The 144179-nt window shown below is 39.9% G+C and overlaps 1 protein-coding gene across 3 annotated transcripts; it reads left to right on the top strand.

Moving 5' to 3' along the window:
- Positions 1–49361: 49361 nt before the first annotated feature.
- On the top strand, positions 49362–128237 carry DEUP1 (deuterosome assembly protein 1). Of its 3 annotated transcripts, XM_070426898.1 has the most exons (15): positions 49362–49472; positions 50602–50671; positions 67133–67304; positions 68669–68764; positions 76150–76284; positions 81699–81812; positions 84272–84517; positions 93204–93349; positions 96568–96673; positions 101908–102105; positions 104075–104161; positions 110591–110614; positions 113950–114146; positions 119269–119383; positions 127395–128237. In XM_070426898.1, exons 2-15 carry the CDS (start codon positions 50643–50645, stop codon positions 127569–127571), a joined length of 1842 nt encoding a protein of 613 aa, XP_070282999.1. In that variant the 5' UTR covers positions 49362–49472; positions 50602–50642; the 3' UTR covers positions 127572–128237. The 3 variants fall into 3 exon arrangements, with proteins under 3 accessions (XP_070282999.1, XP_070283000.1, XP_070283001.1); XM_070426899.1 differs by lacking the exon at positions 81699–81812; XM_070426900.1 differs by lacking the exons at positions 68669–68764; positions 76150–76284; positions 81699–81812.
- The last annotated feature ends 15942 nt before the right edge of the window (positions 128238–144179 follow it).

Genomic DNA, 144179 nt, shown 5'->3' with positions numbered 1-144179 from the left:
CTTCTGTTCGATTTAAGAAATCTGGAACAGAACCAAGTATGATCTTAGAGCGATAGTCATGCAATGCTAAAAGCCACTGCTGGGGCAGAATGAACGGAAAGGAAATGTAAATGTCACCTGGATATAATCTAAGAGTGTATGTCATCCAAAGGTCAGCACATTCACAGAAGACAGGATGTAAAATACGAGAAGCCATTACGAAGCTTTATTCACTTATTTTTCGAAAAATCAATTACTTAAAAATGTTATAAGTAAATTATGTTCTGATTTGGTTAAGCCAGACATAGGTACATTTATTCATTCTACTGGGCAAACATTTGTTGAGCCCCTCCTATGTGCCAGGTACAGTGGATTTTTTTTTTAAGTGCAACCCAGGGTCGTAAGTGCAGAGCAATAGACACAGGGGAATAAGGCACTATCTGTGACAGGAGCAAAGAGGAGGATGCATCCATGTTGGTGAGTAAATTAGAAGCAACAGAAAATGTACAAAACACAAAAAGCAGAAAGAAGCAAAGAAAAGGCATCTAGGGCCCCACCACAGGATCTCACCACTAAAATGTGGCCAGCTGCCCTCTGGGGCAGTTCCCCAGGCACCTGCGTCCGTCGGGCATTTACTTCTGATTTATCGGTCGAATCATCTGGAATCGCTCTTTTTGTGGGTTAAAAGTTATTGACTATTGCCGTAACCGGTTTGGCTCAGTGGATGGAGCATCAACCTGCGGACTGAAGGGTCCCAGGTTCGATTCTGGTCAAGAGCATGTACCTTGGTTGAGGGCACATCCCCAGTAGGAGGTGTGCAGGAGGCGGCTGATCAGTGTTTCTAACTCTCTATCCCTCTCCCTTCCTCTCTGTAAAAAATCAATAATATATATATATATATTTAAATCTCACCTCTTTAAAAAAAAGTTACTATTGGCAACTTACATGGTTCAACCTAACACTCTCAAGCATGTCTGGGGATACCTTACAATAGTAAAATATATAAAACAGTTCATTTTTTAAAAAAATGAAGACAAAAAGCACTTGGAAGAGTAGATATAGAAATGGTCCCAGGCTCCTGGGAGGCATTAGTTACTGCCTTTGCTCGTGATAGGGTGTCTGCGTGTTCCCGGCAGCCAAGAAAGGCAGGAAGCCTACTGTGTGGTTAAAATTCTCCCTGTAATTGAAGGAAGCATATGTTGTTCACCTGGAAAACTGAACTGTACTCCCAGTGACACAAAAGGAATTTATTATTTTAAATGATGCTCTTTATATGACTCACTCCATTACAGCAAACACTGTAATACTAAATCTTGACTCAATGGTGGCCTAATTTAATTCTGGGAGAGAATTTCAAGAAGCTGAAGGTCTGGAAAACTAATAAGTCTCTCAGGCAGCCTTGGAAACTGCTTCAAGTGAGCTTTCAGGAGGTCTCAGCTCATAGTCAGATCCGCTCCTAAGTTTTCTCGAAGTGCTGGTAATCTGTGTCATTAATTAAAGAGAGCTCCATGTTGCTCTTTAATTAAGTGCCAGCATGTTGTCAGAGTTAACTTTCTGAGGTGACAGTTTATTTAGGAACCTGATTCTTGCCCAAGCAAAACATCATTTCCATGTCAGTTAGGTTTGCTCAGGGAACAAGGGCCAGAGAGGAATGTCACGCTCAGGCCTAAGGAGAGCTGGGATGTTGAATCCCTCAGGGTCATTCCGTGTGTCTAGCATTTCTGTGGCCTGGCCTGAGCCCTGGGAACATAGCTGCATCTCGCCCTCCTGGTTCCTTCTCACACCTATTGCCCTAAGCTTCTACTCTCTACCTTTGCTTCTTTATATTTCTGTTGCTTCCATCCTCTCTCTCTCTGTGTGTCCCAACAGCATACCCTTCCGAGGGAGAGGATTTGATTGAATCGTAGCCATCCCATAAGGAGCACCTTTATTAAGCAAATGCAGTGACCACACAGGCTACGGGTTAAAAGTAAGGACAAAAAGCAGTTAGAAGAGCAGATATAGAAATGGTCCCAGGCACGTGGGATTCATTAGTTACTGCCTTTGCACGTGGTAGTGTGTCTGCTCTAGAGTCAGGCAGACAGAAAGGCCCTGGGTTCAAGCTCCAGCAACCCCACTTCCCACCCTGTGACATGTGGCCAGTTACGAAGCCTCCGTGATGTTGCAGGATGGTCATGAGACGCATGGTTAACGCTGGATGATTACTGAGAACTTTTTGCATCCTGCCAGGGTACCTCTGTGTGTATTCTTGTAAAGATGCATTTGATAATATTCCTGCTAACCTGACAGAACAGTTGTGAAACTTCAATAAAACAATCAAGTACAGTGTTTGACTCACAATAAGTGCTCATTAAATATGTAGCTTTTATTACTACATTCAGCTCCTGGCAATTCCTTTTGACCCGGTTTCTGTTGCAATCCATTTTGGCCAGGTAACAGGGTCACATAACGTTAATCCTGGCAACGTAGGATGCAAGGAACCCCCTTTTCTCCTGTATGATCCCACTTCTGCATGAAATGGGATGCACTTAGCATCATATGGTTTGGGCTGAAACTAATTAAAGGCGTTATTACAAACTGTTCTCTTTGACCAAAAAGGAAAGAACCACTAAAATAGCAACCCAAGAGACTCCCAGGATTTATCCACTTTTCTTTCCCAATCATCTCCTGGATACACATCTTGATGCCACAGCAAGATTGGACGCTTGAGAATAGAAAACCATGTATTTTAATTTCTATTTCCCCAAATTCCAAGGCAAGTAAATAAAAGATTCTCAAAAAGCACTTGCGACCTGCCTTATTGAAGACAAACATTTGCTCGGTGGCAAATGGAAATAACCTGCTGCTCTTCTTTCTTTCTTTCTCTTATAGTTTCCAAGGTCTCACTAAAGCAGAAATTCTCTTGGAGTCCTTTGCAAAGACTGTCCCTCCTTGTCCTCTGTGTCCCTCCTCATTCCATCTCTCACAGCGGCTTTGCAGAGCTCTAGACTGCTTAAAAAACCGGAGAGGCCCGGGTCATTTCCATTTTTTGTGGGTCCTGCCTTATTCCTAAGATAATTAAAAGATATACACAAATTAACGAAGGAAATCTAACAAAAATAATTTTAGGGGTCAGTTTACAGTATTTCTATGGTTTAAATTTTTTCTCAAAATAAAAGGAAAAGGGAAAGGACAGTAACAAACATGAATCACAGTGTAGTACAGTTGGTGCGGGCTGGCAATGAGATACATGTGATTAAGTTGTCTGATCCTCGACAACTTCTTTGAATAACACACATAAAGGGTGTCCCAAAAAATGTGTACACACTTTGAAAAGTTGTAAAGGCAGTGTTTATTAAAACACACTCCATTTTCATTTAACAGCTACCAGCTGGTAAAGTGTGTATACATTTTGGGGGACACCCTTTATGTGTGTTATTATTTGTAAACAATGTCTGACTCCCAGCCAAGTGTAAGAATTTCATCAGGTGCCATGTGAGTAGTGTCTCCTTGCAGATTCAGAATCTAAAGTCCTTAGAAATCGTCTTGCCCAGCCCCATTCTCCCGCTCAGCTTTCTCCTCCCGCTCCCTTCCCCACTCTACCAACATCTGCGTGTAGTAGTCAATGAAAACGGGTCAACATTTTTTATAATCAGCACAGTGACCTAAAATTTCTAAAGCAAATCTACAATCTGGGCCCGCCTTGTATCCTAAAAATGTACTGTGCCGTGCAGAGGGCCTGCCTCCTACGCCGCAGGAGCGTGCCACAGGGTCCTTCATGCTCCAATAATAAATCAACCCATTTCAGCTCCTCCGCCAGAAATCTTGGACTCCCTTTCCTTCTACTCCTCCTTTCTCCCTCTCATCATCAACCCGACATCAAGTTTTATCTGTCCTTTCTTTAAAGTACTGATTTTTATCTTCTGGGTAACAGACCCTTGAAGAACTTTTTTAAATTGGGTTTTAGGCACTTTACAGTATAGCTGTTTTGCTGCTTTGTTATCTTGAGAAGGTTAAGTAACTTGCCTAAGTTTTGAAAGCTAGTGATAGAGATGGTGTTTGAGCCGGCTGCCCTGGCGCAGTTGGTTGGGCATCATCCCCTGCTCCGGAAAGGTTGCCAGCTTGATTCCCAGTCAGGGCACATGCCCGGGTTTCGGGTTCGATCCCTAATAGTCAGGAAGCAGGAGACCAATGTTACGCTCTCACTTGGATGTTTCTCTCCCTCTCCCTTCCTCTCTCTAAAAATAAATAAACTATTTTTTTGGGAAAAAACAACAACACTCTGCTATAGTGCCTACACCAGTGGTTCTCAACCTGAGGTCGCGACCCCTTTGGCGGTCGAACGACCCTTTCACAGGGGTTGCCTAAGACCATCCTGCATATTAGATATTTACATTATGATTCATAACAGTAGCAACATTTCAGTTATGAAGTAGCAACGAAAATAATTTTATGGTTGGGTCACAACATGAGGAACTGTATTTAAAGGGCCAGAAGGTTGAGAACCACTGGCCTACACAGAGGTTAGTGAAACCTATGACACTTACTGCCCATGGAAATATACATGAAGTTTAAATGTGAGGGCTCAAAAAGTATATCCTTGTACCCCAAAATGGGTCCATGGTCCACAGATTAAGAAATTTTGCTTTAAAGTATTTCCTGGTTCCACTTTTCCCCCTCATCCCATTGCCCTCACCCATGCCCAGGTCCTTCACCACATTTGTCCTTTTCAGTCTATTCTGCGGCCAACAAAATCATCCCAAATGCTGCTCCCATCATACCATGCCTCTGTTGAAACATCCACAGCAGTGGAGGAGATGAATCTTTGTGTGTTTGAACAATTTACATCACAATTCATAATTTTTCAGATGCTGTTTTATCCACTATCCTGTAAAATCCATGGAAGGCATGGGTAATATCTTTTTTGTTTACCATAATACAGCAATCCTTAAGCACACAGTAAATATTTGTTACTGGACTGGATTTTTGAACACTCTCCTCCATGAAGAGTGGGAACATAAATTGCAGGGAAATTTGCCAGTGTATTTGTATGCATAGGAAAACTGCTGGGAAACATAAATAACGTTAATAGTAATGATATCTCTAAGAAGTGGGATTACAGAAGGCTTTTATTTTCTGGGTTCTCTAAATAAATGCCCAGCTCTAATGTTTCCCTGAATCTTGAACATATCTCTTCCTCCTCTCCCCCCCCCCCCCCCCCCACCCCCCGTTCCTCGCCCTCGGCTTGTCTTTTACAAGGTCCTTCGATGACTGGTCCCATCTCACTAGATCTTTCTCATTGGGAAGATCCCCTCCAGTTAATTTATCAACCACCCACGCGAACAATGAGAGCCCATGACTTGTCCGGCACTGTGGAGTGGGGAAGCAGACACACAGACAACTCATCCCACGGCAGTGTGGTTAGTGCTGCGATGCAGACACACTCAGAGGCTGTGTTGGTACAGAGCAGGGAGGGCTGGCGTTTGCCCAGGTGCCCAAGGAGTAGGAGAAGGCTCTGGCAAAGGAAACCATAGTAGAGCTGAACCTTGAAGAGCGATTGAGCCAGGCAGAAAGGTAAAGGGGAAATATTCTAGGCAGAATGAGCAGCCCATGCATAATGTCATGAGGCCTATAACTTTGTAGGAAATACATGTGTGTGCTTCACAGGCGGTGAAATACCGTGTGCCTGGATCCCAGGAGTCCCAGGCAGGACTGACTTCCAAACCCAGAATCTCAGCCCCGCTTCCTCCAGGAAGTCTTCCTGGATGCTCTTAGCACCTGTGGGCTTTTCCTTCTTGTAGACCTTTTGCCCAATTATTTGGCACTTGATTCAAAACTTCTCTTAGATTTCCCCATCCGGTTTGCACAAGGAATGTGCCTTATGTTTGTTTCTCTAGTATCCATGTCAGACTAATTCATGTACTCTTGGATGCATAGTAAGTTCTTAAAATCCATTGCTGATTGATAGACAGGTAGTCCTTTAGTTTCCATGTTTTAGGTCCAAGGTTCTCTGAAGAGCCACACAAAAATGGTTATTCCTAAAGGCAACCGGCTGGAGCAGTTTGATGGGCCAGTGGGATAAGTGCTGGTGTGCAATCACCCCGAACCATCTCTGGAATCTTCTCTCACAGACAAAAGAGCAGAAGAGAGTTTCTATAAAGAAGGCGGTGCGGCCTCTTCAGACCTTGCAGTGCTGACTGAAGAGCTCGCAGTGTTTACTAAACTCCTGAGATCACTGAAGTCTGGAGTCATCTCCCATGCCTCATTAATCTCCAATGTTTGAAGTAGTCGCTAATGTGTAATAAATCTCCAGTCTCCGAAGGTTTAAGCCACACAGATGTGTTATTTCAGATGAATAATGACAGCCATGATCTTGCCATTCAGTCATTCAGCCCACACGTAGGGAGTACCTACCATGTTCAAAGCACTCCACTGGCCTCTTTCCCTGCCCACCTCTAGGTCCTAACTGCTCTATGTCAGTGAAAAACTAACACTCAGAAAAAAACCTGGCAGTTCTGTGAATGCAAATGAAAGGATTATTTTTGTGATTAAATAAAGCAGAGGAACTTTAGCCACTGGTGTAAGGATAAAGACTGGGAGACTCTATCCTGTCTCCTTTCCTCCTTTCCTTTCACTCTCTCCTTCCCTCCCTCCTCCTCCTTTCTTACTTCCTCCCTCCCTCCTTCCTTATCTTTTTCCTTCCTTCCTTCCTTCTTTTTTTCCATCCTTGCTTCCTCCCTCCTTCTTTTCCTTCCTTCCATCAATAAATGTTATAGAGAACCTATAATGTATCAGATACTATACTTGGAACCAGAGAAATTATGATAAAGAAGAGACACAAAAGATACAAATTTCCAGTTATAAATAAATAACCATGGGAATGCAAAGTACAGCATGCTGACTGATTAATGGTACTGTATTGCATATTGGAAAAGAGAATAAATCTTAAAAGTTTTCATCACAGGAAAAAAATTGTAACCATGTATGGTGACAAATGTTAACTAGACTTATGGTGATCATTTGGCAATATACATAAATATCAATTCATTATGTTGTACACATGAATCCAATATAATGTTATACGCAATTATATCTCAATAAAAAAGAGAGAGAGACATGGCCCTGGCTAGTGTGGCTCAGTTGACTGGGCAGCATCCCATGCACCTAAAGGTTGCTGTTTTGGTTCCTGGTCAGGGCACATGCCTGGGTTTCCAGCTCGATCTCTGGTAGGAGGCATGCAGGAGGCAGCCAATAGATGTCCTGCTCTATTGCTCTCACATCAATGTTTCTCTCTCTCCCTCTCCCTTCCTCTTTGTCAAAAATAATCAATAAAAATGTTTTAGAAAAGAGACATGGTTTCTGCCCAAATGGAGCAGAAATAGCTTGTGCCTAGAAGGCAAAGTCATCTAGAGCTTTACATTTTACCATCCTTTACTAACTACTCATTTTATGCCAGGCATGGATATGATCAAGATAGTTTTGTGAGTTATATATGTCCATTACTTAAAAGTGTGTCTTTTACCTCTATGATGTCAAGTATTTAGAACAGAGGATTTGGATTGAAAAGGCTTGGGATGTACTTTGCCTTAAAGTAGGTATTTAAACTGAGAAAACCATTCTCTTCTTTATGCCTCAATTTCTTTATAAAATTTGGAGAGTGTTACATGTCTAATTCCTAGGAGTTTGGGAAGAGCCTATAAGGTAACTTTCTGTGCCTTTGTGTATGCCTTTCTCACTCCCTAAATTGTCTTTCCCATTTCCCCATCCTATTAGCCTTATAAACTCCTATGTGTCTTTGAAACTCTGGCTAAGTAAGTATCACTTCATGTAAGAAGTCTCTCTATCCCTGTTGGTGATGAGAACTCTCTCCTTTCAGCCATCATTGTGCCCACCCAGGCTTTTATCATTCAACTAGGGGCTCAGTGCACAAATTCATGCACCTTGGAAGGAACTGTGGGCCGCAAGGCTCCAGTGGACACAGGGGCAGATCTCAGCCTATCCTCCGCACCTCTGCCCTGCCCCTCCCACTGTGGTCCCAAGTCCCCTTTCGGCAGCCCTGCTCCCATGTGCTGATAGTGCCGGCCCCACTTGCACCCGCTGATGGTGTGAAGCGATTGGGGCCAGATCCAGCAGCAGGTGCGAGCAGCGGCTGCTGCCCTGATCGCCCTTCAGGAGCGGGGGCAGGTAAAGAAGCCCTCAGGGGCAATCGGGGCCAGCACTGGGCATTGGCAGTGGCTGCGAGCTGTGACTTTAGCGCTGGTAGCAGGTGTGAGCACCAGGCGGGACTGTGGCATGTGGGAGTAAAGAATTTTCAGTAACCACCAGAGGCTTTCCCCAATTACAGCGACCGGCGCCCTGCCTTGGTCTGGGGTCCCCGCTCACCTGCTCCACTATCCCACCACAGCCGATGCCCACCATGTTCCGTGCTCTGCCGCCTGCTGCCGATGCCCGCCATGTTCCGTGTGTGCCCTCTGGTGGTCAGTGCACGTCATAGTGACTGGTTGTTTGGTTGTTCCGCAGTTTGGTCTATTTGCATATCAGGGTTTTATATGTATAGATAACCACATGATATCATTATGTGGAAAGGCAGAACCTATATCTTATTCACATGTTCTATATCTAGCATAGTACCAGCCCATAACCAGTGCTCAAAATACCTGCAGAATAAATATATGTTGGGAAAATTTTTCTTAAATTCCAAAGTATTAAACAAAAGTAAGATATTATGATGACCAGTATGCTTCTCATTCAAGTGGGGCTCAATTCAGTTTTACAAAAGATAAATTTTATTTTGGCCTAATCCTCATATGTAACTGTGGGAGACATTATGCTGCTCACTAATATATCAATTCTCCTCTCCTTCTGGGCTTATAGGAGAATTGGGCTTTTTGAAGGTACAAATGAACATGGGATTTGTGTTAGTCAATGAAAGTATGGCATGATCACTTCCATGTGGAAGCATTTTGTTGCCAGTGTCTTCCCTACTCTGGTGATCATGGAAGTGCATGTTGACATTGACATTGAAGCAGCCCAGCATGGTAACCTTGCACCACATGGAGAACATATGTCTGCAGAGGCACGAGACCAAAAGGGGGCTTGGCATGACTCAGCAATAATGTGTATTCTAATAATCCTCTGAGATTTTACCATTTTTTATTAACAGAGCATAATCCAATTTACCCAACTGATAAAGTCAGCAACTAACTTCTGGAGGGAAAATATGTCAATTTTCTGAGAATATAAACATGAGTAGAGGCCCGGTGCACGAAATTTGAGCACGGGTAGGGTCCCTAGGCCTGGCCAACAATCAGGGTCGATTGGGGCCTTCCAGCTGCCAGCCAGGGCCTCCCTTCCCTGGCTGCCAGCTGCCTGCCAGGGCCTTCCTTCATTCCACGCCACCCCCTTGTGGTCAGCGCACATCATAGCGAGCGATCGAACTCCCGGTCTCCTGGTCAAACTCCTGAGGGGATATTTTGCATATTAGCCATATACATATCCTTTATATATTTATATTGAGAGAGAGGCCTGATGCATGAAATTCATGCAAAAGTAGGCCTTCCTTCCCCTGGCTGCCAGCACTAGCTTCCCTCTGGCACCCGGGACCTGGACTTCCCTCGAAGCCCCGGCTTTGACCGGAAGGTCGTCCAGAAGGACATCTGGTCTAATTAGTATATTACACTTATTATTATAGATAATAATCAAAATCAAAAGCATGAAGAAAAGACTTGTCTGAAAAGTATGTATCTGAGAGTCAAACCATAATACCAGGGATCTAGTTTGCTTTTTAGGGGTGTTAAACCTCTCTTAACTTGTGTCTCCTCAAAATCTAGAGAAATTTCTTTTGTAGTCAGCACTGAAGTGGGGACCAAATCCCACACTTACACCAGAAGGAAACTGTATGCAATAAAATAGTTTTTAAATAAGGCATTTGGCATAACTTGTTTTAAAGAAATGTCCTTAGGATCGTCCATCATCATGGTCACTGCTAACATGGTTCGTTCACTGTATGCCATGTACATCTTACACAAACATATGCATACATACACACATACATACACACAAAGTGCATGAAACATATACACACTTTAACAGCTGACAGGTCAATTTTGAAAATGAATTGTATTTTAATAAACACTGCCTTTATAATTATTCAAAGTATGTGTATACTTTTTTGGTGACACCCTATATTTATAGCTTAACCAAAAAAACAACAACTATAAAGTAAAATTGACATAGTCACTACTCATGCCAAGAAATAGAAGATTGCCAAGACTTGAGAAGTCGCCCTATGTATTTCTCTCTCTGGAGGAACCCACTGGCCTGGCTTTTGGAATAATCATTTTCTTATTTTCCTTGTAGTATTACCACTGAGCCTGTTTTAAAATTTTTTATATCATATATTATGTACAATAAAACGCATGCAGTTGAGTGAGTTTTGCAAATGTCTACACCTATTTTATCACCACCTCAGTCAAGAGATAGAATTTCCATCACCCCCCCCCGCCCAAAGTTTCTTTGTGTCCCTCTGCTGTAAATACTCCAGCCCCAGCCCCAGGCTACCACTAATCTGCTTTCTATCGCAATCCCTTAGTTTGGCCTTGGTAGACTTTTATATAAATGGAACCACCCAGTATATACTGGCTTCTTTCACTGAGCATGATTTATGTCTGATTTTGAACTGTATATAAACAGAGCCATAATGTATGTTATGATTCTTTTGTGTCTTGCATTTCTGTTCAACATTATGTTTGTAAAATTCATCCACAAACTTGCATGTACCTATAATTCATTCATTTTTATTGCTATATATAAACCATTGACTATAGCATAATTCATTTATCCATTCTGTTATTAATAGACAGTGGGCTGTTCTTTAGTTCCACTGCTGTCATGTATTGATTTTGTAATATTTTTTATATCCAACTAGCTTGCTAATCCTTCTTATTAATAATAACTCCTTGCCCTGGCTGGTGTGGCTCAGTTGGTTGGGGCGTGTTCTCATACACCAAAGGATCATGGGTTCGATTCCAGGTCAGGGCACATACCTAGGTTTTGGTTAGATCCCTGGTCAGGTTGCATACAGGAGGCAACTTATCTATATTTCTCTCTCTCTTTCTCCCTCTCCCTTACTCTCTCTCTAAAATCAATGAAAACATATCCTCAGGTGAGGATTAAAAATACTACTACTACTTCTACTACTAACAACAACAACAACAACTCCTTTGTAGTTTCTTTTGGATATTCAGTGCATATATTCATATTACCTGTGAATAATGACAATTTTCAATCCTTAAAGTTTTATTCATTTTTTGTTTAACTGGTCTCACAAGGACCTGTAATACAAAATATTGATAGAAGCATCCCTGTACTATTCCTGATTTCAAGGAAAAGCTTTTTAACCATTAGGTATAATTATTAGGTATGATGTTCACTGAAGATTTCTGTGGCTATTCCTTATCAGAATACTCTTTACCAGAATGAATTTCTCTTTCAATCACAAAAGTTTTCGGAAGAGAAAGTAATAAGTTATGTAAAATTACTAACCGTTTCAATATGATTGGAAAAGAATTTTATCATATACTTCTTCTGTAACTATTGAGATGATCATATGAAGTGATATTCTATGATATTAGATTGGTATTCTATTATTAAACCAATCTTTCATTCTTGATATAAACCAATTTGGTAATAATATTTTATCCATTATATATTTTGTTTACATCCAACTTCATTAGTGGATTGGACTATGATTCTCTTTTCTCATACTCTCCTTGTCAGGTTTTGGGTTAAAAGTTTTGCCAATCTCTTAAAACCATAGGGGAGTGTACCCTCTTTTAGAATTTCAATCTTGTGCAAGATTGGACTTATTTTTTTCCTTGAATGTTTGGTAGAGCTTACCAGTGAAGCCATCTGGGCCAGCAGTTTTCTTTTCGGGAAAGTTATTTTAAAAATATGCTTTTATTGATTTTAGAGAGAGAGGAAGGGAGAGGGAAAAAAGATAGAATCATTGATGAAAGAGAAATATTGACTGGCTGCCTCCTGCACACTCCATACTGGGGCTTGAGTCCGAAACCTAGGCATGTGCCCTGACCGGGAATCGAACCGTGACCTCTCAATACTCAACCACTGAGCCACACCACCTGGTCTGTGGGAAAGTTTTGATCACACATCTAAATTTAGGTTTTGACTTCTATTCCTTTTTCAGTAACTTGGTAACATTTTTTTCTATGAATTGCCCTGTTTTTCTAAATTTTAAAACTTTATTGGTATGAAGTTCTTCATAAAAATTCCTATATTAATCTCTAATAGCTGTAGCATTCTGCAGTGTTCGATATAATTTGATTAAATCTAGTTAATCCATTATATTATACAAATCTTCTGTATTCTTGCTTTTTCTGCCTGTCAGTTTATTTGTTTGCTTATTTAGCGAGATAAGTGGATTAAAATGGTCGACTCTGTAGTTTTGTGTATTCTCTCAGAATGCTCCAATTTGAGCTTTACATGTTTAGAGGAGATGTTTGTTGATCATATGCTTTTATAGTTGCTAGATATTCTAAAGAACTGAATATATTTATCAATATATTTATCAAAATAAAGAAATCACTCTTTATTTTAGCAGTTGTTTCACCATAAAGTTTATTTTTTTCTGATAATAATGTAGCTTGCACCAACCTTCATTGGTAGGTAATTTTGCAAGGTATATATTTTCCTAGACATTTACCTTAGATTTTAGATGTGTCTCCTGAAAATAGTAGCTGGAATATCTTCGCCTTTTAATTGCATTCTTCTGTTCATTTATAATTAATATAACCACTGATATATTTGGATTTAAAAATATAATTTCTCATTTCTAATGCATATATCTTATTCAATGTTTTTTTTTCTTTCCTTCCTTTCTTACCTTTTGTTGATCAATGGAACACTTATTACTTCATTTTTCTCCTACTAATTTCCAATTTATACAGTTTGTTTCTATTCTGTTCATGGTTAACCTAGAATTCTGTTCTCTAATGCAGTAGCTATTAATCACATATGGCTATTTATATTATAATTAATTAAAATTAAAAATTAGTACATTAGTTACAGTAGCTTCATTTCAAATGCTCTAACATTATACGCATCTAGTGGTTACTATATTGAACAGTCTAATGGAACATTTTCATCATCTCAGAAAGTTCTATTGGGGAGAGTTGCCTTACAAACCACAGTATCCAACAATACACGTATTCATCAAAATCTAAAGTAAACCAGCACCTATATTTTCCTCCTAGATAATTCAAGAAATTTAGAACATTATAACTCAATAGTACACATTCCAATTTGTGTATTGTGGTGGCTTCATATGTTAATTCATTTTAAAATCTCACTCCGCTATATTATTATAGTTTTATACAGTTAGTATTACTCATCCTTTTTTCATTTTATTTATTCTTCATTCCTTCTATGGTAGTGATAAATTTTGTATTCATTTGCTTGCAAATATCTTTATTTGACATTTATTCTTAAAAGATCTTTTTACTGGATGTAGCATTCTAGGTTGTCAGGCAGTTAATTAATAAAAAAATAGTTTTCTAACTTTCTGTAATCCTTCTGGCATAGTTCATTAAAATTTGCATTTTGAAAATATCGTGACTTTACATACATATGTCATCCCTAGGGTCTGACTATTACCACAGCTTTATGTGTGGAAACAGCATAGCCACTCAAAGCCCCAACACGGGAGGAAGCTTGCCGGAAGAGGAAAGGGACCAAAGAGAGACAGCAATCTAATCTGCTCACAGTCAAAATATCTTATTTTTACAAACTTTACAAAAACATATGATCACATTGTCAAAGCATGAAACTGCCACTCAATATTTGAAAGAAAGCGCGCGCGCGCGCACACACACACACACACACACACACACCTGAATTTATTGCTTACTATCTACTATACTTGGGCACAGCCTCTACTTGTGGAGCAGACTGCTGAGCTACAGGGGGTTTTAGTAAGGGTGGAGTTCCAGCATTGGTGATCTTCAGGGACAAGAGGATCAACCTCATCTTTAGAAGCTGTTACTGGGTGATCCTCTTGTTGATTGGCTGACATTCAGAGGCATGTTCATTGGAGTGAATCTCTGATTGGCTAACTTTCAGGAGTGATTGGCTGACACTGTTTAGCTGACTTTCAAAAGGGTTTTCATTGAGACAATTGAACAAGAGTTTAAAACCAGTTCTGATAGCTTCTTGCTACTCAGGCTACAGAACAACCAGGTTTCCCTTAGGAGTATGAACACCTTTCTTTATTCTCAATGTTAAACATTTCCCAGGCCCTCCCTGGGCCCTAGAAGACATTGATGTAAATGAGGAGCCTTAAAGTTTAAGTTTCATTAACTTCATGGTAAATCTACCTCTGAGGCCAGGATGACGACTATTTCACCTTTACCCTAAGAATGTAACCCTTCAGGTCCCTGTTTATGGAGGGGGGCATTTTTTAGGTTCCCTAGTTCAAATACAAGACAATGAATTCTATCCCCATTGGAATGCAAGGCTAATAAAACCAGGGCCCATTTACAAAACAGTGCTACAACTGGACATTCACATTAAAAAAAAATGAATCTAGACACAGACTTTATACTCTTTACAAAAATTAACTCAGCATGGATCCCAGATAGACATTAATGTAAAATGAAAAACTATAAAACTCCTGAAAGATAATGTAGAAGAAAACCTAAATGACCTTGGGTGTGATAATGCTGTTTTAGATAAAACACCCAAGACACAGTCCATTAAAGAAGTAATCAATAAGCTGAGACTTGGCCAAAATTAAAAATTTCTGCTCTGTGAAAGGCAATATCAAAAATATTAGAAGACAAGCCACAGACTCAGCGAAAACATTTACAAAAGACACATCTGATAAAGGGCTGTTATCCAAACTATAAAGGAACTCTTAAAACTCAACAATAAGAAAATGACCAACCTATTTAAAAGTGGGCCGGACACCTTAATAGACACCTCAGCAAAGAAGATATACAGATTGCAGGTAAATGGGTGAAAAGGTGCTCCATGTATGTCACACGCCTACTAGCATGACTGAAATCTGGAACACAGACAACACCACATGTTGACAAGGGTGTGGAGCAACAGGAACTGTCATTCATTGCTGATAGACATGCAAAATGGCACAGCCACTTTGGAAGACAAGTTTAGAGATTTCTTACTAAACTAAACTTACTTGTATCATATGGTTCAGCAATTATACTCCTAGAGTTTACCCAAATGAGTTGAAAACTCATGTCCAGACAAAACCAGCACATGGATGTTTACAGTAGCTTTATTCATAATTCCTGAAAGTTGGAAGTAACCAAAATGTCTTCTAGTAGGTGAATGGATAAATAAACTTTGATACATGCAAACATGGAATATTATTCAGTACAAAAAAAACTATTAAGCCATGAAAAGACCAAGAGAAAACTTAAATTCATATTACTAAGTTAAAGAAGCCAATCTCAGAAGGCTACATACTATATGATTCCAACTACATGACATTCTAAAAAAGGCAAAAGGAGGTTTGCAGTTGTGAGTATAGGAAACACAGAGGTTATTCTTGCATTATTAATTATTCAATATTGTACTGTTTTCCATACAAATAACTGTAAACCTACTTTTGCCTCACCTGTATAGAAACAATAAAAATATCAGTGGTTGCCAGGGTTGGGGTGGTGGAGAAATGAATAGGCAGGGCACAGAGGATTTTTAGGGCAATGAAAATACAATTTGTGATATTATAATGATAAGTATATGTCATTATATATTTGTCCAAACCCATAAAATATGCAACATAAGAGTCAAGTCTAAGGTAAACTATGGACTTTGGGTGATCATGATGTATAAATATAGGTTCATCCCTGGAAAATAAGAAGTATCATCTGATAAGTGATGCTGATAACAGGAAAGACTATGCATGTATGGGTGTAGGGGAAATATGAGAAATATCTGTACCTTCCAGTCAATTTTATTGTAAACTTTAAACTGCTCTAAAGAAATAAAATCTTAAAATTAAAAAAAAGAGTTCTAGAAATGGATGTTTGTGATGATTCCTCAACAATATAAATGTACATATTAATACCCCTGAGCTGTACATTTAAAAATAGTTAAGATGATAAATTTTATATTATATGAATTTTACCACAATTTAAAATAATCTATGAGGTGGGGGGAGGCACTCCAACAACCTAGTTGACTATTACTAGAAATTAAAGTTGGTAACTCACATTTACATTAAATACCTGTGAAGCCATCCATCCAGTCCAGGACTTTTGTTTGCTGGGAGTTTTTACTGCTTCAATTTCATATTTAATTCCCACTCTGTGCCAAGAATGATGTCATGTCTTTCACATTATTACTTCATACAATTAGTAATAATTTAAGTAAGAGCTACTTGTTTATTTGGCAAGCAGTCACTAGCACTTATTATGGACTTATTAGGTAGGCATTGTACTAGGTACCAGAGGATCAACAGTAAAAATTATTAGCTCAGCTCATGCCTGCGAAGGGCTGACAGTCTAGTGTTCTAGTGAAGGATGCAGACCCTGTTACAGAACAAGATGGTAAAAACAGAAGTGGAGCACCTACCTCCGGCTCCTACGTCCTAGGTTTCCTGCTAAATACTTACATATATGATCTCATTTAATTCTCCCAACAACTCTAGGAGCTAGGAATTATTATCCCCACTTTACAAATGATAACCTAAAATCTAAGAGTTAACTCACCTGAGATTGTACAACTGCTAAGTAGTAGAGCTGAAATTCAAAGACCAAGTCTGCTGCTCCAAAGCCCACATCCACTACACACATGGGCTCCCAAAACAGTTCTGTGGACCAAGCTGCCTCAAGGAAGAGATTTGCCACCAATAAACAAATAAAACAGGAAGGACAATACAGAGAATTTTCTACTTAAAAACAAAACAGCCTAGCCCAATGTGCCTTAGTTGGTTGAGTGTTGTCCCATGAACCAGGAAATCATAGTTCGATTCTTGGTCAGGGTATATACCCGGGTTGCTGGCTCAGTCCCCAATGGGGGCATGCAGGAGGAGCCAATTGATGTTTCTCTCTCATCATCAATATTTCTCTCTCTTCCCCTGTTTGACATCAATAAAAACATGTTTTAAAAAATAAAAACAAAACTGTATTCTATTAATAGGCTGTCTCTTATATACTGCAATTTGCCCCCTTTTACTGTCTGGCACTAAATGATTTTTCTTTTATGAACTGATGTGGATAGTTGATGATATTTATCTTTTTTAAGGATCCCAATATCTAAACCCTATTCCTATGATTGGAAAATTCTGCACTCTATAAATCTGCCTCCAATCCTGGAAGCTCCCTTTCCCACCTTTCAAGGACATGAGCCTCGAGCTACACTCCTCTACTAACTGGAAGTGCACCCTAGACTTTGAATCAGAAACCAGCATTATGAAGAAGCAACGACTGCCCAGAAGCCGTTCTGGGGATGATAGTGGCCATGGCAATGGTTGTATCGGGTTCCCAGTGCTACATGTCAGAGGAGCCATCAGTAGCAGTGTTGGGGATGTTAGATTTAACCTAGTATAGTGACTAAACATAATTCTGTATTATGTAGTTGTTAATATGGCCAAAGTTACAAGACTGACCTATAACAAGTCTATCTTCTTAGCCAGCAAACCAGATTGACCATGTTTTTGTGCAATGGCTTCCTGTTGTGAAATATTTGATCCAGTTAACAGCATAGGTCAGCTTCTCTTTCTAAAAGATTAAAACAGCATGTGATTAATTAACTAATTACTTTATCGATTCACTAGAGGCCATGCACAAAATTCATGCACGGGGCAGGGGGGGTCCCCTCAGCCCAGCCTGCACCCTCTCCAATCCGGGACCCCTCAGGGGATGTCTGACTACCGGTTTAGGCCCAATCCCCAGGACGACCCTCTCACAATCCAGGACTGCTGGCTCCTAACTGCTCACTTGCCTGCCTGTCTGATCACCCCTAATTGTCCCCTCTGCCAGCCTGATCATCCCTAACCTCCTCTGCCTGCTGACATGATCACCCCTAACTGCCCACCCTGCCGGCTTTGTCGCCCCCAAAAGCCCCCCTCTGCAAGCCTGATTGCCCCTAACTGTCCCCCCTGCCAGCCTGGTTGACCCTTACTTCCCCCCTCTGCTGGCCTGGTTACCTCCAACTGCCCCCCCCTGCCAGCCTAGTCACCCCTCACTGGCCCCCCTGCTGACCTAGTCACCCCTACTGTTCAGTCATTTGGTCATCCCTCACTAACCTCCCTGACGGCCTGGTCACCCCAAGCAGCCTGCTGCTCATTCGTTTGGTCATCCCTCACTAACCTCCCTGTTGGTCTGATCACCCCACTCAGCCTGTTCGGTCGTCTGTTCAGTTGTTTCGGATGTGACGGCCCCTGGCTCTTTATATATATACTAGAGGCCTGATGCACAAAATTTGTGCAAGAGTAGGCCTTTACAGCCCCAGCAGCTGCAGCCCCAGCTTCGTCCAGAAGGTCGACCAGATGGTCATTCCTCTGTTCGGCCGTTAGGTCAATTTGCATATTACAAGTTTATTATTATAGATAGATTATATTTACTGACTGAGCACAGCTATAGGTTTCCACCAAGCAAGATGCCTGGCATGCACAATAGATATAAAGCATATGATCCCAATTATAAACCATCTTTCCAACTCCCCTGCAACCACCATGAGTAACCAACCACTGTGACTTTTCGTCTATGCTTTTGTAATTGCTCCCCAGTTTCTTTCTTTCTTTCTTTCTTTCTTTCTTTCTTTCTTTCTTTCTTTCTTTCTTCCTTCCTTCCTTCCTTCCTTCCTTCCTTCCTTCCTTCCTTCCTTTCTTTCTTTCTTTCTTTCTCACTCTTCTGTATCTGGTTTCTATTGAAGAACTAGGGCATTCCCTTAAAACATTAATTTGGTCATATTACTGCTCTGCCACAAATTCTTCAAAACTTTTCCAATATCCTTAACTTTAAATCCAAATTTCTTAACACAACCTGGAAGCCCCTATATTTCTAACTTTATCCCACTCGTGCCCCACACCATAGTGTCCCAGACATATTGTCCTCTCCATTTCTATTGGTTTTTTTACAGAGAGGAAGGGAGAGAGATAGAGAGTTAGAAACATCAATGAGAGAGAAACATCGATGAGCTGCCTCCTACACACTCCCCACTGGGTATGTGCCTGCAACCAAGGTACATGCCCTTGACCGGAATCAAACCCGGGACCCTTGAGTCCGCAGGCCAACGCTCTATCCACTGAGCCAAACCGGTCAGGCTCTCCATTTCTAAAATGCTCACATCTCTTTCCTGACTCCAAGTCTTTATTCAAAAACGGCCTATGAACCAGGAGCTCAGGGTTCGAGTCCCAGTCAGGGCACATGCCCAGGGTTGCAGGTTCGATCCCCAGTCTGGGATGTAGGAGGCAGCCGATCAATGATTCTCATCATTGATGTTTCTCTTTCTCTCTCTCTCTCTCTATCTCTATCTCTCTCTCTCCTTCTCCCTAACTCTCTTAAGTCAATAAAGATAATATTTTTTTAAAAGATTCACAAATGGATCTCAAACCAGAACCCCAGGAGTAATGCAGGAAAGAGGCAGAGAAAGGTGGACCCGGCTTCCTGTGACCCCTCTCCTTTCCAGAGCCCCTCCCAGGCCGGCTTCCCCGCCCCCCGCCCGCCCCTCCTGGCACCCCACTAGTCTGGAGCGCTCCCCTGACCTTCGCCACACGGATCATGCACTTGGCCATGTCCAGGTCGTCCTGGTGGTTCTGGCTGATCTCGGCAATGATGAAGCACAGGTGCTGCTCGCCCACCCAGCGCCCAGGACACAGCTCCAGCTCCAGTGGCATCGCTGCTGCTGGTGCCTCGCCGCTGCTCCACCCTCCAGGTCTTTAAATATATGATTCCTTCTGTCGGGAATGTTTTCCTCCTGTATTCACCTGGCTAATCCCTACTTTTGCTTCCTGCTTTAAATTTCACTCCTCCGAGGCACCTTCTCTGATAGTGCAACTTAAGATAGACCCAGGATTTACCCTCTCAGCACATCTGGAGGTTTACTTTCACGCTCTTATTACACGCTGTGCTTCTATATTTATATGTTTTTTGCTTGTTTAAGGTCTATATCCTCCACACTTGTCTTTCAAGTTTTAAGAAGGCAGGAACCATGCCTGTCATATTCACCTCCTAGCACATAGCAAAGCACCTCGTATAGGGTCCTCATACATTTATGGATGGATAAATGAATGAAAACATTTGTCTATGAATTCAAGGCTTATGCAACTGCATGTAAAATGGTGTTCTGGCTGGAAATCACAGAAAAGAGGGAACTCAGAGGAGACTGGAGAGCCAAGGAAAGGCTCCTGGGGGACCCAAGGATGGGTCAGATGTCAACAGAGACCTGAGGAGAGAAGCTTCATTGCTCAAGGAAAGGGTGGGGCCAGGTGAAAGGTGGCCACTTAGCAGGAGACAGTGAAGGGTTACCCCTGGGTGTCACCTGGATCTGTGGCTCACTCCTGGACGTCAGTGAGTAGCTGGCTTCCAATGCACAGGGCGGCTATAAAGCAATTTCTTAATCCATCTCTTGAGTAAATACATGCATGCAGTGCAATTACTCAGGGACAGAGCCCCAGGTGTGTGGTGCAGGCACTGTGCCAGATACTGCAGGCTGGCTCCCTGGATCCCGTGCCACTGCCGGACAGGGGTGGGCTTGCTGCCTGCCTGGGCCTAGACAGCTCAGACTGCTCAGACTCCCGTCAGCTTGAATTCTGCACCTGAATCTAGATTCTGTTGGAAAAGACACACCTGAGCCAGATTTAGGAGGAAGCAAACATCATACATGAGAGGCCTCACTTTTGCTGCAGCTTTCTGCAAGCACCGTCATCAAGATATTTTTTTTTTGACAGCTGTAGCAGAAGTCCCAGAGTCTGGTCACTAGGCTCTGGTCATTGAAATGTATGGCACAGAGGATCCCTTTGGCTCATGCAGGTCATGGCCAAAGGGAAGTGGTTCCAGGATGAAAATTCCCGAAAAGCCTATGATTTGGGGTCCCTCTTAGCTAACATCAAGTTCAAAAGTCACCTTCAACTGCAAAGGCAATGTCAATTCGATTGCTTAAAATGCCCTTTAAACTTGATTTAAATTAAAAATTTTCTCCCTCCCCACAACAAAGCTGGGGCCTGCTATAGGCTGGCCACTTGCTGGCCATACCCTGTGTTAAAGGTATGGTCCTTCTTCCTCTCTCTGTTCTTCTTTATCCCGCTTGCTTTCCAGTTTATGACCCCTGTGGGAGCAGATGTCAAAGAGGTTGGAAACAAAAGGAGAGAGTTTTTATTTGACCAGTAGTGTGGTAAGATGATGTCACACTTCTTGGGCCTGGCAGATACTTAAGGTTGACTTACTTCTGTCATCTTTCACCTGCAATTTCTCTGTATTGAGCAAATGCATGCTTTTCATGCACTTCCTTCTTCTACAAGCTCTACAGAACGGGTGACCCACCTCAGCTTCATTTCTGCTCAAGTTCCATTGTTCCTCCCATGATCCCAATGGAAAAGATCTAAGAAAGTCTCCTATGGACTCTCAAATTCACACAGAGAGCCCACACCGGGCCACAGGAAACATTTGCACACTTATTGTCAGAAAAACTCTGTGAGTGCAGGTCCATCATAGTGTAGCAGCAACCCCCCTTCTCTCTGCCACCCAAACAGCTTGACAGCCCATCTCCAGACTCAAGATTTCCAGGACAAGAGCCAAACCACATCCACACAGGGAAACAGCAAGCAACCCATGTGATTCCCTGCAGCCCTTTGACTCAGCTTGTTCTAAGAGTAGACACTCTGCCCCCTTAGGATGGGGGCCCAAGACTCACAGGACACCAGTGGCTCTTTCTTTAAAAATCCTTCACACCAAATCCTCTCTCCATCTCTACTCTCTCCCATTTCAAATCCTCCATAGGAGTGACTCATCTAATCAGTTCCCTGACAACTCTGCCACCTACCTTGAAATTTCTGCACAGTAATCTGTTTTACAACTCACTGATTATGTTGTTGCCCCAGATGATACATGCATTTCAGCATCTTTTTGCACCAGCATTCATCTCTCCCCACTTCTAAGAGGTGTTCCTAAGAGAACATTTTTTGGGGGGTATCCATCCAAACTCTAGCTCCTTGCATGGATCCCGACTAGTATCACCCAATTGTAGTACTTTTATTCCTCTAATAAGTGATTGAAAAAGGACTCAAAGCTTAAGTTAATCAGGAAAATATTCTCCTGGTCTGCTATTGGCTCAGGGTGAGCATCTGATCTACTAGTAAATGAGCTCAGTTGTATCAAAGGGCAATATGCTTCCTCCCTATTTCACCTACTTGGTATGGGACAAAATATGTGTCCTCCTGTTGCTGCTGGCAGCCTTCTTGTGGTCATGAGGAAAAACATCCTGAGGACAATACAAGCCATGGAGAAGGCAAAGCTGAGACCGGAGTCTTTATCATGGTGTGGCTAAGACTGCTCTACCTTTAGACTTCTTGTTGTAAAAGGAAGTATATGTTTTTATTAAAACCAAGTTAAGTCAGAATTTCTGTTGTTAGTAAGCAAAAGGTAGTGATCCTCCATAGATTCCCCGGATCAGGTATGAGTGCTGAACCATTCACTGTGGGAGTGGAAACACTGAGCCAGGGAAAGCATTAATAGTATAGGCCACTTGTTTCTTCCCTGGAACTGGGGTGATTTTCCAGGAGCCAAAGGACTCCCCCATATTTGGGGGGGGGAGGGATAGATAAAGGAATGGAGAAGAGATAAACACTCCATTAAGACAATAGCAAATGCTATTTTTAAAAAAATATATTTTATTGATTTTTTACAGAGAGGAAGGGAGAAGGATAGAGAGGAACATCAATGAGAGAGAAACATCAATCAGCCGCCTCCTGCACACCCCCTACTGGGGATGTGCCCACAACCAAGGTACATGCCCCTGACTGGAATCGAACCTGGGCCCCTTCAGTCTGCAGGCTGATGCTCTATCCACTCAGCCAAACCTGCCAGGGCAGCAAATGCTTTTTAAGTAACTTTGGAAACCATTCTCCTCTGTGGTTGCAGTTTGAATGTTCCAATTGCCTGGGCACTATTAACAGCACCTGAGCAATTAATGTTATTTGAGATAATTGCTTCACATATACTGCAGAAGTTCACTACACTTGATTATTTCCTTCCCAGTGACATTTTTACCTAAATTTTATTAATTTATGAGGCTAGCAGGTATTATGAAAAAACAGCTACAAATGTGTTTTATAGAAAGATACCACTAAATCACCACATGAACTTATGAATTTCATTTTTAATTAATTGCATTTGGGAAAGTTGCTGTTTCTAGCCAACAAGATTCTTTAGTTATCCATTTTGTTTTTATTCTATCAAAGTATTTAATTCTACCAGTTTGGTAAATTACCTCTGCAGTTTGTGTATTTTTGGGAGCTCAGACTCTTTGTGAGTGTTGCGATGTGTTCAATGTGAAGAGATATGGTCATGCTATAAGCAATACCTCTTGGCTTCTAGGTATCTATAACATCAATGATAAAAATAGACAGGAATGAGTCACTTAGGATGGCATCATCTGAATGATGGCTGGAGAAATGATCAATAACTTCTGAATGTCTCTTGCATCTTTCTCCTCCACCACTTTATTTCAGACTTTCTTTATCTTGCTGGATTACTGCAAAGCCATGGGAGTGAAATCTTTTTAAGCTCCTGTCTTTCCCCTCTTCAGACCAGACTTCACACTGTCTCCAGATCACATCACTGTCTCACTCCAGAGCCGTAGGGACCCTTCACTGCTGGCCAAAATCAATGGCATTCAGTGTCCTGGTGTTCAAGGGCCTTCTATGTGACACTTCCAGCTTTTCTCCCTGCATGTACTCCATGGCTCCATCAACTAGCTTGTTTGCTATTCCCCAAATATCCCTCATGCTCCCACTTCTCCGAGCTTTGGCTGCAAGCTTTCTGCTATGATGACTGTTGCCTTAGTCTGTTCGGGCTGCTGCTATAACAAAAGTACCACAGGCTGGGTAGTTGAAATCACAAACATTTACTTTTCATAGTTCTGGATTCTGAGAAGTTCAAGATCAAAGCTCCAGCAGTGCCGGAGTTCTTGTCCCAGCAGCAAGAAGGGTTCAGGAATCTGGAGAAGGCTGTGCGTAGATGACATAGGAATCCAGAGGCTAATAAAGAGTCTGGAGACGAGATATAATTTTGAAAGGCATTTTTGGGGGTCAGAGGAGCTTAGCTAAAGGAGCTAAGTTCTAAGATCTTAGGTCTAAGGTCTTAGGTTTTCTTCGTCCCCGGGACCCCATGCTTTTTATTAACACAATTTGTCCTGAGGCAAGGCAGAGATATACACTTCAAAGGGTATACACAAGCATTGTTAGAATGGGGGAATTAGCCTACGGCTGTTCAGGTGTTTGGCCAGTAGGAGGCAATAACATGTAGATTAAGATGCCATTTAGCTGTCTGGCAGCCAAGAAATCGATTTAATGTATCCTATTCAGGTTTGGGGACATGCCTTCAGCCATTCCCAGATGCAGCCCTGCTGTCATGCTGGAATTGGTCTCTGACAACAGATTTGGCGTCTGGCAAGGCTTTACTTTCTGGCTCATAAATGACTATGTTCTTGTTGTGCCCTCATATGGATAATGCTTGGACAGGGTTGCATGAGAGGGGAAGTCCCCCACTGCATGAACATGTCCAAAGGCTACAGTGTGGGGGCCCCATCCATTAGGGGAGAAACAAGGGAAATCAAAGGGGAGAGAAGGGTTGGAGAGGAGGCTTATGTGACTAGGTCATATGTCTCTGGGTCAGAGAGCTACCAAGGGCCACAGCAGCTCAGGGTCTTACAACCACAAACGCTATCTTATCATTGGCCTACATATGTGGGGTTAGGTGTCACAGGATACACACAGCAGGTAGGCTCTAAATGGATAAAAATATTCTTGTTTAGCTATTTTAAAAATAATTGAACGTGTAAAGTTTTGAGTTTGATTCTGGTAGGCTTTTGAACTAATAGGATCTCAACCTTCAGTTGTAACTAGCAGTCACAGCAACCATTTACAAATTGCATTAAGTATTAAACACTCATAACAGCAAATACTAAGACATTCTTTACAATTACAAATCAGGAAAGCTCAAATAAAGATGTATAAAGTCAGCATAGATGTCCTATTGTGTGTGTGTGTGTGTGTGTGCGTGTGTGTGTGTGTGTGTGTTGTTTTTATTAATCCTCACCTGAGGAGTGAGGATATTTTTCCCATTGATATTTATTTTTAGAGATAGTGGAAGGGAGGGAGGAGGAGAGAGAGAAGAGAGAGAGAGAGAGAGAGAGAGAGAGAGAGAGAGAGAGAAACACCAATGTGAGAGAGGCACATCGACTAGTTACCTCCAGCACATGCCCTGACCAGGGCAGGGGATCTGACCTGCAACCCAGGCACATGCCCTTGACCAGGAATCAAACCCATGACCCTCCAGTATGCAGGCCAACCCCCAGCCAGGGCACTTTTAAATTTAAAGGTAAAATAATCACTCATTCTTCCCCTTCTTTCCCAAATTAATCCATGGGAACTCTAATCAGAGTTGATGACCAAGCTGAATGTTATCCCGTATAATGGGAAACGGAAGCCCCCAATGCTCTGACCATACTCATGGTGCCCCTTGCATGGCTGCTGTGAAGGTTGTTTTCATGAAAGGACCTTCCTTCCAAATGGAAGAGATGTAAGTGGTGTATTAAATATATTATTCTTGTTATGCCCAGATTTCAAGATTCCCAAGAAACCACATCAGGGAGCCAGCCAATCCGATGCAAAAGCATAAGAATCTGTATTTCAAGCTAGCTTGAGCTCCCCATCCACTAGACTCGCCGACACAATGGCAGGCCAAGTGGTTCTGAGAGACAGAACCCCGCCTAGAGATGGGTTTTAAAGGGGGGGTTGGAGTAAGGGGAGGAGAAAGGACTGTGCTCTGCCGATTGGCCAGGCGCAAGTCAATGTCTTGTTCCTGGGTGTGGCTAGCAGAGTCTTAGACTTCCGGGAAGAACCTTCTTGCCAAGCATGTGGCCAAGGTAAGATGGAGGACGTAGCCCTTACCCTGGGGAAAGATGGAGGGCCTAGCCTTTACCCTGGGGCAAGGTGGAGGGCCTAGCCCTCGCCCTTTCAATTCTTCATGGCATGCTATACCATTAGAGCTGTTTATGTAATCACAATTAAAGCGTCCCACAATTTATATTATTCCCCCACAGAGCACATCTTCTTTGTTTTAATATAGGAAGCACCTTCTGTTATTGGTGCAAGTGGGGTTCTGCTGGAATAAGGATTTCACAAGAGGATGAGACAGTGTAGAAAGATTTATTTCTATGGAATTACACCCCTGAGTTTCTAAGGCAGCAGTTCTCCTGGTCCCGCCAAGGAAGAAGCATGACTTCGGCTTCAGCAGAGCTGGAATCAGAGCCAGCATCCAGAGTTCCCTTTCTATGCTGGAGCAGAGTCCAGTCCAGCATCAGGCCAGCTTAGTTTGTGTTCCCTGCTACAGTCCATCAGTCCATTGCATGTGGAGCCCACAGGGCCACATGGCTTGGAGGGGACACGGGTGAATGCAAGGAAGCCAAGAGAGACAATTCCTTTGTTTGGGGGTTATATATCCCCAAACTTTCACAGGCTTGCAATGGCCCTGCCTAGCCTGGCAAATAATCTCCATTCCTAGATTTGACTGACAGACAAGTACCTTCCCTATGTCAACCCACTTTCACTGCTCATGCATCTATCTCCCATCTATGGGACCCTTTCCCCCAGTGTTTTGCAGGGAATGAGCAGGTGGTTCCCTGGGGAGTGTGAAATTGCAGCTTCCTGGTGAAGCTGCCCAAATGACATGCCTATAATGTCTGGCTTCCCCCTTTGCTCCTTTCCTATTGTGACTAACTAGCTAATTACAGCAGTATTACTATTACTTGGATTCATTTCCTACAGCCCAGAGTTAATAAATACCCCCAATTATTTGTTTGTATGCAAGTCCAAAAGCACAGAACTTCTTTACAAAATGAGAGCTTAGCATATTACAAATTCACAAGTCCCTCAAGAAGTTTCTGGGACATAGGTCATAATATAAAATTTTAATTACTGCTTAATGCACCCTGAGATGTGTCCTAAGTTAATTCTAATAGGCAGTTTTAATCATGTGACCCTTGATATCTATGTTTTTGTTCAACAAATATTTACTGAGTACCTGCTATGAGCTAGGCATTGGGCCAGAAAATAGTATGCCAGTGGACAAGTTCAATGTGATTGCTGCCCTAATGGTGTGGGGCTGATGCAGCCATCAAAAAGCTGCCCCAAATGGAAGATTTTGACAACGTAAGACAAATATAAGTAGTTTTACTATTTTATTTTCTCTGGTCTGGGCTCTCCTGAGGCTGATTGACTTCAGTTACGAATCCTCCTGGAGAAAAAGTGCTGTTTTAAGGGGAATTGACAGCTATGTAAGCATATCCCTGGTTGGAGGACTTGAGCTAAGCTCCAATTTGCTTCACCAAGGTTCTCAATCAGCCTCAAGGAGGCCGGTTCATGAAATCCCACATTCTGACTCATAAAAAATATTCATTTGATCTTGAAAACATTCTTCTCGATGCCATATGGCTAGAAAACAAATAAATCATTTGAACAAAATGTTTGCATCTGTGATTCCAAATTGCCACAAACTTGGTAGGTTGTCTGGGGCGAGAAACCTCTCGAGGGCTCATCTTATTTAGTGCCTGCAGGTTTTTGTTATTCTCTACGCTAAGAAAATGACAAGCAGCATATTAATTAAAGAACTGACGTCTTTCAAATTACTCTTTTCTCACTACCTGCAATATTCCTCTTTTTCCCCCAGCTCCCATCCCCACTCCTGCCATTACCAAAGAAGTGTAAAGGAAAGGTCTCAGTTTTTACATGAATAATTTTGGAGGTGAATACTGTTCTTTTCATCTACCACCTTACAGCAAAGTCAAACTGTGTGCCCTGTTATGCTAAATTTTGATCTTTTTCACACAAGAAAAAATCATTTTGATAAAGGTTAATGCCTCCTTAATATGTATACACTTGAGTCATGTCGAAAGTGCGTTTTTGGAATTCTGAAGTCTTGAACTGCTATCACAACATGCAAAGACTGTGTGACACCACTTGTAATTCATTAGCACACACGTGATGGTGTATGAGCATCAAATGTGGAATGCTCTGTCAACTCCGGCAAGCCTGTGCGTTTCATGCGAGTCTATTCTCTAGCACGTCAAGGTTTTGACATGGATGCCCAGAGACAATGCCAAATGATTCTTGCAGATCAGGAATAAATTATACCTCCTCGGTATAATATATTACCCTGGGAGACATGCTTTCCTAGCGGCCATCCAGCATATGTTTGTCCAGTTTCAGGCCGATTTTGCACACACACTGCCTTAGTGTGAAGGAATTGTGACATGATTCTCGTAAATTGGGGACTGCCTCTGCAGAACTGCACCTGGCACCCGTCCTCCTCGCATAGTGAGTCTGCAGATAATTAACGTTTGTCCTTTGCTGATGCGAAAGCCTCTGGAATATTTGTTAATGACCTGATCTCCTGAGAATCTGAAAACCAGTCTTTGACAGACAGATATACACATTGTCTGAAACGGTAGTTGAATGGCTATCTTTAGTTTGGCTATCACCTCTTAGCTCTTAAAATTTTCCAAATCTCCAAAAATCCTTTTGACATCCTATAATATTCGGTTCCCCTGAGTTTGAAAACTTTTGTAAGGACTATAGCAAAGGAGTTTATGTTTGAAAATGTTTATAGGGTGCTCTGGTTTGATTATTATTAAAGAGAAAGCTGAATCATTTGAATTTTAGAACTGACAAGTCTACTTCATATTTATTGTTAATCTCTGTGACCAAACTATTTAGAACTGTAAGACAATATTTTTGACCTACTGTGTAGTGTGTGCACATAAGTGTGTGTGTGTGTGTGTGTGTGTGTGTGTGTGTGCATATGCATACAGATCTTTCTGGAACACAGCAAATACACTGTTGGATGCGTGAATGCGGTCTGTCTCTGTGATTGCTGTTGCCTGTGCAAATGAAGTAGCTCTTGCTTCCTCCCTTTTAGCAATGACAGACTGCCTTGCTCTTAGCCTCATCCCTTTCATGCTGCTTCCCTCCAGTAGTGTGTCAGGGACTACTAATCCTTCCTAATACCCATCTTATCTCCTCTCTAGTAACACAATGCTGGGTCTTAGGTGGATACATTGCTGCCCACACATTTTCCAGTCTCCCTTGCAGCTAGGTATGGGGAAATGACCCACATTTTAGACAATAAGACTTAAATGGACCCTGCTTGGACCCCTTCCATCAAACTGCTGCCTGGACCACCAACTCGATGGCTTGGTCTACAGAAGCCATCATGTGAAATATTGAGTGAGGCTCACACAGTGACCTCGAAAGAGCCTTGTATTCTGACCACTGAGGGACCTGACCGGTCCAAGGCTGCCTATCTTTAGCTATTTTATGTAAGAAAGAAACAAGTCTCTATCCTGTTCAAGAATTGTGTTTCCTGTTGTTGTGTGTGCAGACAAACTAAATCTTAACAGATAAAAGTGTTCTGGCCATTTCTCTCACCTGCCCTTGATGCCATCTGTCCCCTGCTCTGAGTCCTGCCATCCCAACCTCTATCTCTCCAAAAAGTCTCCTCATTAGACTCAAACTTATATTCTACCCCCTTAGTAACTCAAATAGAAAGGAAGCATCTTGCCCATGGCTCTGGTAGTCAAAGCCCAGAGAATTGTCTGATTGGCTGACTTCGGTCATGTACTTATCCCTGAAGTTGGGCTGGATTAGGGAGAGGGTAATGTGGTTGGCCAGGCCCAGGTCATACCCAAGCACATGACTAGAGCAGACTGGTTTCAGCCCCTACCTGAACTAATCACATGGAAGGAGTGTCCCAACAGGAAAGAGGGTTTCCAAAAGAAGGCAAAATATGTCAGGCAGGCAAAGACCGAAGATTTCTACCACAGACACGTTCTCTCCTTACAGCTTAGAGAGACCATTTCATTTGCCCAAGAGCACACAAGAGGAAAGTCATGGAGCTGGGGTTCAAATCCAGTTCTGTTTGACTCAGGTCTTGGTCCCCTAATCACTCTGTTCCATTTATGTTCCTTTATAAAGTACTAAAATGTAAACACTAAACATGTCACATCACTATTAAGGGATTTTAACTATTTAATTGGTGATGAACCAGAAATAAACAAAAAATAATTTGCCCAAATTTGTGAGGTAAGGCTAAGGCTGTGATCTGAATTGCTACTCCATATCTTACTCAACCAAGTTACATCTCCTCACCAAAAAAGTATATAATTCCTTTTCATACCTTGTCCACAAACAAACAAGTAAAAGCATATGTGAGCCACTTCATGCCTTTAGGGATTTCTTTGTTTCACTTTTCTTAAAGCTTTATTCTTGGCATAGATAGTTCCTACAGAGATATTTTCTAAATGATACTCAGCTTTTTAATACCTTTCCCTGACTCCACATAATCATAGCAACCTTAAACTACCAACATGGGTTCATATGTACACTGCAGTTATCCTAGCACTGGTATTAACACTGGTCATGCTTTTTCTGGTTTCCCTAAGAGAATATAGGCCACCCTACCTACATACTTTCTATGTTCAAACACTCATCCATAGAAATCCTACATGAGTAAAACATATCGCATCACTATTAAGGGATTTGAATGTAGGAAAGCATCTTAGAGATCATTAAACCCAATCATCTCATTTTACAGATGAGAGAGATGAGATTCAGAGTGGCTTCCTCAAAGTCATTCCACTGGCTTGGTGGAATTTGGGGCCCTCAGTTTTCTGATGCTTTGTCTAACATTGTACCATTACCCACATTGGCCCATATCCGATTTACCACACACCATTAGGTCTTCCTCTCCAGGATCTGAGATACAACCTCCTCTGAGACTTTGTGAGCCAGAAAGTTCAAGCTACAAACTTTTGCCCTTGCACACTCGCCATGTGATTAATATAAAGAGGAGGCAGAGACAATAAAATTCCAAGGAATATAAAAGTGCCATTGAAAAATGCCAGGAGATTTTAACAGCTGCTGTGCTTGAAAGATTTAAGTATGCTCCTTCCATCTTGTACAGAAACTGATTTTCATCATAGAACAAATAATAATCCCCACTGCTGTAGTAATAGAAATGGAAAAAAAGAATGAAAACTATGATAAAAGAGTGACAAAAAGCCCTTACAAATGACTGTTAAAAGTTGTCTAGCTAACTCTGGTATTCTATTTTTCTGTCACAAAGCATTTCTTTTCTCTTCCTTTTAATAATCCCTTTTATGAAGCTATTCAAACCTCATTAAATTGTCATGTTGTCACAGTAGCCTCATCGTCAAATGTGAATTAACTATACGTTGACTTCAAGAAACATGATTTTGTTATAACAGTGTTATGCCAATATCTCTAGTGGAGTTATTTGTGCTACTCTGAAAACTCTGAAGTAATTAAATTCTATCAATCATAGTACTATAAACTTTCAAAGTACATCTTCATGTTAGTGTTTAGAAACCTAAATAGTATTTTTCAACTGTGGCAATTTCACTGGAATAATAGAGCTCTAAAATGGTGATTTACATCCTTTAATTGAGGTGTTTCTCAGAATTAGTTATACAGGATACATGTTCCAATTTGGTATACCATAAAACAGACTCTGGATTTGTTTTCACTTAAATTCATAAACCCAGGGCCAGGCCTATAAGAGATTAAGTATTTCCTCTTAGGCCAAAACTGGCCAATAGTTCTCACCTAACGACCCAATCTGATAAGCCTAGAAAGAGATATTGGCAAGGATTATGAGTCTGTTTCTAGGCTATGGATAGAAATAGAGCTATTAACAATTAGTAATGTTTCCATTTTATTTTTATATATGTATACATGGTTAGAAAGTCAAATAGTCATAATTAGAAAGCCCAATAGAAAGGCTCATAATGAAAAAGTAGTTTCCTGATCTACTTCTCCCATTCCTGAATTTCATTTTTCTAAGTAATTTTTTTCAACTTACACTTTTTATTGAATTGATTGGGTTGACATTGGTTAATAAAATTATATAGGTTTCATGTGTACAGTTCTATAATACATCATCTGTATATTGCATCGTGTGTTCACCTCCCCAAGTCACGTCTCCTTCCATCACCATTTATCCCGCCTATATCCTCTTCTACCTCCCCCCCATCCCACTTTCCCTCTGGTGATTACAATACTGTTGTTGGTATCTAGGAGTTTGGGTTTTTTGCTTATTCCCTTCACTGTTTTCACCCAGCCTCTTCAAGCCCCTTCCCCTCTAACAGCTGTCAGTCTGTTTTCTATATCTATGAGTCTGTTTCTATTTTGTTTGTTAGTTTATTTTGTTCATTAGATTCTGCATATAACTGAAATCATATGGCATTTGTTGGCTTATTTCATAGAACTAGAACAAATATTCCAAAAATTTATACAGAACCACAAAAGACCCAGAATAGCTACAGCAATCTTGAGAAAGAATAACAAAGTTGGAGGCATCACAACATATGATATCAAACTATATTACAAGGCCAAAGTAATAAAAACAGCATGGTACTGACATAAAAACAGATATATAGATCAATGGAATAGAATAGAGAGCCCAGAAATTGAACCAACGCCTTTATAGTCAATTAAATTTGACAAAAGAGGCAAGAAAATACAATGGGGTAAAAATAGTGTATTCAGGCCCTAACCGGTTTGGCTTAGTGGCTAGAGCATCGGCCTGCAGACTGAAAGGTCCCAGCTTCTATTCCGGTTAAGGGCATGTACCTTGGTTGCGAGCACATCCCCAGTAGGAGGTGTGCAGGAGGCAGCTCATTGATGTTTCTAGCTCTCTATTCCTCTCCCTTCCTCTCTGTAAAAAATCAATAAAATATATTTTAAAAAATAGTCTACTCAATAAATGTTTGGGAAATTATACAGATATGTGCAAAGAAAAGAAAAGAAACTAGACCTCCTTCTTACAACATACACAAGAATAAACTAGCAATGGATTAAAGATTCAATGTTAGACTCAAAAATCCTAAAAGAAAACATAAGCAGTAAAATCTCGGACATTTCTTGTAGCAATATTTTCCCCCTGACATATTTCCTAGGTCAAGGGAAACAAAAGAAAAAACAAACAAATGGGACTACATCAATCTAAAACGTTTTGCACAGCAAAGAAAACCATCAGCAAAATGAAAAGACAACCCACTGAGTGGAAAATATATTCACCAACGATACATCTCATGAGTTAATATCCAAAATTTATAAAGAGCATATACAACTCAACACCACAAAAACAAATAATCCAATTTAAAAATGGGCAAAGCACCTGAATAGATACTTCTCCAAAGATGACATACAGATGGCCAACAGACTTATGAAAAGATGCTTACCATCACTAATCATCATGGAGATGCAAATTAAAATCACAATGACATATGACCTCACACCTGTCAGATTGGCTATCATCAATAAATCAATAAATAATAGTGTTGGCAAGTTTGTGGAGTAAAGGGAACCCTCGTGCACTATTATTGGGAATGCAGGTTGGTGCAGCCACTGTGAAAAACAATATGCAGTTTCTTCAAAAAATTAAAAATGGAACTCTTGTGACCCACCAGCGATTCACTTCAGAATATATCCAGAGAAACCCAAAACACTAATTCAAAAGAATATGTGCACCCCTATGTTCATTGCAGCATTATTTACAATAGCCAAGATATAAAAGCAACCCAAGTGCCCATCAGAAGATGAGTGGATAAAAAACTGTGGTACATTTACACAATGGAATACTACTTGGCTATAAAAAGAAGGAAATCTTACCTTTGCATGAATTGACTTACTTCTTTGCTTTAACCCGTGTGAGTTTAGATATCAGCTTCCTCTGGACTGCAACAAGTTTCTAAGTGATTCTGACGTAACTCATTGACTTGAATGAGCAATTTTAAAGTATATTCACAAAATAAAATAAGTCCACTAGTTCTTGATGCTCCAAAAGGTGGTGTCTAATTCCTCTCTCCTGAGTGTGGGCTGAACTTAGGGACTCGTCTCCAAGAATGGCATATGGCAGAATTGGCGATGTGTGACTTCTAAGACTAGAACATAAAAGGCATCGCAGCTCCCCCTTTGCTTCTCCCTCAGATGACTCCCTCTGGGAGGACCAGTGGTGTCACAAGGACACTCAAGCAGCCTCAAGGAGAGGCCCATGTGGCAAGGAGCTAAGGCTTCTTACCAACCGCCAGTGAGGACCTGTGGCCCTCTGCCAACATGCATGTGAGTGAACCATCTTAGCAGCGGACATTCAGCCCTAGTCAAGCCTTCCAATGACTGCAGCCCTGACTGATGTCTTGACCATAATCTCTATGAGAAATCTTGAGTCAGAACAGCCAGCTAAGTTGCTCTCTGATTCCTGGCCCACAGAAACTGTGATATAATAAATGGCGACTGCCAGATGCCATTTTGGAGTAATTTGCTACCAGCAGTAGATAACTGATACTTATTTTGGTACCTGTGAGTCAGGTGATGTCACAATAAATACCAAAATATTGTGGGATTGCTTTGGGACTAGGTAGTGGGCAAAGGTTGTAAGGGCTTCGAGGAAGAGTGGTAGTAAAAGCCTAAAGAAACTGCTAATAGATGCCTGATGGCCATAGAGAGGCTGTGGGTAAGGGCTTAAAGAAAAGTAAGGAAGAAGAATCCTTGTCCTGTAGTGGCAGAATCCTTGTTAGCCATACTGTGGTAATGGGGAAAGTAGAACATGAACCAGGTGATCTAGCAAAGGATATTTCCAGGTAAAATGCTGGAGGTGCCACCTGCTTTTTTCTTGCTGGTTATAAGAAAATGTGAGAGAAAATAGAAAAACTAAAGGAAGGATCACTAAAACTGGTGGAGCCAGAACTTGATGGCTTTAAAAATTCCCAACCTTTCCAGGTGGCAAACAAAGCTAAAATTAAGAAGTTTAGATCTTTCCCAGCAAAGAACAAATCCAGGTCACCGCCAGGAAAATGTGGTCGAGGGGTGTGGCCAAGGAAGAGCTTGTTTATGACCACAATAAGGGTCAGATCTTTCTGGACTTCAAAGAATGGTCTAGTCCAGTGATGGCGAACCTATGACACGCGTGTCACCTCTGAACTCATTTTTTTGGTTGATTTTTCTTTGTTAAATGGCATTTAAATATATAAATAAATATCAAAAATATAAATCTTTGTTTTACTATGGTTGCAAATATCAAAAAATTTCTATATGTGACACAGCACCAGAGTTAAGTTAGGGTTTTTCAAAATGCTGACACGCCGAGCTCAAAAGGTTCGACATCACTGGGACTCTAGTCAAACAATAGAGCTTTGAAGAACCTTAAGAATATTGTCCTACAATAGTTCATTCAGCACAAGGCCAAGATAGAGAAGAACTTACCTTAAAGAGATTTGTGGGTGTGACTTTTGCCTAATGAAGTGAACTGCAGTAAGATTATATATAACTAGAGGCCCGGTGCACAAATTTGTGCACCAGTGGGGTTCTCAGCCTGGCCTGCAGGATTGGGCCAAAACCAGCTTTCCAACATCCCCAAGGGGTCCCAGATTGTGAAAGGGTACAGGCCAGGCTGAGGGACCCCACCAGTGCACTAATGGGGCCAGGGAGAGATGTGGGAGGTTGGCCAGCTGGGAAGGGACCCCGGGAGGGCTCCATGGCGTGTCTGGCCCATCTTGCTCAGTCCCGATCAGCCAGACCCCAGCAGCAAGCTAACCTACCAGTTGGAACATCTGCCCCCTGGTGGTCAGTGCACATCATAGTAAGTGGTTGAATGGTCTTAGTATATCATTAGCATATTACGCTTTGATTGGTTGAACATATGACTGGACACTTAGCATATTAGGCTTTTATTATATAGGATACTGAGAAAGTTTCTAAGAATAGTTATCATTAAAGAAATACCAGCAGCTAAGACTGAAGGAGACAGACAAAAAGACTAAAATTTTACTGAGAAAACTACACAGATCCCAAAAAGGCTACCTTTTAAGGAAAAGGAAGGATTAATGAGAGGATGGAACCAAGAACCCAAAGGGTAGAGCCAAGAGCCATGGAAAATTATTCCTAGAAAGGAGTAGAACTGAGTTCAAAGCAAGAAAAATTTTTTTTTGTTAAATATTTTTATTGATTTCAGAGAGGAAGGGAGAGGGAGAGAAAGATAGAAACATCATTTTTTAAAATAAATCTTTATTGTTGAAAGTATTACTTATGTCCCCTGATTTCCCCCCTTGACTCCATCCAGCCTGCCCCCTTCACCACCCTATTATCTGTGTCCATGGGTTATGCATATATATATACAAGGTCTTTGGTTAATTATCTCTCACCCAACCACCCTCCCCGTTGATGAGAGAGAATCATTGATCAGCTGCACACCTCACACTGGGGATTGAGCCTGCAACCTGGGCATGTGCCCTAACCAGGAATTGAACCAGTGGCCTCCTGGTTCACAGGTGGATGCTCAACCACTGAGCCATACCAGTCAGGCCAAAGCAAGAAACTTCTAACATCTACCTGGGTGGGTTTCAGAATTGCTATAGTGCAGTGGTTGCTTTGGGCCTCCCATTTTCCTCTTTTTGAGAAATAATGTCTGAAGTGGTTATGCTATACCTGTTCCACATATGTCTGTTGGGTGCATCTATGAGCAAACAACTTGTCTCTTCATCTCACTGGACTGGAGACAGAAGGAACTGCACTCAAGGAGATGCGCTTAAGCAAGGATGCCTGAGAAAACTCGTCCACGCCTGGATCTGATTAAGATGGCACGTTTCTGGGCTTTAAGCTGATGCTGTGAAGGGGTGAGACTTGAGGTAGGGGAAGGGGATAGTGTTGGAAGGGGATGGGTAGATTTTCCATGTACAAAGAATTTTAATGATCTGTGACTAGAGAACAAGTTGGGATAGTGTTAAAGTGTGTACACAAATCATTCAACACTCTTCCCCCAAAAAAGCGGAGCCTAACTTGCTTTCCCTTGAGTTTAGATGGGACCTGGTGGCATGGTGCTAATGAATAGAATATTGTAGAAATAATAAGGTAAAGCTTCTGAGAATAGGTCATAAAAGGCCTTTGAGCTTCCTCTTGCTCTCTCCTAGGTCACTCTCTCTGGGAGAAGCCAGCTGCCGTGTCATTAGGATGCTCAAGCGGCTCTATGGAAAGGTCCATGTGGTCCACGTGCAGAGGGACTGAGGTCCTCTGCCAACAGGCACATGAGTGAGCATCTTAGAAGCACATCCTCCAGTTTCAGACAAGCTTTCCAATGACTGCAGTCCTGGCTGTCTTGACTATAATCATATGGGAGACCCTGAGCCAGAATCATCCAGATACACTGCAATCAAATTCATCCTATCTAATAAAGAGGAAATATGCTAATTGACCCTCACACCATTGCAAAGATGGTGGCACCCACAGCCAATATGGAGGGAATATGCTAATTGACTGCCATGCCCTCAAAGATGGCTGCACCCACAGCCACAAGATGGCGGTGCCCAGTCCCCTCAGTCCCATGGGAGTGCAGGCGTGCGGCAAGGCTGGGCCTGCCCTCAGGCATGCCTGCCTCCAGAGTCCCCCAGTCCCCTCAGCCCCCCAGCCGCCCAGGGCCAGCCCAAGGCACGGGCAAGCCTTGGATGGCAGCTGCCCAGCTGCCCAGGGCTGCCCAAGGCTCAGGTAACCAGGGCCAGCTGAGGCTTGTGCTGCCAGCAGTGGCAGCAACAGAGGTGTGATGGGGGCATCGCCTTCCCCTGATCGCCGGGTCGCCTCCCACTCCTGAGGGCTTTTGGACTGTGAGAGGGGGCAGGCTGGGCTGAGGGACCCCCCTCCAGTGCATGAATTTTCATGCACCAGGCCTCTAGTAATCTATAAAAGCTGTAAGATAGTCAATGTTGTTTTTAACGACTATTTTGGGGATAATTTGATACACAGTAATATAAAACTAATGTACTCTTCTATTGCTCTCTCCTGTTCCTCTTTTGCAATTATAAACAATGCTGCAACAGGCCTCTTTATAGGAATATCTTTATGTTCTCAACCTATTTTTTCTGTAGGATAAATTCTTAAAATTGAAATCTCTGGCTATGCACATTTTACATTTAGATATTGTCAAATTACCTCCCTCAAATAATGTAACAATTATGTTCTCTGAAACAGTGAATGAGAGTACCTATATATCTTTGCCAATTTGAAATGTCTTCCTAGTTCTTCTCAACCCTATGAGAGAAAACAGCTGATGTTTTTATTAATTTGTAGTCCTTAAATTTTCATGAGGGTGAGCATCTTTTTTGCTTATGGTTTAAAAAAGCACCTTGCTTATCTTAGATAAGTTTGTTTGCACTTTTCTATCACCTAGTCTTTCCTCTTCTACAATGCCTAGAATATATTTCATATTACATCAACATGCAGTTTTTGAGTGAATGAATGATAGAATAAGTGAAATTCACATATGCAGAAAGTCTTCATTTAATCCCATGAGATTGACTTTTAATTGGGGGAAAGGGGAAGAAACCTTAGCAACCAATGAATTAAATTATCTTTTCTCTCCCCCTTTATCACTATTCAAATATCATTCAAGTGTTCTATGACTAAACTTTATCTTATAACTTGTTCAGGCTAATCTGTTTCTGAAAGTGACCATATATTTTTCTCTCTGATATTTTCAATATAGCAGAATAGTTATGTAACAACTAATAATTACAATAACAATAATATAAGGATGCTAATTCCAACTACTTTGGGTACCTACTATATGACAAGTGAATTATATACATACTGACTTAATTTAATATTTACTACTAGAGGCCCGATGCACGAAATTGTGCAAGAGTAGGCTTTTCTTCCCCTGGCTGCCAGCACCAGCTTCCCTCCAGCATCCAGAACCCGGGTTTCCCTTGCAGCCCTGGCTTCATCCAGAATGGCGTCCGGAAGGATGTCTGGTCTAATTAGCATATTATGCTTTTATTATTATAGTTAGCCTTATAAGTATTGTTGTTTCCCACTATAGAAATGAGGAAACTAATCCTATATAATAAAAGGCTAATATGCAAATTGTCCCCTTGGGAGTTTGACTGACAGAGAGTTCAACCACTCTATGACGTGCACTAACCACCAGGGTGTTGGCACAGAATGAAGGAAGGCCCTGGTGGGCAGCCGGCAGCTGGGGAAGGAAGGTCCAAATCGGCCCTGATCATGGCCAAACCTAGGGACCCTACCTGTGCACGAATTTCATGCTCCAGGCCTCTAGTATTTAATAAGATATTAGCCACAGGTATAGTTATTAAACAATAGAGTTGGGATTCAAACTCTTCTTTGTCTAAATTCAAAGCCACATTCTTTCAATAATGCTCAGCTGACTTTCTTAGGATATAAATAATTTGTATAGTGGTTTTCTCATATTATATGTGAAATGAAAAAGGAGGGCTCAAGAAAAGAATTCCACAATTTAAAATGATGAACACTGAAATTATATGTTTTCCTGCTTGGAAGGCACTGCATACTGCTATTGATTCTTCTTCAGAAGAATAAACAGTTTCCTTTCCTTTATGGGTTTACAAACTTAATTCAGCCATCAAGGGAAAGTGACTCATACCCAGTTAACACGAGAAAATGCAATCGAAATGTTTAACTATGAAAAGAAAAAGAAAATGTGGTTTTCTTCTCACAATGATTATCAGTCTCTACCATCTAAGGATTTATGTCAAGCTGAGAAAATTCTCCCAGTCCGTTCAGAAGTAGGACTGCATAATGAATTTTAACACAACTCCAGGATAATGAGATTGATGCCTTCTTCACAAAGCAATTTAAAAACTTTCAGTGATAATTTGGGTTTCTGCCTGTTGAGGCCACCACAGACTGAAGGTGAGTATACTTTTCCGACAACATTCCAAAACGCTCCATCAGAATGATGTAAATTTATTTTTAAAAGAAAATAACCCCCCTAAACTGTCAAAAGTTGTTTTCTAACAAGCCTTGCACAGAATCATAGCCCTGTAGAATGCAACCACAGGGGAGTTAGCGGCGCCGTAATGAGGGCACCCTGAGCTAGAGTTCATGGTCTGCATTTCACTGTTTCCTTTTCTGAGCCACGTCTAAGAGTTTTCATCATTTCAGTCCAGCAAAAGCAAAAGCAAAAATAATGTCTGGGTTTTCTTTCTCTCTTATTGAATGTGGCAAGCTCATGTTCCCTCAATGCTCAACTCGGATGCCTCCTAGAATAATGTTTGATTACAGGCATAACAACCCATGTTCAGCAGCACCGGCAACAATGCTAGCATGCCTTATCCCAGGGACAAAAAGAGGCATAATGGTGGCGACATGATGAGCGGTCTTGCAACACAAACCTAAGTAATGAGGGTACCATGAGCCATTTCTCTTCAACCTGCGTGTTGTTCCACATGATCGTTGAAGGGTGACACTAAAATGGATAAAACACTGGTATCTCTCTAAAACAGGTGCTGCAGTCGCTCACGGTGGTGACAGAATGTTTATTCATTAATATTTATTGGAAGTACTTTTCATCTATCTCTAGCTCAGTTTTGTTCAGCCAACTGCACGTTAACCATTGCTTGTCGGATAACCAGAAACCGTGACACTCAGAAAGGTACAGGAAGTAATTCTCAACTCACAGAAGTCATTGCAACAAAATTAAAAAACAACAAAATAACAATAACCGTACTTCCTAATATAAAGTTCTGTGTTACAAATATGTTTTAAGGCCATATTCTCTTATTTTATGAATGGCTATGTTGTGCTTTTTAATTTTTTGCTAGCATCATGATTTATAGCCGATGGGAATCTGATCTTGGAGCATTATTTATTTAACCCATTCAAAAACTTCACCCTTTCCACAAATAAGGAGATGAGGGAGCTTTAAAAATATTTATATATTCTGGAATATGGGAAATTTTTAAATAACATAGAAAGAAGTTCCATTTCTGACAGCATGTTTGATTAGATACCCTGAACAACACTCATTAAACAAAAAATAGTATGTAAAATATAAATAAATTGCTGAGTTGGAATGAGAGAATGGAACCAATCAATTTCAAAACCCAGTGGAAGCAAGAACTCTAACAAGGGAGTGGATATTGAATATTTCTGAGTATTTCTCTTATTCTATGATGGCTACACGCAGAAGGGCAATAGGATAGAAAGCTCAAAGCCAGACCAGGTGAGGATTCCAACAGAAGACCTCAGCATAAAACGGATCCAAAAAGGCTACGTTCACTATAAAAGTAAATGAGGCACAGACCTTGTTGGTTTGGCTCAGTGGATAGAGCGTCAGCCTGTGGACCAAAGGGACCCAGGTTCAACTCTGGTCAAGGGCATGTACCTCGGTTGCAGGCTCCTCCCTGACCTAGACCTGGTGGGGCTTGTGCAGGAGACAACTAATCAATGTGTTTCTCTCACATCGATATTTCTCTTTGTCTTTCCCTCTCTCTTCCATTCTCTCTAAAAGTCAATGGGAAAATATCCTTGGATGAGGACTTAAAAAAAAAGTAAATGATGCACAAAGAGTAAACCTTAAAGTATACAAATTAAAAAATATTACTTAGGAGGTTGGAGGATCCTAGGGTGGGAGGCAGTTTGTGACAAAAGAATCTAACTGTATTACAAATATATGACATAACCTTATTGAAAGAGATGGGGAGAAAAGGTACTCACCTACATGACTTTGGAAATGAGTAGAAGCTGTAAGACCAAAGGCAAAATTAACTGCACATAAGAACTGTGCTCTAATGGATAAGGTGGTTTCCCATAGGTTACAGGTTAACAATGCTAATACTGCTGTACCTATATGCTGCAGCTGGACAATTAAGTAAGTTAAACGGTGGATGGTGGGAGCCAGTTTTTTACTGTTGGAGTAGGAATTTAAAAGGGGAGGAGGCTAGAATAATCTATGTGCATGATAGACTCGAGTGGGAACTCATATGTAGCCTAATCAAGAAATGAATGGTTACATACAGAAATATTTATAGATATTGCTACATTACATGGGTTAGTATAGAAACATATATTTCCTTGCATTGTCAGCTAAAAGGGCCCGGAACCCATGACACACAATAGCAATGATCACACCTACCGATAGTGCCCAGATCCTGGTTTCTAATTGATTTCTAAGTAAAAGAAACTAGAACTCCTTGGAGAAACAGCTGGTTCTAGGACCGAAGCAAAAATTATATATATACAGGCGAAACTGGTTTGGCTCAGTGGACAGAGCGTCGGCCTGTGGACTGAAGGGTCCCAGGTTCGATTCCAGTCAGGGGCATGTACCTGGGTTGCGGTCACATCCCCAGTAGGAGATGTGCAGGAGGCAGCTGATCGATGTTTCTCTCTCATCGATGTTTCCAACTCTCTGTCTCTCTCCCTTCCTCTCTGTAAAAAATCAATAAAATATATTTTTAAAAAATCATATATATATACAATATGAGTCTGGGGCATCTTATAATATCAGAAAGTAATGAAGAACATAAAAACACTAAACTAAACTATAACTCACAACTAAGAGGGTATGGCAAAGAGAAATAGGAATTAACTGAAAGAGCTCCCAATGGCCAAAGCTGGGACAATTTGAGAAATAAAATAAATTAGCCTTAGATTAAAATTCAAAGTATATAATAAATATCCATGAATCCATACTGATATAAGTAAATGGGAGAGAAGTGACAAATCTTCGATGCAAAAAAATTCTAAATAAATTCTATAGATACTCTACCCTGAAGACAGTGATGGAGCATAACTCCCCACTCCTTAAGCGTAGGCTGCACGCAGTGACATCCATCTAAAGAGGACAGAATGGAAACGTAAGGGGGAGAAACTTCACAGTGGGGAGACTTGACAAGCAGTCTCTCAACCAGGTGACCAAGATCGACATCAGCAGTCAGAAATCATGTTGATAGGATGTGCACTGTGATCTTCTTCCCTCAAACCCATAATCAGACTAACATGGGAAAACACCAAATTCCAACTGTTACAGAAAAACCGGACAAGAACCAAACAGCGCTCTGAGAGTTTGGAGTTACACTTTATTCACCGTGGTGGGCTCAGGGAAATTAATCCAAATTCTAAGCAAAGCTACAAGCAGAACTTCCCTTTTTTATGGAAGAGCCAGCCCTTTGTGCACTTTCTGGCGGTGGCCTTGAAAACTACACAGTTCTATCCAATTAAAAAATGCACCTGGCATGGCATTGGGTGTATCTAGTCTCTGGCCTTCAAGGTCAGACAGCTAAGTTTATCTCCCCCATTATTCAAGCAGGCTAGAAAGCAAAGTTATTTTTTCCAGACTAAGAGGCTGTCCAAAGAATAGCAGAGAATTCCAAACAGTAGTTTTACAGAATAGGGGTTTTCCTTCACACAATGGAGGAACATTCTACAATTATCTGACCAGCACTTCTGAAAAGTGTCAAGATAATAACCAACAAGAAAATTCTTAGACATGTCACAGCCAAGAAGTGGCTAAGAAGGCACGATAAGTAAATGTAATGGGGATTCTGCAGCAACAACGACAACAAAGTGAGGAAATCGGAATAAAGAATGGACTTCAGTTACTAATAACATATCAACATCAGTTTATTAATTGTGACCAAGGGCCACACTCAGGTAAGGTGTTGTTAATAAGGGCTACTAGGTGTGGGTTATATGGGAACTCCTTGTATTATCTTTATACGTTTTCTATAAATCTAAAACTGTTCTAAAATAAAAATCTTATTTTTTAAAAAGTCATAAAAATGAAATAGCAGAAAAACATGCCCATCTTGACTTTGGCACTGGGTGAAGAAACATTCTTTCTCTGGGGGTTTGTATCATAAGCTGAACCTAACACTTATTTTTCATTCATTCATATTAACTGCATTGTCTGAAAAAAAAAATATCCTGTGAAGAATTTAATTTAAAGTGATTTGGGGTTGGCCATGCCCTGAGGCAACTCTCAAAAGCAAACCTAAATCTTCTCTGGAAAACTCCAACTTCAATCCTAGCCTCAAATATGTCAGAAATAAAGTTACCTCCCCCACCAAAATTATCTCATAGTCAAAAATCGTAAAACATAAGAAAACAAAACAACACGAATGAGTAAGAGCTAGCGGCAATAAACCCCAAACATTTCAGAGATTGAAACTATAAGACACAAAATAGAAAATGACTATGATAAATATGTTTAAAAAATTAAAAGAGAAACTTGAACATTTTGACAGAGAAATGGAAATTATAACAAGTGACAAATATGATTTGCAAAACTATTTTTTATTTCAAATTTGACAAATACTTCTTGAGTACCCACTATATGCCAGGGCATATACTACTTTCACAGATACCATCTATTTTTATTTTCTTAACAACAAATAATTCTATTAAATAGTAATAATATTGTAAAACCTTCATATTAAAATATTGTTATTATTTGTCTTTCCCTATAGTCTGGAAACTTTCTTTTAATCCGTTTTCCAGTTCACAATTTCTCTCTGTACCTGTATCAAGTCTAATGTTATACATACCTATTGTGTTTTAATTTTTGGTTATTAGTAATTTAATTTTTTTAAAATATATTTTTTGTTAATTTCAGAAAGGAAGGAAGAGGGAGAGAGAGATAGAAACATCAATGATGAAAGAGAATCATTGATTGGCTGCCTCCTGCACACTCCCCACTGGGGATCGTGCCCCCAACTGGGCATGTGCCCTTGACTGGAATCGAACCTGGGACCCTTTAGTCAGTAGGCTGACGTTCTATCCACTAAACCAAACCAGCGAGGGCAGCAATTTAATTTTTTTAGTTTTAGAATTTCCATTGGTTTCTTTTCAAATATGCTGTTATTTTTCTAAATATGTTTTCATCGATTTCAGAGAGAGGAGGGGAGAGGGAGAGAAAGATAGAAACATCAATGAGAGATCGATCAGTTGCCTCCTGCACAGCCCCCAACTGGGCATCGACCTGCAACTCGGGGTCTGTGCCCTGACTGGGAATCTGAACAGGTGACCTCCTGGTGCAGGGGACGAAACTAACTACCTGAGCCACACTGGTCAGGCAATGCCAGCTGAGTTTTTATATTTAGTGCTCCCTGCAGATTTTTTTCAATCTTGGCTTTTATTGTTCTAAAAACTTACTAGTAATATTGTTTTAAAATATATTTTATTGATTTTTTACAGAGAGGAAGGGAGAGAGATAGAGAGTTAGAAACATCGATGAGAGAGAAACATCGATCAGCTGCCTCCTGCACATCCCCAACTGGGGATGTGCCTGCAACCAAGGTACATGCCCTTGACCGGAATCGAACCTGGAACCCTTGAGTCCTCAGGCCGACGCTCCATCCACTGAGCCAAACCGGTTTCGGCACTAGTAATATTTTTAATAATCTTTGTCTGATTCCAATATTTGAAGCCTCTGTGGTCTGTTTCTGCTGGTTTTCCTCATTCCTCAGCCATATATGTCTCATATACTTCCTTTAGGCCATTTCTGTTATATTTTATGTCTTATTCTGACTTTACTGTGTCCTCCAATTCTCTTTCAGGACTGAGCTCTCACCAACACCCTGATCACAGTCTTCCTCTCCTTTACACTCAGGGACTTTCTGCTTTCTTCATTAATTCCTCCTGAAGAGATCTAATAATGGGTGCATTTCAGGGTAAATTCCTCTTTGCAGTTACTTCCGGGGTGGGGATATAGGCAAGCCTTAAGTTTCAACCTGAAATGAAAGCCTTATTTCTATTAAATTGAAGGGAAGGTGGGGTTCTGCTCTATATTTAAATTTTCTTAAATCCATCACAGTAAGTGTTCTCTCACATACTTATGCTTTGCAAGCTCTGCCCACACCCATTCTTTTTTGTGAGAACGTGGCTTTAAATACACCTGTAGTTACCTCTGCAAGATTCTGACTGCTAAAGAAACCTCCTCAACATGAAACTTGAGGTCATTTGAAGAGCACTAGACTTGGAGTAAGATGATTTGGGTTCTTAGCCGCACTTGAACTAGATGTATTGTCTCTGACAAATCCTTTATTCCCTCTAAACCTTAAATTGCTAATCTGCTTAAAAGAAGCTATAATACCTGTTACACTAGTGTCACATGGTACTTCTGAGCATCTAAGGAACTAATGAACATGAAAATATGAACTGACCAATGGAAGAGAGCTAAACAATGTGAGTGACACTGGGCATCCTGAAACTTCATTACCTTTTGTTCCTAGTTCCATTTTGCCTTCCTCTGGTCAGAATAAATATATTGACCCATTCAGTTTAGACAAGAATAAAGAAGAAGAGTAAGACTAAGGTCCTAGCTGGTTTTGCTCAGCGGTTAGAGCGTTGGCCTATAGACTGTTGGGGCAGTTGCAGGAGACAACCATAAAGGTGTCTCTCTCACATGGAAGTTTCTCTCTCTCTCCCCCCACTTCTCTCCCTCCCTTCCTCTCGCTCAAAAAAAAAAAAAAAAAATCAATGGAGGCCTGGCCAGTGTGGCTCAATGGTTGAGCTTGGACCTATGAACCAGGAGGTCATGGTTCAATTCCCTGTCAGGCCATATTCCTGATTTGCAGGTTGGTCCCCAGTGTGGGCATGCAGGAGGCAGCGGATCAATAATTTTCTCTCATCACTGATGTTTCTCTTTCTCTCCCTTCTTCTCTGAAATCAATTAAAAAATATATATTTTTAAATCAATGGATAAAAATATCCTCAGGTGAGGATTTAAAAAAATAAGACTAAGGTTTTCAGAATAGTGAAAAGTTTTGAGTTAAGATAAAATTATCACTCTCTTTATTCAATCATAATATGAGAGCTTTGAAACACTTATTAGAACTAATAACGTGAGTTGCTTTTACACAATTCATCCATGAAACTCCATTTGTCAAGAAACAGCCAATTTTTTTTTTTAATTTGGGTGGAACCTGAAGGGATTGACATTGGTTTTAAATTAATAGTCATATTAAAGTAGCAAATTGTTAATGTTATGAAAGTGGAGTGCAAATAGAAGATTTTAGGAATTAGAAATTAATCGACTGTATTATTGGGAAGGATTTCTGTTCCTAAAATAGATGCAAGAATATTTTCCAGCCCTGGCTTGCACACAGAAGGGTCACAGGTTCAATTCCTGGTCAAGGGCACCCACCTGGGTTGCAGGTTCGATCCCCCAGCACTGGGGACTCATGGGGGAGTCAACCAGTTGATGTGTCTTTCTCACATCTCTGTTTCTCTCTCTCTCTTTCACTCTCTCTCTCTCTCTTTCTCTTCCCACCTCCTTTCCACTCGCTCTGAAAATCAACGGAAATAAATATCCTTGGGTGAGGATTAAAAAATATATATTTTTCCAAACACAAAATTCAAGTGCTTAAAAATATCGCTCAATATATAACACACACACGTACAGATACATGTACATATTCTTTCCTATCTTTCTTCAAAATCAGGACTGTGAGACAGAGCTTCTGTCATCAATTATTCTTGGAATTTGATGAAATGGAAAGAATTTAGAATCACTCACTCTGTGTTCCATCCCCCTAAAGAGCTATTTCCTTCTCCCTAAGAGGGAGGCAAGACTGTCTGCTTCTCCTAAGGAGTCTAACTTGCAGAGTTATTCTAAGGACCCAATGCGCTGCATGGGAAAGACAGGTACAGCTGTATGGGAAAGGCGGGTACAGCTGCATGGGAAAGGCGGGTACAGCTGTATGGGAAAGGCAGGCACAGCTGTATGGGAAAGGCGGGTACAGCTGTATGGGAAAGGCAGGTACAGCTGCATGGGAAAGGCGGGTACAGCTGTATGGGAAAGGCAGGCACAGCTGTATGGGAAAGGCAGGTACAGCTGTATGGGAAAGGCAGGTACAGCTGCATGGGAAAGGCGGGTACAGCTGTATGGGAAAGGCAGGCACAGCTGTATGGGAAAGGCGGGTACAGCTGTATGGGAAAGGCAGGCACAGCTGTATGGGAAAGGCAGGCACAGCTGTATAGGAAAGGCAGGCACAGCTGTATGGGAAAGGCAGGCACAGCTGCATGGGAAAGGCAGGCACAGCTGTATGGGAAAGGCAGGTACAGCTGCATGGGAAAGGCAGGCACAGCTGTATGGGAAAGGCGGGTACAGCTGTATGGGAAAGGCAGGCACAGCTGTATGGGAAAGATGGGTACAGCTGTATGGGAAAGGCAGGCACAGCTGTATGGGAAAGATGGGTACAGCTGTATGGGAAAGACGGGTACAGCTGTATGGGAAAGGCAGGCACAGCTGTATGGGAAAGGCAGGCACAGCTGTATGGGAAAGGCAGGTACAGCTGTATGGGAAAGGCAGGCACAGCTGTATGGGAAAGGCAGGCACAGCTGTATGGAAAAGGCAGGCACAGCTGCATGGGAAAGGCAGGCACAGCTGTATGGGAAAGGCAGGTACAGCTGCATGGGAAAGGCAGGCACAGCTGTATGGGAAAGATGGGTACAGCTGTATGGGAAAGACGGGTACAGCTGTATGGGAAAGGCAGGCACAGCTGCATGGGAAAGGCAGGCACAGCTGTATGGGAAAGGCAGGTACAGCTGTATGGGAAAGGCAGGCACAGCTGTATGGGAAAGATGGGTACAGCTATATGGGAAAGGCAGGCACAGCTGTATGGGAAAGGCAGGTACAGCTATATGGGAAAGGCAGGTATGGTTGCTGTTGCTATCGCGACCAGAGTAGCTGTGCACTGAATGATGCTGTGTTAAAAGAAATCCAACTGGAAGACACTTTGGTGACTAGAAAAGACAGTTCCCTTTACCCCAAGTTTATTTCTTTTTCAAACCATTTCAAATGTGGTTAAGAGGGAGGAGAGCCAGGGGGGATTTTAGACACTTGAATGCAGATCATCCCCCTCCCCCTGAAACCCCTACCCCGCCCACCACACACACACACACACACACACACACACACACACACACACACACACACATTTTGTTCCTTTCCTTCATTCATTCAATAAATACTTCTCGGACCCATGCTGGGTGCCGGACATCGGACTAGGCAGAGGGAGCCACAAATAGGAAAGGACTAGAATGTGGTCTCAGGGAGCCCTTCGTCTAGCGAGCAGACACAGACTGAAAAGTGGGGGGCAGGAGGACGCGCTCCAGGGGGAGGTTTCCTCGGAGGAGGAGCATCCGCAAGTCGCTCCCGCTACCACCTCCCGCCGGTGCGCCCATCCCCCACCCCCCACCCCCAGGCGTCGCGTCCCCATGGCAACCAGTAGCCAAGCGGCGGCGGGCGAGGGCCCAGGGGGTGAGGCCACAACGGCCAAGACCTCGCGGCAGGGAGGCCTGGGCGGCGGGAGCGCGGCAGCCAGAGCAGAGGCGGGGAACCTGGGGCGGGGCGCGCGGGGACCCCGCGATCCTGCTCCTGGCCCTCAGACCCGGCCCGAGAGTGCGGCGCGGTGCAGCGCAGGTAACCCGCCCCGGCCTCCCCGGCCCCGCCTCGCCCCCCGACCCTCGTCCCATCAGCCAGACGTGCCCAAGAGGCGCGGGGAACCCCAGCAGGCCGGCTGCCCCTTGGGGGTGGCCTTGAACCCAGCGCGGGTCGCGGCAGGAGGCGGGGGTCGCTGCTGGGGCGCGCGACGGGTGGAGGGAGCCCGGGCTGCAGGGATGGTCCTTGCAGACCCACAGCAGAGTTTCTCCCTAAATGAGAAGGTCGAGGTTCTAGGTGTGTGGCCCTGGGTAAACCACCTGGCTTCTCTGTGCCTCGGTTCCCCTGACGTGAGAGCGAAGGATTTGAGACCTACCAAATGAATGTATTCACCTGGCGTTCCCCACCCCTGCTCCTCGCCCCTCCTCTCCACTCACAATCCAGGGCTCCTCTTAAATCCTTTGATCTGAGAGTGACATCAGCCCAGGAGTCTTCCTCCTCTTTCTACCCACTTGAAGGCTATTTAATTGACTTTTATTCAGTAATTCAGAGGAGTTGAAGTCCTTTTCAATACTTTGTCCATTTATCCTCATGAAGACGTTGTTGCTAGAGAAAGCTTTTTTGTTTTGTTTTTTTAACTTTGGGCAAATACTAACACCCAAGGGTGAGCAGGTGCCTACAGAGTTTTTGAGAAATTGTGAGAAACCTAATTTTAGGGAATTCTTAGTCTTTCTATTTTAAATCTCTGACAAAACCCAGAAAGGGCCCAATAAAAAATTTACTCATAATTTTTTTTATTTTTTACAAATAAAAAATAACGGCAACCTTAGAGGATCCACAAGAAAGGGAAGTTTGAGAGCATTTAGCTGGAATAAAATAGGAATTCTATTTTACTCACCTCATGGACCTGGCACCAAGCTGTTCTGTAGTGAATGCCACTTGGATTGAGTATTCCATTTATCTACTCACCACTAAGACAGTGTCACAAATGCACAGGGAGACACACACACACACACACACACACACACGCAAGTTTCTACATTTTGTAGAACCAAGAGCACTACATTCAGAAAAACTCATACTAAATGGTTTACCAGAAGCAATTCTTGTTTTCTAGGTTAATAACGGTTCCTATCATTTTGGGAATCTAGATCATTTTTCTCCTTTACAGGTTAAACATTGAGAAATATACACCAGAGGCAGTTTCTCGACATGGAGAACCAAGCCCACAATACAGTGGGGTAAGTGCTGAGAAATTTCTATTTAATCAGTTGGTACTTGACTATGCCAAAAATGTCCTGGCGATACATGACTTTTGAAATTTAGTATTAATAGAAGGATATGCCAGTTATTTTTGGTGAGGAGGATGCGGGAGAAATCCAAGTGATTTTAAGGATCTATAGTCTGAGTCTCCAGTTTAGACCTGGATCTGCAGTGGAAATCACTGTTTTCCAACTTTGGGTGAGTTTTTTAGTGTTTTGGCTGTGCACACGGGCTCCGTGTGCTCTTGGGTTTCCACAGTGCAGCAGTTCCTGGCCAGCTTGCCCCTTTCTTGCTGTACCAAGAGTCCAACCCTCCACGTTTGTCCTTAAGGCTGAACTCAGCACTTAAGCATAGCCTCGAAACAGATTTAGCTACTCAAAACAGCAACAAGACTGGATATTTTACCAAAAGTACCCTAGAGATCAGGAATAGAATTGGTATAACATTCACCATCATAAAAAGTTAAATTCCTTTTCACAAATATCTATCCCCACCCCTTCCATGACACCAGCACCACCCAGGTTTCTCTGTCTACTATTGTTTCATTAGCTAACTAGCCACTGGTTGATCCCAGAGCTGAGTGGGGAGGAGATATGGTGGAGAGGGAGGTGCTAGTGTGCCTATCTTGACTGTGACTGATTTTGCACTAGTCAAACCACTCCAGGTATCTCACTTTCAGGTTTTCTGCTCAGACCACGACTTTGACATCAGGCTAAAGGGAAGCTGCACAAGTCTGGATAATTCTAGCTATCACTTTTTAAATGTTTTTTAAAATTTTTATTGATTTCAGAGAGGAAGGGAGAGAGAGAGAGAGAGAGAGAGAGAGAGAGAGAGAAACATCAATGATGAGAGAGAATCATTGAGTGGCTGCCTCCTGCACACCCCACACTGGGGATGAAGCCCAGGCATGTGCCCTTGGCCGGAATGGAACCGTGGACCCTTCAGTCTGCAGGCTGACACTCTATCCACTGAACCAAACCAGTGAGGGCTCTAGCTATCACTTTTTAACGCCCTACTGAATACTCCTTCTGTCCCGGTAGGTATCATTGTCATTTCACAACTAAGAAATTGGGCATGTTAAAGTATAAGCTCTTATAACAAAGAGATGCCAAAATACAGTGTTTTAAGTAAGATTGAAGTGCATTTCTGTTTCATGTACAAGTCCAGATACAAGCAGACCAGGACCGGTAGAGCAGCCATTCTCACTGCATGATTTCTCTCTCTTGGCCCACCATCATGACGGTACTCCTGCTTGGAGAACTAAGATGCAGATTGACGGTCCTGAACCTAAGGCTGGGTAGCAAATATCACTTCACTGCAATTCTTCTTCATTCATTCTTAAGGAAATGTATGCCAGGCACAACATTAAGCACTATGATCCATACAAAGACCATTAAGAAACAGACCTTAAAGAACTTAGAGTTTAGTAGGGATCCACAGAGTTTGTTTGCGTACAACATAATTACAAACCAGAAGCAAATGAGAATTACTGGAAGTTTCCATGAGAAACTGCTCCACTCATCACAGCAGACATGAGACCAGACATTGTCCACCATGGTCTCCAAAGCATGGAGAGCCAAGTCGGCATTGCCTCTGTCTCACATGCTACTGAGAAATATGTAAAAATTTAGATCATGAAGACAAACATCCTTCATCAGGGATTTGTTCCGTAATTACCGTATCAAGCTACGTCACCTCCATACACAGCAGTGTTTTGTGGAGCAACCTTCGTTTAGCAAATATGTATCTAGAGCAGTGGTTCTCAACCTTCTGGCCCTTTAAATTCAGTTCCTCATGTTGTGACCCAACCGTAAAATTATTTTCGTTGCTACTTCATAACTGTAATGTTGCTACTGTTATGAATCGTAATGTAAATATCTGATATGCAGGATGTTCTTAGGCGACCCCTGTGAAAGGATCGTTCGACCGCCAAAGGGGTCGCGACCCATAGGTTGAGAACCGCTGATCTTGAGTCTACTATCAGCCAGTCATTGGTGGAAGCACCAGGAAGATAGCAGTAAACAAAATAGAGACCACTGCTCCAAGGGGCTTTCACGTCAGTGGGAGAGACAGTGGGAAATATAGACATGTTTCATACAGTGACATAAAGAAAAGAAAAGGAGCTGAGGAGGAGAGGAGGAGAGTGTGAATGGGGTGGTCAAACAAGGTGCCATCTGAGCAGAGATTGTATCTGGGTAAAGAGAGTTCCAGGCAACAGGAACAGAAAGTGCAAAGGCCTAAGGTGGTAGCTTTTACACAGAACATTTATAACATAGGTGAATCATTATTCTCTGACATCTGGGTTACCACAGGCTCTAATTTTAATTTATATCATGATTTCTCCCAATTATAGGTGTTTGTATTTGTGCCACAATAATATACTTAAACTTCTAATCAAAAACAGTCGTACTTAAGTGAGTTTGTCCTTTTTATTTGTTTTTAGAGTATATGCCAAGAACATAACTAATTACACAATGAATAATGATCCATCTTTTTTTAATATATATTTTATTGATTTTTTACAGAGAGGAAGGAAGAGGGATAGAGAGTCAGAAACATCGATCAGAGAGAGACATCGATCAGCTGCCTCCTGCACACTCCCCACCGGGGACGTGCCCACAGTCAAGGTACATGCCCTTGACCAGAATCAAACCTGGGACCCTTCAGTCCGCAGGCCAATGCTCTATCCACTGAGCCAAACTGGTTAGGCTAAATGATCCATCTTATTGGCCTTTTTAAAAGAACCATGTCCAGACTTTTTGATAATTTTTAAAAAATGTCTCAAAATTTAAAATTTTGCAAAGTTTAAATTATAAATGGAGTCTTAACCTGGGAAAAACTGAGGTATTCCAGAAGGGTCCAGGAACACCTCAAAAGATTTGGTTTCTTTCTTTACAAAACAGAAATATTAAACGAATTAGACTAATTTTTGTGTGTTGAAATTACATGGCAAGCATTACCACATAAAAAATAACATTGAGTATTTTTATGTTGTACAAGTATATACGTATTCCAGAAATACAGTGTCCCCCCCAAAAAAATGTATACACACTTTACAGCTGATAGCTCAATTGATGCTTCTTTTTTCAGATTTAATCCATTGTAATTAATAATTATTCAAAGTGTGTATACATTTTTGGGACACCATGTATATGTGAAATTGCTGGAAATATGAGATATCCTGACATAAGATGTATGTCATCAAACTTGGTGACACACTAAAATGACTGAACCTGAGTATCAGACTGTGGCACAGGTGGATGAAATCCATACTGTTTTTACAAAAATGACCCCTCATTACCACACTTTTGCCAGCCCAGGGTTCTTATAACATGGAAAAAGGCTGTTCCTAAATGAAAGAAATTAAGATGGGTAAACAATGATTGTAAATTAAATTAACAGTCAGGACTATGGGAAACCAAAGATGGCTGCTTGGTTAACCCAGCTCCCTGGCATTTCGTTGTTGTTGTTGTTGCTGGTGGTGGTGGTGGTGGTGGTTTTTGCATTCCTTATCCACCATAGTACACTTAAGCTGGACTTCATTCAGCTGCCACTTAGTTTGGGTTATCAGTATGTTTTTGGTTTTGTGCATATATTTTCCAGATAAATTGAAGCTTTCCATTGCCACAAGACTGATGCCCTCTCAACGGGAAAGAAACTGTTAGGAAATGTGTTTCCCACTTGGGATAGTCCTTCCATAATCTCTAGTGATTAGGGCACCCACTTCACTGAACAAATCAGACTCACCTTAGAATCCTTGACACAGAGGTCCTTAGACAATAGGATCACTTTCGATTACTTGTTAGGAAGTGTGTGAGTAGCGGCCAGCTCATCATGGTTTGGGTCCTGGGAAACACAATAACAAAAGTTACTCTTTATTTTTTGTCTGAAACATCCAGAATGCCTTCTCTATGGCTCAGGGACCATTGTGGAAGAGGTAGATGTGTAAGATTGTAAGAGCCGGATAAGAGGGGCACAAGGGGCAGGCAAATCTGACTCCATCTTAAAGCTAATCCTCTCTCTTAATTGAACCTAGACCCAGTTGCCTTATTTTCCTCAAGATTAAGGAGTGGAGAACAAAAAAGGGGGCATTGTAACAGAGTGAAATGGTAGGCCTTTCTGACTCTGATTCTCTGTTCAGTAGCTTCTGCCTAGTCTTGCATATACTAGTAGACGTATTAATCATTAGAGGGATTCTGCTTTTGGCTTGAGTTTTACAAAAACAATACATACTATCTCAGGATATAAGGGAAGTATGTATTGTTTATCAAGGAATTGCAAGAAGCTCATGACTGAACTCACATCAACTAGGGTCAACAGACTAAGTACAATCTTCCTTGGACCCTTGCTGGCACCCAGATGTCTTTTGTAGTCAATCACCTCTTGCCACTCCTGTTTCCCCCTTTCCTTGACATAAAAGAAGCCTGTACTCTACTTTTTTGAGATGGATTTGAGGCACCACTAAGTCTCCTATCTTCTTAGTTGGCACCTTCTCGTTCAATAAATATTTCCTTGAGAGAAAGAGAGAGAGAAAGAGAGAGAGAGAGAAACCATATCTAGATATTGCTTTGTTTTGTTATTCATGAATTTATACTTATTAATTTGTCCTTTTATGTTCTATTTTATTTATCTTGCTCTGAATTTTGAGTTACAAATTATAGTTCAGTTATTTTCATGAGTCTGGATTTCATAATTTCTTTAAATAATAAAAACATTAAAGCTCAAGTTCCTCTTGTGCACAGCTTTACTATGGACCATAGAATCAGTGTTCCCCCTGTCGTTTTCAAAATAGCCTATTACTTCCATTTTGATTTACTATTTGGCTTAATAGATATTTAGGAAATATAACTTCCAGTGGGGAGATAATTATTTTCTTGTTATTACTTTCTAATCTCCCTACCACCATGGTCATAGACTATGACCTAGATGATATTTCAGTTTCATTAAGATTATTCTTGTGATCTATTGGGTGATCAACCTCTATAAATGTTCTTTGGTCATTTGAAAACAAATGTATATTCTCTATTGGTTAAGTAAAAAGAATAAAGATCATACATATATAATCAAACATTTTAATTATTATTATTACATTTAAATTATGTTTTTCAAATCCATTATTACCTGACTTTTGTCTATTTGATCTGTCAAAAATATTTTAAGGAACATCTTTATATAATTATAGTTTAATCCAATTATTCTTGTATTTCAAGCAGTTTTTGTTGTACACATTTTTGTGTTCTATTCAATGTATTGAGGTCCATGGATATTATATCTTCCTGGTATATTATATGATTTTGCTTTAAAAAATATCTCACAAGTATGAGTTAATGTTATTTTGTTTGTCTTCTACTTTGCCTGGTACTGATATTGACAACTCTTATTCATCCCCTTGTTTTTATTCTTTTTTATATCATATTGTGTCTCTTATAAATAGCCAATAATTAGATTAAAACATAAATAACTCAATTAGAGAATCGTCATAAAAAAGAGAATTTTATGATCATTAATGTTAACATTTCACCACTTTTTACTTCACAACTTTTGCTAGCCTGATCTAGTTTTCCTTCTTTTTCCTTTACAAGTTTTACATCGTATAAGTTTTTAATTTATATTTTTTACAAACATTTTATTTTTGATTCCTCTCTTGGCATACTGAATTTTAACTATACCTTTAAATTACCTCAACCATAGTAAGACTTAACCTTTAGTAATGCCTTTGCTTCCCATTCCCTTATCCCACCTATAAGAATAATCTGGGGTTCTAGTTCCTGGTTGCTATTAATTTTTATAAACATTATTATACATAGGATAATGTTAATTGTTATTTTATTCCTTTCTTATTTTAAGAATCCCTTTTAACAGCTGTAAGTTTAATTGCATTGTTATTACTATTATTTATTTATTTAAAATATATTTTATTGATTTTTTACAGAGAGTAAGGGAGAGGGATAGAGAGTTGGAAACATCGATGAGAGAGAAACATTGATCAGCTGCCTCCTGCACACTCCCCACTGGGGATGTGCCTGCAACCAAGGTACATGCCCTTGACTGGAATCGAACCCGGGACCCTTGAGTCCGCAGGCTGATGCTTTATCCACTGAGCCAAACTGATCAGGGCTATTACTATTATTTATATACAAAACCTTCCCTGTTCTTAAATTTAAGAAATTTTTGAATTTACTTTTAATTTGACTGAAGTATATCCTTAGGTGATCTTTTCATAAAAATGAATGCGGATGATATACTTTTTAACTTTTTACATGCCTTATTTTTACTTTTAAACACAAACTCTGTAACATGACTCCCATTGTCTTGAAGAATTGAGTGTTGCAGATGGAAAAGCAAAAGCAACCTCACTCTCTCTTTCCTTCTTTCTTTTTAATATCTAGAGGTTTATAGGATTTCTGTTTATCCTAGAATTTTAAAATTTGTCAGAAAAACTTTCTCGGTATGCATCCTTTCTTAATAATCCTTCATGGCACGTGATAAACACTTTTACTCTAAAGATTCAAATTTCTTCAGCTCAGTGAAATTTTCTTCTATTTATTTGATATTAGTCTCTACTGTCTTGTTTCATTCTTATCTCCTAGAATATCTATATTTTTTCTTTATCTCTTAATTTTCATCATTGTCTTTTTTTCTCTATGTTATGGAGAAATTTCTCCAGTTTTCGCATTTTTATTTCAGCAATGATTTCATTCTGGGGTTTTTTTCTGCCACTACTGAGATCTTTAGTATTGACAACCATGTTTATATTTCCAAGTATTTCTCTCTTTTTGTATGTTTATTTTGTTCCTTTTGCATTCAAAATTGCTTTTTTTAAAATCAATGCAACATACCCTTGACTCATTAAAATATGAATAAGATTGTTTGAAATTATCTCTTGATCCTTTTAGCAATGTCCTTACAATCAGTTATTCGGTGGGTATGGCTCCAGTGTATTTCTTCACACCCTTCAATTTGTGCGTCTCCCCAACCTCTAACAACTGCTTCACAGCCCCACTTTTCTCCCAGCCTCTGCTACTCTACCAGAGAATTCAAGTAGAGAAATCTGCCCACCAACTACAGTGCATCTGCAGCTGCCTGAGGGTTCAGGCGGAGCCGCCAGCCAAGGTGTAATACAGTCTAATATATTTAAGATTACTAAAGCTTATATTTAATGCACTTATATCTGACGGTTATTCCTAAATGGCAATTCCACAAATGCATTAAGCAATGCTAAAGTCAATAAAACACATACATAAAGTCCCCAAATGTACAAATTCTGGAGTGTTATTATAGACAATAGTGCGGTGAAGGCCTGGGGATGGGGTAGGGGTGGAGGTGATCAATGGGGGGGGAGGGGGGGGGTGAGAGGAAGGGGACATCTGTAATACTTTCAACAATAAAGATAAATTTGAAAATAAATAATTAATTAAAATTTAAAATGTTTAAAGTCAATTTCCTTATATATGTGGATGCACATATGAATTGAAAAAGAACATTTATCCAGATCTTTCTTTTCTTAGTTATACATGTACAAAGTTTAAAAAGTCATTTTGTTTTTTATCAGTTACCAAAAAACAGCTCTCTCCTGTTCCCTCCCCAGAGGCACTTTTTTTGGGAGTATTTACCTCCATCTCTCTAAATAACATGCTTATATTGCTATTTCTTGATTTTTCAGTTTTAGACATCATCTACTGACATCCACAATGGTTATTTTTCATCACACACACACACACACACACACACACACACACACACTTCAGATTCTTCCAATACATTATGATCTTAGTTGGGTCAATATTCTGTTTGTCTCATAATGACTTTATAAACGATCTTTACCTCTGAGCCATATTGTACACTGTGATTATTTCTCATCTCCTGTACATTTTGTTTGTCCTGGTATTGATAACTCTAGTATCTTAATTACAAATGTTTTGAAGTTTTCTTCTTTCTGCATAATTTACTTCAAAAATGTCTTTCTGTTTGTATTTGACCTAGTTGTGTGAATGGTTTTCTTCAAATGGCTGTGGTCCCTGACTGCTTGTTCCTAGTCAAGGGTGGTAGAGTTGAAAGCTGACAGGCAGCTCCATGTACATGGCAGGGCGCTGCGACAGCGGTATGGTCATCAGTCTAGTCTCTTTCGGTGACCAGTCTCAGGCTGATCAGAGCCAGAAAACACTCTTCTAAATTCTCCTGATTGGAGGGTATAAGTTGGGCTGCCAGCATTTACCCCCTCCTTCCAGAAATCCCTACGTGGGCTACTTCTGGGCTTCCTCTCCTCCCAGCTCCCTTCATTTTTGTCCTTGTAGGTGTGACTGCATAGGTTGAAAAGACCCCCTCGCTTTATTTTAGTAGGATTTTGGAAGAGAATAAAATGTGTATTCATCCATCTTCAACCAAAAGTCTCATTTTTCTCTACTGAATCATTTACTTTTTATTCTGTGACTTACATCTTAGCCATTGATCTCATTCATTGAATCTTGTCAAATCCTTCCTAAAAATCTAGGTACTGTTACATGATCTGCCAAATTTTTTATCTGCTGTGAAAGTCATATTTTCAAAGAAACCAAGCAGATGAATATTAAAGCATAACTTCTCACATCTGAATTCAGAAAAAATACTTTAAAGCACTACTCTTCTATGTGTCTTTCTTAACTTTGAAAGTGTCCTTTCCAACTCTAAAGTATATTAATTGATAACAGGTTATATGGTTTTTTATGAGTTAAATACAGTTTTAATTATAGTGTATAAAATAATTCGAATATAAGTCAATATATTGGTAGTTTAATAAATTGTAGTAATGTATTCTTTTTGCACACTGAAAATCTTTTTAATTTGATTGATTCTCTTGCCTTCTGAATGCCCCAGACTATACCCCATTTTTCTTCTTCCATCATATTTTATCCCCACCCACCCACCCACACATATTCCTCTCCAGAGTAATTAAATTTGACAAGTTCTAATTTCTTGTGCCTCTGAAGAAGAAAAGTGAAGTAGACCTGGGGTAAAATACAACTTTGAAGGTAGATCCTGAAATGTTAGCACAGTGCCGAGTGATTATAGAAAATCAATGAGTGATTTTGAAAAGGAGAAAGGAAACTAGGAAGGAAGGGAGTGGGGAGATTGGGAAGTGGGGAATGAGGGGGGAAGGAAGAAAGGGAGGCAGGGAGGAGAGCAGGGAGGGAAGGAAAGGCAGGGAAAGATTCCTTCGAGAGACTAATAAAGCTGTCCACTAGACACCAGGCTGAGTGCCTTGAAGTGGTGAGGGTGAGGAATGTGTAGGACACTAACAGCAACTGCTGTGTCCCTCTTTTAAATAGCTTCACAGCAACTTCCATTATATTTCACAGGCCAGATTTTGTTCCATGGCCAGGCCTAGCCCCAGAGAGGACTGAGAAATGTAGTTGTGTATAACTGGACACAGTTCCACTCTGAATAACATCTGAGCTCCATTAGTATAGAAGGAAGGATGAATGTTGGGTGGGCAACTAGCCACATAGGAGATAAGAATAAGGTACAGATTTGGAAGTTATCAGAACAGGCTGGCATCAGAAGGTTCATTAGAAATTTCCAACATCCAGGAAACAGTATATTTCTTAGTTTTCTAGCATTGGAAGAACAGATTTTATCAATGTTTGCCTAATTTTTTGCTGAAAGGATCCAGTGAAATAACTGGCTCTAGTTTTAAATAGAAAATGGTAAAAAAAAAAAAAAAAAAAAAAAAAAAAAAAAAAAAGGAGACATATGTAATACTCTTTGTAATAATTTAAGCAATAAAAAAATTATATTAAAAAAAATAAAGTGCCTTATAAATATTACTTATAAAAAAAAGAAAATGGTAAAATGACTATCCTCACATGCACTAACACTGCAGTCTCTCATCATATAGACCTTTTGGAAAGAGGGAATTTTAGTTGTCCTAGCAACTGGCTTATAGAATCCAACCTAATGCATGTGTAGATAAACATTTGTTTGTTATTAATTGTATCATATATTTTTATGTAGGAATGTGAAAAATTTCAGATATATGATTACAAGGATAGTGAAGTTACTTATGCTTCTAGATAATTATAAAAATAACCCTGAAGAAAGAAGGTTAGTGCCTGCTAATATTTCACTGTCTTCGCACCTCATTTAATCTGTGAACCAAGATGTTACTTAGAATGTGATAGTTATTTTAGAAAAAGTTTACCTGTAATGCAGATATTTTAATGAATCTTCCATTCTTTTCAGAACATGAAAAAGGAAATTTTAAATTTGCATGTGTCTAGAATTATAATAAAATATTGATAGAGGCTTGGAAGCTATCACATCGCATTTTATTTCTATAAAAGTCTTCCTTTGAAGATTCTGATGAAGGCTTTAGAATGAGGCCTTTATAGGTACATTGAAGCTTGGTTTGTGAGGTAGTGGGATTTATATCTCCTCCACACCCCAACATTAAGGTTATTGCAAATGAGAGAGAAGAATGGTCTAATATGAGCCACCATCTCAAATAGGCAGTAAAAATTGGAGTTGTAATGTTGCTAGGTGAGCAAACACTAACATGAAGTAAATACCATTTTTTGGACAAGAAAAGAGTTTGAGGAAAAGCCACTTTTAGCTATAATTCTGTAATTAATTTTGAACAAGGGTAACCACGAAACTATGACCTAAAAGTCAAAAAGTAATAACTTTCACTGTATTGTTTCAGGAGGCAAGTGACTAAAGGGCGGGCTGACGTCACAGACGTGTCTGCGGAAGTGGTTCTGGGCTCCTCCTGGAGTCTCACCCACTGGGCTCTGTTCACGTTTCTCATGTGATACAGTATTTGATGTCCAGCACAGGGTGTGTGAGCCACCGCAGAAAAGTTAAACTATACTTACTAGTATAGCTAAATGGAGAATAATATAACTCAGACAAATGTACATGCAAACATTTGAGAATGAATTTCATTAAACTGTTTTGAAAAAGTTAAGCCCTAATATGATTGCTCATCAGCCGTTTGGAAACTCTTTTCTTAGACTCTTCCATGTCCCATGAAATGGTCTCCTCTTGCTCTTTTCTCTATGCTTCCCCTCCTCGCTCCTTCCCTTTCCTCTATGCTCACTTCCACATTTGTCCTTTAATCCTCCTCTTCTCTTCCTGAGCTGAAGATCCATTTCTACTCAGACATCTCTCATGTTCCCAACTGAACTCACTTTTTTATTTTTTCAGACCTTTTATCCACTTCTACTTTCCAGATTGGTGACGGGTAGGCTGACCTACATCCCAGTTTTCCCAGAACAATCACTGTTTACACCTGTTTTGCTGGCATAATTATTACAAGCGCCCTTTTCAATTTCAAAATTGTCCTGGTTTCAATAGCAGTTGATGTGGTCACCAGAACTACCTGTCTGACGAAGGCTTGCCTTATAGGAACCTGCATGTAAGCCCATTATGTTTCAGGCCTCTGGCGTGACACATAGGCCCATGTATCTTACCCCGCCTTTTCACTAGGCATGACTCTCTCCACATTCCATTCCCCTGCCCCTTCCCACATACTCGCCACTACTACCTCCATTTATATCATCAGTTTTCTATTTTGCCCTCTCTTTGTCTCCAAAGTTGATATCATGATATTTTGACTCTAGGCTCACCAGACTGATTATCATGCTACAAGTCTCAGTGTGCCCCCTCCCCTCAAGTTTAAGGCATTTAGACCTCTGGCCTGACCTGGATCCTTCTCTTGATTACGGCTCCCGAGGATAAACCCAATAAGTAGTGAGGGTCGTGGTGTGTGTGTCTTATTGTAGTGTGTTAGACACAAACCCCAAAAATAATAAGAGCCATGGTGTGTGTGTCTTAGCATAATGTATTAGACACAATCCACCCCCGTTTCCAGAGCTGAGAGATTCAGAGGGTTTCTTTTATTTTTTAGCTCCTCAATCAACTTTTCTAAAGTTGGAATAATAAGGTATTTGATGGGATGTTGTGTGGATTCATGAGAGGAAGTGCAGGAAAATAATTAGCATAGGGTTAGCATTTGACTAAAGGAACAAATGAAAATAGAAATAATGTTAGTGCCCAGATCTGAGAAGGGGCTAAACTAAGCCCTTTGTATTTTATTTTATATTTCACTAGATTTAGGAGCAAATATTGATGCTACTGAGACAGCTGCTGCTATTAATTATCTCTAAAAACTGAGGAGGAGCAGGTATACAAGAAGATGGGACAATTGAATGTTTAAAGGAGATATTCAATTTGACCCCAATATGAGTTTGATGTAAAAAGGAATCTTAGTTAAGACTCTGGAAGAGATTATCATTGGTTTATGAGCCCCCAGAGGGGAAGCAGTGGCCGCTGGGATGCAGCACGCACACACCTGCCCACGGCACACTAGACCCGCCCTGGTTCACAGGGCTCATAGGCTGTGCACCAGGAACTCACAGAAAGAGCTGTACTGGGGCCCTGGCATCATATGTTGCAGAGCTTTTCATGACATTTTTATGGGGGGAGGTGGAATTGTAAGGTTAATGAAGTGGATTTGCATCTGATTATAAGGAAAGGCATATCAGTGGATCACTGTCACCTGAAGGGCGTGGTAGTGGAATGCCATAGGCTCTGTCCTCCATCTCTTCCTTCATGGCATTGTATCATCACTTGTATGAAAAACACATGTATAGATAAAACAAGTAATGTTTTTCAAATGGGCAGCTGACACAAACTGGGAGATATAGTGAATATAATCTGACAGAAACAGGATCTCAAAATGTAAGCTCAGATGTTACCTCATTTAGGAAAGCTGCTGTGATAGCCCACCATCCAAGTCTGAATTCAGTACCTGCCTTTCTATTCCCCTCCTATTCATCCATCTCTCATTGTTCCTGCCTGCCTTGTAGGTGTCTACCCACAGGCAGTTGATCTTGTGTCTCTCTCTTCCCAGTTCCTCACACAGTGGACCGCAGCCACTTAATGAATATTTGCTTCATTAAAGAACCAGTCATGATGAGCCACACTGAGAGGCTGAAACTATCAAGCTAAATCTTAATAAGGAAAATATAAAGCCCTGCCCTTGTGCCCCCCCATAACTAAACAAGCACAAGATAGTGACCTGGCGGCTTTACTCATGGCATGTATGGCAAAGAAATGAGGTGTTTAGACAAGGATAAAAGCACCTTGAAAAGTATGCTTTGCCTTCTCCCCTCCCCGATTCAAACTGATCTTTATCTGCTTCAATAAAAATATATGGCACCTAAAACAAAGGATGTGAGAGTCCCTCTCCAAGTTGATTAGATCATGCTTAGATCATACAGAAAGTTCTGAGTGGCATATTTCAAGGAGGAAATCGACAAACGGGAACATGTTCAGAGGAGAGTCCCTGGGAGTTATGAAGAGTCTGAAAGTCTTACCATAGTCATTCATTCTTTCACTCATTTAACTCATGTATATTAAGCATCTAGTATTTTCCAGGCAGTATGCTAGGTAGTGAGTGGCAGAGGAAAAAAATCTTATGGGCAATTGAAGGGAATAAACAAAGACCACCCAGATGAGAACAAATGAAGCCTATTTAATTCAGCGCCTGTTACAGAAAGGGAGTCAGCCACCATCACTTGCATTTGGCAGAGACACAAAGGCAGGCAGGAGAATAGAAAAGGTCTCTGGTGAGCAAAGGGCTTAAGGTGTGCTCGATTGGAGGCTGCTGGCACAGAGAACCTGGAGGCAGGATGCGAGAAGGGGGGCATCTTACATGATTGATTTGGGAAGCATATTTGGCTTTCTCCAGTTGGTCCTGATTTGGAAGTGGGGGCAAAAATTAAGGAAGCTGTCAGTCATTGACCAAGTCCTGACCATTCTAGGACCGTGGCTGTAGAGATTATGGGTCTGAGTCTGTTGTCATGTGTTCTGGCCATTGTCTGTATGTTCAGCCTCTAATATGGAGCACCGAGGAGAGAAGATGCAGGGGAATCTGGAGGTACACTGGTAACTGTATTCATCATACTGATAACTGTGTTATTCAAGCACTTTAAGGTTGACTATTTTGAATAGTCCCGATGGATCACATTAGGACCAGTGGATGAAAGAGTTCTTCAGTATAGGAAATAACTTTTAAAAACTCATCTGGACACAATCTCAGTCAGTGGTTACCTGCTAAAGGAAGAATTCAGACATACGCTGGGTGACCTTTTGGCAGTGCTATTGCAAAATGGATCACAAACCTTCACATGCACCAGAATCACTCGATATCTTTGTTACCAATGCAGAATCTTGGGCTCTGTCCTAGACCTGCTGAATCTGATCGGTGGGGTATGATAGACGATTCTCTTAAGAAACATTTGTAGAAGATATGCAGACGCTGTATGGGTAGTTGGGCTAGATGGTTGTAAAAGTCCTTCCACCCAAGAGTATACTATCCTAACTTTTGCATAGCTTAGTCTTAACCAGAGAACAAAACATTTATTCATTTAACAATATTGATTGAGTAGCTTACATTATTCCATACTTTTCCTTTGGGCCTAAACCTCAAGTTCCATTAGCATGCTGCATTTCTACATGCCACTGACGTGGCTCAGTGGTTGAGCATCGGCCTATGAACCAGGAAGTCTCGGTTCCATTCCTGATCTGGGCACATGCCCTGATTGTGGGCTCAGCCAGGGGGCGTGCAGGAGGCAGCCGGCCAATGATTCTCACTCATCATTGATGTTTCTATCTCTCTCTCCCTCTCCCTTCCTCTCTGAAATCAAGCAAAATAGTTTAAAATAAGATAGTGATGAAAAGAACTCATTTGTTCATTTTGCAATGAGCATCCGTTACGTGCTGGGGCACTGGGCTGAGTTCTGGTGAGATAGTGATAAACAGACTGATATAGTCCTTTCCTTTCAGAGCTTATACTAGCAGAAAAAATAAGCAAAGTGTATTTACAGTAAAGGCTGATACATGTTGTTATGAAAAAGAAGATGGTGTGAAAACTAATCTTTTTGTTCTATTGTTTTTTATAGAGGAACTAGTAGTTCCTTTCCTCGAATTTGTTTTAGATTTTAAGTAAAACTTGAGAGTCTTTGGGCCTTATCCCAGGAATGCTAAGGCTGGCACTTTGTGTTTGAAACCTCTCTGCTGTTGAATAAACATTCAAAGGGACATCCCTTGTCTGGGTTGACTCTGGGTATTTTAGAAAGCAACTCCAGAAATTCTGAGTTCTCTGGGTTCTAATACCTGTTCTAACCCTATTGCAATGGAGCTAATTTGCATTATATATTTCAAACAAGTTCTTATTAAAAACACCCCACATCTTTTCCTGTGTGGAATGCAGGAAGGGGCTTAAGATGGGAAACAGCTGCCTACAATCCAGTTCTGGCTCTGTCGCTAATTTATGTGTGATTTTGACCTCACTGGGTCTCTGTATTTTCAAAATGCTAAATGATCGTTAATTATCCTAAAATTCTGATTTGGTGAAATCAAATGTAGGAAACGTCAGTTTGCACCTGCCTCTCCGCCTGACTTTCCCCAGCTACACAAATATATCAGAAGCCCATCACCAGCATTGAATGGATGCGAAATAACTTGCTTTTCTAACACGGACAAGTGTGTGCTGGGTGGCTGGGCTATGCTTCCTCTTCTCCGAAGGAGAACCCGGCCCGGAAGCCCCCAGCCACCTCTCTTCTCACCAACTCTCCGTCTTCATAATTGTAGTTATTACCAAGGGTTTTGTTTCAAACACAGCAGACCCTCAGAGACCCGAGATACTGCCACCTCTGACTAATAGTATCCCCATTGTCTGAAGACTTCCGTTCTTTGCCCACACCTGCCTGATCAGATTCCTTCCAAACTGACAACCAGATCACACCCTCCTCGAGCAGCGGCCCTGAAACCAGGCAGTACCCTTGAACCTGGCCCTGCCTTGACTGGGCTTGCTCTTCTGCCCCTGACAGGAACAACTGAAGTCCTATTCCGCCTGCCGTCTAACCTCAAACTATGATGTACACAGGTACATGGATATTTACATGCAAGAACATGGAACCACTTTTCATAATGAGAATTGTCCTTAGAATTTGTATGCTCTAAAATGCTATTTATTTATTTACTTACTTATTTTTTTATCTGACTTTTATTGCAAACTTGTTTCTGACATGATCCACACAATGCAGGTTAGATTCCCAGTCAAGGGCATGTACCTGGGTTCTAGGTTCGATCCCCAGCAACCAGTCAATGTGTCAATGTGTGTCTCTCACATCCACATCAATGTTTCTTTCTCTCTCTCCCTCCCTCTCCCTCCCCTCCCTTCCATTCTCTCTAAAAAAGTCAAAATATCCTTAGGTAAGGATTAACAAAACAAAGCAAAACACACAAAAAAACCACCTCTAGCTTTCAGGCTTCTTCCTACTTACATAATTTAACAATTTGAGGAACTAGTGATTTATTCAGAGCCAGGTAATAATTTTTTCTTGACCTCACAATTAGCTTTTTAAAAATGTATTTTACTTTTCTATAATTGGCAGAGCTTCTCCTTGTGAGGCTGAGCTTCAGGAATTAATGGAACAAATTGACATCATGGTCAGCAACAAGAAATTGGACTGGGAGAGGAAGATGCGGGCTTTGGAAACAAGGTTAGATCTTCGGGATCAAGAGTTGGCAAATGCACAGACTTGTTTGGATCAGAAGGGTCAAGAGGTACTGAATGTTTGTATTAATAAACATTAATTCTCGGACTATTATAAATAGTACTTAGTCTATCAGACTGTTTTTCATTACACATCGTTTTTATGCGGCATCAGCAATAGCAATTATTGCTCAAAATCCTGCCATAATGTGCTAAATGTGTTCTATCAAAATAAGTGACAGAGCCTAAACCCATAAAAATGTGCTGATGTAGACAGAAATATAGTATCAATGCCATCTAGGAAAGTAAGCATTCAGTACGTGCGTGCAATAAATATTGCTGGCAAGGTAACATGTCAGTGCTTTTGCTGCTGTAGAAACATAGTTGTTGTCAAAGCTGGGTCCGCGGACAAGGCAGAGTTCAAGAGCATTTGCACTTTCTAATCCACTAGAAAAATATGTCCTAAAAGGAGTGGAATGTGAAGAGTTTGGTGAAGGATGTGTGTGTGTGTGTGTGTGTGTGTGTGCATGCGTGTGTGTGTGCGGGCGGAGGGTGTGTGTGTGCCTGGCACTCAGTCAAGAGGCGAGCCCTCAGCCCCTGGGAGGCCGCTTAGGCTGTAGCAGAATGTGTGATGCTCTCAGGCCTGCAGAGGAGTTCAGGAAAGCCACATGCTTTACCTAAGGTGGACTTCCGGGTCTGTGAATCTTTCTTTGGGACGAGGCAGAAGAGAAATGTTTACTAATCAAATATGGTCGATGCGTTCAGCAGCCACTTTCCTCCCTGTATAGGCCTCTCCCTGAATTTGGTTTCTGGCATAGCTAGCGATGTCATTGTTTGGTGTAGTTGACCGAGTTACTGGCTCCGGTTTCCCTTCACGGTACCTGTGCGAGGACTGTTCTCTCACTGCCACACCTGTACCGGCGCAGATGTGTAAACAGATGCCTCCCCTGCTTTCAAGCAGACAAACTCTGTAAGCCAAATCCTGTCGGACATTTTTTTTCATATGTTAGTTCTTATAAAAACGTAACGATTATTCCATCGTCCTGCCAAAGCAGAGCTCCCACGGAAGGCAGTGGGGCTTAAAGGAAGAGCTGAAGAGGGCCGGTAGGGCTTCTGCCCGCGTACCGACAACATAAGCCCGCCAAGAAGATCGTGCGAAGTAAATCCCACACCTTAATATGACACGCGAGGCGATGAGGTCTCCGGCCAAACCTCCAGGCCGTACTGTCCCGATGTGTGCCCAGTGGAACAGTGCCAGCAGTGTTTGTTTTTTGTGGATTTAATTAGTAACGGCTATTTTAAGCACTTTAGGACAAATATTTATGCTTGGTTTGGTACAGCAGTTTTATTTGAATTGTACCTCTCTTTTGCACATTTTTTAACTTTGTCAGGCAAAATTTAGTAAAATCAAAATTAAATTTTATTCCCAATGCAGGTGGGATTACTTAGACAGAAGCTGGACAGTCTGGAAAAATGTAACTTAGCAATGACACAGAATTATGAAGGACAACTGCAAACCCTAAAAGCTCAAGTAAGGAGGCTCCTTCATTGAATATCACACATTTTGATGTATGTTTTGACCTATAAAAGTTGTGTTGACTTTATTAACACGGATTGTTTTAAGTGCAAGCAAAAGCTCTCATATTTTAACCGGCGGTTATATGTTGGGCCCTGTCTTTCACTGCTGTAGATGCATTGATTTTGTCTTTTACTAGATTGTCCGCTCTGTATCTTCTCGTTAACTGTTAGCACACCGCTAGACTAATAGCGTTCTGTTTGTCAAGTGGCTTGTTGGTTAGTTATATAATAAATAGCTATGTGAACAACAACAATAACAACTAAATTAGTATTTTGGAGTCATTACTCCCTCATAGGGAAATCCTTTTTTCTACGGCCGTTTAAAATGTGCACATTTGCTATTATGAAGTAGATCATTGACAGAACAAAACTGGGTTTTATTCCTGTGTTACTGAGAGGCTGTTTCAGAAATGATAGGGCTCTGCACACGTGATGAGAGGAATACTGCTTTCCTTCCGATTTACTCCCATATCTCCCACTGGGCCATAGAACAGTCTCTCTCCCCAACCCAGATAACACATCAGGTGATAATCATCTGAGCATCTCCGGGCTAGTAGATGATACATCCTTGCTTACTTCGATAATATAGTCAAAAGAGCCCAAAGTAGCTAATGCTCTTCCTTAAGTACCTTTTTTAGGGAGGTTACCAGCCATTAATATTGGAATATGAAGCATTTGATGTCACGTAATTGATATGATCTTATCAATCTTAGACATTTTGCCTGCAATTTAAATAACTGCCACTAGGTGGTAGCTTGAATTATGAAACCTGGTTTTTCCTTGCTAAAACTAAACATTTAACACTTAATGAGAATCAACCTTGCATTTTCTATAAAGATAAAGCTCTAAAATTGCAACATAAATATGAAATCACTATAACTGATCTGGAATAAGTTTGAAAATATATAGATACAAGTTGAGTATGATCTCTATATTATATTTCACTAGTTCAGTCATGCTTGTCAAATCTTTAATTTCTTGCATTTTTTAAGCCTGTTGTTAAAGTGTTTTGGGCCTTGTTTACAGGTATTGAACAGTCATTTAGTATATGAATCCTAGACACTTGATGCTTTGCTTGGCTGCTGGCTAAACAACAAATATCTTCATTGCAATTTCACAGAAATTTGTCCTGTGAAAGGCTAATACTGAGAGTGTAGAAAATGTCTACTCCTCTGCTCCTGGATAGTCACAGTGCATATTAGCATATTAGATGCTGTGAGAAGCCCTGCTTTAAACACATGCATGTAGCCTTTTTAATCCATCATTTTCCAAGCATATCTGACCATGGAACCCTTTTTATTTTTAAACCCAAACCTACTATACTATAGTACAGTATTACAAGGTAAACACCGTCAGCAGGTGTTTCAAAGAACACACTTTGGAAACATTACATTATTGTTGAACCATCTGCTTCCACTGCTGTTTTTGCTTCTCTTTTCTTCTCTGGTTAAAAGAACGGAAAGAAGAGAATTAGGGAGGGAGAACAGAAGAGAAAGAAAGAGGGAAGGAAGTAAAAAAACAAAAAGAAGAAAGTACTATGTACTGACTTGGTTTGTATAATAGCTAGTAATATGTCATTTTTTAACCAGAAAATGCTGTCTTGTGGCGAACATGCTTTTGTTCTTGCTAGCTTACTCTACTGCCTCCTTCTTTGAAATTCCTGGTTTATTTACAATTTCATTTTTCTGAAATACATTAAGGATACACTTTACTGCTCTCTGCCTTGAATAGCTCAACTCTGCCAAAGCTTTCTTGTAGAAATTGCTTTTTTTCAAGGGGATATTTTCTTTTCCTTCTAACCATAATAAAATTGTTATATATATAAATTTTTTTGAGATTTCCACTTCTATAAACCTGGAGGCGATTTACTTTTCCCTATCTGTCCTGTTAAATGCAACTAGAAACCCTGGACATTATTTATAACAGTATAAGGAGACTCCGAGAAGTAAAGAGAAGAGACAGACAATTAGGACCATGGGACCCAAGGAACAACATGAGAGTGAGTTCCCTGGGATCTCTATTTGTCTCTTATGTCCCAGACTGAGTAACAGAGAAGCCGGCAACCTAGACACTCCAGTGGGCACAAACAAACAAAAAGAGCCCCAAAGAAAGACTTCTCTCTTCAGCCAAAAGACCAATGAAAAGACAGCCTCGCAAGATTAAACATGATTACTGCAGCCAAACACGCCAGAAAAAAGAATACAATCCCAAACCCATCTCACCAGCAGAGACTCAGTAGACAGACTAGCCCAGCCCAGACCCTCCCCCGCCTGGGAGGTATCAAAGAGGATGGAGTGAAGAGCCAGGAATTTCATTACCACTGGGCAGTAACGAAGCCACTCCCCACACCACCACCCAACCCATAGTGTCTGTGGAGACCATGTGAGAGCCTAGATTCCTATGCTCATCTGCTGGTGATGACGCATGCCTCCTCCTCCTCTCTGGAGTGGTATGGGGAAGCCTATTGAGGAGTCAGGTTGCTCACCACCCCTCTGTGGTAACAAGACTACCTAACCTCACTATAGTATCCCTGAAGGCCATGTGAGAAACAGCAACAAGGCACCTATGCACCTCAACCTGAAGTCCCACTGCCACTCAACATCAATAAGGAGCACCTTTCCTGGGTTACCAACTAAGGCCAAGACCTGGACTTCCACTGCCAGCTGGAAGTAATGAGATAGCATGCCATTTTCCCTGCTGGAATGTTATCAGAAGAGGACTGCTAAAACACAATACTTAAATAAAATCCAGAGTGTCATAACACAATACCCAAAAATGTATATATTTCAATAAAAACATCACTTATTTTACCAGAACCAGAAAGATCTCAACTTAGATGAGAAAAGATAACCAAGTGATGCCAATAGTGAGTTAAAACAGATGTTAGAATTATCTGACAAGGATTTTAAAGCAGCTAGTATAAAGATGCTTCAATGAGCAATTTACAAACATACTTGAAACAAATGATAAAGTAGAAAGTTTTAACAAATAAGTAAAAATATAAAGAACAACCAATTACAAATTTTATAACTGAAAAAATACAATAACCAAACTAAAAAAAAAAAGTCAATGGATGGGCTTACAAGTAGAATGGAGAGGATAGAGAAAATAATCATTTGAAAACAGCAAAATAGAAATTACCCAATCTGAACAACAGAGAGAAAATAGATTAACAGAAAATTAACCTCCAGAACATGTAGTACTATACGAAAAGATTGAAGATCTGTGTCATCAGAGTCCCAGGAGGAGAGGAGAGCAAGGTGGGAACGAAAAAGTATTCAATGAAGCAATGGCTGAAAAGTTTCAAAACTTGGCAAAAGATGTAAACTTACAGACTCAAGAAGCTTAGTGAAACATGATAAACCCAAAGACACCTACACCAAAAGAACACATCATAGCCCAAATTCCGAAAACTAAAAGGCAAAGAAAATATCTTGGAAGCAGAAAGAGAGAAATAACATTGTACCTGTAGGGAAAAACCAATTCAGGTAGGAGATTTCTCATCCAAATCCATGGAGGCCAGGAAGAAGTGGAATATTTTTCAATTTCTGAAAGAACAGAAATATCAACCCAGAATTCTATGCCCAGGAAATCTATGTCTCAGAATGAAGGGGAAATTGAGACATTCTCAAATGAAGGAAAACTAAGAGAATTTGTCACCAATATACCTACACTGAAAGGACGGCTAACGGAGGTTCTTTCAGCAGAAAGGAAATGAAAAAGAATCTTGAAACATCAGGAAGAAAGAAAAAGCACTGGAAAGAGTAAAAACATGGTTAAATATAATAGACTTTTCTTGAGTTTTCTAAATGGTTTGACAGCTGATGCAAAAATTTAAACAATGTCTAATGTGGTTCTTAATGTATGTTGAGGAAATACTTAAGACAACAATGTTATAAATGGATCAGGGTAAAGGGGCATAAAGAGAAATACCATTTCTATACTTCATTTGAACTGGCAAAATCTCAACACCAGTAGAGATTTGCGTTAACAATGTACATATAACATAATACCTAGAGCATCAACTTAAAAAGCTATATGAAGAGATATATTCAAAAAACTATAGGTAATTTAAAATGGAATTCTAAAAAATATAAATTAACCCAGATGGAGACATGAAAACTAAAAGAGAGAAACTGATGCGGGGGGGGGGGGGGGGGGGGGGGGCAGGGGGGGGCCTATAATTATAGATAGAGCACCTGAATTAATGTGAAAAATAATCATATTATTTTAAATCTTAGAACACATATCTTATGTGAATAGGGGGTTAAGTTTCTCATATGTGAATAGGGGGTTAAGTTTTTCTTAAGTTTCCTTTTCGAGGCCTGTGCGAAGCGACTGAGGAGTGACACAGCTGTGAATCCAGCAAGCAGAACCGATAAGCATGGCCAGGCCGGCCCACCAGGAGTCAAAACTTCATCTCATCAACATTATCTCATCGCCCGATGACTAAGGACAATAGCTGATGTCCGTTCCAGCCTCACCCTACCCTCTTCCCCTTTATAATCCTGTCCCCTGCACCTTACTGTACGGCAGGATTGGATGCTTGTAAGTGCCCCATCTTCTTGGTTGGCTGGCCTTCTCAATAAACGCCTTATATGGTTCAACCCTGCCTTCATTATTGGACATAGCAACAGGCAGTCCAAACCCAGGTTTCCCGGTAACAAAACCAAAAACTGGTGAACAAACGAAACAAAACAAGTCAGGCTTAAGCCCTAACATCAATAATTACATTAAATGGAAACAGTCTAAATATACCAATTAAAAGATGGAGAAATGACAGAGTAAATTTTAAAAATATGACACAACCCTATGCAGTACTCTATTCCAGGCACTCGCTTCAAATAGAACTATGTGTGTACATTGAAAGTAAAAAGATAGAAAAACACACCAGGCAAATATTAATTTTTAAAAAAAGCAAAAGTGGTGACAGGATAACTCAGTGGGAAAAGACTATTGTCTTTTTAACAAACAGGAAAGGGACAACTGAATATCCACAAAATACAAAGAATTAAGTTGGAACCTTCCTAAACCATAAACAAAATTAACTCAAAATTAATCAAAGACCTAACTGTAAAAACTAAATCTGTAAAACTCTTAGAAGAAAACATTAGGAGTAAATATTTCTAATTTTGCATTTGGTATCTTAGATTTGGCACCAAAAGCACAAGAAAAGTTTGACAGACCTGACTTTATCAAAATTGAAAAACCTTTGTGCTTCAAAGGACACCATCAAGAAAGTCAAAAGACAACACACAAAATGGGAGAAAACATTTGCAAATTATATTTCTGATAAGTGACCAGTATCCAAAATCTAAAAATAACTTGTCAACAATAAAAAGACAAATGACAAAGTTTAAAAACAAAGATATGAATAGACATTTCTACAAAAGAGATATAGAAATGGCCAATAAGCACATGGAAATGCTCAGCATCATTAATCATGAGGGAAATGCAAATCAAAGCCATATGAAATAATCCCTCCACACCCACTAGGGTGGTTATAATAAAAAAGATGGACCATAGCATGTGCAATGAGGATATAGAGAAATTGGAACCCTATATGTTGCCAGTGGGAATGGAAAATGATTTTGAAAACAATTTGGCAGTTCCTTAAAAAGTTAAACTTAGAGTTTCCATATGACCCGGCAGTTCTACTCCTAGGTATATACCTAAGAGAAATAAAAACATATGCCCATACAAAAACCTGTACAAATGTTCAGAGCAGCATTTTCACAATATCCAAAAAAGTGGAAGTAACCCAAATTTTCATAAATAGATGAATGGATGAACAAATATGATATGTCCATACAATGGAATATTAGCCATAAAAAGGAACGAAGTATTTACTGTTCCGTGTTATAATATGGGTGAATCTTGAAAGCATTATGCTAAGAGAAAGAAGCCAGACACAAAAGACCACATATTGGATGATTCCATCATGATGACATGATCAGAACAAGCAAATCCTATAGACACAAAAAGTGGATTTTAGTAGTTACCAGGGGCTTGGGGAAGGAGAAAATGTGTAGTCACTATAAATAGGTATGACATTTCTTTTTGCAGCAATGAAAATATTTAATTAGTGTGAAGGTTGCACAATTTTGTGAACATAGTAAAAATCAATAAATTATATAGTTTAAAGGGTGAATTTTATGGTAGATGAATTATATCTCAATTTTTTCATTATATGAGAAAAAAGATAGCAGAAGTGACTACTTAATATTCAATAAAGTAGCAGCATTGTCCATAGCTTTGTTTATAATACCCCAAACTGGAAATAACCGAAATGTTTCAATATGTGAATGATTAAAAAAACTGTGGTTACATCCATGCCATGGGATTATAGTGAGCAATAAAAATATATTAGACTGATGTCAATTTCCTGGGTTTGATATTGTACCACTAGAGGCCCAGTGCATGAATTCGTGCACAGGTTGGGTCCAGCTGGCCCCACCCCGATTAGGTTCGGGGCGGCCAAGGAGAAGGGCCACAGGGGGTTGGTCAGCCAGCCCTCCCCCCTGGTTGAACTCCTGATTGAGGGGACAATTTGCATATTAGCCTTTTATTATATAGGATAGTTCATTAAAGTGTAAATATTAGGAAAGACTGGGTGAAGAGGATTCAGAACCTCTCTTAATATCTTTGTAACTTCCTGTGAATCTATAATTATTTGTAAATAAAAAGTAAAAAAAACAAAAAAAATCTTTTGTAAACATACAGAAATTTGCTCACAGATGTTGATAAACCATGCTGCTTTTATTATTTGACAGTAAAAAAAAAACACACAAAAATATAATAGTCTAAATTATAAAAAGAATTCTTGGTAAGAGAAATTTATCAATTTTGATATTTAAATTTCCTTAACTTTATATCAACATGAGTAAGCAATTTCTGTTGTTTCTATCTTTTAAATTCAGTATTTTGTTTTCCTGAATAAAGCATAAGTTGGTTATTTTCTAGTTTGAGACACTGAAATTAAAGCTGGCAGCACAAGATGTCACTAAATAAAAATAAGGAAAACACTTGACTTTTTAAAATTATGAGCTTTACTACATATGGTTAAGCCAAACTGAACAAAACATTTATCAAGTGAGTCACTGTTTAACTGTGCAGTTAATGAAATCCCAAATTTACCTAGGAGCTGAATTGTGTTCAGCTTCAATAAGTTAGTTTTAATAACTGGTTCTGTTTGCACTAATTGGAACATTTAAGCTTTATTGCATTTTCTAATCATGACTTAAATTTTCAAAGAGGTAAACCAGAAAAGAACTCTGGTGAAATCAAGTTAGGAATTACCAGTAATAGTAACATGTTAGCATTCTCTATTATTTACAGTTTTCCAAACTAACTAATAGCTTTGAAAAACTGAGATTACACCAGATGAAACAAAATAAATTTCGACGAAAAGAGTTACCACATCTCAAAGAAGACACACCCTTTGAACCAAGTAATTTGAACCAGAAATTAGAGGTGAGCTATGTTTTCTTAGTGTCTTCACGTGTATTCAAGATCGATTTTCCTTGTGGTAGGGGTGGGGTGGAGTGGGGTGGGGTGGGTGGGATGGCGCTATTTGTCTCTAGTGTACACACGGCATGAGCAGCTATGGCAACGAATACCACTACAGATCAACTTCTCATTGAATACATTTTCATAGTGTACCTTCCACTCAGGCACTTTGATTTATTCAACTTTCACACATACCAGCATTTTTGGAAAGAAAAAAAAAAAGTTAAAAGAAACTGCAGAGTTGAGTGAAATTGAAGGACATCCCTGGGGTCTGTTAGAGCGAATATCTAATAAATCTTTTAATTCCTACTTAACTATTAGGAATTAAATCCCAGTGAAGCCCCACAACAGTTTTCAGAACAGAGTGTGAAGTGTCAGGACTTTTTCTTTAAAGAGGTAGTGCCACTCCAATTTAGCCACCAGGTATCACCTAGAATGTCTAAAACCTCGGTCCCTTGAAAGTTCTACTATGTCACAGATGCACTCACTCTTATCGCCTTAACGTTCCGGCCTTGGAAAAAATAAGCCAGCTATTTTCCTTCCCTGTGCTCTTGAGCACTCTGCCTACAGGTCATGTAACAGCAGATGAAGATTCTACTATAAAGTCCTATTCCCTGACATCAGATGAGTCTCCAGTGCCGCTCAGTTCTTTTCTAATTCACCTTCAGTTGACCCTTATCGTGTTATCTCACTCAATTTCTTTCATTTGTTCTCAAGCCCAAACCCCAGACAACGATTTCAGTTTCTTCCCCCTTGTGGATGGTGTTCCGCACCTCCCAGTCACCCAGGCAGGAACCTTAGGAATCTCCCATCTGGCCCTTTCTCTTATTCCTCATGTTCCAGCCCAGGTTTTCCCCTTTCCTTTTCCAGTGCCTCTCATCTCCTTCCTTCTACCTAAATTTCATTGCCTGGTTTGATACTTTATCATCTCATTCTTCAATGACCAATCCTTCTTAAACTTTCCTCCTAAATAATATATTTTTTAATCCTCACCCAAGGAGTGAGGGTATTTTTTCCATTGATTTTTTTTAAGAGAGAGTAGAAGGGCAAGGATAGGGAGGTAGGGAGGAAGGGAAAGAGAGAGAGAGAGAGAGAGAGAGAGAGAGAGAGAGAGAGAGACATTGATGCGAGACACGTCCATTGGTTGCCTCCTGCACATACCGCAACCCGGAGGAGGGGGCACAATCAAACTTGCAACCCAGGTACATGCCCTCGAACCTGAGACCCTCCAGTGCACAGGTCGGTGCTCTAACCACTGAGCCCGCCGGCCATGGCTCCTCCTAAATATTTTTAAGAGCAGAAAAAAAAATCTTGGATCACAGCCCTAAAACCAGCCTGTTACAATAACATTGCTGGAAGTTTGGGATTTGAGTTTTTAAATTCCTGCAAATTTTGTATTCTACCCAATAATGAACATACACTTTTAATACAAAATGACTACCACTAAGTACAGTTGACCCTCTAGGAAAATGCAGCATGCATCACCCCCGGCGCTTGCAGTGGGGTAACTGAACTGGCTTTAGAAACAGACCAGTCTCATGGGAGACGGCTAAAGATGGGCACCGTCTGCACATGTGCTTTCACGGAAAACGCAGCAGTCCAGCCACTGGTGACCCATCTGACCGACTCTCATGCGGGTTAGTGGGAAAACCACATTCGTTCAGACAAAGAAAACCTTAAGTTAATATTAACTACTTTATGTGCACACTTTTTACATTTAGGAAACTAAATACTTACATAAAATATGTCATAAAGTTATAGTGGAAATTAGTCACAAAATATGACATTTATATTTGTACAAAAATCTTAGGCACACTATGTGGATTCAGTTTAATTTCAGTTTAATTGTATAATTATGGAAACACTTCACGCAACTGTTTTTACGTAGAGCCATGCGAAAAATTAATATGTAGGAGATGGGCTGTTCCAGTTTCAGTCTGCATCTAAGCTTTTCCTTTGGGACAAACATCTATACGCTGCTAGAGTAATAGAGCAATGGGAAGCAGCGCGCTCCAGTACAACAGGACAGTTTCCAGCTTAAAGCAGGTCATGACTGACTAGTGTTTGCCCTGTGACCTTTGGGCACGTTGTTAACCTCAGAGATTCCATTTTATCATCAATAAATGGGGCTGAAAATATCTTACAGGTGACATTGTGGTTATGAAAGAAAAAATATATAAATATACATATATATTAATTATATGTGTGCTGAAACATCCAGGGGTGAAAATACATGAGGTTTGGATGTTGTCTTAAAACACTCCCAACAAAAAAGGGTTAAAGAGAGAGGTGAAATAAAAAGGGACCAAGCCAAAGGTAGTTAAACTAGTGAAGGGTACATGGAAGTTTGCTATACTTTCTACTTTTATGTAAGTATGAAAAGTTTCACAATAAATAGTTAAAACTATCTTATAGGTGGAGGCTTGTAGAGTCCTTGACATAGAGTGATTACTAAGGAAATGTTTGTTTCATTTCTCAATGTTTAGTAGAGGGATTAAAATATATGTGTATAGTCCTGGCTCAGTGGATAGAGCATTGGCCTGCAGACCAAAGGGTCCCAGGTTCGATTCTGATCAAGGGCACATACCTTGGTTGCAGGCTCCTCCCCAGCCTGGGCCCTGGTCTGGGCACGTGCAGGAGACAACCAATCGATGTGTTTCTCTCACACCAATATTTCTCTGTGTCTTTCCCTCTCTGTTCCACTCTCTCTAAAATTCAATGGAAAAATATTGTCGGGTGAGGATTAAATGTGTGTGTGTGTGTGTGTGTGTGTGTGTGTGTGTATGTAAATATGTAAAATAATATATAAATAAAATAATGTAGCTTCCACTAGAAACTCTAATTTTAATAACCCTGACCCACTCTCAACTTTAAAAGGCTAGAAAAGGCTTTCCAACCACGGAGAACTTCCTCAGACAGCTCAGGCAAGTCTGCAGACTCTCTGGAACCTGAACTGACCACCAGTCCCTGCAAAAAGCCTCATAAAGCTCTCCCGGTCTCTTCAGGTCCCATAGGTACTGGATATTTGGTGCTTACTAGCTAATCTTGAAACCAATACAGCTGTAAGACCAAGGAAGCCAGGACCTGCTGACATGTCTGTGACACATTTCTAGCCTTGCTTGGCCTCACTTCTATCTGTTGTAGACTTTGTAAGTGGTTGAGGTCGTTGCTCCTGTCTCCTAAAGCATGTTAGGAAATATTTTTAAGATTGAGGTTGTTGAGTAAGTGATGCTAAATAGTATTATCTGAAAGATATGAAATATCTAAATCCACCTTGCCAATATTTTGACTTCTGACTTCAAAGGCTCCTTTCTAGAATAAAAGCAAACATCAATTTTTGTGCATTGTATTGATTTGAAATTTTGCCTATTTTCTACTAGAACCAAATTTTATGAATTTGTTACTATTACTAAGGATGCTCTTTTCATGTACCAAATTTTAAATTGTCGAATGTCAGAATCAAAGTCAATAACTTTAAATAAACTGTCTCCATTTACCTTAATATATAGCTGACTGTTGAACAACTAGGGAGTTGGGAGTGCTGACCTCACCCCATGCAGCCAAAATTCATGTACTTTTGACTCTCCCCAAAATGTAATTAATAGCCTACTGTTAACCAGAAGCCTTACTGATAACACAAGTAGTTAACACATATTTTGTATGTTATATGTATTATATACTGTATTCTTACAATATAAGCTAAAAAAAGAAAAAGTTATTATGAAAACCATAAGAAAGAGAAAATACATTTACAATATTTATTGAAAAAAATCCATGTGTAAGTTGAGCCATGCAGTTCAAATCAACCTATTGTTCAAGGATCAACTATCGCCTATTTATCATAAAGTATTCTTATTTACTTTAAAAGGGGGTCTATCCATATTTCTCCAACCTTATTACCATCATTCAATCTCAGGTCACCTTTAGTTGCTATAAAAGCTTCCTACTTTATAGCCTTTCTTCACTGATTATTTTGGAACTTGTTGATTTATAAAATAAAAAATTTCCCAAATGTCCCTTAAAATCAAATCTCTACAGAAAATATGAAATTCTATCTCCTTTTCATTTTAAACAAGATATAGCTTTCATTGTCTAAATAAGTAAGTTGACTTCCCAACATAGCCAACCCAGTCATTTTAGCCAATTTCCAAAGTAACACCAATGACTCTGACCAAATGAAATATTCCAATTTGCCATATTATTGGAGATGGCTGAAATAATCATGACATCCTCTGCATGGCTTTTATGTGCCACTGATATTGTACTTGTACTGTATAATTATTTACTGACATGTATATTTCCCTACTTTATTACGTAGTCCTTGATTTCTTTCAAAAAATGTAATCATGAAATATTTCCAAATTCTCTTCTCTTCACAGTACCTGGTTGGCACTAGGCACTTAATAAAAATTACTGAATTGATCATTGAAAACATCAATACATTCATGCCATGCATCTATATGCAATAATATATGGTCAAAGACTTAGTAGCTATAGAGTTTGTTCCCAACCATTTTGTTTTCTTTGCAGAATTTAGTGAGACATGCTTAAATTCTAGGAACTATTAATACCATGCTTTTGTTTGTATGTTCATGGAACATAAGTGGTGCCTGGCACTTTGTCAGGCACTATGAGGAATACAAAAGTAATGAAATAAGTAGCCCTTACCCTTCAGTTGCTTATAGCCTGGATAGGAAGATCAGATACAGTGGCCAACCCGAGGCAAAATTGAGGAGCAGTGATGTTTTCTTTGGCATTCCCAAAGCCATATCCTAGAGTTAAGTTGTGAACAGATGATCATGCTCCCTGAATACACTATTTGAGCAAAAACTAGAAGAACTGAGCTTGCTGTATCAAGCTGGTTCCACACTTCTTCCCCAGGCTAGCCCAGCTGGTGCTGCCTAAATGAGGCCTGAGAGTCTGTTCCCAAGGATGAGTTGATCTTGGCTTCACGTTTTGAAAGCCATAGGGACAGTGACTAAATCAGTCCAAGCCCTGTCCCATAGAAAAAACAAGGAGCAGGTTTGGTGTCTGAGTGTAGAGAAAGAAAGAAGGGAAAACACTCCTGGTGTTAGCTCAGGAAATAGAAAGGAAATACTAGGTGCAAAAAGTTGCTTGAAACCTCCTTATTAGTAAGCTTTTTTTTTTTTTTTAACAAATAAAATGCTTAATTTTTAAACAAAGTCCTAGTAAAAATTAATATATATCTAGCAATAAATCCAAGATGGATGATTTGATCCGTTTTTGTAATCGGGGGAAATGCACTTATTTTTTCTCTCTCAAAATGAAGATGTACAAATGAAAGAAGCCCTGTTCATTGTGCTTTAAAATGAATAATTTTCTCCAATTTATGTTTGTCCCTCCACTTTTTTTTAAAGGAATTTAGAACAAAATCAAGAGAATGGGACAAGCAAGAGATACTATATCAGACTCATCTGGTTTCTTTAGATGCTCAACAAAAAATATTGTCTGAGAAGTGCAATCAATTTCAGGTACATTAATACTATTCTCTAAATGAGAAGAGATTAGAGGTTCAGGAGTGGGCAAACTTTTTGACTCGAGGGCCACAATGGGTTCTTAAACTGGACCGGAGGGCCGGAACAAAAGCCTGGATGGAGTGTTTGTGTGAACTAATATAAATTCAAAGTAAACATCATTACATAAAAGGGTACGGTCTTTTTTTTTTTTAGTTTTATTCATTTCAAACGGGCCGGATCCAGCCCTCGGGCCGTAGTTTGCCCACAGCTGGGTTAAATACCGCTATCTTTGCCATTCAGCTTGTAATCTTTTTACAAGTAGAAATGCCAACTACTAGAAAATAACCAGAGCATGTCTAACATTGGTTAAAGTATGTGAAATATCTACAACGGTGAGTTTAGTCTAACATGTCTCAAAAGATGGTGCTACTAAAAGTGCCCATTGTTACTATGGTATGTTTTTGCATGCCTGTGGACAAGTCACTTAGAAAGTCTAGCGTTGCTTTGTCCGGGCCCTCAAGAACTTTACAGTTTAGACACAGAGATAATGCATGTCCTGATTTACAGATAACAATGACAAATGAATGGGAAGGATCAAAATCCTTTTAGAGGTCAAAGGAGTAAGAGAAAAATTTGGACTCAACCAGGAAACATCCTCCAGCAGGGGTTGGACTGGGCCTGAACCTGGAAGAATGGATATGTTCTGAGAGAAGACAGAATATATTCTAGGTGGTGGAAATAACAGGGACAAAGTCACTGAAGCAAGAGAGCAAAAGGCAAATTTTGGGAATGGAAAATGGTTTAATTGGCTGGGAGTCCATGTGGGAGGTGGTAAAGAGTAGCAGGTGGTAAGCCTGGTGAGTTGGATGCAGATTGTAATACATCTTTAACGCTTGGCTAAGGAATTTCAAATTTTTATTAAAGCCAATAAGGCCCTAGCTGGTTTGACTCAGTAGATGGAGAGTTGGCCTGCAGACTGAAGGGTCCCAGGTTCGATTCCAGTCAAGGGCCAGTACCTCGGTTGTAGGCTCCTCCCTGGCCTGGGCCTTGGACAGGACTCATGCAGGAGGCAACCAATCGATGTGTTTCTCTCACAGGGATATTTCTCTCTGTCTTTCTCTCTCTCTTTCACTCTAAAAATCAGTGGAAAAATATCCTCGGGTGAGGATTTTTTTAAAAAGCCAATATTGTTTGGTTGATACACTTATTTTTCATTCTTTCTTTAAGTTACTTGAATTATATGTTGTACATGTTCCCCAAATTCAACAACACAAAATAATGTAATGTAAAATTAAAAAACCTCATTTCGTACTCTATTTTTATCCATTTAATATAAACACTGTTATTAACAGTTAGGTATTTATCTTTACTACTTTTTCTTTTGTTTGTACAAACATGTAAAAAATGTATTTGTGTGGAAGTTACATTTTTTCCTTTTAAATTTTTTGTCTTTATTTAATAAATAATCCAAGGATATTATTTTGAGTTACTACATAAAATTCTACTTAATTCTGCATAGTATTTCATAGTACATAGTAGATATACCATACATACCATAGTATATAATAGATATTTTTTCAATCGTTTTCTTATTGATGTACATTCAGGTTGTTTCTACTTTTATGCTATTACAATATTATAACAAATATCTTCAGCTCTTCTGATTATGTAGTAGCTGTATAAGTGTGCAAGAATCTGTGATGGATGTAGTCATTAGCAAAGCATTTAAATCACTGAAGTATTTTACCATGGTTCATTATTATTAAAACCCAGAATAACCCATTGTTAGAAAGTGTGTTTCTATGAATGAATGTAAAATATTTAAATGAATTGTGAAATGGATGTTTAAGAAAATATAGATTTAAAAAGTAATTATATTAAGAGATGTCTTGAAACAGGCCTATCATGGAGAACACTACTTTACTAGTTATATTATTATAAGCTACATTCTCCCAAAATTTGAATATTCAACATCATTAGATTTTAGATGTTAGTATATTTTGATAGTGAGGGGTTTTGTTTCATGATTATCCTTCACTTTTTTATAAGCTTTCATTCGTGTAGCATTTATTTTTGGAATTGTCTTTTTTTCGTTATTAAAGTTTTTGAAACTTGAAAAAAATCTTTAGGTACTAATGTTATTCTTTTGCTAGATAAAAATTCCAGAAATAATTGTTGAGCTTCCTCACTCGAGGATATGCTTATTGATTTGAGAGAGAGTTGGGGGGGGGGGGGGGTAGAGAGAGAAGTACTGGTGTGAGAGAATATCTAGCGATTGCCTTCCATACATGCCCTAACTGGAGGTCAAACCCACAACCTAGTATGTGCCCTGATCAGGAAATGAACCTGAAATATTTCGGTATATGGGACAACCTCCAACCAACTGAGCCTCACAGGCCAGGGCTCTATCATTCTTTATGTAAACCTAAATATGATATTCTCCATTTAATTTTCACAATTTTCATCTTCCCCAGAAACAGGCACAAAGTTACCAAACTCAACTAAATGGTAAAAAACAGTGCATGGAAGGGGACAGCAGCTCTGAAATTCCTCAGCTGATATTGGAGCCAGATGCTAGTTGTGAAGCAAGTGGAAGAGATGAGTTCATTATTGAAAAACTAAAATCAGCTGTGAGTGAAATAGCATTAAGCCGGAATAAGTTACAAGATGAAAATCAGAAGCTCTTACAGGAACTGAAAATGTACCAAAGACAGTGCCAGGTGAATATATATCTTCAACTGATCTTACCCATGATTCATATAAATGATAACTCAAAGCTAAGTTTATATTGCATGTGTAAATTCAGCTCATATTTCCTCTTAGTGACGAATTCTCACCTGATGAGTAAATTCATTAATCCCATAGGCACTTTACCCACTAGAGCACCTTGGTTCTGCAGAGGTGTAATGATGATTTACTACCAGTGCAGGGTAACAGAGGCCACTTACAGACCTTAGACCTAAAAACCAGGGCCCTTTAACCACACACCACCCTCTGTCCTCCCTGTTCACTCTCTGACCCTGTGCCTCTTTGGCTTACAGGAATCCTGGGTTGGAGACCCAGGAAATCACGAAGGGTGCAATACTCTAATAATCTCACTAAGAAGCATGGGGTCACTTTCTGTAATTTATCATCGTTAACCTTACCATCATCATTTCTCAAACAGCAGCCTGGAATTTGTTTGTTTTTTTCTTTGTTTTTTGTTAACTTCCACACTGACAGGTGTGATTGATGGTTTTTCCAAGCATTAATTTTCTTAACTCGAACATTTCTTTTCTTTTCTTTCTACTTTTTGCAACCACTGAAGTTATACCGCATTCATCAAAATTGGTCATTATGAATTTTACTAAATATGCATTTTTTATTCATGGGTATCCCATGTACTAGTACATGAGACATTCTGTGGTTCTATCTCCGTTTCTAGGCCTTACATCCCACCTCCAAACTCTCAGGCTCTTTCCTCAGTTAGCCTATTCCTTAGTCCCACTTCATCCCCTGCCCGTGCCCGAGGATACTTTTTCAGGTCACTACCTGAGCAGACTCCACTTTCTTCTCTAAGATACTCCACCTCAGGATCTCCTGCCACTTCAACTCCCAGGGTCTTTTATTAGTCTTGGGCCAACCCCTCACTCCCCTGCATCCTGCTCCATTATAAAGGGGATTATGTAAGCGGCTAGTCCTTTAACTTCTTTTTCTGCTAGCATCTACCCTTCTGATGTCCCCTCTCCCCAAGCTTGCAAGGAGACAGAGCACAAGGCTGCCAGCTTCTCCTATTCTGTGGCATTTCTAAGAGAAGTACATCTCCCCCAGCCCCAATTCCAGCTTTGTTTGGGAGGGGTTTGTTATTCTAATACAAATTAGAATACAGATGTAAACAAACAAACAAAGCTAAACCACAAATACTAAACACCAAGGAAGCCATGCATTTTCCAGGCATAGAAAAGGTATTCCTGATGTTTTCTCTGGCTTCACTATAATAGAAATGAGATTAGCCCTTACTCCTGCTCTGGAAGTTGTCTAGGCAGTTTCTAGTGTTTAGCTCCACAGTCAGCCTACCTAGTCCTGTTGAAGCTGGGCTTTCATGGTTGCTGGTGTTCTGAAAGGATCTCTCCCTTTCAGAGCTACTTCCCCTTCATTTTCCTGGGTACTGGACAACTGCTCATGCCTCTGGCCCTGATTTAAAGACCACTTAGTTGATTACCTCCCAGCCTCCCACCCTCCCCCACTTCCCTCTGAGATTCCGAAATTTACTTTATGCAGCTGTCTTTGTACTGGGAGAGTCTGCACCAGGATCATAATCAATAGATTATTTTCTGGATGCTTCCTGAATATTCTCCCCTAGGTCTCAGGTTATCCCGCACAAACTGAAGAGTTCTCTTTGACTCTTCTTGAAGTCTTTTGGGTGCTGGTCCCTAGAAATCTTTAGTTTGCCTGAAACATATTTCATAATTCTGGTTCTACCCTCCAGTGAGGTTCAGCTTCTTCACTAACAATAGCTCCTCTTAAACAAATAGATGCAGCTATTAGAGCATCTCAGAACATTCCCTCTTGTAGGCCGAGGTTCAGCTTTCAGGCCTTGGCCCACTTGCAGGATAGAGATGGCTGCTCTCAAACAAAGGGGACATCTGTAATACTTTCAACAATAAAGATAAATTTTTTTAAAAAGTCGCTGCTCTTATTCCATATTCTAGAAAGAGCCTCTTGTTGCCCTGTCTGGGAAGCATGACTAACTTTCTGTAATGCTTTCCTTGAGCAATCCCACCCTTTTAAATCTCAGTACTCGATCATTTATACTTCTCCAGAAAGTACATTGGAGAGTCTTGTAAAAGAGAGTATGTTACAAAGAGCGGAAGAGTGTCCATTGAGAAACACTAATAAATTAGCATTCCCAGTTCAGATTATAATCTCAACCCTCTCTCCAAGTAACTGGCTTAAACCTGTGCTTCTCACACTTATCACATGGACACACACCTATCGACAGGAAGAGAGCAAGTGCAACCTGAAAGTCTGAACAGGTAGAGGAAGTGAGAGAATAAATCACCCGATGGCCAAGGTCACCCTGGCCTTAGCAACATCATTTCATTGACTTGCCCTCCTGAGCCAAGATCAAACAGTATATGACTCACCCCTCAACCTAAGATTTATTCAAACTTCCAGGGCCTTACACATACTCCTGAGAAGGCTCTGTGGGTGGTCTGGGCAAAGGAAAGTCCATGCTACCCACTTTGACTTTTCCTTATGTATACATATGTTAATGTACTTAACAATTTATTAAATGTCCCTGGATACATCCTAACAAAATAAAAACCCAGCTATTCATAGAAGTCAATATAATTGTGACATATAGTTTTATTGGTATTTATACTAAAGGTTATAAAATAACAGTATTAATTGTCTAATCATTATAATTTTCCTTGAAATCAGTGGTTATCTACTGAGGTGATTTTGCTCCCCAGGTGACACTTGGTAATACCTGGATACATTTTGGTTGTCACTACAGGGGGAAGGGTTATTAATGGCATCTAGTGGGTAGAGGCTAGGGATGTTGCTAAACATCCTACCATGCACAAGACAACCCTCATAACAAAGAATTATCCAGACCAAAATGTAAATAGTGCTGGGTTGAGAAACTTTGCTTTAAATTTTGAAATGTTAGTTTTCTCATATTCTTCACCAGTAATTCTCTAACTCTACTTTGTGATAAATTTTAATGTGACTGTTATTGATTTATTGTCCACCACTTTCTATGAGAAAGTTACCAGAGTTATTTTTATAAACATTTATTCATTAAAAAATAATTTAATTACCCTTGGATCTAGGAACATTATTAAATTTAAACTAAGAATTTTCATTTTATATTTTACAAAAGAATTGCATGTGTTAAAAAATAAATCAAATTATTCTAAGGTATTTGTTACACACACACAATTTAATTCTAATGAAAAGTTCTTGAGAAGCAATTTGGTTTTTAAAAACTCAAGATAAGATCTCTACTCCCAGGAGAATGCTATTGTTGATGCATTTGAAAAAAAAAAATGCTGAAAATAATGCTTTCATTTGGACATTTCTCTATTTTATTTCCAAATTTTACTAATGTTTTTCATTCTTTTGCTTTAGAATAAATATTAAGTGATAAGATATCAATTATTTGTTATTTGGTAGCTGATTTGAAGGTTTAAAATCATAGCTTCTCTATGAAATAGACTGACTAATCTCAGAGGGAAAGGGGGGTGGGTGGGAAGAGATTAACCAAAGAACATATATGCATATATGCATAACCCATGGGCACAGACAACAGTGTGGTGAAGACCTGGGGAGGGGGGTGGGAGTGGGAAGGGGGACTATATGGGGGGGAAGACATCTGTAATGCTCTTCAACAACAAAGATACATTTTTAAAATAATAATAAAAAAACAAAATCACAGCTTCTCTCAAACCATTAGGCAAATTTCTAACTAAAAAGATGGGCGTTAAGCTCATTTTACAAAATGTGTATGTTATGAAATGGGAATAATTGGAGGTAAGTAATTACTGTAACCAGTGCCGTAGATAGAAAGAAGTTTTTCTTTTTGCAAAACTGTCGTATGACAGTGCTCCACATCTTGCACATGAATTAAAAAAAAACACAATAATTTCAATTTGAATTACTGTCACTTATTGCATATAAAATTCTCTTTAGTTTATAACACACTTTAATGCCAGGCGCATCTGAATTTTCATATGAATCATATCTTCTCACTGTCCTTCTACAACACTGAAATGTGTGCGTATACATATGAATTTCATTGAATATATTTAATCACTATGCTGCACTACATTCACATTTATAAAGTGTGCAATATTTCCCATTGGTGATTAATGACAAATTGTTCCGAATTTTTTCAAATATTTATGCCAAAAAAAAACTTGACCCCTTTTTGTTTGCTTGTTAATGTGTCATCAAATACTATAGCAACACTGTCCAGTAGAAATATAAGGCAAGCCACAAATATAATGTGAATTTTTCTAGTAGATACATTAAAAGAATTATTAAGAAATGGGTGAGATTAATATATAATAGTAATATATTTCCTTCAACAAACATATACTTAAAGTATTATCATTTCAAAATATAATCAATGTAAAAATTATTAATGAGATGCTTCCCATTTCTCTTCATACTAAATCTTCAAAATCTGGTGGGTATTTTATACTTAAAACATATCTCAATTTAGATACTAAGTCTTCATTTTAAATACCTCATCTGTACATAGACTTCATAAAATTTACAGTTAAAAAAGTAGCTTTACATACTCCAATTGTTCCCAACAAACTTGAAAGTGTTCTAATATCTGAAACAAATACCAAAAAATCACTTTCCTGAATATTTGCATCCACATTGAAAATAACTGATTTAACTTTTATGCAAAAGCATGCCAATTTAAAAACTACATCTAAGTTAAATAAATTCACTAATTCTTAGGTCAACTTGATATTATTAACATTGAATTCAAAGGGATATTGCATAACTCAAAAAACAACTCTCAGTTTATCAAAGAGGTTAAATTGACCTCTTTTAAGTCAATTTCCATACTGTTGTCAATTTTAATAAAACTTTTTCATATTTAATTATATAAGAAAAATCTATCAAATCATTACTGTTGATTTGCATTATGAAGAATTTCAATTTTAACATAAATCCCCCTCCTTGTAGAGCTAAATCACAATAAATAAGCATTTTTCCCCCTTAATGATATCTCCAAGTGTTACTCTTACGGGTATTATTTTCATTAACAGGAAACAAATAGACTCCATTGTTATGACATTTTACAGAATTTCTGTTAACTCTAGCCCAAGGTGACACTACAATTCATTGGCCTGGAGTTGGAGACTCCTGTGTCGCACTGCCCAAGTGGAGGCAGGCCCACTTTTCTACATGCAGCTTCATGTTAGATTGCTCCCTGGTGGCAAATTTGCAAAGCAAGGAGCCCAGGTAGTTTTCTTCAGCTGGGCAAAGTAATGGATGATATTCACATCAGATTAATTTGTGTTACTACTTGCTAATCTATTGTTTCACATTTCTTTTGTTTATTTTAAAATTTTAAACTTATCTAAAAGTCCCACTGTTTGAAACAGGCACTTTATCCAAATAAGACTATTAAGTCACCTATCTATACTAATATAGATATACTAATAAAAGGGTAATATGCTAATTAGATTGAATGTCTTCCGGACATCCTTTCGGGCAAAGGCACGGTAGCTGGGGCCAAGGCAGAGGCAGTTAGGGGAGATAGGCTGGCAGGGGAGAGCAGTTAGTGGCGATCAGGCTGGCAGGGGAGAGCGGTTAGGGGCGATCAGGCAGGCAGGCAGAGAGGTTAGGGGCAGTCAGGCAGGCAGACAGAGGGGTTAGGGGCAGTCAGGCAGGCAGGCAGGTGAGCGGTTAGGAGCCAGCAGTGCCGGATTGCGAGAGGGATGTTGCCCCTAACCACTCTCCCCTGCCAGCCGGATTGCCCCTAACTGCTCTCCCCTGCTGGCCTGATCGCCCCTAATTGCCTCTGCCTCAGCCCCCTAAACCCGCAGTCGGACATCCCCCAAGGGCTCCTGGATTGGAGAGGGTGCAGGCCAGGCTGAGGGGACCCCCCCTCCCCCTGCACAAATTTTGTGCACCGGGCCTCTACTTTATATAAGTATATTCTTATAGAAAGTATAAGTATATTCTTATACTTTTTTATATTCTTATACCTCTTTTTTATATTCTTTTTTTATATTCTTATACCTCTAGAAAGTATAAGTATATTCTTATACGTTTTTCAGAGCCAGCCAGGAACTTCTGGAGCTAAGATATTGCAATTAAGTCCTTCACTGAACCAGGTCTCTAGGTCTCCTGTAAAATAATGTAAATTTTAAGGCTTTGGTAAGAAACTTTATCTGGGAATGCATAAGTTCTATACTGTGTACACCATTATATTTCTAGGAATTTTTGGATAAAAATTAATGAATAAGAAAACATATATCCATGCATATAAGCTTATACATATCTTTTCAAAGCAGTATTGTTCATAATAGCTAAAAAGAAGAAACACCCAAATGTCCATCAACTGCTGAATAATAAATAAAATATGGTATATTCATACAATTCAATATTATCTATATATATAAAAAGCCAGTGTCCGTGACGACCAGCACGACCAAACAACCTGTCACCACGAGGTGCATTGAGCACCTCTCGGTACCTCCCCTGAGGCCCACAGGCTCTGATCGCAGCAAGGAGGATGGCGGGCGAGCAGGGCAGAGAGTGCAGCAAGCAGTAGCAGGGGGGTGGGGGGGGGGGCAGTGCTGCAAGCACAGTGGGGAAGCAGGCGGGTGGGTAGGGCTGCGAGCAGCGGCAGGCTACTGTGCATGATTTCACGTGCTGGGCCTCCAGTTTATCAATAAAAAGGAATGAAGTACTACAACATGGATAAACCTTGAAAACATTATGTTAAGTGAAAGAAGCCAGTCACAAAAGGCCACATAGTGTGTGTTTTAATTTGTATGAAAGGTCCGGAATAGGCAATTTCATAGAGACAGAACATACCTTAGTGGTTGCCAGGGGCTGGGGGGAGGGGAGTGACTACTAATGGGTATTAGGTTCATTTTGGGAGTGATAGAAATGTACTTGAATTAGACAGTAGTGATGCTTGCACAAATTTATGAATATACTAAAATCCACTGAATTGTATACTTTAAATGGACGAATTTTATAGTATGTGGATTATATTTGAATAAATCTGTTATCAAATATATATTAAGAATTATTGAACAATTGACTTTAAAAAATATCTATAGTGTTTTCTACAGCCTTTATTAGCAGAAAACATCCTGCCCTCAGAACACCCCACTCTGTCTTTACCAGTAAGCTACAGATCTAAGTCACTTTGTGTAAAACAACTTATCTTTGTGTCTTGAACGTTCTGGCTGGAGTAGTAAACAAAAAAATCTGGACTTCTATTACAAAGTCTGTCACTTAGGAGCTGTGTAACTTTGGACCAAGTTTGGCCCTCAACTTACTCATCTATAAAAATGGCAATGGATTTCATGAACAGGGTCAGGCATGCTTAATAAATACTCATTTCCCTGTATAATTCAGTGGAAGAGACATGATGATATGGAAGGACTCTGCCCTTCCTCTCTCCCAGGGAATAGTCAAGTACTGCTGGAGAAAATCCCTCAGCAGGTGACAGTCACAAACCTCACATAAGAACTCAATGCTACCAGGAATCCTACTGCGTTGCTCCAACTAGCTAACTCTCCCATTCCCAATGCAGGCGGTTCCAAACTTTTCTCACTCTCAAAAATAACTCCCAGCCCTGACCAGTTTGGCTCAGTGGATAGAGCGTAGGCCTGCGGTCTGAAGGGTCCCAGGTTCAATTCCGGTCAAGGGCATGTACCTTGGTTTCGGGGACATCTCCAGTAGGGGGTGTGCAGGAGACAGCTGATGGATGTTTCTCTCTCATTGATGTTTCTAACTCTCTATCCCTCTCCCTTCCTCTCTGTAAAAAATCAATAAAATATGTTTTAATAAATAAATAAATAAATAAATAAATAAATAAATAAAAATAACTCCCAAACCCCCACCTCCAATTCTTCTTCCTTTTTTCTTCATAAGGAAAAGAGAAGTCACCTGGTAGCCACCGTCTTATCTCTCCATGTCCAAAGCATGAACTTGTCTAGATTCCATCTTCCTTCTTTCCTATTGCAAAAGAAGAAATGTGGAAGTATTTGCATTAGGCAGTATGTCCCCTTGTGCTTTGGGAACCATCCCACCCACCTTCTGAGGAACCTGTCACCATTACTATTACCCCTTCTCTCTCCTAACAGCTTTTAAACTTGCCCAAGTCTCTCCTGCTAACAAAATAAAACACGGGACGCACAGGATTGTTGGTGTTTCTAGCTACCAGCTAAAGTAGGGCTACCATTGGACAGCAGTGGAACCATGATTTGTAATTTACTTGGTTGGCCAGCTTTAAAATTATGTTTTTCTTGGCTATTATCAAGTTTAAATTGGGAATTATTTGCATTTATCCACATTTTATGCATTGATATTTTATTCATACTTTTATATTTCCTCTTTCAAAGTAATGTACCGTGTGACCATATTTGTGTGATTATTTTATTATTCTTTGTCATTATCACTGGGTTGTCAGCTCATTGAGGACAGATTCTCTGTCTGTATCCTCAGTGTTGAGTGCATAATAAGAGCTCAGTAAATATTTGTTGGAAAAAATGAATGAAGGAATGAAATTCTCTGAGACAGAGCCAGCAAAAGACTATCAATCAGTTCATTTGAAATTAGGCTGGTTCATAAATGTTAAACATTTTTAACTGTGTTATTATACATCATGACATCCAAATATGAGCAATAAAAATGTTTGATGTTTTTATTGAGGCCATGGAAGCAGGACTCTCAGAGGTGAAAAGTGAGTTACAGTCACGTGATGATCTCTTGAGGATTATAGAAATGGAACGACTACAGTTGCACAGAGAATTATTAAAAATAGGAGAGTGCCAAAATGTTCAAGAAAATAAAAAAAGGTAATTCTTTATATTCAGCAGCCTGAGAGAAACTGCTCAAAATATACTGTTTGACTTTTTAAGAAGTTTATATTTGAAACTAGAAAAGTGTCTTTGTTTTATATTAACATGCTGTTAATTATAAGATATTAACAACAAAATTAATGGTTATTTTATCTTCAAAATTAATACCTAGAAAAATATATCATGTTCTGGTTTATGGATACTTATGTGTTATACTGAGTCAGAAATTTTCTTAGAACTTTTATTCTTCAGGATGTTATTAAAACAATACTATAAAGCTGATATTTAATTAAATATAAATATAAATAAGATTTATTTCATATTTTTGAAATGCCTTTAGTTTGATTGCCTATAGACTTGTTAACTTTTTCACCTATAAATATTGTATTTAATTTTGCCTCCACATTCATCACCTTATTGGTTCCATTTAAGGGTTTTGTTAGAAATCTTTTTCCCCTTTTAAAATCAGACAGATATTGCATATTCCATAACCACAAAGGAAATGGACTATTGGGGATTATTAAATATTTATACTTGTGAATAGACAGTGTGATGGTTCCAATCATTCATTGATGTTCTAATTCTCATTAGAACTTGAATCCTTTTCAATTCTGAAGGCTATTGCCAGACCAATGATAGGATTTTAAAAATTGAATAGCCAAATGGTGAGGGATATTTTATTGAAAGATGATTACATTGTTTTAAAGGTAACAATTATTTCTTCGAAGTTGTGGTACTTGCCTGCCTGAGGTCTACCCTTTACAAAAATGGCAAATTAAGATTCTTAAAAATGACCTATTGTATGTCTCACCAAGGATGGTAGAATGCCTCCTATTGGGCGGTCAGCATTATTGAGTGCTCTGTATACAAGCTATGTATCATCATCACCAATCATTAATAAATCTATTGGAAATATATTATGCGCAAGGCACTGTTCCAGTGTAGTGAATTGGTGAGAAATGTCTTTGCACAAGGAATGTACACGCCTAAAAACATAAATTTTCTAGAACAGCAAACTGCTCAACCATGTCTCGTGTTTATGTGAAGTGCAGCTATCTTACAGGCCAGTGCTAAATTCCAAGCATAGCCAACTTTCCTTCAATTCATGATTTAAGCTGAAATCTTGCAATTATTCACATATTTGGCCAATACAACTCTTTTGTTGTGCCTAGTTGCCATTCTCTATTTATGTTGGTTTTATTTTGGTCTTCAAGCTACATCTTTCTCATTTGGATCTATTACTCAGTTCCAGTATTCTGAGAGTTGATGAACAGTTATTTAACTTTCACAGCTTCTATTTTATTTTAGATTTGAGCATAGTCTTCTCAGCCTCCATCCTTCCCATTGAAAGTTTCTAATCCTAATTTGTTCTCATATGAATGTGGTCCTGCCCTTTATAGTATTTTTATATTACTTCGGTTTCTTTCATTTGGACTCTGTTTCTTCTTTATAGTTGTGTTAAGGTGAAGCAGCCCCTGGGAGTCGACATACAATAGTTTTATAGAAGTAGCATTGTAATGTTTTTATTCATGATCAGAACTTTTCTCAATAATGCTAAGATTTTGTTAGCTTTTTCTGTTTTTCAGTTGTTGAAGCACCTTGGGCTAGGTTCTGAGAATTATTAAAAATATTTCCGACACTCCTTTCCTACGAGACAAATGATAGTTCCCTTATATATTTATATTACCATTTTACATTAGATGACTATTGTTCTCTTCTATGAACTTGTCCATGTTGAAGTTTGATATTTGTTCTACTCACTCAAATTTACAAGATCATCATGAGGATTTTACCATTCAGTTTAGCATTCCACTCCCTGAAATTCCTTAGGAAGAATTGAAAAAAGGAAAATTCATTTTCAAATGAAATTTGAAAATCATTGCAAATAAGAAAATTTTAAGATTGATCTTGAAATAACATTTTAGGAGAATACTGGGTAAAATGCTCCCAATATATTACTGAGTGAAAAATAAAAGAAGGCTGAAAAATAATATGTACAGTACATTCTAATTGTATGGGAAATGTGCATGTATGTATACAAATGCATAGTAAAAAAAGAAATATACAAAAAATGCTGACACTGTCTTTTCCTGGAGGACATTATAACAGCATATATACTCCATATTCTGTTTTCTACACTTAACATATGCAGGATGTGCCCCAAAAATGTATATATACATTGAATAATTATTAATTCCAATGGGTTAAATCTGAAAAGAAAGAAACATAAATTGAGCTATCAGTGTTAAGTGCGTATACATTTTTTGGACACTTTGTATATTTGATTTTAAAAACGCACATCCAGTCTAGACACATGTATCTCAAGGATATCACTATTAATTTATACCTTTTAAAATATCCTTTTATTTTTAATCTCTTCATTAGTTATTTTTCTCAGATTTTGTTTTGGTTATGTGATTTAAATTTTTGATCTGTGGACCCTTTTACAAAGTTCTTGGAAATCTAAAATTGTTCAAGTGGGTACATTTCTCAGAACCTGGGACTCTACCAGATTAGTCAGGCAATAGAACGCACACTGCTTTCCTCACCTAGTTATCTTTATTTGTTCTGCTTTAATGATTTTATTTTACCAACTTCCCTGATGTACACATTACCTGCTTATACTACTCCAAGCTTCCTGTGGAAATTGTACCTTTTATACCAATTCTTGCTTTTGCTCTCTATATCCATATGTGGTTGCAATTCCATTTTATAAATGGAACAGCCAAAGAATAGATGTAGTTGAGCTCTCTCTGAGTAGCCTGCCAGATTCAATCATCTGGGAACACTTTTATGGAGTGGTTTCTCCCTCAGATTCCTGCTGACATAGTTTCTTCCCATAATGTAGAAGCAACTCAGATGTATTTCCTTTTCTGATGGTTCTCAAGCTATTTTATTATAGGAGACAGGCTTTTCTTCTCATCCAAAAATCTTATATCCATATGCAAACCAAGTATTCTGCTAATTTTTAATGCACAATTAAAATTCCATACTAATTGCTAGCTGGGCTGTTTTGTTTGTTTTTTCAGCTAAAAACATTTGCACTCAGTTAAATATGTAAATACTTATGAGATTTGAATGTAATGTAACTTGCAATTTCTGTACCTAGAAATGTTCCCAATAAACTAATAATCTATCTATGATGGTCTAAATTAACAACATAATACTAACAATTTATCAAGTTAGCTTAATTTTTCCTCCTTTGGATTTTGTAGACTTGAATCATCTTATTCACCCTCTATTAAAGAACCAGAACGGAAAAGGAAAGAACTGTTTTCACTGACCCCGGATCAACCAAATCATGAGAAAGAACTGACTAAGGTATGGAAAATAATGAGCTCCGTTCTTCCAGGCAGTCTTTCCTTGTGGCAGGGTCATGGGGGCGGGGGGGGGGGGGGGGGGTCCTTCTTTCTCATTCCCTTCTTTTCCCTTCTATATTCTTCTCCAACCTGCTAACACTGACTTCTTCTGTGTGCTGCTATAAGAACCACAAACACTAGGACATCACTCAGCCACGGGAGACTGCCTGTGACATGTGGAGGGCCTGTAGCTCCATGAAAGGGAGCTCATAGCAAGAAGTATGAGACCACAGATGGGAATCAGCCACATGTTAGTGAGGAAGCGTGGGAGTTGTGTATGCAAGTTACTCAGGGTCCCCATTTCTAGGATGGGGATGGGATCATAAGTACATACCTCCTAAGGTTGTGATGAGGCTCCAATGAGCTACTTAAATAGCACTTACCAGGTGCCAGGAGCTGTTCTAAAAGCTTAACAAATCCTAATTCATTTATTCCTCACAACCATCTTAAAAGGTAGGTACTACTATTATTCTCTTTTAATATTTGAGGAAGCTAAGTGTAGGTAATTTTTCCCAATATTACACGACTAATCTGGCAGAGGTCAGATTTGAATCTAGGTGATCTGGCTCAGAGTTCATACTAAGACTAAGTCAATGGTTCTCAACCTTGGCTGCACATTAGAATCACCTGGAAATTCTGTTTCTTTGTTATGGGGTGGGGTCACAATATTAGTAACAAAGAAACAGAATTTCCGGAGGATGAGGCTCAGAAATCGGGATTTTTAAGAAGATTCCCAGGTGATTCTAATGTGCAGCCAAGGTTGAGAACCACTGCCCTAAGTTAAAATGCATAAAAAAATAATGCATGTGAAGTGCTTAGAACAGGGCCTGCCTAGCTCAGAGGAAGCACCTGGTAGACACTGGCTGCTATTGTTTCAGGTTACACCCACATTTTGTCACTGAGCACCTAGCATGTGCTCTCCCAGGAGCTAGAAATACAAGGATGAATAAAACCTGGGCACTGTGGCTCTTAACTCCGACAAAACATATATTCTCTTCTCCCTCTAGGAGAATCCAGTTGTGGCTCTCTTCCATGAGTTTATCACAGCTACTACTCACTCCTCTGGTTCTTTAGGTTTGACAATTACACAGAATATCCAGTGCTGTATAATCTAAACAATTGCTAAAAGTAGGAAAAACCTGGGTGTAGTTTTGAATTACCAACACAGTGCCGGACACACAATAAGTGAAAATAACTATTAGAGAATGAATTCATTAAGGTTAAGGCTCAGATCTCCCATCATTGTATGGGGGTCATAACTTCAATTATTGTTGGTATAAATTCAATAAACACTCACTCAGCATCTAGTAGGACTACTAGCTATTCTGCTTATTTCTGTAGGAAAGACGATGATGTGAAAGATAAATCCTGTCTCCCAGAGCATTGACTGTGAGGCAGCTATGATGTGTAGGAAAGGTGATGTGAATTAATGACCATTTTCCTTATATTTTTCACATACTCCCATACAACCGACTTTACGGGCATGTAAAACTATCACTTTAAAACACTGTTCCTTCTGGTGTCTCCAGTGGATACATTATGATAAAATGTTGATTAAAGCCACCTAAAGTGTAGTTAGACTGTTCTTGACCTCATAGATCTAGAAAGAGTAATAAAACTTTGAGTAATATAAGGACTACCCTGATTTTACACTGTTTTGATATGGAAGGAGCGAATACAAGGCACAAATCTATTCCTAGGCTCTGGGAGACCTGTAGATCATGCACTGCTGGGCAGAAAAGGTAGCAGAGGAGTTGTGCATAAACAGCTATAGCTTCCAGGAAGTGATTGTGGAGAGCATTTCCATTCTCTAGTGATAACACCAACAAGCGCCATCTATTATGTATCTTCACTTTTTAACATGGAACTAGTTTTAATCATTTATTTGTGGTAAAGTTGACATTTTTAATAAAGCCAACAATTATTTATAGCTAGGCAAGTTCATCTCATTTAGAAGGATGTTTTGCAGGACAGCGTGTTGTTTTAATAACTAAATGGGAAAACAGTTTACTCCATTTTCACGATAGCATATTCCTTTTCGAACATTAAAAAAACAAACAAACAGGTAAACTACACCACAGGGATGCAAACAGCAAAATTCAAACTGGGACCAACTACAGAACAACCCAATTAAAAAAAAAAATTATAAGGAAAAGCCTGGAGAGAGAAGACGGGAGATGAAAGGAGACTTGTAACATCGTCCTCAGGATGAGCCACCTGTCCTTCACTTTCCTCGTCTCCTCTTCTGCTCCTGGGAGCTGGATAACTTAGACTCAGTCAGTTCCCTGCCCTCTGGGTCTTTTTTTTCTATCTGTTAAATGATGGAGTTGGACCATGTGATTGCTAAGGTCACGTCCAACTCTGAAATTCGGAAAGCGTTAGTGATAAGAATAGAATCAGATGAGGGCTGGTAGCATAGCCTGGGGCTGGATCGGGTTTGCCTGCGGGACATGCCTGCTTTCCATGTCAGGGCACCCCCCTCTAGCTCTCCGCGTGTGAACCACCTTCCAGGGCTCCGCTCCCTGAGGGTCCACAGCACAGTGTCGGTCCTGGAATCAGACCGCCTGCCACCAGAATGTGACTGTGAGCAGTTATATGAACTTAATTTTCTAATCTGCGAAATAGAGAGATGTGTGGGGATTAAATGAGATGATGTATGTAGAGCACTTAGAACACACAGAGACACATACAACAAGAGAGGCTTTAAAAAGAGAGGACCCAGCTCATAGTTACATCTCAGTTCAAGTAAACTTCTAAAAGTGCATTACACTTCTGATACAATTTTAAATGTGAGTACTTCCTGGGTACTTGATGATATTGAGGAATTGCTAATATTTTTAAGACTTTCTAGTGCAGGGGTGGGCAACCTTTTTGTGAGTGCGTGCCCAAACCCTAATTTCTTCTCAAAATTCTTCTGCGTACCAACCCTAATTTTTTGAGAACATGTTACGCCTACTTGATATCTCTTAAAGTGTACATATGTGAAGAACCTTGAAGAAATAATAAAATTCATTTGAGTGACAAAAACACAGTATATGATGATGAAAAATACATTTACTTTTTAATGTATACATGTACACTGATAGTCCGACAGAGAACTTTATGACTCCGTTTGATATTATCAGTGAGACTTTTGCTGCTGCATCACTGATGACAGAGATTTTACATCAGGTTTATATTTCGTGACCTTCAGAGATATGCACGAGCTACTACTTTCATCCGTCAGGCTATTCCTATAACAAGACTTAACAAAATTCATCACTGAGAACAAAGATTCACAAACATATGTGGATGAAACCAAAATACTGGTCGGATCTAGGAAGGCAGGGAGAGTTAAGGCAGAGGCATAGAAATTGCTCTTTCCCTCTCTTGTCAATTCATGTCTATGATCTTTAAGGTAACTTGTTATGTAAAATTATTTATTTATCTAAGAGGCACCTACACTGAATTTATCTGAAAAATAAAAAAGTTGATATTAAGAAAAAAATTGTAAATGGAAGATTATAAGAGAGGGTTTCGCGTGCCAGCAAAAGTTACAGGCGTGCCATGTTTGGCACGCGTGCCAGGGGTTGCTCACCCCTGTTCTAGTGGTATTCTGGCTATATTTTAAAAAGAGAGTGATAGGGGGATACACTTGTTCTTTTAAAGAGACATCCTGAAATGTTTACAGACTAAATGAAAGAATATCTACTTTAAAGGGAAGTGCCCTGGGGTAAATTCATATACATCTCCTGTGGACGGCCTCTGTGTGACTCTGCAGCCTGACTTCTGACAGCCTAGTCCCAGCCACTACACGCTCCTTTTGGTTCTGAGTGTGCACTCACCCCTGTGCCTGGATTGCGTTCTCTGCCTGGGAGCCTTCTCCATCTCTGTCTTCCATCTGGATTCTGTTTATCCTTCAATATCAGTCTGATGTCCCTCCTCTGGGAATCTTGCCCTGACATCCCAGGCTGGGTTCAGTACCCCTCTGCTACGTTCTGCCTCTACCATACACTGCTGATATCTATTGTGACACTGTGTTGTAACTGTTAATTTTTCTGTTTTTCCCAAAGGACTGTGATTTCTGAGATTAGTGACTGTGTACTTTATCTCTGAACCCCAAGAGTTAGAGCCAGTGAATGATATATAGAAAGACAGTAAGAGGCTGGACTAGGTAGAAGAGGGGTGAGATTTAAGAGAGAGTGAAACAGAAGAAACAGAATTTGCTGCCTGAATGGATTGGGGAGGGTTGGGGGCGGGAGGAGTCCAAGGTGATCCTGAGCTGAGATTGAGAATATGAGGCTCCACAGGCTAAGGAAGGAGGTGATATGTTTTCATGGACACATTAAGTTTGAAATTTATCAAACATGATTCTGAAAAACATAGGATTTAATCACAAAAAGTACAGCACAATTTAGTAAAAAAAAAAAATAAATAAAGTACTGAATTTAAAGCCAAGAGTCCTAGGTTGTCATCCTGGCTCTGTCAGTTAGTAGCTTTGTGACTCTGAGCAAATCACTTACCCTCTCTAAGCCAATTTTTTCTCCCTAAAAACTGCTTGCTCCGGATCGTGGGTTCAGTGCTCTTCCACCGCAGCACTCAGGAGTGGCTGCTCAATGGGCATACAATTCAGTTTTACAAGATGAATTAAGTCCCAGAATGCACTGCACAACACAGTGCCTGTAGTTAGCAGTAAGGTGGTGTGCAGGTAAAAATTTAAGAAGATAGATCTCATATTAAGTGTTCTTACCACACACACACACTAGTTAAATAACTAAGGGACACAAGGAAATTTTTGCAGTTAATGCATATGATTATTACCTTGATTGTGGTGATCGTAGCCTGAGTGTGGGTCCAAACTCACAAAACTGTGCACATCCATCGTGCCGTTTCTTTGTCTACCAATGAGAGCTGGAGGAGAATGTCTGATAATACTTTCTTCACCTGCCTATCAAACTGGCGTCAGCAGTAGGTGATGATTTATGCACAATTGCAAATAGAAGTCAGAAATGAACATTTGAAATTGGAAGGAAAAACATAAACGAATCATTATTGTAAGTATCTGTTTTTAACTTAGCATTGATCAGAAAATGGGGGTGGAGGGGCCTGCCTATGTTGTTAGGTAGGGTAAGAAGGCAGAACGCGACCAGTAAAAGCTTTTAGCTGCTTTACAGATGACAGGACTCGTTAATGTTCCCTGGACTCTATCTGCTGCAGATAAGGAGCCATCTCTGCCAGGAGGGAGAGCACCACAGCTGTGAGCAGGAGAGAATGCGGAACGAGATCTCTGACCTAACCGAGGAGCTTCATCAGAAGGAGATCACTATAGCAACTATCATGAGGAAAGCTGCCCTTCTGGAGAGACAGCTAAAGATGGAGCTAGAAATCAAGGAAAAAATGTTAGCAAAACAACAGGTATGGGAGCGGAGGACAGCCCTGCCCAAGCCCCTCTCTTGCTCAGGGCAGATAGCGGCCCTCATTATTGACTGATAGAAGCACTGCATCCCTCGGTGTTGTCTCTGAGACGAGCAACACAGAAATGCTCTGTCACATAAAACCTGTGGGAGATGCAAAGTGTCATCAAAAAAGAACCAGGGAGCCCTAACCGGTTTGGCTCAGTGGATAGAGCGTCAGCCTGCAGACTCAAGGGTCCCAGGTTCAATTCCGGTCAAGGGCATGTACCTTGGTTGCGGGCACATCCCCAGTAGGGAGTGTGCAGGAGGCAGCTGATGGATGTTTCTCTCTCATCGATGTTTCTAGCTCTCTATCCCTCTCCCTTCCTCTCTGTAAAAAAAAAAAAAAAAAAAAAACCAACAATAAAATATATGTTTTTTAAATAAAAGTGAATGGGTTAACAGTGAGATCAAGGAAGAAATCAAAAGATACCTAGAGGCAAATGAAATGAGAACATGACACCCAAAATCTAGAGAGAAAAAAAAAAAAGAACCAGGGAAATAAGCGACAGTGCAAGATAATTTCATTAATTTCATTAAATCTCATCCTAAAATTTTCTGTGGCCCATAGTTTGATCACCTCCCACAGTATGTTCTAGTCCAAGATTTCTTTCTGAATTTTTTCTATAGTTTCCTTCCATTAACATTTTTATCTTTCTAAAAAGCCTCTATTTCAGTATTTCCTGGATACTTCTCACCCCCATTTTATATAACTTATTTTAAGGTTTTAAAAAATGGATGTTGAAACATGAAAACTAGTTTATATTTACTAAACATCGACTCAATGTACAGCATGGTTCATGGCGGGGGGTGGGGAACAGCAATTATAACATTCTGCTGTTAAAACTCTGCAAGTAACTTCCAAATTCTCCCTCCCTCCTGCCTTCCCTCACTCCCTCTCCCTTCTATCCTATTTATTTTGAAATTCCCTTAACCCCTTATTCATCATCAAATTGATAATCTGCTATTCCAAGCATAGGATTTATCTGCCTTTTTTTTCCCCCCAAGTCTACAGGATTTGAGAGTCCCATTCAATAACTTTCAAGGCATTTAAGGATCACTTCAGAAATAGCAAGGCTATTTAAACCTGTATATTATAAAAACAAAAAAAGATTCAGTCTCTGCCCAATTATAAGCCTTAAACTGATTAATTTGTACAATATGCAGGAAAAAAGCATGGATGCGATAGTAGCATTGGTTGTACCTGGGATATTTTACACATGTTAGCAGTGATCTGGATCATTGAATTATGAATTTTTACTTTAACCATTATATTCTTATATTTTTTTAGGCTTTGTCAAGGGGAATATATTTTGTAATTTACAGAAGTGTTTTTAAAAGAATTGTTTTATATAGAAATGAATCCTAGATAAACAAAAGGGTAAATATTGTGTTCTAAGTATTGTCAAGTAGGAAGACATCTGAGGAAAAATTAAATTAGGAGACAAAATGAAGTAGCCACCCGAAAAAAAAAAATAAAAGGAAAGTTGGCAGAAATAGCATAACAAACAAAATTAGCCATGTAAGTCATATTTGCATATTGTAAAAATTAATCAGGTGGTGAAGACATTTAATGGACAGTTATTCAAAGATGTTTTTAAAATTGTGATTTTCAGGTGGTAATTTGCATACAATAGAAAATAGCTGTGAGGAAAGGAATTTGAGACTTGAAAAAAAACATGTAAATGAATCGTTACTGTAAGTTAACTATTTTTAGCTTAGCACTGATCAGAAAAGGAGTGTAAAGTGGGGCCTACCAAACACAGGAGAACCAACTGAGAATTCCTGATTTATGATAATCACGCCGAAGAAGTGTTCCCTTCACTCCGCTTAGGAAATACTCATATTAACAATGTAAAATTAATCGTAATTGAATCATGAGCTTTCATTATAAAGTTTACATTCACTTTTACCTACTAATCTCCTTTCAGGTCTCAGATATGAAATACAAAGCTGTCAGAACTGAAAACACACATCTAAAAGGAATGATGGGAGATTTAGACCCTGGACGGTACATGGTAATATGATGAAATCATTCAGTAAATTGAACAGAGACGACTTGGTTGGTCGGTGTTTACTCACATTACTCGCTGAGCACTTCCTGCATGGTGGCAAATATCTTGCACACCTATTAAACTTACTTTTATCTTCAGGCCAAAATAGTTAAATGTCTGGTTTCTCCCTTATTCTTTTCTTGGATTGGGCTCAATTCTGATCATTTCCTCAAACTTCCTTTCTTTTTATCTTGCTATTGCCTCTGAAATCCTACGTCCTATATGGCCTGACTCCCCCTTGATGAAGCCGCCCCTGAAATTCCAGTCAGAATGAGTTTCCATCCCAAACCGGTTTGTGTTTTGGTCTGACTTGTTTTGCAGTTTCTCACTTCCCCACTGGGCGGTGAATAGGGACCAAGTCTTATTAACGTTTGTATCACCATCACCTCACAGCATCAGGGGTATAGTAAGTGTTCAGGGAATGTTGGTTGCATAAAAAGGATGAGTAAGTGAATGATTGAGAACTGACCTTGTGATTTTAACCAGTGGCTCCACAGGTTTACACAAGGCAACTTAAATAGTCTCTGTACCTTTCAATTCAACTGTTAACAGTTGAGGGTTGGTTTTTATATGTAAATAGGATAGCGCTTATTTATTGAACTAATGAAATATCATTGTTACTTGTTTACCACTAATTTGTTCTAAAGGAAAATTCTGAAACAAAATATTTTTCTACTATTCAGGGAAGGGGGAAGATAAGAGCTGAGTATGGTAATTGCTTAAGCCTGTTGTGACATGAAGAAGTTGGGTTAGGCATTGCCCACGGTCCCTTCTTAAGCCATGGTGCTGTATTTCTGTAGTAGGTATTTGTTCTCATAATAAATAGTCCATATTCTAGCATCAGAGAGTAGATGCATTCTGGAAGCACTCACCCCCCTCTTTGGGCCCTGTTATGGGTCCTGTGATTAGAATACTATAGGTGGATAAAAAGTAAAGTGTATGTGGTTTCCCTAGCTGTTACATAAAATCTTCGTGATACCCAGGACTTTTATTTCTAAACACTGGACACACAACAAGTTAAATTGTACCCTGCCCCCATGAGTGTCGGTTTTTTTCTTTGACAAAATGGTTTGTGTTCTTTTAAAAAATGTCTTCACAGCCCCCACTGAGCCTGCTTCACTCTGACTCCTGTAGGCGCTTAGCTTTGCTTCTTTGTGTTTGGTTTTTTTAAATGAAATAAAGCAAAGAAGAGGTTAATTATTCCTACTTCTATCCCCAGTCCTAGTTTCAACTCCTGAGAGATCCAGTGTAATATTCTGTAGCGTTGTCTTTGCTCATGCACACATATACAGGGGGTGAATCGAGTGTTCTTTTACAGAAATAAATGTATACTATACATTATTCTGCCTTTTGACTATATTTCATAAACATCTCTACAAGTCAGTAGAAAAATATCTTTTGATTTTTCCTAATTTCTTAGGAAAAAATACATACTTATTTGTAAAATATATAATTTTAATAAAGTGAATCATAATTTATATACTCATGATTTTTAGTGCAGTCTTTTTTCTTGCTTCTCCCTTTCTCCTTCCATGTCTCTATGCCACCTCATACTGCGTCTACCAGATAACACATGTTAACTATTCAGTAGGTATCATTTTGTACTTTTTCATATATATGAATTCATATATGTGTGTAAATATATATACATACATACATATACTTATTTAGGGTTTTTAACATTTTTTAAAAATTGGATTACATTATACATACTTTTCTGTGTCTTGTTTTTGTTCGATCAACAATAATATCCTTTGCAAATCCTTACTGGTTTAGATCTGTGTCATTCTGTATAACAGCTTAATAGTATCCCATGATGGGAATGTGTCAACATTTATTCAACTATTTTTCAGAATTAATTCATTCATAATTAATTCAACTCTGTTTCTGGGTTTTTGCATAAATAAACAATACTGTAAAAAACATCCTTATGCATATATCTTGAAATAACTCCATTAAAATGGAATTGCATATTCAAAGGATGTATATGTTTTAATTTTAAAACATTTGTTGCCCAGCTGGCGTGACTCAGTGGTTGAGTGTCAACCTATGAACCAAGAGGTCATGGTTCCATTTCTGGTCAGTGTACATCCTTGGGTTGTGGGCTCAGTCCCTAGTGGGGGGCATGCAGGAGGCAGCCAATCAAAGATTCTCTCTCATCATTAATGTTTCTATCTCTCTCCCTCTTCCTTCCTCTCTGAAATAAATAAAAATATATTTTTAAAAAAACATTTGTTGTCAAATCATATTTTTACCTTTTTCTTTCATCCTTGCCATCAGTATGTGTTATAGCTCTTTTAAATTTTTGTCAGTCTGATTGGTGTAAAGTGATTTCTCAATAGAACTTTAATTTGCATTTCCCTAACTACAGTATGCATATTTTTTTATATTTGTTTGGCAATGTACTGTAAATTAATTATAGTCTTTGCTCATTTTTCTGTTGGGCTGTCTTTTTCTTGTCAACTTATAGTAGCACTTTTTAAAATGTATTTTTGTAAGTTTTTTTTTAACAAATCCTTTTTCCATACAAAAAGTTTTAAACTTTTGTCACACATGTCTATCTTTTTGTTTGTAACTTCTGAATTTCCTTCCTTGAATAACAAGGTTCTTCCACTGACTACACAGTATCTACATTTTTCATCTAAGTCTTTAATCCATTTGAATTGTAATTTTGCATGTGACAGAAAACAGAAACCCAATTTAAATTTTTATATCAAAGTGAAGTTCAATTTATCTAGTTTCTCCTGGTAATTTCCTGTTAAATTCTGTTTGGAATTAAGTTTATATATGAATGTTGAAAGAACTGGTATTTTTAGGATAGTATATTTTCCCATCCAAGAATATGACATGGCTTTCCATTTTTTCATTTCTTATTTTATGCTCTTCAATGAGATGTTATAGTTTTCTTTGTATAGGTTCTGTGCCTTTATTTTAAATTTATTTCTCACTATTTTATAAATCTTGTCACTGTTGTAAGTGCAACATTTTTTTTCCACACATAAGAACTTATTGCTAATATAGAAAAAATAAAAAGCCAAATTATCTGTTAGTTCTAGTAGGCATTTTCCTTGAGATTCTTGTTTTTTAAGATATATACAATTGTATCAACAAAAGTTTTATCTCTTTTCTATTGTTCACATCAATTATTTTTGTCATATTGCAAATTAATATTAAATAATAGTGATTACTGCCCAGACGACATGGCTCAGTGGTTGAACCAGGAGGTCATGGTTTGATTCCCAGTCAGGGCACATGCCTGAGTTGCGGGCTCAATCCCCAGTGTGGGACGTGCAGGAGGCAACCAATCAATGATTCTTATCATTGATATTTCTCTCTCTCTCCCGCTCCCTTCCTCTCTGAAATCAATAAAAATATTTTTTTAAATAATAATAATAGTGATTACTGACAAATTAGTCTAATTCCTGATTTTAGATGAAATTGTTTTAGTGTTTTCTGTTTAAGATAATATTTGTTCTTGATTTATGATTCTTATTATATCTTTCTATCCTTAACTTAGAGTTAAGATTTGCTGCTAGTTTTTATTAAATGCCTCTTCAGTATATATGACATCACTAGAGGCCCGGTGCACAAAATTCGTGCATGGGGGGGGGGGGGTCCCCCTCAGCCCAGCCTGCACCCTCTTCAATCTGGGACCCCTCGGGGGATGTCCGACTGCTGGTTTAGGCCCGATCCTGGCCTAAACCGGCAGTCAGACATCCCTCTCACAATCTGGGACCGTTGGCTTCTACCTGCTCACCTGCCTGCCTGCCTGATCACCCCTAATTGCCTCCCCTGCCAGCCTGATCACCCTTAACCACCTCTGCCTGCTGGCCTGATCGCCCCTAATTGCCCCCTCCGCTGGCCTGGTCACCCCCAACTATTCCCCCTGCCGGCCTAGTCGCCCCATGTAGCTGTTCAGTCGTTTGATCGTCCCTCACTAACTCCTCTGCCGGCCTGGTTGCCTCACGCAGCCTGCTGTTTAGCTGTTTGGTCATCCCTCACTAACCCCCCTGCCGGCTTTGTTGCCCCTGCCTGCTGCCTGCTGGTCATTACTGTTACTGTGACAATGTCCTGGACATTTTGCATATTCCTCTATTATTAGTATAGATGTGGTTTTTGTTCATTAATTTGTTGATATGTCACAGACTATGGTTGGCAGGTATTTCCTAATATTGATCCACCTCTGCATTCCTGGAGTAAACGTTGTTGGTCATTGGATTCAGTGGCTCGGGATGCCGTAACAAAGTACCACAAACTGGGTGCTTCACACTTACTGTACAGTTCTGGAAGCTAGAACTCCAAAGGGGTCCACAGGACCATGCTCCCTCTGAAACCTAGAGGGGAGGGTTTTGCTGGCCTGGCTATAGCTTCTAGTGATTTGCCAGCAATCGTTGGCAATCCTTGGCTTACAAATGCATCTCTCCAGTCAGCTGTCTTCACATGGCTGTCCTGTTTCCATGTCTTTGTATTTTCCCTCCTAGCATGTCCTTCTCTGTATCCAAATTTGCCTTTTTTATAGAACACCTGTCATATTGGATTAGGGCTTATCCTAATGACATCATTTTCACTTGATTAGCTCTGTAAAGATCCTATTTCCAAATAAGGTCACATTCTGAGGTACGAGGGGTTGACAAAATACAACCCTTAAAAGCTATACTTGAACAATTTTCATGTATTCCTGGATTCTATGTGGTAATATTTTATTTAGAAATTAAGATCTGTATGTATAAATGATATTTGTATATAGTTCTCTTTTGTTCTACTTGTTTTAACATTATGTGGGCTTTATAATATAAATTGGGAGCTTTCCATCTTCATGAGTGGACTAAAAGAGTTTAAGTAATATTAGAAATATCAGTTCTTTAAAAGTTAGAAAGAATTTAGCTGTGAAACCATCTGGACATTGAAGTTTCAATGCAGTAAATCTTCAATCATTTTTCCATTCTCTTTTAAGATACTTGGTGTATTCAATTTTCCCTTCTCCTTAGGTTTTTTTTATCTTGTTTTTTTCTTGTTTGAAATTTGTATTTTTCCAGGAAATCTTTATCCATTCCAATTTGTTTCCTTATTATCAAAGGTAATAATATCCTACAATTCTTTTCATCTCTTCTACATTCTGTGTTTATGTTCCTTTCTTATTCCTCAGCTTGTACAATTTAGGTCTCTCCCTCTGTTTTCTTAAATCTGACACACAATGGGATTATTTGTTTTATTAGTATTTTAAAGTAATAGCTTTTGGATTTATAAACCTAGATTAAATTTTAACTCTTCCATGTATTTGTCTCCTACCAGTCTAGGCTCCATTTATTTCTCCTTTCTTTGGCTTTCTTTAGCACTCTTAGCTGTAAAATATTTTGAATTATCTTTTTTAAAAAAAAATTTCTATTTATATGTATTTTTGGCTCTTCAGCCATAGAATTCTTTAGAAATGAAGTGGATTATATTTAATACTTTTTCTTCATAGAGGGTTTGATATAGATTAGGGCTCAATAAATATTTGTGGATTTATGAATCTCACCTGTAATCTAAGAAGCATGAATAAATTACCATGGAAACCATTGCTAATATAATTAAAGAGATTAGAAGAGCCTCATTTTATCTCACTTCCTACGTGATCTCAGTCCAAATAGTTGTTGCTATTCCTTGATTAAAAAGCATTTGAGTTCCTACTTGGTGCAACATAATTTAACTCACAATTATACTTTATATCATTCACTATTTTTTCATACATGTTAGTTTAAACTACTCAATTTTTTATTGTATTCTCCATGAATGGAAGGTCTCTTTTTCATATTTAATTACCTCTGTAGCCCTTAGCACATACATATACAATATAAATTTGTTTAAAGATTGGTTAATTGGATATCATAAAATGAAATACCATGGATGTATGGCCCTCAGTGTGATACTTATTAAAATAGTAGTTAGTTGTATATACTTTATGTATGACTATAATTCATAAAAGAAGTTGATTTTATACCTGCTCCCTATTCTTTGTATGTGAAGATTTAGAATTGACTCTGATAACTGAAATAGTCAAGCCACTCCCCAAAGAGGAAAATCTCAAGTGTCTATTAAATTTTTAAAAAAAGAGTTTAGTAGAATTCTTTGCTCTTTGAGAGTTTACAATCTATTATGTCACTTATTTAGCACTCAGTTTAAAGATGTCATGAAGAAAACTCCTATCTGTTATATGTTAAATTCATTCCACTGTTATATTATTAGTTAATATCTTCTGAAATAACTGAAATGAACAAGTAAATGCAGAATTAAATCATTGGTGCTGAAATTTTACATCAGACAAGAAAAAAAAATATGTACATCATCATTTTTATGTCTTTTAAAATATGTGGTATTTGGATAATATTAAAATAGTTTTTTTTTCCTTTCTAGACAAGTGAAGTTACTGATATTAAGGTAAGTTACTTCTAAATAGCTGGAGCTTTGGGAGCTTTCCTGCTCGACTGACTGTGAAGGTCCCTGCTAATTTACACTCAGGAAAAGGACTGTAGAAAGGCACTCACGGTGACAGGAACAGCAGGCCTGCGCCAGCACTGCCCGGTGCATGCTGGGGCCGGGCAGCCCCTCTCCTCTGGAGGCTGGGCTGATGGATGGACCACCCGGTCTGCAGGTTTTCCTCAGGCCTCAGTGAGATGCTTGGGAATTTGTGCAAAAACTTAACTGCATGGAGAAAAGGGAGGTGTTTAGCTTTATTCGGCTCCAGGGCGGCTAACAAAGAATCAAGTCTATCATGGTAATGTCTGTGATTCCATATTTACTTGACCTGTACTTATACTTATTAAAGTTTCTCTCTTTTCAAGAAAGTGTCATAAAACCAGATTTAATCAGGACTCAAAATATAGGGTAATTTTTAAGACTAACTTGCTTTTCACTACCCATAAAATTTTATAAATAAAATAATAGCATAACAAATAAGAACCCTCAGAAGTACCTAAAACAGCCTGAAAAAGCCAGCATACTAACCATAAAATATGACTAAAGCCAGTTCTGTATAAATTCCTTATTAGCCTAACTGCTATTTTTGAACATATAAGAATTTAAAATAAGTGCGCATACAAAATACTATTATTCAGACACCTCGTTAATTCAACTGGCCTAATGAGAGTGTGTAGGCACCAGGGGTTTCGCCATTTCAAGAATAAAGAAATGGATTAAAACTGTAGAATACTAAATTTTTGAAGAAAAAAGAAATTGAGATAAGGGGCTTATAAAACAAGCCATCAGAAATACAGAGGTAGAATTTAAGCAATGCCTATTTTCACATGATAACCATCTAGTGAAGGATATATTCCTGAAATTGCCAGAGAAGTATTTAAGAAAAACATGAAATGAGAGAGGTCAAAAACCATTGTTGTCAAGGGAAATGGAATATGTTTTTATTTATTTTACTTTTTTGTTAATCCTCACCTGAGTATATTTTTCTATTGGCTTTTAGAAAGAGTGAAAGAGAGGGGTGAACGGGAAGGGGAGGAGGGAGGAGAGGCAGGAGGGAAGGGGGGAGGGAGGGAGAAAGAGAGAGAGAGAGAGAGAGACAAACATCCATGTGAGAGAGACACATCGATTGGTCGCCCCCTGCACATGCCCCAACTGGGGCTGGGATAGAACCTGCAACCTAGGTATGCACCCTTGAACAGGAATCGAACCCAAGACCCACGAATTAATGCTGTAACTTCTGACCCATACTGGCCAGGTCAGAATATGCTTTTAAATATAAATCATGTCAATGCATTAGCTGTGTAGTTCTTCCAGGCCATGCTCACAACACTTGTTTAAATATGGTACATTTAGAAATTGTGGGCTTTTTAATAAATCATTATTATTATCCTTAATTAGCTTAACACTGGGCCAAAAGGAGTCACAGATAAAATCTAATTTAATAAGAAAACGCTTGAAGAAATTATAATTGAGCAGCAGAGCATGAAGGATTATACATTTTGAATAGTAGCTATCTTTTTAGGAGCAACATTCTGAATCTTTTCCATGACCTCTTCCAACCAGATCTGCTCAGATGAATATTTCCCTTGTGAATTGCAACATTATATAGGACTCTGCCTCCTTTATATTTATCACAAATTTACTCTAATTTTAGAACACACAACCCTTTCTCTCTTAAAGCAGACTCACATGACTCTCTTATCTGCACTGATGTAGCTCTGTGGAGACATACTTCAGGCAAGGGCTTAACAATCAGAGAAATATCTCTGATAACCCTTCCTTCCCAAAGGGCAAAGGGCACCGTAGCCAAAAGCCATGTAAGCATATTCCCTTTCTGTATTGTTTTGGGGAAGTTTGCCCTCAGGAGTGTTTCCTTTCATTTAAAAGTGAGATCTTTATGCATATTTATAAGATGCTCTAAACCAGCAGTTCTCAACCTGTGGGTCGCAACCCCTTTGGGGGTCGAATGACCCTTTCACAGGGGTCGCCTAAGACCATCGGAAAACACATATATAATTACATATTGTTTTTGTGATGAATCACTATGCTTTAATTCTGTTCAATTTGTAACAATGAAATTGGGGGTCACCACAACATGAGGAACTGTATTAAAGGGTCGCAGCATTAGGAAGGTTGAGAACCACTGCATCCATTAGGTAGTAAACAGAAAATGTAGTAGGAAGGCTTATCCTTTGAAACAAAAACCAAAACAAGTAGGTAAACATTTTGAATATCTAATATGTACTGATTTTAATACCTAAGGTGTCATGCCACAAAATGCACCGAAAGCCTAAATTTAGAAACTTCTAAATGAAAGTTCTAAGCCATACTACTCATCTATAGTCTTATAGGCGTTTAACCATAGGAATTTGGAGCGTCAGAACAGATGTCTCATACACGGTACGTTTTTTATGCTAAAATACTCCAACAGTAGAGAACTCTTGTTTAATTAGCAACTGCACAATTTACAGATATTCAAATCACAGGACCAGAAAGGACAATGTAGAGTCATTTAAAGCATGTTTATGTGAAAAAATATAATGATTTTTAAAACTTTGGGAGAAGAAAAGTTTAGTCCCTGGCTAGGAAACTTCTTACAGCATTTAATTCAAACAACATCAGAAATCTTTTTTTTTTCTTGCTCTAAACCTCTCATGTTGTGATTTAAATATGTTTCCTATTCTCTTCTGAAGACATATTAAAATTGTGTTGCCCATAACAGTTAGTAAAACTTGATCATGTAACTACATTGCTCAATAATGTATGGTACTGCACAATCTCAACTGTTAGATGAAGGGTGTAGAGTGGTCCAGAATCAGACCCCAGTCTGTATGGATTTAGTATATAACCTGTTGTATCACCCAACAGTGGGAAACCAATATAGGATTTTCTCTGACATGTGTTACTTTAATCAGAAAAAAATTTCAAATTGAACCTATGTGTCAATAAATAATGGAACATTACTGCTAATGTTCATTATTAATCAACACCCTATAAACACAAAACCCTTAAATCTAGCCAACTTGTTCTAGAGACAGAGAATACGGTGCGTGAGTGAGCCTTTTTCTCTACTGGAACATGGGCCATAGTGTACGTGTTGCTTTTATTGCAATGTGTTCAGCGGCAGCTGTCACTGTGTATCTGTGTCATGAGGAGGTGAGGGTGGGAAACGGCATTTAGGAGGGACACAGAATAGAGCCACATCACTCGACTCAAAAGGGTCTTTCCAAACGCACAGAAAATGTGCATCACTTACGAGGAACACTTTCTTCAGTGATGGTTTCTTTTCTTCTTAGAGCATGGACTGCGTTAACAGGGAACATTCAAGGTACACGTCCATTAACAAACTGGAGTATGAAAATGAAAGGCTCCGGAGTGATCTTGCAAAACTTCATGCCAGTGGAAAACCAATGTGGGCTAACCACAGCACCTACGAAGAACCGGTGCAGTATGCCTATCAAAACCAAATAAAAATAGAAAAAAATGAATATAGGTATGCTGGCTCCATTATATAAGGGTATGAATGCACGAACATGGCATTGAAATTTATCTTTAAACAATTCAAATTATAACTTTGCACACTTCCTCTTCATTTTAAATCTTATTTTATAGTGATAAAACAATAGTGTAGGTACATTGTTTTATATGAAATTCTGTGTTGTCAAAAGCTTTCAAAATATAACAGTGAAATGGGTAGACTGCTACCGTAATTTGGTTACAAAGCTGAACCTGGCACGCCTCCCCGCCAAGACAGGACTGATTTTCAGTTATGGTGGCCAGTTCACACGGGCACATCTTGCTTTGGGGGGAAGAATCTAGTCTCTAATACAGAGTAAACCCTTTGCAAAGTGCTTCCCTAATCTGTGGACTCATTTTTCCATGGGTCTCATCATGACCCATGTCTATAGCTTTCTCCCTGTGAGAGAACAGCAGGCCCCTGGAGATGCTGTAAAGGGTCCCCCTAGGTATGTTTGAGCACCATTAGGTGCAGACATTGTTTCCTAACCTTGTTCATTGGAAAAAACTTCGAAAACCTTAGATGAAGGTACCAGGTGTTGTTAGTTAAACAAGAAGGCAGGTCCTCTGCCTTGTATTATTTTTTAAAGTTTTCTATTGTTTGGATTGCCCCTTTTTTCTCTTTGTCAAGCGGTACAGAATGTGCGGAAGGTCCTGACAAAAACAAGGCAGTAGGGGACGTAGAAAGCAGCCTAAGAGGTAAAGGGCTCAGCAGGAAATGATTTAATAAGCAGTGTGGACTAGCGTGCCTGCTGCAAAGCCTGCGTCCTGCCATTCTCGTTTGCTGCGAGTTTCATTAAATTTGTTTTAATGCCTTGTCTGATTTCAGTGTTCTCCAGTGACCTGGTTTTTAACAGAAACAGCATTTCAAATGTTCCAAATAAATTATCGCCATGTAACAGGCACTGTGGGGAGAGTTGTTGAGATACAAGGACACTGAACTCACCAGTGGAGAACTGTACAGCACATACCCATTACAGTTAGCAAGTGAAACATGAAGTATTCTTTCTCTTCCTCACAGCACAGCTCAGCCAAGTCAAAGAGTAAAAGCTATATATCAATTTGTTAGACATATAAAAAATCCAAAAATTCATATTATATTGACATATCAATGGCTGATGCAAAAGGTCTTATTAAACTAGTTGTGAAAGGAAGAGGCTTTTAGGTAAAAATATAGGAAGATAATGTTCCACAAAATGTTAAAGCCTGTACTCTAATTTTTAGCCACTTCCTGCTTTTAACTAAAAAAGATTTGTATGATTCAGTATGAAAATAAACTTCAATGTATTCAGGCAGCTCAGGTTTTGTTGTTGCTTTTCACCCCTATTAGAAGTGATACGTTTTTCATGCTCATCCACTTAAAACGTGAAGCATTTTATGATATCCCAAAGGAATTTCTTTTCAATAACACAGTAATTTGGCACTTTAAAAACATTTATAAATAAAATGTAATTTAATTGGGTGAGGATGTATTGAATATTTTTTTAAAAAAATTTTTTAAGTTAGAGTTTGAAGCTTAGAATAATTTATAAGCTAATTTGGAGTCGTGGGTGGTATCCAGAGCTATTAATATATAACTAGTTTTAATGGCAAGTCAATTTTGTAATAAGTGGAGTTTTATCTCTAAGATATATATATATATATGCTTACAAGTGAAATTATGTACTGGAAAAATTTTAGTAACCAACAAACATTAGCCATTCAAATAGCTTCAAGTCTAGTTAATAAAAGTTTCTAAAACTAAAAACCCATATAATCAGGTTTGTCATAACCACTCTCACAGGATCCCTTGTCAAGAAACAGTCATTTAGAAGCAAAGCAAGGTGAGAAAATTCTGTGCCATGGTGTTACTCATAAAAGCAAAACATAGCAGGCTGAGCCATTCTAGGCCAGGAAATAATGAGGAGTCCATAGAATAGGGAGCATTGTGTGGAGTGCTAGCAGGTGAGGAGGGAAGCAGGTAATCAGCATAGCTGTGCAGGGCTCCTGCCCCATGCTGGGCACATTATCCTGTAGCCTGGGGAACACTGATGCAGGGCCAGGATTGGATGAGCAGTCAGACAGCTCTGAAAACTGTACCACGAGTTGACTCAACTCTCCAACTCTCAAGCAGGTCCAGTTTTCCCCAACAGAGCGATCAGATCCTGCCCTCCTGGCAACCGCAGGCAGAGGCCTTAAAGAGGGCCAGTGGAGACAATAATGGAAATAATTTTTAAGATGGCTATTACATTGATCTACTTAGCATTTTATGCCAGGTGGTTTTATGAAGTATTTGAATAGCTGGATTCTAGAAGAAGAACGTGTCAGTTATAAAGATGATTTAAAGCAAAAGCACTTTACTTCATAATGTAATCTTTCCTTTCAATCTCTGCATTTCATTGATCTTACAATAAAAAGAATGTTCCTATATCAATTTTAGTCATTAACACCATCAAACTGTATCTCTGCATCCAAAGGAAAATGGATAATTGAGGTAATTATTTAGATAATTTAGGACAAATAATACTTTCCCAGAAATCTCTGTATAATTGAGATTACAGAGAGAGATTTCTTGAATCACTTCTATAATTATCTCACTTTTGCCACTGTGCTTTGAAGTATAAATGGTGGCCTCAGTCCAATGGTGCAGCTGAAGGTTCTATGCAGATGTACTATGCAATTGTTATAATTCTGTTTGACTGTGGGATGTTTTATCTGATTGTGCACATCATAAACCATGTTATTTCAGCTTCATTTGTTGTTTTGTTTCCATGGTAATTATGGTTTGGGAGAATGAATTTTAAAAAAGATGTACTTCAAGATAAGTAAAAATGGGACACATGTTGTGTTTGTTTTTATGGACTAATTTACAGATGCCTCACTTAACTTTTATTGCTGTTTGTTTGCATAGCTTTGAAAATGTTTGCATAATAAGAAACAAGTCTATATAGATGGTCTTTGGATGAGAACAGGGAAAAATGATGTACATTTTTTTTGAACTGTGTGAAATTAAAATAGGAAAGCTTTGAAAATGGTTCATCAATACCTGTGGGGAGACTCAATTAATAGTAAAAGAAAATAATTTTAAGTTGAGGGGATTTTTATGTTTTCATGGTCTTTGATGATTTTTATTCAATTTAAACCCCATTTTCATGAGTTAACACTCAGAAATATATTTATTTAGTCCCAAACAGCCCATACTGTTAAGACCTTTTTGGGTAAAATTTTAGGGTAAATTGGTTTGTTTCTTTGTTTCATTATTCATTTGTTTAGTCAGCATACCAAAATTTAAAACTTCACTGGTATTTTATTCAGTCTCACTTTCAACTGTATATTTTAACACAAACAGCAAATCCTGCACTGTGCCTTTCATCCAAATTGTGGAGGTCAATTCTCATAAACACCTTTTTTTATACGTGGAAACATTAAACTATCAGATAAAAGCACCTGCTCAAGGTCAACAGTATGGAGATGCTTAGGAGACTATTTAAATTGAAAAGGTACTCTAAAGTATTAATTCCTAAAGGAATGAGAATGACTTGTTCTAGAATTTTTAAAAAGTATAATTCTGTTAAGAAAGCCAGTGAGGTTACATAAAATAGAAAAAAAATTAATTATCTATTTAGAACTGTCAAGGGCAGTATTGTTAGCTGTTTTGAGATTTTTCTCAAACTGGTTTCCATGTTATTTGATTAAGTGGCAAAGAAATACAAAAGTAAAACAGAGAGGAAAGCAATGTAGGCAATAAGGATGACAGAATATTTTTATCGATTACTGTACAAAGTTTTCTGCTTCATTATTAATCATTCTAAGTCTTTTAAGTTAAGTAGAAATTATTCATCAGGAAAATTATTTTCAAAGAAATACCTTTTATATTTTATACTAGAGGCCCAGTGCATGAAAATTCGTGCACTGGGGGGGGGGGGGGGGGGGGGGAGGGGGCGGGCTCAGCCTGGCCTGCCCCCTCTCACAGTCCGGGAGCCCTCAGGGGATGTCCTACTGATGGCTCCCTGTGGGGAGTGGGCCTAAGCTGCAGTCTGGCCTCCCTCTGCGGGAGGTGACCGGCCGATCAGGGGAAGGCATCGCCCCCATCACTCTGCTGCTGCTGCCACTGCTGGCTGCTGCGGCTGCCTGAGCCTCAGCCCAGTTCTCGCAGCAGCTGCCATCTGAGGCTTGCCTGTTCCTCGACCGGGCCCTCACAGCAGCAGCTGCCATTTGCAGCTGCAGCTTTGTCCAGAAGGATGTCTGGTCTAATTAGCATATTACCCTTTTATTAGTATAGATATTTTTTTATTTTTATTTTTATTTTTTTTTTTTTAAAATATTTTATTGATTTTTTATAGAGAAGAAGGGAGAGGGATAGAGAGTTAGAAACATCGATGAGAGAGATCGATCAGCTGCCTCCTGCACGCCCCCTACTGGGGATGTGCCCGCAACCAAGGTACATGCCCTTGACCGGAATCGAACCTGGGACCCTTCAGTCCGCAGGCCGACGCTCTATCCACTGAGCCAAACCGGTTCGGCTAGTATAGATATTTTTTTATTTTTATTGCCCTTAATTATTTTTCTGTTTGTACTGGGCCCTTATCTTGGCAGCCCCTTCCCTTCCATCTGCTGTTGCTTACACTCTTCCCATCTGTCCCTGTCTTTGGCCCCCCATCCTCCGGTTCCACACCTCTTCCATTGCCTTTATCTCCCTTTGCCTCTGTCTGCTCCCAGTTTGGAATTATTTTTTTAATTGAATTTATTGGGGTAACATTAGTTAATAAAATTATATGGTTTCAGGTGTACAATTCTATAATACATCATCTGTATATTGTATTGTGTGTTCACCACCCCAAGTCAAGTCTTCCATCACTATCCCTCCTATATCCTTTTCTACCTGCCCCCAACCCCTTTTCCCTCTGGTAATCACCATACTGTTGTCTGGGTCTATAAATTTTGTTTTGTTTTGTTTGCTTAATCCGTTTGCCTTTTTGTCAAAGAAATACCCAGATAACAAGCCCAAACATTTGGTGTATTTTCCTCCAGTTAGACATCAGAGAAGTTAAAATCCTTAGCTACATAAACAAACAGGTGCCCTTGGTAGCAACATTGACAACCCTTCCTTGTTTTCTTAGGCTTAGCCCAGACTGCGAGCCAAATAGAAGTGCAACGCCTCCGTTGCCACCTTTGCCGTTTCAAATTAAAGAGATGACAAGTCCTTTGGTTAGTGATGAAGAAGTATTCCCACTGGTGAGTTGCAGGTGCTGGATTTTTTTTTTTAAGAGGTGATTACACTTACACTGATACCGATATACGGATGTGTACATAGTTGTTAAAAAGGCGTTGCTGCTTGAGTGGTTTGGCCAAGCCTATCTACAAAAGAAAAGAGAACCATAATGTTCCATGAAATATGTCAATCAATGGTATTCATCTCTAGAGCAGGCCAGAATTACTGTGACTTCACCCCTGGACATTCCATAAGTCCTCAAGAATCTCTATATTTTAAAGAGCTACAGGTGATCTTTTGTGCCCGTTTAAAATCTTTTCTGTTGCTCTGACATGCATACAGAAACATGCACAAATCAGAACTGGACAGCTTGATGAATTGTCACGAAGGGAGACATCAATGTAACTACCACCCAGGTAATAAATAGGACAGCCGTAGCACTCCAGAAGCCGCCCTCCCCCACCCACCTCCAGTCACTCCTCCAACTTGCTCTCAAGATAACCTGACTTGTAATATAATAAGTTAGTTGTGGCCATTTGTAAAATTTATATAAATGGTATGTTCTTTTGTTTCAGGCTTTTTTTGCTCAACACTGTTTATTAGATTCATCATCCATGTTGTTTTACATACTATAGTTTATCTATTCTTGTTAGTCTATAGTATTCGATTGTATATAAATTCTGCATGCAATGATACTACAATGATTCTACTGTTGACGGACATTTATAGCCTGGGGCTATTACAACAATGCTACTGAAAACACTGTATGTGTCTTTTGGTGCACATGTGTATAATTTCCATTGGGTGTATACCTAAAGAGCAGAATTGCTAAGTAACAGGATATGCATAACGTCATCTTTAGGAGGTACTGCCAAGCTGCTTTCCTAACTATTTGAGTTAACACGTGAGATAATGTGTGTTTTCTTTGTTCTATATTTTTTCCAACATATGATAGTGTTTGGTCTTTTTACATTTAGCTTTTATGGTCAGTGATTAGTAACATCTTATTGTTGTTTTAATTCTTATTTCTCTGGTGACTACTGAGGATGAGCACCTTTTCATTTATTTACTGGCCATTCTGATATCTTCCACTGTAAAGTGTCTCTTCAATTTTCTTGCCTAAGTTTCTATTGGATTATCTTTATCCTTATTAATTTGTAGAAGTTCTTTATATATTCTGGATATAAGCCCTTTGTTGATTGTATGTGCTGAAAATATCTTCTCTCACTCTTACTTGCCTCTTCATTTAATCTTTTTTTAAATTGTTGACAATATTACAGATGTCCCCAATTTGCCCCACCCCAGGCTTTCACTCACTGTTATCTATGTCCTTGGGCTGTGCATATATGCATATAAGTTTTTTGGTTAATCTCTTCCCCTCCCCCTCTGAGATCTGTCAGTCTGTTCCATGCATCCATGCCTCTGGACCTATTTTGGGTTTCTTTGGGTTTTTGTTTTTTAATATATTTTTGTTTTTTGGTGTTTTTTAAAAATATATTTTATTGATTTCAGAGAGGAAGGGAGAAAGAGATAGAAACATCAATGATGAGAGAGAATCATTGATCTGCTGCCTCCTGCACGCCCCAACCTGGACATGTGCCTTGACCAGGAATCAAACCATGATCTGTTTCACAGGTGGATGCTCAACCACTGAGCCTCGCCGGCAGGGCTGGATCTATTTTGTTAATTAGTTTATTTTTTCCATTAGATTCCAAAAATAAGTAAGATCATGAGATATTTGTCTTTCTCTGGCTGGCTTATTTCACTTAGCATGATAATCTCCAGGTCCATCCATGCTGTTGCAAAGGGTAAGAGATCCTTCTTTTTTATAGCACCATATATTCCATTATGTAAATGTGCCACACCTTTTTTTATCCATTAATCTACTGATGGGCACTTGGGTTGTTTCCAGATCTTAGCTATTGTAAATAGTGCTGCTATAAACACAGAGGTGAATATATTTTTTGTGATTAGTGTTTTGGGATTCTTAGGATATATTCCTAGAAGTGGGCTCACTGGTTAAACAGCAGTCCCATATTTAAATTTTTGAGGAAACTCCATACTGTGTTCTATAGTGGCTGCACCAGTCTGCATTCCCACCAGCAGTGTACTAGGGTTCCCTTTTCTCCACATCCTTGCCAGCACTTGTCATTTGTTGATTTGTTGATGGTAGCCATTCTGGCAGGTCTGAGGTGATACCTCACTGTAGTTTTACTTTGCATCTCTCTGATGATTAGTGACATTAAGCATTTTTCATATGTCTATTGGTCATCTGTATGTCCTCTTTGGAAAAGTGTCTATTCAGGTTCTTTGCCCACTTTTGTCTTCCTTTTGCTAAGTTGTATGAGTTCATTATATATTTTGGAAATTAACCCCTTATCAGATGTAAAATTGGTGAATATGTTCTCCCATTTTGATGATGGTTTCTTTTGCTGTGCAGAAGCATTTTTAGTTTGATGTCATCCCATTTGTTTATTTTTCCTTTGTTTATTTTTTTTATGAGCACAGTTCTTAATTTTAATACAAACTTATGAATCTTTTTCTTTATAGTTAATATTTTTAGATGTTCTATTTAAAAAATTTGCCTGTCCCAAAGGTATAAAAATACTAGAGGCCTGGTGCACAACATTCGTGCATGACATTCATGCACATCATATTCATAAGCCAGCAGGCAGACATCCCCCGAAGGATCCTTAGCACTGCCTTGGAGGCGGGAGAGGCTCCTGCCACTGCCTCTGTGCTCACAGGTTGTGAGCCTGGCTTCTGGCTGAGTGGCACTCCTCCTGTGGGAGCGCACTGACCACCAGGGGGCAGCTCCTGTGTTGAGCGTCTGCCCCCCGGTGGTCAGTGCGCAGCATAGCAACCGGTCATTCTGCTGTTCTGTCAATTTGCATATTAGCCTTTTATTATATAGGATTATCCTATGTTTCCTTCTGGAAGCTTTGGCTCTTTACTTTTCATATTTAGATCTACATCTGGAATTAATTTTTGCAAATGGTGCAAGGTGGGATTCTCAATCTTTTTCCCCAGGTAAATACTCACTTGAATTTATACATGTAATCCAGGTCTGGAGATTCTTTCTAATTTATTTGTATTTGAAATCAAAATAATGCCAGTTTGTTTTTCTACTTTCAAATCTTTATACTTTTTTCTTTTTCTTGCCTTTTGTACTGATCAGGACCTTGGGTAAATGTTGAGTAGTAAAACTGGTATTTCCAGCACCCTTCTCTCATTGTCAGTTGCAAAGGGAAAGTTTCCAATATTGCACCATTGTGGTATTTGCTATAGACTAAGTAAGGCAGAAGGATAATATGTGGTTTGCTTAAAATATTGATTAGTAAACAATGCAGTTATCAATGTCCAGAACATGACCATGGGAGTGGGTGCCTGAAATGAAGTGTCCCCCAGGATTCTGTTTTTTAACTTCTTTTATTTGCATCTCTTGGATGATTTCAACCAGACTCGTGGCTTTAATCAATATAATTTCCAAATGTATATCTCTGATCCAGACCTACCTTCTGAGATCTGGTCTGATAGATCCACTGTTTACTTGATAATCTGAGTCCCTAGTCACCTCTAGCTCAGCTTTATTCAAAATAGAATGCATTTTTTTCATTCATATATTAATTCAAAATTCAGAATCTGTGCTAGAACCTGGGGAATCACAAATAAATAAGACCTTATCCTTAATGGGCTCCTTTTGCTGTTTTCCTTTCTCAATACATGGCATTGATGGCACCTCGTCACTGACGCGAGAATCTAGGATGTTGTCTGCCTGAGGTCAGTCAGGGTCCCTAGAATCTGAAATGGAGATTCTTGTGAAAGTGATTTATTGAGAGAGTATTCTCAGCAGAAGAGAGGAGGGAAGGAAAGCTAAATAAGAATGAGGTCTCAGTTAAGATTGGTCTAGCCCAGTGGTCGGCAAACCGCGGCTCAGGAGCCACATGCGACTCTTTGGCCCCTTGAGTGTGGCTCTTCCACAAAATACCATGTGTGGGCGTGCAAGTACAGTGCGAAGTTAACTTAAAACTTTCAGTAAAGTTTATTAAGTTAATTTTAGGGAACGTTGTGGATGAAAGAAGATGTAGTGTCGAGGACTGAGAAAGGTATGTTGACATGGTTTGGACATATAGAGAGGATGAACATAAGGAGATAGACGAAACAAGTATACAAGACGAGTGTGGATGGGAGAGTTGGAAGGGGTCGACCTCAGCAAACGTACCTCAATCAGATTGAGGATGTTTTAGCAAAGGCCAGCTTAGGAGTACCCTAATTAAGTTAATAACAATGTACCTACCTATATAGTTTAAGTTTAAAAAATTTGGCTCTCAAAAGAAATTTCAGTCGTTGTACTGGTGATATTTGGCTCTGTTGACTAATGAGTTTGCCGACCACTGGTCTAGCCTGATCTCACCAGGAGCTTGGAGCATGGATTACACGACAGAGTTGATTCCCCGGCAGGACAAGAAGTCTGGTGTTTTGTGCCCCTGTGTCAATCAGGCTTGCCTCTGAGAGGGAATGCACTGAAGGAGGGATTGCAATGAGGCAGGAGGCTCCAGTGCAACTGAGGGCAGGTCTCCAGAGAAGTGGCGAGCTGTAAGCTATTAGCAGTCAACACCCACATGCTGCAGGGTAGATGTACCACCTGGTGAAGGGGAGCCTTCAGCATCCTTTCCATGTTGTTCATTCCTTTCAGGCATAGCTTCTCCAAGATTCTGGATGATCATAATATCTGGTTAGAGCTATAAACTACTTTCCTTGAGGCTGCAATTGGTCTCAAGGACTTAACTGATACGCACCATCTCCTCACCCATCTAGATTCCCTGCTCCTTGTGCTTCTCTCGTAGTGATAACAATTCAAGGTGCATTAGTTTGTGCTAAAGAGGCGACATGTGGCTATGCTGGACACCTGAAAACACCGGGTGAATCCCCTGAATTGCTTATGAGGCTTGTCTTTCACTCTCTGGAGTTTATGTTGTCTTGCCAAGCCTTCTACATGCTTACCACTTCTTGTTCATCGGGTCTTAGCATGATGTTCATGTGAATATATGATTGATGTTTTATAGTCTATAGTCCTTGGAATGTTCAGGTGGCCCAGGCTCCTTCAGAATTGACTGTGACAGCATCATTAACATAACACAATAGTGGGGCAAAAACATGGACGTGCACTGTTGTCTAGGCTAAGCCATGTGAGTGCTAATGCTGCTGGCCCTGCTCCTTATTATTAAAAGGATGCATTTGCCAGATGAACAGCAGCATACCACATACCCAAGGCTGTGATATTCTACACTGAGTGGCCAGATTATTATGACCGGCCAGATTATTATGACCACCCCATCAGTACAATGAAGTGAATTAGTTATGCAAATAATCTACACTAATAAAAGAGAAACATGGTAATTGGCGTACGACCGCTACCCTTCCCATTGGCTAATCAGCGTATCCTTATGCAAATTAACTGTCAGCCAAGATGGCGGCCGGCAGCCATGCACTGAAGTGAGCAGGGAGGTTTGCTTCCTCCAGGGACTGCAGACTCCAACGTTCCCGCCTCACTTGCCGGACTCTCAACTGCAACTCTAGGCAACTATTACTATGTTGCAAATAAGAAGCTAAACAAAACCAGCTTTTAGTCAGCCCCGGACCGCAACATTGTATCCATGTTTTCAGCAGTGAGACCTCAGAGCTAAAGCTGGCCCAGAATAAAAAAAAAAATAAAGAAAACAAGGAGCGGTTGGGAGCTTTTAGTCAACTGCCAGCGGGAAAACAGCCCTCAGCCCCTCAGCCAGAATGGCCAGGCACCCCAGTGGGGACCCCCACCCTGATCCAGGACACCCTTCAGGGCAAACCAGACAGCCCCCACCCATGCACCAGGCCTCTATTCTATATAGTAAAAGGGTAATATGCCTCCCGGCACCGGGATCAGCGGAACAGCGAGGCTCCTGGCACCGGGATCAGCGTGACAGGGGGCAGCGCCCAAACCCCCTGATCAGCCCTGCTCTGTGCCTGATAGGGGGGGAGCTCCCCAATCCCCTGATTGCCCTGCGGCTCTGTGTGTGACAGGGTGCAGCGCACCAACCCCCTGATCAACCCTGCTCTCTGTGTGACAGGGTGTGGCGCCCCAACACCGCCCCCCCCCCCCACAGGCCCTGCTCTGTGTGTGACAGGGTAGAACCATAACCTCTCCATCAGCCCCGCCCTGAGTGTGACAGTGGCGGTGCCCCAACCCCCTGATCGGCCCTGTTCTGTGGGTGATAGAGGGTGGCGCCCCAACCCCCCTCCACGGGACTTGCTCTGTGTGTGACGGGGTAGAGCCATAACCTCCCCATTGGCCCTGCCCTGAGTGTGACAGGGTGCAGCGCCCCAACCCCCTGATGGGCCCTGCTCTGTGAGTGACTGGGGGCAGCGCCCCAACCCCCTGATCGGCCCTGCTCTGTGCATGACAGGGGGGAGCTCCCCAACCCCCTTATCGACCCTGCTCTGTGCGTGACAGGGTATGGAGCCCCAACCCCCCTGATGGGCCCTGCTCTGTGAGTGACAGGGGGTGGCGCCGCAACCTCCCCATTGACCCTGCCTTGAGTGTGACAGGGGGCGGTGCCCCAACCCCCCAATCAGTCTACCCTGAGCGTGACTGAGGGTGGCATTGCAACCTCCCGATCCGCCCTGCTCTGTGCATGACGGGGCGGTGCCCCGACTCCCCAATTGGCCCTGCTCTGAGCCTGACCAGGGGCTGCACCTAGGGATTGGGCCTGCCCTCTGCCACCCGGGAGCAGGCCTAGGCCAGCAGGTTGTTATCTCCTGAGGGGTCCCAGACTGCGAGAGGGCACAGGCCGGGCTGGGGGACCCCCCCCCTCCCCCCCCCCGCCGAGTGCACAAATTTTTGTGCACCGGGCCTCTAGTAATAATAATAATAAAACCTTGAGAGTATTTGCTTAGGAAGTTTTCAATATTCAGTATTTTTGGAAGTGTCAATGAAGTACTAATGGGGTGGTCATAATAATCTGGCCACTCAGTGTATTGCAGTAAAGATACTGTGTCTGGCCCAGCAGCTACAGCTGGGGCCATTTCTTGGATAAGATTGTGGTACTTCACTATCGTCTGCCACGACCCATACATTTTGGCGGAGGCCTGCCGGAAGCCGGTCCACACCTTTGGGGACCCCTGGACCCGCTGGGATTGGACCCCAGCAGAGGCCAGACTTGTGAACTAAATCTCCCTCCCTCCCCCCGTGACAAAGTTCACCTGCATTCAAACTGCTGACTCTCCAAACTCTTCATAAAGTCCCATTCTTCCTAATAAAACAAAAGTTGACCACAGAACTAGAAGGTTTAAGTACAAATTTCCCCAATTTATTTTTAATTAACTTAAAAATTATTTTTAATGAGCACTATAAAATTACCTAATATCACCCTTTATTCCTCAGCCACAGATATTGTGTGCGTGGTAGGGGATAAAAGTACGCACTAAACAGGCCACAGTTAAATGAGCACTTCCTTATTACCTGAAGGACGGAACTGGGCACCCATCACTGAGGCTTTCTCGGCCGTAATTGGACAAACAAGATCCCTCCCAGCCTATGGCCCTCCCCACTCTTCCGCCCTCCTCACCTAAATAACTCCCTAGCAGCAGTCAGCCCCCTTTTAAAGTAATCCTTAATTATTTTCCTCTATAAGCTTTCTTCGTCCCATTCTACTAGAATCTGATTTCAGCCTTTTTAGGGTTGCCGATTTTCAGATGAAAATCATTGGTTTTACAAATCAGTGGAGTATGTTTTAGGTAAAGTTTCACGGTAACTGTGTTCTCTCTGCATCTGCAGTTGGACACTGTAATATTCACTTCTAGAGCTTTTTTTATGTATCGGAGCTGTGATGTTTTAGCTCCTTGCCGATGTCATTAGCGACAGCATTACACTGGTAGAGGGAATTCAGCTTAAGGTATGTTCTTTCATTAAGGGTTGCAGTGACTGAAGAATGCCTGGAAGTATGAAGATTTAAAAAGGCTTTGTGCTCCTCGGCTAACTTGTCTTTCTTCCTTTAGTCTCCCCCAGACACGTCCTTCCCAGCGTCCCTGGCCACGCAGCATTTCCTCATGGAGGAAGAGAAGCGAGCAAAAGAACTTGAAAAACTTCTAAATACACATATTGATGAACTGCAAAGACATACAGAATTTACTCTCAATAAATACACCAAGCTAAAACAAAATAGACACACATGAGCTTTCAAACTTTTTTTACTTGTTCCCCCACCCCAACAAAAAAAGCTCTGGCAAAATATTTACGAAGCTGATTAATGAAACTGAGAAATTTTGTTCTGTTTTCTTGAGTAAATCATTTCTGTAAGGCAGCTAGAAAATAGTATTTTGTTCGATCACGCTATCTGTATATCTGCATTCACATAATAAATTGTTTGGCTATAGAATTACTCTAAAATAAACATCACTACTCCAAAAGAGCACTTTTTTTTCCAGTCTAGGAATATTTTGGAATTAAATATGCAGTTTTATTCCCACTTGAATCATGTCCACTGAAACCACACAGAAGGAGGGGAAGGGCAGCACTATATTTATTCCAAATGTAAATAAATCAAGTGCAGCCCAGTTGGACTAGTTTGAAAACTCAAGAATTTGTGAAAATGAAAAATATTAAGTATTCTGAGGTATATAAACATCCTAAAACCTCTATTAGGAAGAGAAAAACCTAGCTTTACTGTTTCTGCACTCATCTTTGTGTTGTCTCTATTTCAACACAATGGAATGTGCTGTCCACACACCTGCAATATGTGTGCCAAATATTAATGCTTTCTTGTCAATACTAGTACTTCATGGACATGAACAAGATAAAGGAAATATAAAGCATTGTTGTTATAATACCTCTGTTTTTAATAAAAGAATGCAAAATTCCATGGACTTGAAACCCAAATGTCAAATCTTTATAGAACAGCAATAGCATGGTCGTGAACAATAAAATTCACATTACATATATGCGCGCATGATAATCCATTATTCTTTCTTTAAAATGACATTTATATAAAGATGAAAAAACCCCTATGTAGTTACTCCAGGTAAGTCCCATAGCTTTTATAGTGGGTTTTTTTTTTCTCTTGAAGGAAATTAAGCCTCAATGTACTGAAAAGTAAGTCAAGATGTCTTTAGATAACAGGTGTCATTGTTGTGTGAAACTGCAGAGCCCTGATCACTTCAAGGGACTCGACCGTGTGGATTTGTATAGCTCTTGATCTCTGCAAAAAGCCTTCACATGGCATTGTTCGTTTCAATCCAAAACAAGCCTGTGACTCAGCAAGGCTAGTGTCCTTCCTCCTGGAAACCAAGCTGTTAAGAAACCCTCTGAGCCGAAACCGGTTTGGCTCAGTGGATAGAGCGTCGGCCTGCGGGCTGAAAGGTCCCAGGTTCGATTCCGGTCAAGGGCATGTACCTGGGTTGCGGGCACATCTCCAGTGGGAGATGTGCAGGAGGCAGCTGGTCGATGTTTCTTTCTCATCGATGTTTCTAACTCTCTATCTCTCTCCCTTCCTCTCTGTAAAAAATCAATAAAATATATTTAAAAAAAAAAAAAAAAAAAAAAAAGAAACCCTCTGAAATCGTGGTCAGCAAGGGAGGCAGAAATGCCCAGCTTCTGACGCCGGGCTCCAGCTGTCATAAGCAAGCAGATGGTGAATAAGGCTATATCTACAGGAGCCATGTTTCATGACAAAAACATCAGAGGAGTACAAAGCCTTTAGTGTGCCCAAAAGAGCTCCCCGTGAGAAAAATAAGAAAAGTCAACATACTTTTTCAATTATTTAGTCATTTCTAGCCTGGACACAAAGGAAATAATTTTCAGTGTTATCTTAAGACCAGTAGTTTTATTGCTAGCTTCACCCAGTGGCCAGATAAGTTTCTATTGAACGAGTACAAAAAAATGTTTTATATAAATGTTAAAGGCACGCTTTAAAATTAAATATCCATTGCATTTTGCAGTTATTTATCACATGTTCTTACAAACTAATATTGTTTTAAAGGATGATACTTTGTAAAACACTGTGTAATATGAATCAAGAATTCTCGTGATCCGTCCACAAAGTGTTATGAAGACGGGGGTGGGAAGGGGGGGGCGGGGGAGGGGATGTCTAGGGAAAGGGTGTCCCATAAACTAAGTCTAAAACCTTTGTGTCCTTACTGCAAATGTAAACAAGGCAAAAGTTTAAGTATGTCTATCTTTATAATCCCCCAATCTGGATGCCACTGCGCTCTCTTCAGGACTAAGGCAGGGTTGAAAGCTGGGTGGTGAAATGAAGACCCAGGCTACTATGTTCTTAGAAGTTAGCAGTCAAGACAGCATGGCCCTGCAGGCTGTCCAGGATTAACAGTACATTTGCTCCTCCGGATTATTATTTCAAGCCCACAGCAAACTTCTTTTAAATCACTAGATTCTACTTCACACCAGCTTTCTCAAAACAGTGGTTTTCAATATGTTTTGCTTAACAATAGGATTTGGTGTTCCAAAGGAATCATATGCCGAAGCCCAACCTATAATGAAGATAAAAATTAAGCAGCTCTGGTTGCATTGTGAGAGGAGGAGAGGAGGGAGGCCTCCTTGCTGTCCATCCCCACTCACTCCCCTCTCCTGCCCTCCACAGACCAAAGGGCTTCCACGGAGCAGTTGGCCCAGATGTTGTTGTGGGAGGGACTGAAGGAGAAGCAGATTTGCTCTATTATTAGCACAGAACTCATTTTCCTACAGAAACCATGCCAATGGCTATAGCCTCCTGCACACCACAAAAGCCAGTCTAGCTACCACACGAAGGAAGGAGTGGAAGGAGGGAAATAGGAGAAAGCCCAGTCAGGCCATTGAACACTGCAAGTCAATTCAATGAGGAAGTGTGCCCTGAGTTAACGTTTGCCTCATAATGGCTTAAATATACACTGAGTGGCCAGATTATTATGACCACCCCATCAGTACAATGAAGTGAATTAGTTATGCAAATAATAATCCTATCTAATAACAGACAAAGATGCAAATTGACCGTACCTTTGCTACACCCACCATTGGCTATTCAGAGCGATATGCAAATTAACCACCAACAAAGATGGCGGCTAATTTGCATATACCGGCTGGGAGCGAAGACAGAAGACACCGTAGAAGGAAGCCAAGCAATGGAGCCGAGGTAGCGGAGACAGGCGGGAGAGAAGCGGCAGAGACGGGCGGGAGAGAAGTGGCAGAGACGGGTGGGGTAGGAACAGCAGAGAAGGGTGGGGTAGGAGTGGCAGAGACTGGAGGGGTAGGAATGGCAGAGATGGGAGCGAAGCCCTATTCTTGCAGGAATCTTCCTGCAAACGGGCCTCTAGTAATAATAATAAAACCTTGAGAGTATTTGCTTAGGAAGTTTTCAATATTCAGTATTTTTGGAAGTGTCAATGAAGTACTAATGGGGTGGTCATAATAATCTGGCCACTCAGTGTATACCTTTACTTCTCAGTGATCCAGGAACATACTAACTGGTTTAGGAATTAAGCAAATTTGGGAGAGAGGGGCTGCTGGAAAATCACAGATAATCCCCAAATTTCATTTAAACAAAATTATAGGCAAGTCTTCTTATCAATAGAGCTGCTCTGGCTAAGTGGACCTCAGAGTTCCCCCTTATCATCACCTGGACACTCAGCCCAACCTGCCTCTGACCATCACCTCCCGCTCTGGGACCGCCATCAAGCTAAGCAGCTTCCACTGCCTAACTATGGAGGCCTGCCCTGGAGATGAGTTTGTCTAGGTCCCTGCTATGCCTCAAACATTCATCTTACCCAAGCAATCTATAATCAATTGCAGTTTTAACAATGATGTGGAGTGATCCCCTCCTCATCCAGTTATCTCAATTAACATAAATTTCCTCTTTATATATGTGACCCCTGTCTCCCTGACCCATCTGAACGCTCCTAGAAGAGAGGGCTATTCTTAGGCTTCTATGCCTCCCCTGAGCACCTCGCCCAGGTCCTGGCCATGGGAGCTATTTGATAAATAGCAATCGGTGAGTGGATTGAATCCAGACATGGGGGATGCCTCTAGCAAAGGCAAGAGTAGAAATTGGAGGTAGTTTAGGGTACAATGACAAAATACTAGACGTAGCAAATTGTCAGCTGCAGAAAAGTGCACAAACTGTGAATTTGTCTGAATACTGGTGGGTATGGGGGAGGTTTTCACTCATACTTGACCTCACATAGGACCATCTGAGCATCTTCACAGTCCTTTTATACGTCTAATAGGAATCTATTATAGAACATTAGCCATGTGCTTACTGGTTAGAGCCAATGAAACCATAAGAACCCCAGGGCTAGAGCAATGCAGTAGAAGTATAATAGGGATTCGGGCCCAAGGACTTAAAGCCCAACTAGCAACTTCAACTCTGCCCAACCCTTTGAACCCCCAGACTGGAACATCACCAGGAGCTAAATCCTAAGTGATAAAACATTCCAAATTCTTTCCTCCTATAATGAGGCTACACTGTGGCCCAAGGATAATAATGAATGGACCATGGGCCTCCTGAGCTTTGGCTGAGGGAAAACCGAGGGGAAAGTTTTCATGACCTCCAGGACCTCCCAGGGCGGGAGGTCAGGCAGAAACTTTGGCCAGCGCCACAGGAATCAACCATGCTGTGTTCAGAAGTGGAGCACATCACCATCCCCCAACATGGGCAAGAGCGGTCACAGTCTTATAATAGGATGAACATGAGTCTGAGTTAGGCAGATAATTCCTGTTATGGTGACCAAGAATCTGATCACACAGCTGAACTTCCAGCTCATCTCCAATAGCAAGGTTTCAAACAGGGAAAGATTCAGCAGGGCCAAGCATAGAGTGAGGAGATGCTCAGAGCCACCGAGCTGGCCCCATGGCCAGATTAGAAACTGTTAGGTCTTAAAGGTTCTCATACATTTGAACAGGTTAGATCAGTTGGAGGCAAGGGGTTCTCCATGCCTTAGCCCGTGACCTTAACAAAGCTTCCATTTCCTTATCTGTAGAACAGGCATAATACCATGACCTGCGTCAGAGGACTGTTATGAGGATGAAAGGAGGTAATGAACATAGAGCCCTTAGTAAGGCGACCGGAACACAATGAGAACTCGGTAAGTGCTAGCTGCTGGCACTTCCTGCCATCCCTGCCCTCTGAGGCATCAGATCTGAGCTCAGAATGAAACACATCCTCAACGAATAATACTATCACTTATTGAAGGACCATGTGCCAGTCACTACAATACAAATTAAACTTGTTTAATCATTAAAAATTTTATTAAGAAATAGTTACATAGCATAAAGTTCACCCACTTCAAGGGTATGATTCAATAACTTTTACTAAATTTATCAAGTTGTGCAAACACTTTTTTGGAACATTTCCACCACCCAAACAGACCCCTCGTGCCCATTTGCAGTCACTCCCTGTTCCCATGCCCAACCCCAGGCAGCTGCTAAGCTACTTTCTGTCTCTATGAGTTACTTGGACATTTCATATAAATGGATTCCTGTGATATGTAGGGTTCTGCATCTGGCTTCTTTCCTTCAGCTTGTTTTTTTGGTTCAGGTTGTAGCATGTATACAAAGTTTGTGCTTTTTTGTGGATGAATAGTGTTCTGCTGTACAAGTGAAAGGCATCTGATTTACCCACTTCAGCAGCTGACGGACATTTGTTTCCAGCTTGGCAGCTGTTATGAATAAAGTTGCTATGAACATTTATATTCAAGTCTGCGTGTGGATGTTTTGTTTTTGTTAGTAGATTCCTAGGAGCAGAATTTCTGAGTTATGTGGTAAATTTATGTTTAACTTTTAAAAGAAACTGTCAAATTGTATTCCCAAGTAACTGTACCATTTACATTTCCACCAGCAGTGTATAAGGATACTAATTTCTCCATATCCTCTCCCATACTTGTTATCTTTTTTTAAGAGGGTCATTCTTTTTTTAAAAAATATATTTATATTGATTTCGGAGAGGAAAGGAGAAGGAGAGAGAGATAGAAACATCAATGATAAGAGAATCATTGATCGGCTGCCTCCTGAACAATGCCTACTGAGGATGGAGCCTGCAACCCAGGCATGTGCCCTGACCAGGAATTGAACCATAACCTCCTGGTTCATAGGTTGACACTCAACCACTGAGCCACCCAGCCAGGCTATTGTCTCTCTTTTTTATTATAACACTAGGGGCCCGGTGCACGAAATTCATGCACTGGGGGGTCCCTCAACCCAGCCTGCCCCCTCTCACATACTGGGAGCCCTCAGGGGATGTCCTACTGACAGCTTAGGCCCGCTCCCTGCTCCCCTTGGAGCCGGCTCCGCCCCTGCCCCTTCCCATCACTGGCTCTGCCCCTGCCCCCTCCAATCACCAGCTCCACCCCTGCCCACTCCATCGTGGGCTCCAGCTCTGCCCCCTCCATCACGGGCTCCACCCCTGCCCCCTCCAATCACTGGCTCTGCCCCTCGGTCCCCCCCTGCCTCCCCCACCACCTGCCTGGCCAACAGGCCTGGACACTTCAGCGGTGGGGCTGAGGGGACTGGGCGTTGCCATCTTTGTGGTGGGGTGATGGTTAATTTGCATATTACCCTTGTATTAGATAGGATTTCAGTGTGTGTGAAGTGGAATTTCATCCTAGTTTTAATTTGTATTTCTCTACTGATCATGTTGAGCCTCTTTACGTATGCTTATCTACCACTCACCAATCTTTTTTTGGTGAAATGTCCATTCATATCTTTAGCCCATTTTATAATAATTTTTATTCTATATTGAGTTAAAAGAATTCTTTATACATTTCAAAATAAGTCCTTTATCAGGTATTTGGTTTGCATATATTTTCTCCCAGATTGTAGCTTATCTTTTCATTTTCTTAATAGTATCTTTTGAAGCCATATATTTTTAATTTTGCTGTAGCACAATTCATCGATTTTTTCTTTTACAGATTATGCTTTTGGCATAGTAAGTAAGAACTTTTTCCCCGACTCAAGGTCACAATTATTTTCTCCTGAAAGTTTTATAGTTTTAGGTTTTATATTAGGTTAATGATCCATTTTGAGTGAAGCTTTTTGTATGGTACATGAACCTAGATTCATCTTTTTACATGTGGATATTCCATTGTCACAGCACCATTTCTTGAAAAGACTAGCCTTTCCCCATTGAATTGTCTTGTTGAATTCAACTTTTGTTGAAAATCAATTGACCATAAATATAAGGGTTTATTTTTGGACTTTTAATTTTGTTCCAGTGATCTGTATGTCCTTATGCCAGTACCCCAGAGTCTTGATTACTGTAGCTTCACAGTAAGTTTTGATATTAGGAAGTGTAAATCCTCCAATTTACAAGATTGTTTTGGCTAATTAAGGCCCTTTGTTTTTCCACATAAGTTTTAGTATTGTCAGCATCTCAATTTTTGCAAAAAACAAAACAAACAAAAAAAACCCCCACAAAAACAAAACTAAATAATAACAAAACAAAACAAAATCCTGCTGGGACTTCATAAGAATGGCAATTCTCTCCAAAATAGCATTCTCTCCAACTTGAACCTCAATTTGGGGAGAATTAACATCTTAATAATATTGAGTCTTCCAATTAATCAGTGAACGTAAAATATCTCTCCATTTATTTGGATCTTCTTTAGTTTCTCTTAGAAATACCGTACAGTTTTCAATATGCAAGTCTTGCAGTTCTTTTGCTAAATTTATTCCTAAGTGTTTTATTCTATCTGATGCTATTAGGAATGAAATTGCTTTCCTAATCTCGTTATGGGATTATTCATTCCTAATATACAGAAATTCAATTGATTTTTGTATATTGTTCTTATATTCTGTGACCTTGTTGAGCTCATTTATTCTACTAGTGTATGTTTCTTAAAATTTTTCTACATACAGGGTCATGTTGTCTTTAAATAAAGATAGCTTTTACTTCTTCCTTCCATTCAGGTTCATTTTATTTCTTTTTCTTACCTGATTGCACTAATTAACTCCAATAAAATGTTAAATTGAAGCAGTGACAGCAATCATGTTTCTGATCTCCAGGAAAAGGTTTCAGTCTTTCCCAATAAGAAAGATATTAGCTGTAGGTTCTTTGTAGATGCTTTTTATCAGATTGAGGAAGTTGCTACCTACTATGCCTAGTTTGTTGAGAGCTCTTATGATTGGGTATTAGATTTTGTCTACTACTATGTTTATGGCATAGATTGTGGTGCTAGTTTCACTAATGTATATACTTATCTCCAAATTTATTAAATTGTATACCTAAGTATGTACAGCCCTTTATATGTATTGTGATACAGTGGTTTTTTTAAAAAAACCAAAAAGACAAAAAAAACCAAGCAGGAGTCAAGAGCAGTCTCAGAGTTTGGAAAATAAATACAGAGTACTATCCTATCTAATAAAAGACAAAAAGGGTAATTAACCGTACCTCCGCTACGCTTCCCATTGGCTAATCAGCGAGGTATGCAAATTAACTGCCAACCAAGATGGTGGCCGGCAGCCATGCAGCTGAAGCGAGCAGGAGGCTTGCTTGCTTCAGTGATGGAGGAAGCCAAGGTTCCCTGCCTGCCGCAGCCCGGCTCTGAGCTCCGAAAGCAACAATGTTTCCATTATAGAAGCTAAACAAACCCCACATACCTGCTTTCAGCCAGCCATGGCCTCGGAGCTGAGAGCGCTAGTGAAGAAAACAGAGTTTCAATTATAGAAGGTAAATAAATCCCAGAATTAAAAAAAAAAAAAGGAAAAAAGGAGAGTCTGGGAGCTTCAGTCGCAGGCCAGCCTGAAAATGGCCCTCAGCCCTTCACCCAGACTGGCCAGGCACCCCAGTGGGGACCCCCACCCTGAAGGGGTGTGACCAGCCTGAAAATAGCCATCAACCCCTCATCCAGACTGGCCAGGCACCCCAGTGGGGACCCCCACCCTGAAGGGTGTGTGACCAGCTGCAAACAGCCATCAGTCCCTCACCCAGGCTGGCCAGGCACCCAAGCAGGACCCCCCCACCCTGATCCAGGACACCCTTCAGGGCAAACCAGCCGGCCCCCACCCATGCACCAGGCCTCTATCCTATATAATAAAAGGGTAATATGCAAACTGACCCTAACAGCAGAAAGACTGGGAATGACTGGGCACTATGACACACACTGACCACCAGGGGGCAGACGCTCAATGCAGGAGCTGCCCTCTGGTGGTCAGTGCGCTCCCACATGGGGGAGCTCTGCTCAGCCACAAGCCAGGCTGATGGCTGCCAGTACAGCAGTGGTGGTGGGAGCCTCTCCCACCTCCTCAGCAGCGCTAAGGATGTCTGACTGCAGCTTAGGTCTGCTCCCCACTGGCAAATGGACATCCCCCGAGGGCTGCCAGGCTGCCAGAGGGATGTCTGATTGCCAGCTTAGGCCCAATCCCCCGGGGAGCTGGCCTAAGCCAGCAGGCGGTCATCCCCCGAGGGGTCCCAGACTGTGAGAGGGCACAGGCCGGGCTGAGGGGTCCCCCCCCCCCCGCCCCCTCTGAGTGCACAAATTTTTGTGCACTGGGCCTCTGGTTTTTCATATTAAAATATAATCACTTAAGAGAGTATAGGATTTAATGGCCAAACATATAGCTTCATTTGGAAGGAATACTTTTATTCCATTGAAGACACTATGTTAGATGTACTATAAGGCAACTCAAATTTGGGGTTTGTCGTGTAAGCCACCCAGTTTGCAATACTTGATCACCAGAGCCCTGGTACACTCACATGTCCTAGACTTGAAGCTGAAAACGCTGACCACCTTGAAATTGCAATGGGCACGAACAAAAAGCCCCAGCAAAGCCCATACTCTTTAGACAAAAGACAAGGAAAGAGGCAGCATAACAAGGCAGAAAACATTTAGACAATAACCACACTAATTCAGCCAAATACCACAGAAAGAAAATGTGGCTCCCACCCACACCAGCATGGTTGTCCACCCTCATCCTAAACCCTTCACCAAAGGCTGAGTGGAGCAGAACCTTCATCCCTGCCAGCAGATAATGAGGCATCACACTCAGTGATATCGGTGGAAACAGTGAGTGGAGCTCCCACAGGGCAATATCAAGGCAGCCACTAGGGCGGTGTCAGTGGAGGCCTAGTGGAGAATCAGGAAATTCACCACAGTGGAAATGAGGCCACCTCTCCTACCCAACACAGTGTCACAGTCCATGTAGGCAACAGTAATGAGGCCCCTCTCAGCCAGGGTGATATTAGCAAAATATCTACTACTGGGCAGCTAGAACTCCCACCCCAACCCTGCAGTAATGAGATGCCAACCACAGCTTCCACTACCATCTGGCAGTAATGATGCTACTAGCCATTTCCCTGCTTGAACTTTGTCAGACTAGGCCTCTTAAAACACAAAATTTAAATATGATCCAGAGTCTCATGATATAATACCCCAAATATCCAGGTTGCAAACAAAACTCATAGGTCATACCAAGAATATAGATGATCTCAGGTTGAATGACAAAAGACAATCAATAGGGGATAACACTAAGATGACACAGAGGTTAGAATTATCTGACAAAGATTTAAAGTAACCATCCTGAAATGATTCAGCAAGCAATTAGAAACATGCCTGAAAAAAGTAAAAACACTGAAAAGTTTCAGCAAAGAAATAGAAGACAAAACCAAGTGAAAATTTTACAGCTAAAAACTATAATATTAAATAAAACTCAGTGGATAGGCTCAACAATAGACTGGAGGAGACAGAGAAAACAATCAGTGAACAATAGAAATTGTTCAATCTGAACAAGCAAGAGACAACAGATTGGTGGGGTGGGGGGTGGGGATCAACAGAATCTCAAAAACACATGAAACTATAACAAAGGACCTAACAATTATGTCATTGGAGCCTTGGAAGAAGAGGAAAGAAAGGGACGGGGTAAAGAAGTACTCAAAGAAATAATGCCTGAAAACTTCCCAAGAAGCTAAGCAAATTTTAAGTAGCATAAACCTAAGGAAACCCACATTATGACATATTACAGTCAAACTTCTAAAAACTTAAAACAAAGAAAAAAATCTTGGAACTTGCAAGAGAGAAACAACACCTTAACTATAGAGAGAAAACAGTTTTAATTAAAACAGATTTCTCATCAGAAACTATGGAGACCAGAAGTATATGGCACAACATAATTCAAATGTCGAAAGAAAAGAACCATAATATGAATTTAGACATAGTGAAAATATTCTGCAGGAATGAAGAGGAAGTCAAGACATTCTGAATGAAGGAAAACTAAGAGAATTTGTCACCATTAGATGTACCCTAAAAGAACTGCTAAAGAGTTCTCTAAACAAAATCTACATATATAAAAGGCTACTATGCTAAGTGTCCAACCATCCGACTGACCACCAGGGGGCAGATGCTCAACACAGGAGCTGCCAAGCTGCAGAGACTGGCAGCTGCGGTTCTCAGGCAATGCACCCCAAAACCAGAGAGGAGGGAGCCCAATTCCTTGCAGGGCCATGCAATTCCACCTTCAGCCATGGGTTATGTTGTTGTTGGGGCACTGTAGGCTCCAAATCTGGTTTACTGCACACTTGCGTTTGTGTTCCACATCCTGTAAGACAACAACTTTGCAGAGTGCCCTCTCGCACTCCAGGACCCCTTGGGGAATGTTGGAGAGCCGGAGGGACCTCACTCATTCCACAGATGCCTGCAAAGGGACCTCAGGAGGTTGGCTCCAGGACATGTCCAGCCCATCTCACCCAGTCCCACCCTGCTAGCCACCTTCTAATTAATTTCCTTTCAATGTGCACAAATCCATGCACTGGGTCACTAGTAAATAAATAAAAGAAGAAATCTTGGACCATCAGGAGAAATAAAAAACACAAGAAAGAATAAAAATATGGTTAAATACAATACATTGCCTTTCTCATTTTCTAAAGTATGCTAGTTGGTTAAGGAAAATTTATTATATTTTATTATGTGATTCTAAGTGTATGTACAATTAATATTTAATTTATAATTATTTCATAATTTTAAATTACAATTATGGGTAAAGGGACAGTAAGGAGGTAAGGTTACTACACCTCACTGGGACTGAGATAAAATGACACTAGAAAATTGTGATAAGTTATATATATGTAATATAACCTAGAACAACCAATAAAAAAAAGCTCTACAAAAGAAAATACAGTAAAAAATGTTATAGATAAGTCAAAATAGAATTCTCTGCAAATGTTTAAGTAACCAAGAGCAAAGCAGGAAAAACTAAACAGAAAAATTAAAAACGAAAATAATAAAAATAAATAAAATGTCAGACTCAAGCCCTGATTAATAATTATATTAAATATAAATGGTTGAGCATTGACCTATGAACCAGGAGGGCATGGTTCCATTCCCAGTCAAGGCACATGCCCAGGTTGTGGGCTTGATCTCCAGTTGGGACATGCAGGGGGCTGATCAATGATTCTCTCTCATTATTGATGTTTCTCTCTCTCCCTCTGCCTTCCTCTCTCTGAAATCAATTTTTAAAAATTGTAAAAAAAAGATTAAAAGTCTAGAAAGAGAGACTAAAAAAACAATCCCATTTACCATCGCACCAAAAAAATTAAGCTACCTAGGAATAAACTTAACTAAAGAGGTAAAACACCTCTACTCAGAAAACTACAGGACGTTGAAAAAAGAGATAGAGGAAGACATAAACAGATGGAAGAACACACTGTGTTCATGGATTGGTAGAATCAACATCATTAAAATGTCCATACTACTCAAAGCAATCTATAAATTTAACGCACTTCCCATTAAAATACCAACGGCATACTTCACAGATCTAGAACAAACTCTCCAAAAATTCATCTGGAATAAAAAAAGACCCCGAATAGCTGCAGCGATCCTGAGAAAGAACAAAGTAGGTGGGATCTCAATACCAGATATCAAGCTGTATTACAAAGCCACTGTTCTCAAAACTGCCTGGTACTGGCACAAGAACAGACATATAGATCAATGGAATAGAATAGAGAGACCAGAAATCGGCCTGAACCAATATGCTCAATTAATATTTGACAAAGGAGGCAAGAACATACAATGGAGCCAAGATAGTCTCTTTAATAAATGGTGTTGGGAAAATTGGACAGATACATGCAAGAAAATGAAACTAGACCACCAACTTACACCATACACAAAAATAACCTCAAAATGGATAAAGAACTTAAATGTACGACGGGAAACCATAAAAATTCTAGAAGAATCCAAAGGCAACAAAATCTCAGACATATGCCGAAGCAATTTCTTCACTGATACAGCTCCTAGGGCACTTGAAACTAAAGAGAAAATGAACAAATGGGACTACATCAAAATAAAAAGCTTCTGCACAGCAAAAGAAACCATCAACAACCAGTGCATGGGAGAACATATTTGCCAATGCTATTTCAGATAAGGGTTTAATCTCCAAAATTTACAGGGAACTCATACAACTTAACAAAAGGAAGATAAACAATCCAATCAAAAAATGGGCAAAGGACCTAAACACTTTTCAAAAGAGGACATTCAGAACGCCAAGAGACATATGAAAACATGCTCAAAGTCACTAATCATCCAAGAGATGCAAATCAAAACAACAATGAGGTACCATCTCACACCTGTCAGAATGGCTATCATCAATAAATCAACAAATGACAAGTGCTGGCAAGGATGCAGAGAAAAAGGAACCCTCTTGCACTGCTGGTGGGAATGCAGACTGGTGCAGCCACTGTGGAAAACATATGGAGTTTCCTCAAAAAGTTAAAAATGGAACTCCCATTTGACCCAGTAATCCCACTTCTAGGACTATATTCCAAGAAACCAGAAACACCAATCAGAAAGAATATATGCATCCCTATGTTCATAGCAGCACAATTTACAATAGCTAAGATTTGGAAACCTAAGCCTAAGTGCCCATCAGCAGATGAGTGGATTAAAAAAACTGTGGTACATCTAAACAATGAAATACTACACTTCTATAAAAAAGAAGGAACTTTTACCATTTGCAACAGCATGGATGGAACTGGAGAGCATTATGCTAAGCGAAATAAGTCCGTCAGAGAAAGATAAATATCACATGATCTCACTCATATGTGGGATATAATGATCAACATAAACTGATGAACAGAAATAGATCCAGAGACAAGGTATCACTGAATAGACCATCCAACCTCAGAGAGAAGGCAGGGGAGGAGGGCGTTTAGAGATTAACCAAAGGACTCGTATGCATGCATATTAGCATAACCAATGGACACAGACACTGGGGTGGTGGGGGCTTGCCCTCAGGGGTGGGAGTGATGGGGGGGTGTCAATCAAGGAAAAAGGAGATATATGTAATACTTTAAACAATAATTTTTTTAAAAAAGAAATATCCAAGCCCAGATGGTTGCACTAGAAAATTTTATCAAATGTTTAAATACGGATTAACATAAGTGCTATACAATCTCTTCCAAAAACTAGAAGACCTCTCAATGCATTTCATTATGCTAAATTACCATGATACCAAACTAGACTGACAATACCAATAATAATAATAAAAATAATAATAATAATACAGACCAATATCCCTCACAGACATAGATGTAAAAATCCTTAACAAAATATTAACAAATAAATTCAGTAAAAAGAATTATACACCATGATTAAGTGAGATTTATTCCACAGATACAAGACTATTTCAATATTAAAAACTCAATCAATTTAATCCACCTAAAGACATTAACAAGACTAAATAAGAAAATCACCTGATGATATCAATTATTGATAGCTTATAATTCAACATTCTCAGGTATGCTCAGCCAGTTACCACTCACTCACTTTCCACCTTTGTTGTTGCTCTCTATGCTCACTTTCTCTCTGCTCCAGCCCCCCACACCGCCCTCCCCCCCACACCGCCCCCTGGGAATTCAGTTCCTTTTCCTTTACTATTGTTTTATCACCAGCAAGGAGCATGTGTCATGCGTTCATTTCTCTATCATTGATCAGAGATCCTTATTCAAATAATCATAGTCTGAGCCAACACGTCAGGATGTCAAGGGTTTAACATGACATCTGGGTTGGTCATCATTCTTATCCAGTAAAGAGCTGGGATGATATATCCCTGGCATCTGATATATATACTTCATGCACATAGACTCAAATTCTCATTCTGGGTGTAGCTGAGATTAATTCTTGTCAATACTGCAGATGCTTTACTTTCTAATGGGCAGGGGGTCAAATCCCGAGCCGAGTTTAGAAGTACAGTAAGATATCCTTATTCAGATGTGGAATCTTCTCCTGCTTTTTAAAAAAATTTTGTCTTACTGCTTAAAGTATTACAACGAGTATTACATAAGTCTCCTCCCCCCCCCCCCCCTTGACTTTTGTTTTGCTAATACTAGCATCTAGGACCCATCTTCGATAGTTGTAGGTTCTCCTAATCCTAGATACTTAATCAGAATCTATCAGGGTGCTGCAGGAAGAGGTAGAAGATTAAACCAGTAATTCAAGAGACTGACTCCGAGGTTCTAAAATCCTGGAACAATCTGTAAATCTAACCATAAAATATGCACTTTTATTGCTAGGTAAAAATGTTCTTTGAGTCCCATGTAGCAACTTTACAACTGCCAGGCTGGGGGAGATACTCCATTGATTGCTGCTGAGTGGGGCAGACTCTCAGCGATGGGCAAGAACAGCTAAGCAGAGAGCGCCCGGGGGCCATGTAGGAGTAGGTCAACCTCTGCTGCGGGTCCATCAGGATGATATGCCATCTGCCTGGGCCCAGGCCACCCACTGAAGTAGGGAGGTAGCTAGGATGTGACATACACAAGTGATACATTTCCTGATGTTCATGGTTCATCTTGGATGTTTGCATGTGGGGATTGGGAACTGGAAAGAACTATTTGTGTTATCTGTGTTGCTTGACATTTTGCAGAGTTGACAGCTTATCTAGGTGTGCATTGATATCTACAAACCAAGGATTGAGAGCATGGTACTTTTTGGAAGTTTTGCCAATTTGATAGGTAAAATGGTATTCTATTACTATTTGAACAGAAATACCTTTGTTTATAAAGTTGTGCTTTTTCCCCACCATGGGTTTACTGGCCATTTGTATTTTCCTTTTATGAATGTGTTCTTTCACTTACTCAGAAATATTTATGGGTCACCTATTAGCCCTGGGGAAATGGGGTTAATGAGACAGACAAGGTCCCTTCCCATCTCATAAAGCTCATAATTTAGAGGAAGTAGGCAAACATTAAATAAGCAAATAATTTGAAAAAATCAACAACCATGTTTTAAAGGACATAATTGGGCATTTATGAGTCAGGTCTCTTTTCTGATGTTTGAGTCTCCTAAACATGTATCCTTTATTCACTTCCTCTTCATTTGCTGAGAATGGTGAACTAAAGTCTCCATTATGTTTCTGTCATGTGTGTCTGTTTTGCTCATTGGTATATCTCCAATGCCAAGAACACTGCCTGGCACATAGTTGCACTCTAAATAGTTATTAAATAAATAATATACAAAGTTAAAATACAAAAAAGGTCTTGGGTCAGGCTTTTCCCTCCTGAGAATTGTCAGCGTTGTTCTTCTAGTGCTAAATGCTCTAGAAGAGAAGTTTGAGGCCTAACTTCTACCTCCACTACATTTCATTTCTGGTTTTCAGCAATTTGACCTTGAGGTATCTAGATGTGGTGTGTGTGTGTGTGTGTGTGTGTGTGTGTGTGTTGATCTTACTTGGATTTGTTTAACTTCTTGAATCTGTCAGTTTATAGTTTTCATCAAATTAAAAAATGGTTAAGCCAATTTTTATTATTGTTTAGTCCATGTATTCCCTTAAAAAAATGTTTATTCCGTTGAGTAAAAAGACCTATATCTATATTCTAG

The sequence above is a fragment of the Myotis yumanensis genome, unplaced genomic scaffold (assembly GCF_028538775.1).
Source record: "Myotis yumanensis isolate MYYU_CA2020_CCGP unplaced genomic scaffold, mMyoYum1.0.hap1 SCAF_10, whole genome shotgun sequence".
Taxonomy (NCBI): Eukaryota; Metazoa; Chordata; class Mammalia; order Chiroptera; family Vespertilionidae; genus Myotis; species Myotis yumanensis.
The sequence above is the reverse complement of the archived record's forward strand: the minus strand, read 5'-3'. Positions and strand labels throughout refer to the sequence as shown.

Coding starts and splice junctions, on each gene's coding strand:
- DEUP1 (XM_070426898.1), top strand. CDS start 50,643: ATGGAGAACCAAGCCCACAATACAGTGGG. Junction 96,674..101,907: donor ATGAGAAAGAACTGACTAAG/GTATGGAAAATA, acceptor TATCTGCTGCAG/ATAAGGAGCCATCTCTGCCA. Junction 114,147..119,268: donor ATAGAAAAAAATGAATATAG/GTATGCTGGCTC, acceptor TTGTTTTCTTAG/GCTTAGCCCAGACTGCGAGC.